The following is a 144179-nucleotide window of genomic DNA, read 5'->3' on the forward strand; positions in this document are numbered from 1 at the left end:
TCTATTGTCGGTGATCCTCTTGTATCCTCTTCCTGTGGTTGTACCCGTACTGTCACTCTATCTTATCTGAGTACACTGGAAACTGCATATACTGCTATTAGAACTAGGAAAGTGAAAGGGAATATCAAAATTGAGAGACAAAGGATAAAATACAAATGACTCCAAAAGCAATACTTGCAAAACCATTTGGTGTAAACCAACTGAACAACTAACTCATGGGGGGAGAGGGAAAGGGGAGGGGGGGAGGAATGAGGGAGGAAGTAACAAATGTACCCAAGGCCTAATGTATGAAACTGTAACCTCTCTGTACATCACTTTGACAATAAATAAGAAAAAAAAGATTATGAAGGACCTATGGCAAAATAAAAAATCTACTTTAGGATTGAGTGTGGTAGTATAATCCCAGCTACTCAAGAAGTGGAGGGGCTGGGGATATAGCCTAGTGGCAAGAGTGCCTGCCTCGGATACACGAGGCCCTAGGTTCGATTCCCCAGCACCACATATACAGAAAACGGCCAGAAGCGGCGCTGTGGCTCAAGTGGCAGAGTGCTAGCCTTGAGCGGGAAGAAGCCAGGGATGGTGCTCAGGCCCTGAGTCCAAGGCCCAGGACTGGCCAAAAAAAAAAAAAAAAAAAAAAAGAAGTGGAGATAGGAGTATCATGGTTCAAACTTGGCCCAAGCAAAAGGAGGGGACCCTACCTAAAAACAAGCAAAAGGACTGAGTCATGGCTCAAGTGGTTGAACCCTTGCTTACCCTAATTGGCAATCTTCCATAGTGGAGAGGTAGAAGAAGGGTTATCAGGAATCAAATGAAACAATATATATAGCATATATTAAAGTTCTATGAACTTGGACAGAATTGAGAAGTTGGAAGTAGTTCAGCCTCTCTAAGCCTTTCCCTCATCTGTAATTTTGAAGTAAAACTTCCTTTTGTGGGGATTAAATGAGTCTAATATCAGTAACATAGAAGAAGGAAAAATGTTATTGGTGCTGTGGTTCAAAGTGGTAGAGCAGTAGCTTTGAGCTGAAGAGCTCAGGAACAGCATCCAGGCCCACAGTTCAAGTCCCATGACCCACAAAGGAAGAAAGGAAGGAAGGAAGAAAGGAAGAAGAGGAGGGAGGGAGGGAGGGAGGGAGGGAGGGAGGGAGGGAGGGAGGGAGGAAGGATGACAGGAAGAGAGGGAGGGAGGGAGGGAGGGAGGGAGGGAGGGAGGGAGGGAGGGAGGGAAGGAGGGAGGGAGGGAAAGAAAGAATGACATCCAGGAACAATGATGCATGTCTATAATACCCTCTATTCTAGAGGTTGAGGAAGAATGTTCTTAGGCTTCAAGGCCAGCCTTAGGCCTTAGACCATACCAAAATCAATAAAGTAATTATAAGCAACTGTGTTTGTTTTTCAAGGAGTAGTTATCGTGATGCATTTCTGTAAAACTAAATCTCTGTCTTATTTTCTAATAAAGCCCTTAATGACTAAGATCTAGTAACTATTAAAAGTTCCAAGAGGGCAGGGACACAGAGTCTAAAGGACAGTTAAAGATGTGGATGTTTAACATTCTGTTTTAATTTGTTTATGTTACTGCAATGTAACCAGAACTTATTGTTCCCAAGTCCCCCGCTTAAAGCCTGCTACACAAAGGCCCTGTGGAGTCAGTTGGGAACAAATCAAGGAAAAGAAACCAAGTACCATCCCTGGCATGGGATAGTGCAGAAAGAACAGCTGTCAAGACAAAAGATCCAGAAGGGAGAACGCCCATGAACATTAAACTTCCCCAGGATGTTGAACTCAAGGTTCTAATTGTGTGTGAGTTCATGTGTGATCATGTGTGTACAACTGAAAATATTATTCACTGATTCCATATTTGGAAATTCACTTACTTGATTAAAAGTTATTTAGCCTCCACAATAATACTAGTGGAATTTTCTAAATGATTTTGGAGGGCACACATAAAGCAGAGAAAAAAATCTGAGCTCCCTAGAATTCCTGATGCAAGCTAAGATGGAACAAGGCAACATTCTGACCTACTCCTCACACCCTCGTGTTACAAGCAAGTACGTTTAAACTGTCTAGTTTTATGGTTTGCACATTTTGGTACTTGTTTGTTGTTATATTGATCTTATTTGAATCATGCTATCTGATTAAAAAGGTCCTCCCAAGCACAGTACTGAAATCTTGTCTCTGATTCTTTATCATAGGCAATGCTATGCCTTAAGGAAGAAAAATAGATTAGCTATGCTCAGGCAGAATTCCTATTGCCTCCCAGGGTTGAGTGTTAATGGATCAACCATGTATTAGGGTGTCTTTAAACAGAAACACAAACACTGAGGCATTTTACAACCATTAATACCTTAACCTCCAGCTTCGCACTCATGCCACAGGTTGAAAAGCACCACCTCTAGTCCAGGCCAATCTCATTCCTGAGGAACCAACCACCTTTAAGTGTATGAGTTTCCATGCCCCTCTCAGATCAGGTTAAGTTGCTAGGCTGACTCAGAGAACTCAGCAAAATGCAATGCTTAAGATTACAGTTTATTTTTATATAAGACACAACTCACGACTAATGGCAGAATCTATTGGGTGAGGCCTAGGAGAGTCCCAAAGGATATCTGTGCTGTTCAAAACACTTAGGTCATAATGGAAAAGAGAGACACTAGGCACATGCCTGTAATCTCAGAAAGAGGAAAGGTGAAGCAGAAAGGTCAAGAGTTTGAGGCCAGATTATTACATTATGGGTCCTGGGACAGCCTGGGCTATACAGCAATACACTTTATCCAATAATAACAACAAAAAAGGTAAGGAGGGGAAAATGGGATGGTGTGTGTGTAACATTATCTTTCAGCAGAAAGATAATGCAAAATTAACGCAAAGCACTTACGTTCAGAAAGCCTTTTATCCTCAAAAGTCCCAGAGGTTATCAGATAGTGGGATCATGACTGTTTTTCCCAAATTTTAGAGCAAACAAAAGCCTTTACACCTTTATTCACTCTTTATTTTATCCAACAAATATAGAAAAACCTACTAGGGGCCAAGCCATGTCCTTCTTTCTTCCCATAGGGGAAGAAAAGTGTAACATCTTTCTTTATCTGTCATGAAGGCCACAACCGATACTCCAGTAACAAAACAGGCCAAGATTTGAGAAGAGTAACAAATTTATTTACTCAAAAGTGTCCATGACCCAAACAATCTGTCACTTTTTATGTTTAAATTTCATAAAGAATGGACAGCTATGCAGAAATCATGATTTTATAGGGCATAAGATAATGGTAATAGCTATGAGAAAGGATCCAAGAAAGACTTATTCTGATTCTTCTTGGCACTCCTTTTCAAGGAATAGGAAAATGAGGGTGTTCTGACCTGTCGTCAGATAAAGGAGGTTAGGGAATTGCTTTATGGCAAAGGGAAGGTTATGTTCTAGGTTATATTATGGCTGTCTTTAAGAGAGAAGGTCCTTGTTCATAAGACTTTCCCTAAGGAGTCAGAGAAATAGATGAAAGAAGGATAAGAGAAGGTCAGTAAAAGGCTTGATTTCATGGCCCTTCCAATGTTCATCAGTTCTAATAATCTGAATGCCAAAACACCACCATTTGGGGCATAGTCTTCTGAACACCACCAGCAATACCAAAGTAATTGAGCAGCATGAAGGGATGGATGGGATGGAAAATAGACAATAAATAGATAAGAAAAAAGGATGTTGGGGGAGGGGTGAGAGGTTGAGGAGGGAAAGAGGGAGGTAAATAAGTGTGATGAAGGAAAAGCAGACAGTTAAAAATCCCTGAGTTCTATTTCCACTCAGGGAAAAACCTTCAATGACAAGGCTCAGTATACAGAGAACCACAGTGGGTGGAGGGTTACATACATATTCATATGCATGTAAAACTATATGTATATTTACCTATTTACATATGCATATCCATAGCCAACCACAAATTTCAGGTGTAAAATAAGAGAACTTTAAGAAGGGTGGTGCCAGCTTAGCCAGGGAGATAAGAATCATAGAAGTGGCAGATAAGACTGGTAGGCATCTCCATACCGCTTCCCAGAGTGGATGAACCAGTTTACATTCTCACCAACAATGAAGCCACATCCCCTCCAACATTTGTTATTGTTAGTTTTCTTGATAAAGGACATTCTTACTGGTGTGAGGTGGAATCTCAATGTTGTTTTGATTTGCATTTCTTTTATGGCCAGTGAAATAGAACACTTTTTCATGTGTCTCTTGGCCATTCTCATTTCCTCATCAGAGAAGTCTCTTTTTAAGTCTTTAGCCCACTTGTTGAGGGAACTGTTGGTTCTTTGCAGGGTTTTTTTGGAAGAATTTAATTTTTTTTAGTTTTGCATATATTTTAGATATGAGGCCTTGGTCCATTGTACAGTTGTTAAAGATCTTTTCCCAATCTGTAGGCTTTCTCTTTATAATGGGAGCTATGTCCTTTGCCCTGCAGAAGCTCTGCAGTTTGATGTAGTACCATTTGTCCAGCCTTTCTTTGATTTGTAGCATTTCTGGGCCTTTATTAAGGAAGTTTCATCCTTTTCCAAGGAGCCCCTATGACCCAGCAGCCGCACTTTTGGGCATCTACCCAAAAGACCACAAATAAGAACACACTGAAGTCACCAGCACAACAATGTTCATTGCAGCACAATTTGTCATAGCTAAAACATGGAACCAACCCAGATGCCCCTCAGTAGATGAATGGATCAGGAAAATGTGGTACATATACACAATGGAATTTTATGCCTCTATCAGAAAGAATGACATTGCCCCATTCATAAGGAAATGGAAGAACTTGGAAAAACTTATACTAAGTGAAGTGAGCCAGACCCAAAGAAACATGGACTCTATGGTTTTCCTCATGGGGAATAATTAGCACAGGTTTAGGCTAGTCACAGCAGAAGATCACAAGAACCCAACAGCTATGCCCTTATGAATGCATAAGATGATGCTAAGTGAAATGATCTTCATGTTATGGAAATGAGTGTTATATCACTGTTGTAATTACTTTCAATATGTGAAACCGTAGCTTCTATTGTTGGTGATCCTCTTGTATCCCCTTCTTGGGGTTGTACCCGCGCTATCACTGTGCTATCACTGTATCTCATCTGAGTACCATGGATACTGTATATACTGGTATTAGAACTAGGGAAGTGAAAGGGAATATCATAATCGAGAGACAAAGGATAAAAAGACAAAAGAATCCAAAAGCAATAATTGCAAAACCATTTGGTGTTAAACCAACTGAACAAGTCATGCGGGGAGGGGAAAAAGGGAGGGGAGACTGGGGAACGAGGGAGGAGGTAACAAACAGTACAAGAAATGTACCCATGGTCTAACGTATGTAACTGTAACCCCTCTGTACATCACTTTGACAATAAATGAGTAATTTAAAAAGAAAAAGACTGGAAGGCAGTCACAAATTTGATCATTGAAGCTTCTAGAAGTGATAGTAATTTGGATTTTATTCAAATGTAATGGGAAATGAGTGGAAGGTTTGAAGTAAAGAGAGTGAAACAGTTTTGCTTGTATTTTTAACAGTCATTCTTGAGCCGGGCATGGTAGTAGCATGCCTGAAATCTCAGCACTTACGAGGTTGGGGAGGAGAATCACAAGATCCACAACAGCTGAGGGTTACATAACAGGCTGCCTTTAAACAACTCATTTTTGTTGCTAAGTGAAGAGTGCAGTTAAGATGACAGGAGAGAAACATTCAAATAGTGAAGAATACTTTTGAGCAACCCTGGAATGTGAACAAGGGTGATTTGGAGTAGGGTGGCAGCATTGAAGGTGGAGAGAGTGAGAGACAGAAACAGGATGTCGTTTGAAGGCAGAACAAACAAGATTTGCCATTGAAGTATATGGAAAAGGAGAAGTCAAGGAGGGTGCCAAGCTTTGTTGAAGGGACAAATGGGAAATTGATGTTGACTCTCAGTGAGCTGGGATCACCAGGAAGAAATCCATTCTTTTTTCTAGACATGTTGTGAATACTTAGTGCTCTTATGAAGCCCTAATTACTTGGATTGCTAAATGGCTAATGACTTAAAACATGTAAATTACTGTGCTCTGAACTGTGGAAAGATTCAGTAAATATTAGTTAATATTTAGCTACACTCATGATCACAGTGCAAATTCTTTTTTTTAATTTAAATTTTATTGTAAAGGTATCTTACAGAGGGGTTACAGTCACATAAGTCAGGTAAGGAGTACATTTCTTATTGAACACTATTACTCCCTTCTTCATTTTCTCCCACTTTTTCCCCTCTTGGCCCCCCTCCCCCGAATTTGTAAATTTCATTTCTAACATAGCATCTAGTGAGTATCACTGTTAAATTGTTTCACCCTCTATCCCATCATTTCTGTGATTCCCTTTCCCTTCCCTAAATCAGATAAATGTACATATAAGAGAAAGGGTACAGAAATTAAAAAACCAGTGGCAACTGGAAATAAACTAAAGGAGAACAAAGAATAACTGCAAAACAGTTCAATTTAAAAAAACACCTCATGTTCCCATTTCTTGGAGTTCATTTCTATAAGAACCATTTTATATAGTCATATGCACATAGCTATTGAGCCATTGTGATCATCTTCTAAGAATATCCTAGACATATAGACATATTCTAGTTATTACAAATAAGGGACATCATGCAGCCTACCTTTCTTTGGAGTCTGGCTTACATCACTTAATATAACTTTTTCCAGGTCTTTCCATTTCCTTATGAATCACAGTGCAACTTCTAAGTCCATTATTTTGTAAAATAACCACAACAACCAGACCAAAAATAAGGCTAGTTCTTGAGAAAGTAATCCTTCCCGCCCCCCACCCCTTGCTTTAGTGATGTGCTTTCTGTCTAGGTAAAGGTAGAATGTGAAAGCATAGGAATTTCAGCAGACACTAGCAGTATTGGATTTGAAGTCAAGGCCTTGGGCTTGCTAGGCAGGCACTCTACCACTTGGACCACACCTACAGTCCTGGACAACACTAGAGTTGAATGGATAGCTCCAAGATCTTCTCTGTGAGAATAAATGCAATGGCAATTCAAAAGGTTCCTTCATTCGCATTGTTTTCTGTCCTGTGATGCACCATATTAGTTTGTAGTTCAATAAACAATCAAGATAAACACCATCATCACTTTCCCAATAAATCTCCCTCTAGCTCTTCTGATGAACACCTCTTCCAGTTCGCTCAAGGCTAGCACTCTACCTCTTGAGCCACAGTGCCACTTCCGGCTTTTTCTGTTTATGTAGTGCTGAAGAATTGAACTCAGGGCTTCATGCATGCTGGGCAAGCACTCTACCGCTAAGCCATATTCCCAGCCCCTCTTTCAGTTCTTGTTGAAGATAACTCAAAGCCAATTTCTAGCTAGGGAAAATCAAGTCTGTGCATTTGTGCTGTTTCTCCTTTTGAAGAGAAAGAGGAACTTAAAGTCTACAAGTCACTAAAAAAAACAGTATTTGATATAATTGGATTATGGGATTATTGTGAAGTGTTTAGGGTTGTAATGAATATTCTAATATATCTGGTATTCTTATCTCAAATTTATGTCTTTGGGTGTGATTTTTCTAGCTTTCTTTTGATGAAAGATGAACAAATGATGTAGTCTAAAACATTAGGTTTTATAGTCATTATTAAACATGATTGAGTCTAATATGCTAAACAAAAGAGAAAACTGGTCTTCCGAGTTCACCAACACTCTCCCTGGCTGGTGAGAAACCAAAGGATTCAGTGACATGCTGAGCTAAGGAAGGAACCTGAAGAAAGATTTGAACAAGAACAAATGAAGAAACTGAATGATTGCAAAGGTTGTGATCAAATGTACCAAAGACTACCATGTTGTAAAAAATAAAGCATGAGAGTTGAATGTCATATTTGACAGTAAAGAGGTCACTGATGACCTTAACAAGGACTCTTTCTATTATTAGAGTGGTGTGAAGTAGAGGTCTTGAAAGCCTGATTAGAGTGAGTTAGTAGGGAATGGGAAGAACTGGAAGAAATAGAATTTTGCTGGTAAAGGAAGAAATGAGACGGTAGGCATAGGGATGAGGGAAAATTCAGTAAACTATATTTAATGGAGATCCTACAGAAATGGAAGAGCTTACATGTACACTAATGGGAATGATATAGTGGAGGGGGGTGAATTCAAGCTGAGGAAGAGAGAAAGGGAAATTACAACATGTGATGTTTAATGTGTGACTGTACTGCATGCATCTAAGGGCAATCATAGAGGTACTGACTACGTATAGAAACTGGCAGTGTTTATCCATTAAAGTGGTAAGAAGGAAATCAATGGACCTAAAAAGAGGAAGAATGGCAGGCTTGAAGGTGAGGTGATGTAATTTGATCACTACCATTTTCTTAGCGGAAAAAGTAAATAAAATGGATTAAGAGAGGCTGGGGATGAGGGATGAGGCAAACGGAGCCAGCTTTCTGGAAAATGATGGAACAAAGTGACTTGGGAAGGAGAGTAGGTCTGCCTCACAGAATTCAGAGACTACTTGGGAGTTTAACATTAAATGTCAATCCTAGTTGACTGGATGTAATTTTCTGCAAAGATGTTCAGTTACAGAGTGAGTGGGAAGTTGAAGAAAGTCAGGGTTCTAGTTTTCCAATTGAGAATAATGGAAAAAATTGGGTGAGGAAGTTGTGTGACTGGCTGTATGGAAGTGTCTAGAATGGGGAACTTTGAAATTCAAGTTGTGCAAGAACTAAAAGGACATAAGATGATTAATAATGAAAAGGGAATCCTGATGGGTAAAGAAAAAGAGGTTGGCTTATACCAAAAATGAGAAGCTAAAAGTGTACGAGGTAGTGTAGGATGGTAGCCACTGATAGTATAATGTCTAGGACATTCCCCAATGAGTAGTGGCTAAAGTTGAAGGGAGAACAAAATCATTGGAAGTGAACAGATCAGAGACTGAGAGGTTAAGGTTTTGGGAAAAATAAAGGTTTCTTCTAGCAACACAAAATGAACTAATACATATCCTCTGGGAAACACAAATGTGAAATACATGGGAAAGGGAAATAGTAAAGTGAGCAGGCATTCCTAGTAGTACTGACAGGAAAAAAAAAAAAGGAAGAAAATGACAATGGAATAATGTGAAATTCTGATTTAAAAAATCAGAAATCCAGCCAAATTAACAATAGCATATCCAACCTCAAATGGTATTTATAAGTCAGTAACCTTTACCTCTAAAACTGAATCAAAAACATTCAGTCAGTGAAAAAAGTGTTAGAATAGGAATTCTTACATAACTTTTGTCATAGAAGTGATAGTTTGCACTCACTTGGAAGAAAAACACTAACACCCAGTTTATCACCAAGATCATGAATAAGACTGCTTGGAATAACAAACCACTATGACACAGTAACTTAAAATTGAAGAGGGCAACACTGTTGTACTAGGCCCTGCCTACTGAATAAGGGTGGAAACCTGGATGAAAGACAAGACAGAATCAAGAGATTTTAAGATTTGCCTATGCTTGTCCTGTTGCCTTTGCTCTCATCCTCAGAATTAAATATCCAGTCTCACTTGTTCTGACATTGCTACTTGAAACTCTGGGCCATAACAAAACTAGACTTACCTTTCTAGTTCTCCATGTGAGTTGACCTGAGGCTAGAGCATGTGGCTGATGATCATATGACCTCCTTTTATCACTGTCCTTCAGTGTCTTGCCAAACTAACCTTGAATTTGGCAACAATAACAAATTTGAACATTGAAACCTCTTTGCATGTTTTCAGCTGCTCTTGGACCTTCACTATATACAAACTTCCTGGATAGCCTACTGAAAAACAGACATCATCCCACACACCATCCCACACATACTAGCTGACTAGCCTATTGATTGTAGAGATGTTCTGACAAGGATTAGCAGAAACACCCCACCAATCTGTTGAGGTATATAATAGTTATTTAAGCCACTTGCATTTTGAAGTGCTGTACAGCAATAACTGCTGACCAAGTGACTAAGCGGGTACACTGCTGGAGTTGCTTTCTCTCCTCTAAACATAACTTGGATGGCAGAGGGCCAACAACAATATCAAGCAGACAATGGAAATTATGGTCAATAAATATGCTAGTACTTCCTTACCACAAAGATGAACTGTATCTAATTCCCATAAACTGTCTTATTTTACTTAACTTTATGTTCTTCAGAACATAGAGATAATGGTTATTCTTCCATAGGCTTACAAATGTCTACACAGCTTCCACATCCATCCCTTCCCTGTGCCTGTCCTATGAAAGCAAATGTAGTAAGAAGGGTAAAGGCTTCCCCAAAGTGGAGTCAGGAGATCGCAAGAGAAATGCATCTGCCTAAGAACCACACCGCAGAATGTTCCAGCATGATAAGCAACGGAAATCAGTATCCATAAACCTTCAACATCTCTCACTTGTGAGTACACTAATTAACTCATCAATCAGAATTAGTTTATGCTTTAGAATTTCTGCCCAGCCAATGAACTACCTCTGAAAACAACTTTTTGTGGAAATCCCCTATTTAAAAACAAACCCTCTATTGCATTTACCTTACAAGCTATTCAGAACTGTCCTAATTCAGTGTAGAGGTTGCAATTTTTTTTCAAAACAAATGTTATTTGACTTGTATCCATATTTTAAAAAGATTCCAAGCTACTTTGCAAACAATAACAATCTTAAGGGATGCAGATTTGTTCAGTATGCACAAGGCTCCTCAATTCCATTCCTGGCACCATCAAACTAACTTTTTTTTTTTTTTAACTTCCCAACTCCCTTTAGAAACAGACTTCGTTTTAATCCTATCCAACACTTTGCAGGCCAGCTGAACCAATTGTACCATATCATCAGTGGTACAATTATACCCAAAACATCTCTAGAATGTTTAGATGGCAAATGCACATTTTAGCCAGCAAGCATATATGTAGAACGTGTTTGTCTGCTGCTAAAGTACAGTCATCATGAACACAGAAAAAAAAGGGCACTGGCATCAATAACAGAAAATGACAACTCTATCATTACCAAAACTTAGTGCAGAAGGCAGTTTGAAGTTTTAACACCTAATGAACTCTTCCTCCCACTGAAAATTATTTTATCTGCTGGCAGCATTGTTTCAAATTTCTTTCTCAACTGCCAGCTCTCTTTTCTGTCAAGCAGCAATAGCTAGGTCTCTGGTCAAAGTGGTCCAAATTCCACTGTACTTTGTCTATCAAGGAATTTTCTGAAACTCATGCTCCTTCAAGCGTGGTTTATATACATCAGCAACATCTCAGATGCCATCTAGGCTTGTTTAATTGGAATATACATTTAAACAACAGCCCTGATTATTTTCATGCTTAAAAATGTCAAGTGTTTTCCCACTTCAGCTTTTAGTCTTTATATTTGCCATAACTTGGAGACAATGACAGTGAGGTTCATTATTTTCAGAAGCACCCAGTGTTAAGGGGGAAAAAAAAATCCACAAAGTATTGACTTGCCTATGCATGCACAGAAACCGGGAGAGAGGGATTCACTGTGACCTCCCATTCACTCTCCATTTTACACCCTCTCCACAATCCTGTTGGTAATGTTGAACATCATAGTTCCAATAGGATTTTTCCTACCACTTGCACGTATTTTTCCCTACCCAGTCAGCATATATCTTGAGAAACAAGTACTGGAAAGTACTCAACTTTCTTAATCTCCAAACCTGAAGGAATTGTGTGGTAAAGACCTTGTGTTTGGCAGTGCCTTTGTTTCTGCTCAATAACTTCGTCATTAAGTAGCCAATTCAAGCAATTTTAAACACATGCAAAAACATCTTACCCACTTAAGCCTCAAAATTATAGCATATATTTTCAGTGAGCTCAATTTATTTCCTCCAGTCACCTCTCCTACTAGGTTAATGCTAAAGACTAGTTCATATGAAAGAAACCATACAAAACCGTTTATATACTTGACTATTTCCAATGTGTCTGCATCGTTCTATAAACACCTCACCTTTGAATTCCTAACAACTCCTACAGTTTTTGATATTTAACACCACACACAAATATTTGTTGATTTCAGTAGGTTACTTTTAAACTACCTTGAGTTTGTTAGCATGCTGTAATTAAAAAAAAAAAGGTCCAATGCAAAACATTTTAATAGGTTGTCAAATATACAGTTATTAGAATTATCTAAATATCACTTATAAAATTGGTATATCACATTAGATGATTCTACAAAATAAAAACACAAATCACACATTGACAGTAACCCCTGCAGTCCAAGAATATCCCCCCATCAATAGCACAAATTACAAAAACAGGTAAAAAACAAAATGACAATAGACATTTAAACAGAAGTAATTGACTAAATACATTCAAGTACAAGAAATTTAGCACTGCTGCTTAAAGTCACTAGTAACACAATTTTAGGTGCGATTTCACATGCTTTCAAAAACTTCCAGTACAGTTCCCATAGTAAAGTGTCTCTGTGCACGCCATGTTTATCTGTCGGTTTGTAATACATCACTTAAGACCATTTCACCTCAAATTAAACAATTTATCTTGTAAGTGAACACCAGGACAAAATTTAACCACAAAATAAAAAAAAATTAAATTAAATTTTGAAGACAGACATCCTTGTTTCATTATGAGTACTATTTCCTAGTGGAGAATACACAAAAACAAAAGATGGTGCTCCAACCTTCCTAAAATATTAATAACATTTTATAGTGCAATCATTCTAGTTAAAAAGTAATTTCATATCCATTGCCCAATTTAAAATCAGTGATTTGAAGATAGGATTGAGGCCTAAAGTATTTGTACCAAGTTGTAAAACACAATTTTTAAGTTTGCAGTCAATTTGCTTGTGAATGTACAATGGGATGTGTTTCACAGTAAGTTTTATACACTTCTGTGGAGGGATAATGTAAGTAAATGTACCATTAGTAGCAAGAAAGCAAAAAAGTAAGGCTTTTTTATGGTATTTATAACTACTTCAACTCAAGTCAATGGAGGCTATCACTCTGGAAAGGATTGTTTCTAACATTGCATCTTCCTTAATACTTAGGCTTTACCTTTAATTCTGAAATGCAGATTTCTCTATTGCACTATTTTAATTAAGTCCTTAATCTCACTCTACCTAGATGGGATGCTGGAAATAGCAGAGCCTTGTCTGCTCATCCTGTGTGCTGGGACTGGGTGGGGGTAAAGATGCTTGGCTCGTGGTAGACATCCAAACTAAGAAGTTGGGACTCCAAAGCAATCCACTTGTTTTCTCAGAGCAATTCTAAGCAATTGCTACCTTGTCAAATAACCAATTCTTAAAAAAGAAATGTATGTTTCCTGGGCTACTAAAACATGACAGGATACTGAAGCTACCACAACAAAATCAAGGTTAAAGGCACTGGATAAGGTAGATAATCACAAAGCACTGTAAACAATTTGTAAAGCAAATCAAGTTTTAAATACTAGCCTCTAAAAGAAAATGGTACTGAAACAATAGCCAATGACTTCAAACAGTGGACACAATTCCTATCATTTCACAATAAAATTCTGGCATTGGTCTAGTTTTCGTTTATCCTACGCCCTTGAAAAAGTTTTCAGTTAGAAAAATTGCAACTAAGATAATTCCTTTCTTTTTCAAATGTTATAAACTTGGTAGAGTTTATATGCATGATGTGCAGAATGTATGTTGGAAATCATAAAGTACAAAATTATTCTAATCAAAATTCAGAAAAAGTTTTACTCATTTGATACCATATAAGTCCACAGTAGCAAACTATTGCATGGAGAGGCATAGTAAGAACAATCTTTCCAGACACAAAACAGAATCACAAGTCCTGATTGGAGTATCACAAGCTCCATGACAGAGCCATTTAATATACACGCTCTCATAACTGTTTCTTGAAAACTATTTAAATAAAATATTTATTACTGATTTTAATTTACTTAAATCTATGCAACTTCCATCCATATTAAAATATGTTAATGTAAGTATTTTTATAAAACTATTTTATAATTTAAAATTTTGAGAAATGTATTCACATCCACAGTTTCTTAAAAGTCCTTTTTATGAGCACATGCCACACAAAAAAGACACTAAAATCATGTTTGACGGGAGGGGGGAGAAGAAGGATTAATAATCCTATTGTTTCTTAAATAATGTTCAAATATCCTTGGTAAATAGTGATTACTCATCCTACAGTGGTAAATTTAACAAAATCTTCAAACAGGACTACATAGTAAAATAGTCACATGTATACTACATCAAAAATATTAGTTACATGTAAACTTACTTAAAAAGTAACATTAAGATGGGCATTGGAAAGCAGTTATAAAAAATGTAAACAAAAAGAATTAAAGGTTAAACCCTTCCCTGAAAAATAAAAGTATGTCATTTTTTATTATAACAAAACATGATCTATCACAAAAGTTAAGACAGTGATTTTACAGAAATGTATTTCCAAAGATTAGATGAAGAAAACCGGGAACTGATTTATTGAGTTAAACTTTTCAAAGAATCTGATGAAATTTTATTAAATTTGTTGTACATAGGATGAAAACATCCCATGAAAACAGCCTCAAGAATCCACATAGTATTTATTGCATGAAGTTCAGAATTTCTGGACCAGTAGCCAAGTAATGACAACAACAACAAAAGTCCATAGTATAAGAAAAAGGGAAACTGAAATTTTCTATTTATTCATTCCCCTAAAGCAAAAAATATATGTATCTATAGTTAGTACTCACTTAGGCAGTAAAGAAAACATAAAGCCTCTATGGAAAACACTTCATAGTGATTCCAAATAAAACATTATAAAATACACATGAATTTTAGAGTCATTCCAGTTTAATAGTCTTACTAAACATAGAACTCACAGAGCATTTATTTACTTGGGTGTTTTCTTTGCACTCCAGGTATTTGCAAACTGCCCTCAGAAAAGGCTAGAAAGGTAAGACAAACTTAAATTCCTTCAACATTACAAAAAATGGCACTTGTAATCAAAACTTGAATGTAAGGGAAAAAGAAGAAAAAAGTAACAATGTATAACTACCTTAATTTCAAATTTTAATGTTTTCATTGACAATTAATTTGAAAAGGGTAGTGGGTGTGAAACAAAGGTAGTATTTATAAATCAAGTTTTTCCAAGAAAAATAGCATCACCTTTTGCCCTGCCAGCAATTAAAATTAAAATTCTTATGCAGACTACAACATACAACCTTTACTAAAGAGTAAAACCGAAGCACAGATTTAAGTATGCACCAAAGTCTACATTATGCATTAATTGCTACATGGTACTTCTGACAATTTACCCAACTGTATGTTGCTTAATTGAGTTCTAAGAAACACTATTTTTAACAACATACATTTATATTATTGCTTAACTGAATAGGGACATAGAAATACATGCTTGAAAGGGCAAATTTTTAAAATATTAAATGATAAATAAAAAGCTTCAACCACCCACAGCTGACATCTCAGTTTAAGAAAAAAGTATTATACTATTTATAATACTTTTCACAATGTAGTAAGTAGATTCCAATTTTGTCATTAAATAAATGAACTTACAAGAAAAACACATTGTTGCTTGCAAATAACTTCTTTCTTCTTCTAACTCTGATAAAATAACCAGTGCCCCGGCCTTCAGGATTTTTGTTGTTGCTGCCAATTGTGGTAAGATTTTTCATGAAGTATAATGACTTGAAATATGTACAGACATTGAAAACAAAAGGAAAACTTGCTTTTGGAATGCAACAATTCGGAATCATTTCACTAAGAAGCACCTTTTAATATGCTGGTCTGAACTTTTAATATAAAACCCTATTTTTGAAGTAGAATTTTCTCCAGTCTTAGCATTAAACATCCAATATTGAGGATATTAGCCTGTGCTTTGTAGATATTTAAAGGTGTTTTGATGATGGAATAGTTTAAATATGGCTCATTGTCAGGGTTGGGTGGACAGAGATTTCATGATAAAATTGGCTACAGAAAGCTAAAGAAACTCGTAATGGCTGAACAATGATTTCCATTTTGCTTGAGCCAAACAGATGTTGTTTAAGTCATGTACCACGACATTCCCTATTTAATATTCCTCTTTCTTTATTCTTCATAGTTTTCTAATGAACCTATTAGTATTCCTGAGTAAGATTATAAAAAAGTTAACCTTTCTACCAAAAGTATAAAGACAAATAAAATCTCGACTCACAATACAAATTTTTACATAGCATCACAGGTGCAGAAATGACTGCTGTTCTTCATTATGATTGGTCTATCCTTAAAAGACTGAGGCAAAAGATTCAATTGTCTAGAATACTTCTAAGTACAGTAATTAAATGTTTTAGACCATAAACATATCCCTCATCTACTGTGTTGCTAGGGAACACGTGAGCAAAATCTATCATTCGCACTTCTACTTCTGCAATCTCTTGGCAACTAACGGGAAGGTGATAGAAAACTTTCTCCAGCTGGGAGAGTACATTTCCATTTAAATGTTCCTGTGACATGCTTTTCCACCCATTGTCCTGCTCCCTATTTTCAACTTTCAATGAAGTCTGACTGTGATGTTTTTTTGAATACATTTTTCTGTGCCGAGCATAGATCTTGGATAAACTTTTGCCTACTGAAGACTCTATTTTTCCATTTTCTGTGGAATTTAAAACATGAAAGTTATTATTGTACTCCAGTACGTCTGTATCTGATAGTTGTCCTTTGGATAATATCTTTTCTGCCAAAGTTCTGTCATTTGACTTTGTTGTTGTAGGTGGCTGAGATGAACCTTCATATACAAACAATAATGAGCTAGCATAGAAGTTAAGCTGCTTCTGGTTTTCAAACCACTGCAGAATCTTCTCAATCTTCTGAATACTGGCTGCAATGGCATCTTTTCTTAAGCAGAATCCATTATGAAAAAACTTGGAGACTCCTGAGGTACAAAATGTTAGGATTAGAATCACATTATAAAACAGCTGCTAGGCAGAAAGTGAACTCACAATCTATAAAATTCTCCAATGATGGGGTTGAGAATATGGCCTAGTGGCAAAAGTGCTTGCCTCATATATGTGAAGCCCTGGGTTCGATTCCTCAGCACAATATATATAGAAAACGGCCAGAAGTGGCGCTGTGGCTCAAGAGGCAGAGTGCTAGCCTTGAGCAAAAAGAAGTCAGGGACAGTGCTCAGGCCCTGAGTCCAAGCCACAGGATGGGGGCGGGGGGGGGGGGGGGGGGGAGGGTGTGTGTGAAATTCTCCAATGATTTCCTCATCATCTCAAAATAAATGAATACCTATTTCTAGAATTTTAGTTAGGAGAAATTTAGATCACAACTTAATTTTTAGTTAAAACTTATTAGAGAACATTTAAATGACAGTAACAAAGTTTTATTCAGATAAAAAAGACAGGATAAAAAGAAACTTACAACTACAAACAAGCAGTTTAACTTGCTGTGTATTCTTAAAAAAGTGATTTCAAAATTTGCTCCATTCTATAACTGAAATTTTGTTTGAACTCAAAGCCTCCCTCTTACTAGGCTGATACTCTAATATCTGAGCTGCCTGTAACCTTTTACCTGAGACTGGGTCTCAACTTGCCACCAAAGTGCACAGCTGAGCCAGGTTTCCCCTATTCTGTCAGTGCTGAAGTGACAGAGGCATGCTATTGTGCCCAGCTACGGATTAAAGAAAGAATCTTGCAAACTTTTCTGCATAGGCTGGCCTTAAAACTTGATCTCGCCCAGGACTCCCAAGTAGGATTACAAGTGTAAACTTTCAGTACTTGGCTTTAAATTGAGACTTTTAAATGTACAAATCTATCTGATTTGGGGCCTCTTTAAAAATTGTGCCTTAAAGTGTTACCATAGATTGGAAATTCTGAGTAAATACAATGTGAGGTCTGCTTGTAAATAACCTGTTCCTGAACATTAGGACAGAAATTTGTAAGAAAAACTTGGCTGGGTGCTAGTAGCTCATGCCTTTAATCCTAGCTACTCAGGAAGTAGAGATCTGAAGGACAGCAGTTTTAGAGCCAATCTGGGTAAAAAAGTTAAGAGAGAATCCACCTCCAAACCAACCAGCAAAAAAGCCAGGCTGGAGGTAGAGTGCCAACTGAGCAAGGAAGCCAAGCAAGCAAGGCAAATAAGCACTAATTCCTGAGTTCAAGCCCTAGTTCTAGGAAAATAGTTTTGAAAAGTGATACCTTGTTTGAAAAGTACATTGAAATAAAAAAGGGCTAGAGATACAGTTCAAGTGGTAGACTGTCTGCTTAGCAAATACAATGCCCTCAGTTCAAACCCCAGAAACTCAAAAAAGAAAAAAACAAAAATACCACTTTAATGACAAACTTTAATTTCAGAATTAAGCTAGACAGTTGGTACACAAATGTTTATACACATACATACATACACACACACACACACACACACACACACACACAATTGGTGCTGATTCTGGGGCTTGAACTCGGGGCTTGGGTACTGTCCCTGAGCTTCTTTTGCTCAAGGCTAGTACTCTATCATCTGAGCCACAGAGTCACTTCTAGTTTTTCCTGATTAGTTTTTATTGAGTTAAGTGTCTCACAGACTTTTCTACCTGGGTTAGCTTTGAACTATACAATCCTCAGATCTCAGCCTCCTGAGTAGCTAGGATTACAGAGGCAGAGAGAGAGAGAGAAAGGGAGGGAGAGAGAGGAGGAGAGAGAGAAAGGGAGGGAGAGGGAGAAGGAGAGAGGGAGGGAGGGAGGGAGAGAGAGAGAGAGAGAATACACCAAATATTTTATCCAAGGTGTCCTTCCTCCAAAGTCCATATGCTGAAGTTTGGTCCTATTAAGAGGTGATACCAGGGGCTGGGAATATGGCCTAGTGGCAAGAGTGCTTGCCACGTATACATGAGGCCCTGGGTTCGATTCCTCAGCACCACATATACAGAAAATGGCCAGAAGTGGCGCTATGGCTCAAGTGGCAGAGTGCTAGCCTTGAACAAAAAAAAAGAAGCAGCCAGGGACAGTGCTCAGGCCCTGAGTTCACAGCCTAGGACTGGCAAAAAAAAAAAAAAAAAAAAAAAAAAAAAGAGGTAATACCACCTTTAGGAGGTGTACCTAGAAGGAAGTTAGGTCATTGGGGTATGCCCTTGGAAAGAATTTTGGGACCTCCTCCCTCCTCTCTCTCTGCCTCCTGGCCATGCTAAAAAAGAGAGTTGCTTTCTTCTACAGTGTACTCCTAACATGACATACTATGCTGCCAGTTAATTCAATCAATTGGGCCAACTGAGCACAGGATAAAGACAGACGTCAAAATAAACATTTCCTATGTTTAAAATGGTCATTTTAGGGATTTTATCACAGCAATGGAAAGCTGGATAGCACACATATTAATCGAAAATTGAAAATGTAAAAAACATGGGTGGTGCCATGGGTTTGTACTAGAAAGTAAAGATTATGACTGATCTAATTTTGGAAATATAAATTTCATTTTTCAAGAAAAGATTTATATATAGGTCATGCACCATGGCTGATCCCTATAATCCCAGTTTAGGGGACAAAGATCAAGGAGGATTTTAGTTTGAGGCTAGACTAGACAAAAACTCATCTCAACCAATTAAGCTGTTTGTGGTAGTATGTACCTACCACTCCAGCTACAAAGAGGATGCAAACAGGAGCCTCTAAGTCCAGGCCAGCCATTGGAAAAAAAACATGAGGCTCTTATTTAAAATAACTAAACCAAAAAGGACTAGAGACAGGACAGTACTTGCCTAGCAAGCACAATGCTCTGAGTCCAAACCCAAGTACCAATTTAAAAAAATGTTTATCACAAATTAAATCACTATTTTAAAGGAGAATTAAAACTGAAGCAACTTTAGCATTAATACCTACCATCTTTTATAGTTTCTTTTGTTAAGCTTCTTCCATAGTGCTGGTTTTGTGTCTCATAGCTATCTGAGTGAACATGATAAACCTGTCGAAAAAAAAGCAGTGTCTATTAAAGAATTAATACACTGATTACTGAATTAATCTGGCAGAGTAAAGTGTTTAATATGGCATCTATTTATACAACTCATCTTAATAAATTTGAAAAAAATCACAGTCCTATCAATACATGCACTTAACTCATTTAAGATCTACTATTGATAAAAAGTCCCTATAACATAAGGAAAGATGGTTATTTCCAATAGGATAAAATTATTATTTCAAACCAGCAAAAGTTAGCCTTCCGTTTAAGGGGGGAAGGTAAGGAAGTGTTTTTCTTTTAAAATAAAAAGTAAAAAACTTCCATAAAAAAGTAGATTCTATCATCATCAGTATTATTAAATAATATTATTTTGAAGTTAATAGCAAATACAAACACATAAGAAAATAAATAAGAGGTCCAGGCATGGTGGTTTAATCTGTAATCCTAGCTACTCAGGCCGAGTTCCAGAAGATTGTAACTGGAGGCCAACCCAGACAAAAAGTTAGCAAGACCTCATTGATAACCAAGCTGGGCATTGTGGCTCAAATCTGTAATCCTAGCTACTCAAGATGTGGAGATGATGAGGATCCTGATCCAAAGCCACACTAGGCAAAAAGTGAGAAATACTGTGAGAAGCAACTGAAGCATAAAGAGCTAGGAGCATGACTCGAGCGTATAGCATCTGCCTAGCAAGCAGGAGACCCTAAGATCATAATCTAGTAACATAGATAGATAATCATTTAGAAGACAGAATTATCATTCTTTGTAGGTAGTAGTAGTTGTATATTGGAAAATCAACTAAAAAAGAATACAAAAAATAAAAATTGAAATAAGGGCTAAGTAAAATTAGTAAACAAAATATTTCAAATAACAAGTTAGAATATGTAGAAGGTCCCATTTACAAATGCAACAAAAAATGAGACAGAAATAAAAGCAAATAAACATAAGCTCTTTAAAACATTTCTAAGATATACACCCATGTTCACTAAGAAGATTCAACATCATAAAGATACTAATTCTATTTAAGTTAATATACAACTAAAATGAGATTATAAAAAGCCAACAACATTTTTAAAAATCAAATAAGCTAATTCTAAAGTTCACACACAGGTGTGGTAGCACATTTCTGGAGTATCAACTACTCAGGAGGCTAAGGCAAGAGGATGGCTTGAACCTAGGAATTTGAGACCGGCCTAGGTAATTTGTCTTTAAAAAAGACAAAGAAAAATATGCAAGTTCACACAGAAAAATAAGAAGAGCCAGAAAAAAATTGAAATAAAAGTAAAAGGGAAAGATTAACCTTATTATCCTACCACATATTAAAATACATTTGACTCAAATAGGTAAAACAATGTAGAATGTGATAGGATTTTAAGTCAGTAGAAAAAAATGCCTGTGTTGTCAGTCTGATTAGTGGGGATGGGAAAAAAATACCTCCCCCTTCCTGAAAACATGGAAGAATTCTAGAATAACTAATAATCAGAGAAGGTAGTTCTTAACAAAAACTCAAGGCATTTTCACCCCATTCAGAATGCTTTAAGCATACAGAAATCAAAATACAAACAAGGAAAAGGTAAGTAAAATTTATATAACACATGCAGTGTATGCTTATACTTAAAATAACAAAAAATAAGAAGAATTCACAGAAATCAAACAGGCCTCAAACTTAACAGGAGCATATCCCTTGCACTTCAATGCACCAATCAAAAATGTCTCAGACACTGCCAAATGTATTCATGGGGGCAAACAGTGCCCCTGCTTGAAAACCTCTGCTCTATGCCAATATTTACCAGTTATAAATGCAGATGCACAGCCCAATTCTCATTTAAAGATTTATCCCAAGTATGTACTAGCACACTGGTAGAATAAAACAGATCTATAGTTACTCACTGCAACATGACTCATACTAGTAAAAGACTACAAACAAAAGATAAATCTCAAACTCTTTACTATACTGAAAAAGTTCAATAAAACCATTTTTTCCACATAAACATAAAACCTATTTAAGAAGAACAATTTCTCAGCTGGGCATAGTAGCACAATCCTGTGATGAAAACACTAGGCAGGCTGCGAAGGCTCTTTAGGATGCCTGTCTTTTGAATACAATGGTGAACATTACATTGAGCTATAAGAATACCACTTAAAAATGCATTTTCTCTATTTTACTTGAATATGTTTAAAGAGGATTCTACGGCCAGAGAAATTTGTTCAGTGAAAGAGAACATGCTCAACGTGAACATGGCCACTGGTTTCATGCTCAGCACTGCAAAACATGATTAACTAAAATAAAAAGAGGATTCTGAAAAACTCACCGTTCTGTTATTCAGGAATCTCATTATCTGAGTCAAATTAAATCTGAACTTCAAGCTCACATATATACCGAAAAAGTTAAATCTTTCTAGTTAAATCTTGGGTTTCTCCAACCTCTCCTATTAATTCTTATTTAGTAGTGAAGATATTTATAAAACAAATATTATACTCCCATCCTGAAATCATATATATGCATAGTCAAAATAAAGGCTGTAACGATTTTTTTATTTTTTATTTTTTGCCAGTCCTGGGCTTGGACTCAGGGCCTGAGCACTGTCCCTGACTTCTTTTTGCTCAAGCTAGCACCCTGCCACTTGAGCTACAGCACCACTTCTGGCCGTTTTCTATATATGTGGTGCTGGGGAATCGAACTCAGGGCTTCATGTATGTGAGGCAAGCACTCTTGCAACTAGGCCATATTCCCAGCCCTCTAACGATTTTTAATGGTAGAGAGACATGCTATGGCGAACAGAATGAGCAAAAGCAAGCTCTAAATCCTACCTGTTGATAAATCTGAAGTGTTACTATCTCATACTATCACAAAGAAAGGAAATACAAAAAAAGATTTTGACAGTATGAACAACAGAGAGAAAAAATAATCATCATTCCCTTTAATCAGGAATCAGTGATTGTGAAAGATTAACTTCTGTATATTTCTAAAGAACTAGAAGTAAGGATTTTGGACATTCTTACCACAAATAGTAAATACCTGAAGAATAATCATGTTTACCATGATGAGAACATTACATTATATGTGTGTATATGTATACATATACATATGTGTATATACATATGCATATGTATGTACAAATGTACACACATACATATATATACACACATTGAAATATTACAGGTACCCCATGTATGTAAAAATTTTTTGTCTGTTAAAAACACATGTAAAAATGTCAATCCAGGGGCTGGGAATATGGCCTAGTGGTAGAGTGCTTGCCTTGTATACAAGAAGTCCTGGTTCAATTCCTCAGCACCAAATATATAGAAAAAAAAAAAAGCCAGTAGTGGCACTGTGGCTCAAGAGGTAGAGTGCTAGCCTTGAGCAAAAAGAAGCCAGGGAAAGTACTCAGGCCCTGAGTTCAAGCCCCAGGACTGGCCAAAAAAAAAAAAAAAAAAAATCAATCCAAAGAATTGTGAGTAAAACAACTTTTAAACTACAAAGACTAAAACAAGAGGAAAGTTAAAATAAACCGAGCCAATACTACTAAATTGAGCAAAAGGAGTAACCAAAATTTCTCTTCAAAATAAAAGGTCCAGCTACTGTCTTGGCGTTCAGTCATTTATTTGCTTATCACTTACTGTGTACCAGGAACGGACAGTAGCCATTCATGAGTGAGCAAAAGAGAAAAGTTTTTGCCCTCACAAAGTTTACATATTCAAGAAAAAATACTATCTTCTGATATATTAGCATTATGATAACATCTGTAATTTTCAAAGGCAAAACATATAAAGAAAAATGTCTGTATTATGCTAATAATCACTCTTACCCTCATGCCAAGCACCAAAAATCCAATCTCTTCCATTAGTGGGTACTTGCTGACCTGCTGCTGAATCTTCTCAGAAGAGGCGAAAGGATCATAGCTTTTTCTCCCTATCTTTACATCCATTATACAGGGCTTAGTAAATTTATGGGTCACATCTTCCAGTTTTAGGTATAAGTCTGTAAGTAAAGAAAAACAGTAATTAATGACAGGCAGACATATTACTATACAAATATCACAAAGACAAACAAAATAAGGAAATTCTAGAAAAGAAAAACTTGAAAACCTAGTGAACAATTATTATTGTACCTTAAAAAAAGACCAACAAATGTGTAATATGCATAAATATCACACTGAAATTCTTACAGGAAGTGAATAATATTCAACCATAAGCAACAGGTATTAAGTAGATAAAAGGTTTCCACAGATGTTAAGAAGGTCGGGTGGGGGTTCAGGAATGGAGAAAAGAAGGGTAAGCAAATGCAGTTTTTGTATTCAATATATACTATGTTAAAAAATGAACTATGTAACTTGTGTGTATGAATGGGAAGAGTAAAATAGGGGAAAGCTAAGGAAGGGGTGAAAGCATTGTTCTCATAACCTAACTCATGAAACTGTAACACCTCTGTACAACTCCTGAAAAATAACTATTGAAAAAAAGAAGGCAATGAAGCCAGATACTGATGGCTCACATTTATAATCCTAGTTGCTTAGAAGGCTGATATGAAGAATCTTGGTTTGAGGACAGGTCCAAGCAGAAAATTTCACTAGACTCTTTCTCCAGACTAACCAACAAAAAGCAGAACAGAAGCAAGGCTAAAGTGGAAGAGCATCAGTTCAGTAAACATGAGGCCCTGAGTTCACACTCCCAGTAGTACAAAAAATATGTGATATTATTTCAAAGTTGTTTCAGAATATATTCATTCACCTTTTAAAAATAAATTACACCATCTATGCCTTAGCACAATATCTCAGAATTTTAAAATGTTTTGTTTATTCTTCATTTAAAATGAGTAACTCTAAGTTCTTCCTGTAAGAGAGTAAGGATTAAGAAAGGGTCAATCAATCCAAAGGCTCCTAGTTTTACCAGTTTCTAAGGAAAATCAAAGGCTTTCCATTTTAGAACAATGACATTACCCAAAAGTTGGTTTGGTAGGAAGATGTATGCAACTTAAATGGAAATTCAAGTATAATATTATAAAAATCCTAGTTACTAAAAGCAAGGTTCAAGGACCAATGAGAGAAGAAGGAAAGACATTCCCTCCTCCCCTTTCCAAGGTAAAATGATCTCTAAATTCTGAATAAGATGATTCAGTTTTAGTAATGAATACGGTAAAAAAAAAAAAAAAAAAACATTTTTCCCAAAATAAAAGTTTTCTCCTCAATGACAGAAAAATTTTAATTTGCTAAATATTAACAAAACAAGTAAGGTTAGAGAAAATGTACATTTCCTCTAAAGGATACCAGGAATAAGAGAAGCCTTAAGCTCTAATGTACCTTTTCTTTGTTCCTGTTCCAGTAAGACTATGGTATCAAATTACAACAAAGTTTGCGCTGAACCAAGTGATGACAACTCAGAGCTTAAAATTTTTTGTACCTCTAAGACTGAGTAAGCATACATCTTCTCTAAAGGGGAAGAGATATTAATTTTATCCCTTAAAGGACAGTGGAAGAAGGTTTTGACAATGTAGGATTGAAGAAGAAACTGCAGCCCAGAGAACAGCACCAATACTGAAGAAGGAGCCTACAACTGAGAGACAAGTTCCTCAACAGCTTAAGAGAAGACAAAAGAACACAGGCACAACAAACACTGAAAGTAGTGAAAGGCACTGGACAAGTGCAAACATAATGCCCAAGAAGCTGGAGCCCACCCACACTTGCGTATTCTAAACCATAACCACCACGCGGCCAAACTGGTAAAGGAAGGAGCACAAGACACAATTCCCTTCAAATTCTATCCTACCATCCCTAACAGCTTCCTACTGCTATAGCTGTACAAGCATGTTAGCAACAAGACATACAACCAAATGTCAGAAAAGTCTAAAGACACTAACAACATAAATTCTTGGAACTCAAAAACTTAGCATTAATTTGGAGTCAAGAAATTCCAAATCCTGAGTTTGTAAAGCTATGTGTGACACTATAAAGGTAATAGGGAAATCCTTCTTCAACTGCACAATATAAGGTTATTTTCAATGTGTCCATTTGGTAATGATTAAAACAAACAATAACCTGTTTGTAATAAGTTGAAGACAAAAGTTTGGAAGTAGATTTTTTATGTGTGAATATAAAAACAGTATTTCTTCTTTTCCCTTTTATAAAGGAGGAAGAGACGAGTGCATAATAAATGTTTGCTGAATAATGAGTGTTTGCCTTTCCCATTCCTATTGCCCAGCAGAACTTTGGACTTGGTTTTCCTATACTAAACAGTAATTTCTTCAGTAAATAGGCCTGGGTTTTCATTCTACATTTATTTCAACTGGTTAAATATGTTTGTCTTCAATTTAATTATCAAGTAACTGCTAGACGATTTACTATTAGCCTTCAAAAATAAAACTCTAACTTAAGGTCTACTGAAGCCCTGAGTTCAATTCCTCAGTACCACATCAACAGAAAAAGCCAGAAGTGGTACTGTGGCTCAAGTGAGTGCTAGCCTTGAGCAAAAGCAACTCAGGGAAAGTGCCCAGGCCCTGAGTTCAAGCCCTATAACTGGAAAAGCAAAAAAAAAAAAAAAAAAAAGGTAAAGTTCACTTAAAGAGTTGATGTTAACTATCTAGCAGCTTCCCACAACTGTTTCTGAAAAACAGAAACAAAGTGGCATAATCTCAGCATTGAGATCACATTATTGAGTTCCAGCTGATTACTGATTTACATGTTGTTATTGAATCAGAGATCACGTTATGAATTTACACATTATTGATTTAGTTTGTCATATGTATAAAACCTGAATATTCTCTCTGAAATATGCTACTAGAAAATTCTTTCCATGGAATAGAACTAAATCAAAGTAGGTCAATCCTGAGAGTCAGTTATTTAGATGATAAAAGGCTAAAGGACAGCTTGAAAGGCAAAACCACAGTCTGGATAACAAAGAATACTATTGCAGGCCACTCTGCAAGTACAGATCACAATTTTTTTAAATATACAGATCATAGCCTATTCTTGGATTAGAAATTCAACCTAAAGGGTAACCAAAAGTTCCTTAAATGACAGAAAGAGTGAGCATGAGACTTCTCATACATACTAAGACGTATTGTGGGTTGTTCATAATCTTGTAAACATTGAGCTATTATGTGAAATGTATTTATATCATGGACCACAAAGTTTAAAAGGATATTTGACTAAACAGAATGTCAATGTGTATTATGTCTATATAACAAGACTATCCACACATCCTTGGAGAGGAGTCCTTTGGCACTGTCATACTTTAGAATCTTGCTTGCCCTTTGGTCCTAGTCATTGAAGCAGGAATGGTCGTCTGGCATAAGCTTCTTTAGTCCTACAAATGGAACTGGGATGCAGAAATAACATGTTGATCACCAACCCATCATGTCTAGGTCACTAACATATGCCACACCATGTAAATTCTTTGATTTAAATTAAATGATTCCTTTGGTGGGGATAGCTCAGGAAACTAGAGAGGAGGGAGGGTTAAGAAAATATGAAAGGATTAGAGTGTATCTCAAGTGATAAGAGTACCAGCCTAGTAAACATCAGGCTCTGAGTTCAAATTCTAGTACTGCTAAAACAAAGGTGGGGGTGGGGGAAGGAGGTGGACACTGCCCTAAACCCAGTGGCTCAACCTGTAATCCTAGCAATTTAGGAGTCTGAGTTCTAAGGATCAAAGTTTGAAGTCAGCCAGGACAGAGAAGTCTAAAAGACTCTATCTTCAGCTAACCAGCAAAACATTGAACAACTAGACATTTGGCTCAAGTGATGCATGCCAGCCATGAACAGGAAAAGCTGTGTAGGAGTGCAAGGTTCTGAGTTCAAGCCTATTACTGATGTGAACATGCACACAGACAGACAGACAGACAGACAGACAGACACACACACACACACACACACACACACAGAAAATATGCAAAGAGAAAAAGAAAGAAAGAGAGATCTAATCCTTGGCAGTGGTAAGATTTAGGTTTTGGTTCTGGGGCCATCTTGGGCTCAGATGCTTAGTCTTTGACTTTAAGACATCTCTGCAGCTTTACCATAAATTCTCTTGTTTAATCAAGTCCACATCTATTTCTACAGCTACCCCACAAAGAACAACTGCTTTAGAAGCAGAGGCAGTAAATTCAGATCTCAAATTTACCATTTGTTAGTAAATTTTAGCCTAGGAAAAATTCTCTATATCTCAATTACATGTATAATGGAGATAGGATAGAACCCACCATCAGGTATCATAAAGAGTAAATGAAACACTGTACTCCAAAGTGTCAGTAGCTACTTCATCCAAAACAAAACTGCATATACTCAATATATAACTGAGATACAGAGGTAAACAAAATAGATACAAATATTGCCTTAATAGAGTTGCTTTTGAAGGGTAGAAACAGCATTCTATGTAGCATAATGCATGGTGTATATTGTATTCACTGAATATTTACTCACTTTATTTGTAAATATATTTAATTTTTATATTTATAAATATGCACACAATAAATATTAAAGTCTGCTAGCCATGTTGTCACCAATGGATCTACACTGAACTTTAATGGTCAGCATAAATAATATAAAATGATTCACTGGAATATACCCTTCTCTTTCCAGATAAAACAAATATAACTTAATTACCACAAAATAAAAAGACATAGTCACGACTCAACTAGGCATATGATAATGGAGACGCTAACCCTGAGATTAATACCAAGCCTTAGCCTGCAGTTAAATATTAACAAGAGTATCTACTAGTTATATATTGATTTTTATCTCAAGATAAAATGTTATGACTGCAGAACACATTTAACCTGATCACTAACCTCAAGCAAGATCCTTACAATGGCTTAACTATCAAACTATATTGCTCCATACTACTCACTTTTCCATCCTTTGAGCCTATTTCATACTTCCTTCCTCAAATACTCTTAGCTTGCTTCTCTATTTTTCAAAATTCTGAAGAAAAAGTTATAGATTAAAAGATTATTGCTAGTAAAGATTACTGCAATAAACTCGATAGCTGGGTAGCTTTGTTTTTGATATATTTATGTTTTATAATTCATCAAAAAGTCTGATGTGCTAAAAATAAAGTTTGGAATAAGGTTTGGTCACTCAGACCAAGCTCAAATGTAAGATAACTATAATTAGTATGATGTTAGAAAAATATCTGATAATATATTAATATAATTATTTTATAAGAGTTTATAAGACATTTAACAAATAATAAAAGAATAAAGCAGATAAGATAGTATAACCTTTTCAAACTCTGGAAATCCTATTTATGACAACTGATTCTTATAAAGCTAGTCTTTTGGAGGCACGAGGCCTGACATTTGTAAATGTCTTATTTACAGGGATATTCTATATGGCTTACTGCTGGTATATAGTAAGTAAAAGGACATCAATTCTTCATAAATATGAGTTCATTTTAAGAGATCATAACCGTTCAAGAGCTTAATGGTTCTAATACATTAAGCCATAAATCCATTTAAAAGTATATGTACAGGCTAGGAATGTGGCTTAGAGGTAGAGTGCTTGCCTAGCAAGCATGAAGCCCAGGATTTGATTCCTTAGCACCACATAAACTGAAAAAGCTGGACGTGGCACTGTGGCTCAAGTTGTAGAGTGGTAGCCTGGAGCAAAAAAAAAGGAAGCCAGGGATAGTGCTCATGCCCTGAGTTCAAATCCCAAGACTAGCAAAAAAAAAGTATATGTATAATTTCTGTAGTGTCATTAAAAATGATTTTGAGGTTAAACTCACAAAAATAATTAAGATATCTCAATAGCTTTATCAACAATACTACTAGAATGGAAAATATTTATACTTTCATGTTGTTGATGACTGTTAAAATTACAAAGTTAATGTCAATCAAAAAATGTCTACCATAATACATATAATTAACTTAAATATGGATTAAATATAATTCACATGTTGTTCTTTAGTATGTTAAGTATAAAAAATTGCTACAGCAAATTTCTACTACTAGAGTATAACCTTGACACACTAAGAAAGAGAGGCAAAGAATTCCCTGGTTTCAAAAGAAGACATCTGAATTAAGAAAAACATTCAAAGAGTTGGATGCTGGTGGATCATGGCTATAATCCTAGCTACTGGGGAAGCTGAGATCTGAGGACTGAGGATTAAAGTCAGCAGAGACAAGTAAGTTGATGAGATTCTTAACTCCACTTACCCAGCAAAAGGATATAAAGGAGGTAAAGCAGAAGTGGTAGTACACTAGCCTTAAATGAAAAAGCTAAGGAACATTATGCAGGCCCTGAATTCAACGCTTAGTACTACTGGCACACATGTGCACACATGCATGCGTGCATAAACACACACACACAAATCCTACAGATAACTGAATAATAAATAACAAGCCATCCTTTTGAAAAAGACCAGAGGGCAGTTACAGAACTGAAAGAAAATTTACTTAGATGCTTCTTAATGAATATTAATGACTGTATAAATTATGGAAATAATGAGTCTCACATTTCAGTAAGCTTTGTGCCCAAAGAAGCTATAAAATCTACTTAGTATTGGCTACCATCTTTATTTCTGAGCCTTGTTTAGAAAAAAAAGAAATCCCGATGGAGAATCACTGCCCCACTGTGAAGCCAGATGGAAAAAACAAAGAGAACCTTGCTTTCCCTCAACAATCATCAACCATGTCTGAGAACAGAAATTGAAAGTAGAAAGAGTTTTAATTACAGACTATGCATCCCCAAGTTTGGGATGGAATGAGATGAAGGATCAGATATCTTGGGCCAGCTTGTTTCAGCACATGCTTCCTGAAATATGTCTAACCAGATCCAGGAGCCTACTCACTTATCAGAGGGGACATCACATACTTGAAAACTATCAATTTGCTCAGACCTCCATGATGTTATACTTTTCTTACCTCTAACCATCAATATCTGAAGGCTTTTGATGCTATGTGTCCTAAGCTTCTATGTACTTACACCAAAGTATAATGAGATTTATTACATATAACTAGCCTGACAGTAATTGCCAACCAAGATTACTATTTAAAAAAAAAAACTCACTGAAGTTAAAGAATGGTGATGATTGTACAACTCTGTAAATACACTAAAAACCACTGAATCATGTGCTTTAAATGGAAACTTTTTATGTAAATTACAACTCAATAAGCCAGCTATAAAAAGAATTAGGAGGAAGGAAGATACAGGAGGATCAAGGTTCAAGATGAGCTTACTCCAAAGTTAGGATAATATACTGAAAAAAGAAGTGAGTATAGCAGCACATGTTTATAATATGTGCTACTTTGGAGGTGGAGGAGAGAGAATCAGGGTTGGAGGCAACCTCAGCGAAAGTTAAGAGACCTCAGCTGAAAAGCAAACTGAAAGCAAAAGCAGTATTTGTTACACGATAATTTTATTGAAAAGTTGACTTTCTGTTTTACTGCTCTAAATCATACAAAACTGTAGCAGCTTTATGCAATTCTCAAGATGCCCAACCAAAAATGAGAAAACACAAAACATACAAGAACCTGAAAATAAATGTCATTAATGTAATACTCTGTAGAACCACAGTACTGTACAAAAACCTAATGAAATATTTGCTTTTATGGTCCTTGAACCTACACATGTATACAAATTCGCTATCTTATAGTTTATTTAGAATCAAATGGACTAAAATGATTTCATGAAGTCTCTGGCAAAACTAAGTAATATGTATATAGTGCAGTTTTGTCTAACTTCTTCCAGAGCAAATAAAGTAGGAAAGGAAGAGGAAATCCCTTCAGACAACTGCTGGTGATTGGATTCATCTGTGTCGTGTATATTTTTATTTCATCCTTTGTTTTCTTCCTGCTTAAATTTTCTCCTGTCATCTCTCATTTTCTCATCTTGCCTTCTCATCATAGTAGTACCAATATCTCTAGTTACTAAGAAAATTAGTGTTTACAAAACATTCTCATGTGACACGTAGATGGTAGAACTCAAAAAGATTTCTGAAGCAGGATGTGGTACGCTCCTGTAATCTCAACACTGGGAAGGCAGAGGCCAGAGGGTCAAAAAACTGATCCTCCCTGGGTACCTGGTAAAGACACTATCACCCCCAAAAAAATAAGAGACAGACATGACTGACAGAGCCAGAGACATCTGTAACTATTAAAAGTTACTGAGTTAGTGAAGTTCATAAAAGTTTTAAGTAAATACTCAAGGTAGAAGCTATTGCCTTCAAGTCACAGCTGTTATTAGCAAAAAGATGAATTTTAAAATTAGCACTGAATATTTTTGAAATAGACTGCACATACTAAACCACTGAAATTGTACTAGGAAGGGTGGGGGGAGTAAGGGAGAGATGGGATGAACTGACTGGGATGCATTGTATCCATGTGTGGAAATGTCCACAATGAAATCCCTCCCCCTTGTACAGCTGTTTGCTAATATCAGAAAATTTTTAGTTCTGAAGACCAAAGAGGATGATGACTGATAGTAAGTCCTTGAATCCTTACATCATGTGAATTTTATTTTGAAAAGAAAAATTAGAAAGCATATATATTCTGTGTTTTCAAAATACTGCTTAGTTTTACATAAAGCCTTGAAAAGTCAACCTCATGAATAAAACTAAAAAATGTACTTTTAAGAAAATACTACCATTTGGTGCAGTAGGAGGTGACCAGACGCCATAATACTTGGGCAAATATTTTCGTAGCTCTACAAGAACACCATCACTACAATCAGCAGCAAAAACCTGAAACAAAGAGAAATAGAACATTCCTTAGTTTCTTATATGCTTCATAATTGTCCTGCATTATTTCTCAAATTAAACACAACATTACTGAATCATGATTTAGCTGGTATGGATTTCAGTTGGAAGTAACTTTGGAGTAAACAAAAAGATTATTTTATCTCTACTGGAAAAAAGTATGTATTAAGAGCACATTTTTCTTGCTATCTAATTATACCCTTTCACTGCCTTTCAACTATTTTATAACTATGTACTATGTATGGAGATAACTATTAGTAAATACAAAGTAATTCTTGTTTGTAAACATAGTATGCAAATAAATTCTTGCCAAAGGAAGTTCAATGAACTTTCATCTGTGCCCCAGAGGAAGAAAGAATTTCAAAATGCAGCTTAACTAAAAATGGGTAAAAGATCTCTATAGTCAGTACTCTGCAGAAGATGTATAAGTGGCCAGTAAGTACCTGGAAAGATACTCAGTATCATTAGTCATCAGGGAAATATGCACATCAAAGCAAGTTATGATGAGGTAGCACTTCATAATCACTATTACACTGTTTAAAGGTAATGTGGAGAAATTACTACACTCACAGAATGCTACTGGGAATGTAAAAAAGTGCTGGAAATAGTGCAGGAAATAGTTTGACATGTTCTCAACATATTAAACACAGAATTACCAAATGACCCAACAATCCCATTGTTAAGTACCCAACGAAGAAAGAACAAGTACCCAGATACTTGTACATGAATGTTCATTGAATCCCTATGAACAAAAGTCAAAATAATCCAAATATCCACTAAAAAGTGAGCAAGTAGGATATAAGAACAGTAGAATATCACTCAGAAATAAAAATGAAGTGTGATGCACATACAGGACCTTTAAAACATTACAGTAAATATAAGCTAGATATAAAAGGTCAAACTTTGGGCTTAGTCATTTCTATGAAGTACTACCAACAGCAAAGTCCACAGAAGCAGATTAGTAGTTGACAGGGTAAGGAAGAGGGAGTAATTCAGCATATGACTTCAAGGGTAAGTAAGAGGTTTTCCTTTGGGTGACAAACTGAAAAATTTCCTACTCATCGGTTTAATCAGATGTTAAATTTATCTCCTTCCTCTCTCCTTAGGAGAGTCACAGTATAGATTAGTACATTTAAGACTCTAATCTTAGCATGATAGCCCATACCTGTAATACCACTATTAGATGATCAACAGGGAGATTATGAGTTTATGAATTTAAGGCCAGTCTGGTTATATAGAATTTGAAACCATGGGGCTGGGAATGTGGCCTAGTGGCAAGATTACTTGCCTCGTATACATGAAGCCCTAGGTTCGATTCCTTAGCACCACATTTTTAGGAAAGGCCAGAAGTGGCGCTGTGGCTCAAGTTGGCAGAGTGCCTTGAGCAAAAAGAAGCCAGGGACAGTGCTCAGGTCCTGAGTTCAAGCCCCAGAACTGGCAAAAAAAAAAAAAAAGAAAGAAAAGAATTTGAAACCAGACTAGGATATACAGTGAGATCTTGTCTTAAAAAGCAAGCAAAAGCCAGGCCTTTGTGGCTCAAACCTGTAATCCTAGCTACTCACTGGACTGAGATTTGAATGAAGATCACACTTCAAAGCCAGCCCAGGAAAGTCCAAGAAACACTTCTCTCCAATTTACCAGCACAAAAGCTGAAAGTGGAGGTATGCCTCAAGGCAGAGCAACAGCGCTGAGCAAAAAAGATAAGGGAAAACACCCAGACCCTGAGTTCAATGCCCCAGTATCAGTACAAAAGAAGAAGAAAAAAAAAGCAAAGTAAAACCAAAACTAAGAAATTCTGGGGTAAAAAACACTTATCTAATGTAGCATTTTGGAGAATTACAAATACTCTCAGATAAGTGATATTTTTTTTAAATTGCATCATAACTCCTGACTAAGATCAATTTCCTGACTCAGAGTAAGTCTTGAAGGCATGCACTAGAAACCCCAAGACTACACCACATACAGTAATACAGTAAAAGATTAGTGCTTTGTCACGAACCTTTTGTTTCTACTATACTCAATGAAATAGGTCATGATAGCAAACGTATTTCCTACTTTGAGTCATCATCAAGAACATTCTGTATATAAGACAAATCTTACCTCACTTACCATATTATAAAAGTCCAGCTCTCTGGGGCCCCTTGGAGGTGGCTGTAACTGTTTCAAAACTGTGCCATCTGGATGTTGCAGTATGCCTAGTAACAGAAATGGCATCATGTTTCCACTTCAGTGACCCTTACTCACAAGGTCAGATCTATTCCTCAAGTGACATGTAAACTGCGTTATGTAAGGATTTACTTTTGCTTCTTGCAGAAAATTTTTAACACTCAACCAATACATTTCAGTATTGTTACATGCAAAGCATCCAAACACAAACTTCAAATTGCTTAGTTTTTTATCTTCAATTACTACTCCCCAGTGGCAATTTGGCCCTGTTTGACTCTCTCAATTCCATTCACATGTACATTTTTACAGAAAACCTCAGTAATAGACTTTTCAAGAGAGGTTAAGTTATAATTAAATATGAAACAGTAACACAAACTGATCCTACTTTTATAAACAGAAAAAAGAAAAAAATGTGTCAACAGTGGCCACATATGTATTCCTGCTTGTTAATGTTCTGCAAGACTTTTGTTTAAAAAATTTTTAAGTAAACTAATTATCCTGAGTCAGTTTCACCATTGTACAGGAGGACAAAGAGATGGAGCCATTTGGAAAAGTGAGGGCTGAAAGCACACATAGCCTGGTGTGGGAAGGAGCACCCTTTCATAATCTGCCCACTGGAAAGCAGTGTTTTTCTAAACTCACCATAAGTGTGTCAACACTGGCCCACAAATGGTCAGTCCTGAATATAACTCTTCAATTTTCATATGTTGATCTTTCACATAATCAGAATTTTGATAAAATATTCTACTTGAGCTTCTATTTCATTTTTTCATTACATTCTGCATTTTTTAATGAAAAAAAAAGCACAAAGTCTCATGGAATATAGTGGCTGGGCACCCTGGCTCAAATTTATGAGTTAGAGATAGGAAGAGCTACAGCTTGAGCCCAGTTTTAGCAATACGTTCACAAGACCCTATTCTCAATCAATAAGCCACACATGGTATTTATTTAATGCCTGTGACCCCAGCTACATGGGAGGCCAAAGACAGGAGGATCGTGGACTGTGGCCAACCTCTGACAAAAATACAAGACCCTATCTGAAAAATACAGCAAATAAAGGGCTGGGGATGTAACTCAAATGGCAGAGGTATATAATAGCAAGGCCTTAAATTCAAACGCCATTACTGCCAAAAATAAAATAAATACAGCACTCAAATATGCTTTAGAACTTTGATAAAAAAAATAGAAGGAAGGTAAATGCAAATCCATACAAGTTAAGATTGACTGGTAAGTAGTCAAATGATTTCAGCACCTCAAGAATGTTCTAATAGAACCAAAAATTACTATGGAAGAATCCTGTTCCTGAAGGTGGGGATTAAGAACAAGCAAGACCTTTACTCTAGTGGTCATGACAATCCACAGAGCAAATGTAAAGTGACAAGCAGAAAGGCTTTGATAAACACAATTCCAGTGAGGTGTCTTTATCTGATGAGCAGAGAAACATAGCTGCTTTACCACCTTGAGACAGGCAGTTGCTCAAGACACAGGTGGACTTCCCACTAAACAAATGCAGAAATCAGGCTGTTGAAAACATGTGAGGTAGCAGGATGCATTACAAACTATAGTAACCCTAAAACAGTAACTCAGTTCCACACCAGTCACCCTGAAACACAAGCCCTCAATGTATGTGAGTAAACAGAAGGTATATAAGGTGAGCAAATTCTAACATTCAAGGCTTATAGTATCTGAAACTAAAGTGAAATTTCACCAGAAAACTAGAAGTGCGGCTGTAGCTCAAAGAGGTAGAGTGCTACCCTTACGTGGAAGAAAAGCTCAGGGACAGCATCCAGGTCCTGAATTCATGCCACAAAACCAAAAGCAAAAAATTATCTTCAACTATTTAATCGAGGTTTGTTTTCTGTAGAAGTATACGCATAGAATTCTGAAAAAAATGATTGAACTGAGAAAAATAATAAATGTACTATATATAACACTGGAAAAAATGCTGAAGGAAAACAAATTTTAAATGAAGGAAAGGATTCAGATGAAATTTCCAAAACATTGAATCCAGCCCTCACCTCCACTGGAAGGTCCTGAAAACAATGATATGTCAGTACCTGTGACCACTCATAGCACCCAGAACTTAAGTTTTGGGCTTGGGGTGTGGCTCAGTAGCAGACCACTTGTCCAGAATTCATAAGCCCTTGTTTCAATTACAGAAGAGGGGAAAGCAAAGGAAAAACTCCTACATACCATTTCCTATTAAAAAGCATTAGGACTCCTTGGACTAATGGCTAATTCTAGAGCTAGGAAGGGAAGGCATAAGTCTAAAATAATGGATAGAATATCAAAATTTGTGACAGAAAAGTTCCCAATAAGCAAATCCAGGACAATCTAAACAACAACAAAGGAAAGTTGTATAGCAGGTTATATCACACGTTAAAAATAACAATCAACTTGTCAAACAGAAAGACACACATGTACAGGAGTAGAATGCTCACAGTAGAATGCTCATTGTTGAAGGGAGTGATAAAATTGGAGGGGGAAATCATAGTTTTGTAACTATCAGAGAAAAGACTGCTTCAGAAAAAAATCATAAACAGATGGCAACTCTAAGGATGAGGATCCAGATCTCAACAAGATCTCCTCACAGTAGCTTATTAGTTACAAAGGAAATAACACTAACTACACACGGAAGAAGTCAAAAGATCAAAGTTAACCACTAATAATGTCAGGCAAGCACTGTGGGTCTCTAGATGTGAGACAGTAAAAAGAACACACATACACGTCCAGCCACAAATGCATCACCTGAATCTCATCATAAATACCTACCAGATACTCAAAATGAGGAGCATTTCACACAATAGCTAGCCTGCTAGCCTAGCTAGCTATGACTGTATCATAAAAAAAGGTTATGTATATGTTGCAAATTCAAGGAGGATAAGAGAAAGAGTAACTAGCAAAAAATGATCCTAAACAGAATCCTGCACTGAAAAAAAATGCAATAAAACACATTATAGTACAGTTGACAAAATGAAAATATCAACTATAATATCAAATGAGAATATCAACTTCCAACAGTGGTTGGAAATTTCCATATTTAATAAATACTCTATGGTTACAGAAGATATTATTACTGTTCGTAGGAAATATTACTGTGCAATTGGTAGGATATCTGCAACTTACTAACAGATAGTTCAGTAGAAACAATGTTCATAGGGAGAGATACCATAAAACAAAGTTGGCAAATTCTCTCTACTGTTCTTGCAACTTTTCTTTAAACTTACATTACTTTATACCAGTGCATTTTCAAAAAGAATAGGTCAACAAGCAAAACTAGTTCTGGAACTTCACCACCACAAGACTGTAGGTTTAAATACTAGTTTCCCCAGAAACTACCTCATCTCTACACACCAAACTTTTTGCTCAAGGCTAAAGCTCTAGCACTTGAGCAACAGACTCCACTTCCAGTTTTTTGGTATTTAATTGGAAATAAGAGTCTCACCAATTTTCCTGCCCAAGCTGGCTTCAAACCATGGTCCTCAGATCTCAGATTCAAGTAGCTAGGATTATATGCATGAGCTACCAGTGCCTGGCAACATCAGATTTTTTAAAAAGTAAAGTAAAAAGCCCAGTACCAGTGGATCAAATCTGTAATCCCTGTTTACTTGGGAAGCTGAGATTAGGAAAATTGTAGTTTGAAGCCAACCTGAGTAGAAAAGTTCATGTTCATAAGACAGCTTCTCAATGAAAAGTTGGATGCAGTGGTCCATGGCTGTTACCCTAACAACCCAGGAAGACTAACATAAGGTGGACCACTGACTGCCTGGGCAGGAAGTGAGACCCTATCTTAAAAATAACCAGCAAAAATGGCTGGTAATATGGCCTAGTGGCAAGAGTGCTTGCCTTGTATACATAAAGCCTTGGGTTTGATTCCCCAGCACCATATATATAGAAAATGGCCAGAAGTGGTGCTGTGGCTCAAGTGGCAGAGTGTTAGCCTTGAGCAAAAAGAAGCCAGGGACAGTGCTCAGGCCCTGAGTCCAAGCCCCAGGACTGGCAAAATAAATAAATAACCAGCAAAAAAACAAAAAAAACAGGACTGTAGGTGTGGCTCAGAAATACTGAGAGCCAACCTAGCAAGCTTGCGGACCAGAGATGAAACCACAATATTGTCCCCCACCCAAAGTTAAGTATAGAGCCCATCTTATAATGTTTCTATTTAACAACTGTTGAACACTGGTGTAAAACCAATAGAGACATTCAGTAGAAAAGTACTTCATATTCTGAATTTTGATCTTTCTAGGACTATGCAATATGACACACTTTCCCAGTTTGGCAATGGTAACAAGCTGCAGTCCCAGTTGGCCACCGAATCACAAAGGTAACATAGTGTACTACTACTAGCTATGCTATGATGTTTCCTAACTTCAGGTGCATTGAGCATAATTTTTAACCCTTTTCACTGTATAATAGAGTTATGAAGATATAATCCTATTGTTACTCAAGGAATATTTGTATATGGTAAGTACAAATACTTGTTTTTACTACTTGATGGAATACAAACTGAAAAAAAAAAGTTGCTGATATATTTAACTGTATTTTAACAACTGAGTTAAGGATGCATGGAAAATTTAGACCAGTATTTGATCCTCAATGTTTCTCCAAAAAGAACACTAACCATTCTTACAGTTTAAAAAAATTAAAAACTCAGCTGGGAATATGGCCTAGTGGCAAGAGTGCTTACATGGTATACTTGAAGCCCTGGGTTCAATTCCCCAGCACCACATATATAGAAAACAGCCAGAAGTGCTGTGGCTCAAGTGGTAGAGTGCTAGCCTTGAGCAAAAAGAAGCCAGGGACAGTGCTCAGGCCCTGAGTCCAAGCCCCAGGACTGGAAAAAAAAAAAAAAAAGTCAAGTTCATTTTAAATTGAACGTGATAATAAAGTTGAAGAATACTGAAATCTAAACTATTCCTTTCCTTTAATTTGGTGATTGTAGAGCCAAATTAGCTTTCTGCCATTGTTTGAAGTCACACTTGGAGTACATTTCTAATTTGAGATAACTACATAGGATCATTTACATACTCTATTATTGTTGTTGTTTATTATTGATACAGGGTCACCTTATGTAGCCCAAGCTGGCATGGATCTTGTTATCTTCCTGTCTCATCCTCCAGAATGCTAGGATTATAGGTGTGCACCTCATGGCCTATTCACATTCTCTTCATAAGCACTGGCTACTGGTTACACTCACATGATAATCATCATAGAGATTATTTTTACGTGGTGATGTTTGGTTTATTCACCTTGGTACATAAATCTATCTCTAGCAACCATAGGGGGATAATCAACTCTTCCAGGCCTCTGGAATATAATCAGGGACATTATCATTACCATTTATGGAAAAACATCAATAAAAATGCCTCTATTAACAGTTGACCCCCTGAGCACTCTCAAAATGATTATTCCCAGATATATGACACATAGAAGGAAATGTCTCCTAAAAACCTTAAGTGTGTTGTTTCCTAACTCTTGTATTAAAAAGGCTATTCATTTACACTCTTTCAACATTTCTTGAGTCTGAGTCTCACTCAGCCTGTGTACTTACTGGAAGCATAACACACGGTGGAAAAAAACAGTACTCAGAGGAAAATCCCTTGGTTTCAGATTCTAGCATAGCACCCATGAGACCTTAGGCTTAGTTGCCTGTCTAAAAATTTCAGTACTACTAGCCTACACCTAGATGATTTTCATCAGTGAAAAACACTGTCTTTTATAGTTGCTCTGGGTCAAAAATCTACACTTATCATTCATAAGATTGTCTAGATAACCATAGTCCAGGGAACCACTATGAGTAAGCCAGTTCCTAATTACACTTCTCAAAACTGACACAGGCCCTGTACAATGTTTTAAAATTGTGAACCAACAAAATGTATTACAGAGGCCAGGAAATTGTCTCAAGAGGATGAAGAAGAAACCGGGTGTGGTCGCTCACCCCTGTAATCCCAGCTGAAGCAGGAGGATCACGCTACCACTGAGCTAGACTACCTCTAAAACTCACCACCCACAACAACCAAGGTAAACAAGAAAAAAAAATGTTCCAACAGCAAGAACAATAATAATGGTAAACAAACCAAAAAAAAAAAAAAGGAATGCTTTATATGTGTACTATTCTAGTACACCAGCAGGGAGTAGTTCCTACCAAGAATCCAAGATTCTGCTACTGGAAACACGCCTCCCAGACAAATAAAGACACTAAAAACCTCCCCAAGGGGCAAGGACAAATCCGGATAAACCAAGATAGTCTCTCCCCCACCTCCAGGCCAGTATGGGGGAGGGGGGGAGCGGCTATTTAGTTTTTTTCTTCCCCCTACAGCTATGCAGCTGCATCCAACCAAGAGAACTAGATTAGCATCATCTGCCTTTCATTCCTTTGCTTTTGCAATAGCTCCTCGCCTATAATAAACAGATCTTGTGCTCCAGGGAGAACCTACTTCCCCGTCCAGTAAAAACCAAGTTCCTTTTTTTTTTTTTTAAACTAATAACACCATCTCCAATCCACACTCACTCTTTCTGGGGAGACCAGGCACGTCTCTCCTGCCAACACCCCTTCTACAAGCCCGAAGCCCCAAACCCTGGAGGTGGCCCCACTGTCCGTGCCCCCTTTACACCCCGTGGCTAGGCTTGGGGAAGGGAGGGGGGGTGTCGGGGTGGACAAGGCCGGACGTGCACCGTGCAGACAGCAAGGTCGGGGGGTCTTCGGGGGGAGGAAAGGGAGCGGGGAGCCCCGCGGCCCCCCTCACTTACCCACTTTGTCCTTCCCGTACATGTGCCCGGCCACCTGATGCGAGAGGGGCACGCAGCCGTTGAGGAAACGCGGCCGGCCGGCCGCCGATGGCGGGGTGCCCTCGGGGTCGGCATCGTTGGCCGGTGGGGTCCGCATTTCTTGCGGGCCGGGCGCCTCGAGACGGAGCGGGGATGGCGGCTCCGTTGCCATAACGGAGAACACCAGCGGTGGCGGCTTCGGGAGCAAGCGGGCTAGGGGTGAGGTCAGGGTGTAGGGAGGGGGTGCCGGGGACGCCGGGGGTCGCTCAGGCTCGGCCGCGAGGAAGCCCGGGAGTTCCCGCGGATGGTGCCCGCTGAGGCCCGGGGAAGGGGCCCATGCCGCCGCGGAGGCGCGGGCGCGGCTCGGCCCCACTCCCGGAGGAGCGCGGTCCTTCCCAAGTTCCCGCTCCCCCGGCCGCCGGGGCCGCCCAGGAGACAGAACCCACCGAGCGCAGCGGCCGCCGCGGCGCCCCACGTTCCCAGGGGCCGTGACGGCGACGGCGCTCCCCCTCCCCGTCCGGCGCCCCCGCCCTCTCCCGCCGTCCTCCAGTCCCCGCCGCCGCCGCGCGCGCGTCAACACCGCCCGCACCGCCGCCGCCAGCTTCCGACAGCGCGACCCGCGGCCGCGGCCGCCGCTTTGAGCATGCCCAGACACCGCCGACCGGACCCCCCCCTTCCCCGCGGCAAGTGCGCGCGCGCGCGCTCAGCGGTGACAAACCAGCCGAGACCCTGATGCCGGGGGGAGGGGGGGGGCGGGGTCACGTGAGGGGTCACGCAGTGCCTGCGGAGGTCGCGCCTGCTTCCAGTCCGGGAACAAGCTATCCTATCCTATCCGCGACCCTAACGCCCTCGGGGCTCCCAGGTGTTGGGTGCGGCCAGGTAGTGAGGGAGTGGACGGGGGCGGAAGCCGTACCCTGGGTGGCTCGGTAGGCCTACCCTGATCTGCAGACGACTCCCCCCCACTCCTACCGCACGGGGAAAACAACCGAGGTTTAAAAAATAAAGGGTGTAAGATATCACAAGAAATGTACACACTGCCCTACTATGTAACTATATCCTTTTTGCACAACACCTTGTCAAATTTTTAATTAATAAATTACAAAAAATAAATAAATAAAAGAAGCTGATTAGAAGACGCACCTTCAAAACACCCTTCAAGTTAGCGCCCGCCCCCAACTGCAGCTTCTAATCTGCTCTTATTTAAAAAAAGAACGTAACTGACATTCATTTCAGGTTACTCAAAGACAGGGAATGATCCCAAGGGTATTTCAGGTGTCTATGTATTATGTTTGGTTCAAAAAACCCTATTTGCTTTCTCTTTCCTCTCCCCCTCAATCTTAATTTTTTTTAACGAAAATACGTTTTGGGGATAATACACAAAGTTGATCTTTCTTCCCCCCCCCCCTTCTCTTTTCCCTCCCTCTCATCTTGACAGTGCAGGTCCCTAGGCTCGGAGTAGATGACTAATTAGGTCAAAGTCAAAAAGGGATTGAAAATTGAGGGAAGACACTACAGGAATGAAATGTACTCATTACCTAAACCATGTAATCGTAATCCCGCTATACATCACGTCTATAATAATAAATTAATTTTAAAAATTAAGCGGGGAATGGAAGCACACAGGGAACTTCCACAGATTCTAGAAATAGGGCTTTGATCATCATGTGTGACTGTCAGCATCTTCTATGAAAACTGATCGTGGGCCTTACTGGTAAAACTAAATCTTGGGTAAAATGTTAACATTGAGTCGACTAAATCCTACTTGGCCCCCTGTCCCCCAGCATCAGAAAGCCACGCACCTGGGAAGAAACGTAAAATCTGGCCTAGATTCCTTATTCCTCGGGCTCCGCCCCCTCAGAGTCGCGCAGACTCAGTCTTTGGCCGCTCTAACTCCTCTCCCCAGATCCAGCTTCTGTCAAAAGTCCAGATTATAGACTTCCATGAGGGGGGCGGGGCGGGGCAGCGCGGGAGCTCTACGCATGCTCGGTAAGCAGCCACCCGGTCCACCTCACACACGTGTTGGTAGCCCGCCGCGGCGCCTGCGTGGTGGCTCCCCGGACTAGGCGCCCGGCGGACGCGGCTGATACCTTGGTTCCCGAGGTCCTCTCACGAGCCCGCTTGTGCGCGGCGTCCTGCGCGTACGGCTTGCAAGCCTCGGCGCCATGGGTCTGATTTCCGATTCCGGCCTGCGAGGTAAGGGGGAGGAGGGGTCCTGCGGCGGGTTTAGGGGGGGCGGAGCGGGGACGTGGGGAGTAGCGGCCTGCGCACCGGTTGCAGCGCCCGCAGCCTCGGAGGGTGATTTGCGCTGCCTCCGCCCCTGTGGGTCCCGTAACCTTGAGGTGCAGAAGGACGAGCGCTCGGGCCCGGCTGCGGGCTGCGGCGGCGCGGGAAAGGGGTAAGGGGGGGGGGGTCACCCGGCACCGGTGTCCGAGGGCCGTGCTGCCGTCAGTCTGGCTGTGGCCCACGTCCCCTGCCTTCCCCTCGGTGACACCCCCAACCTAGCCAAACCTAATGATGCTGCCGCGAGCTTTCTTTCCTTGTTCTCCCCCAAAACGTTTCTGCCTTCTTTAGTCACAAGGCCTGGGGGTGGAGGGGGGGATGGGGAGACAAGGGACAAACGTGTTACCCCTTTCTCACATTGAAATAATTGTGGAGCCCCTAAAACTAATTTCCAGCCATCCCTTATCGGACTAATCATAGTTATGCAGGAGGGATTGTTTTGTTTGTAAAAGATATTCCGTTTCCCCACTTTTTATTATATCCCTCCTCTCTTCTGGCTTTTGGTGGTAATCCAAGAAGGATTAAAAAAACACAAGTTCGTTGATCCTTCAGTTTCCTTTCCGTTATGCAAGTGCCTAACGTTTAGAAAATAATACCTTATAGAAGATACAATTAAATTCTGAGGATGGGTGGAGTCTGTTTCATGTGAAGTTTAACTTGATCACAAGTGGTGGTTAATATGATATCGTCTACAGCCCCATAATATATGTTATTTCTCTGACCAGTTATGAACTGCCAATTCTCCCAAGGCTTGGCTACTGCATACTGAAGTTGAGAAAGGTAGAGATTGTGCAAAAGTTCATTAGAATCAGCCTCCTTGATTGTTTCAGTGCAGGTTGCTGACTGACAGTGCCAGGTTCTATATAACGTCTCAACTAACCTAAGCCCTGATTCTGTAATAGGTAGATTCCATCAACTGGTGAGTTCTACCAAAATTTTCTTGGCAAGTGGACAAGTAATAACATTTCTAAGTTATTAGTGATTTTTATGTGATGATTTGCAAACGTTATTTCAAAGTGTACTCAAATTGAGGCTCCTTTAAAAATTGGTATCTTCCTGTGTTTAAAGCAGGAAAAGATTTTTGTGTTTTTGTTTCCTTTTTAAACATGGCTATTTGTTTGTTTCAGACAGGATATCACTCTATAGGCCAGGCTGGCCTTGATCATTCTGCCTCAGCTTCCCAAAGTATTGGGAGTAAGGCACATGACAAATGCTACTTTCTTAGGAATATTGTTTTATTGAGTAAAATAAGCTGCTATGTTACTTGTACAGCACATATTTCTAGTTTTTCAGCAAGTGTGCTTGTGTGTGATATAGGCCAAAATATGTGATTTTGCTTAAAATATGAGAACATTTTGTGTAAGCGGACACTGAACTCTTGTTTAGGTAGTATGCTAATGATATAGGAAATAAGTGAACCACTCTAATTCCTCTAAGTATCTGTAAGCTAATCTTTCCTGAAGTTAAGTCAAGGATTTAAGTTTAACAGTGACTGCTCCATTAGTTTACCATTGCCCCAGGGACAAGAAATCACTTGGTAAACAAGTGATTAAACTTTAAATTATATAGACTAACTACTTTTTACTTCACTAAAAAGCATAAAGATCATTAGAAGGGAGGCCCATAGGCCTTGTAAATGTATTCTACAAAAAAAAACTCAAATACAAACAGAAAAAGTAGGAACACAGGATGTCAGTTTATCTTGTATTATTTTGAGAGCCTGTTTCTAGGTTCTAGCAAGGGAGCTCAGCTATTCATCTACCCTTGACAGAAGACCAGTCCTCCTCTATTGGGGATGTCGTCCTCTTCTACCAAGGGCGCAACTTGGGGAACGATACTCATGGAGCCATGAGGGAGGTAGGGGGCACCTGCCTAGCCAGCCAAATCAGCCGAATCAACCCTGGTGATCAATGGGGTAACAGATGTCACAGCCAGATCACCCTTACATACTAACGTATTATCATGAAAGCTTGGTTCTTACTGAGATTTAGTTAAAAGAATAAAACATTTACTTGTTCACATACATCTCAAAACACAAGATTTTTACTTATTCTCATTTTTAGACAAATCTTAATTTTTCTGGGTTGGACATCAATTTAGTTTAACTTAGCATATGATCATGCCTCTTTAATTCAATGGACTCTCATAAGGATAAAGACCGTAGGATGGTATATGACAACAGTAAGTACTATATATATGTTAAAATTAAAAACTAGTAACTATGTATACATGCAGAATTTTTTATATTCAGGAAAAAAATGACTGAATTACACGTTAAAAGAATACAAGAATCAGGCCACACTGGAGTTTAGGAGATGTGATGAGAATAAGTAATTAGAATGGAAATTTTGTCAACGATGTGGGTCAGTGTCATGGTGCTGAACACATATTTGATAGATGAGACCATTGGTTCATTATGGTTTCTAGCACTGAATGGCCTTTACTGCCCACTTCCCCAGTCTCTTGTGATTATCTTCTTTGTGCCAGTAGATGAGCTTTCTGAAGTCATCCTGCTCCTTAGTACCTCCAAACTTCATTGACTATGCTCTCATGCTTAACCTTTCCTTCTACATGCAAGGAAAACACTGAGACCATCCTGTGTCCACGCCTTTCAGATGTCATTTTCTTCCCTTCTGACTCTTGCCACTGATGTTCTTTTTAAAACTTTAACTTCTCAAAAAAGTTACTCACAGTTCACCCTCACTTTAAGAAAAAGAAGTGCCAATGAAACCAAATACTAATAAAATAAAATAGCACTTCCTTAACTTGCCTTTCCTTCAAAGCACTTTTTTTTCACGTTTGAATTTTTTACTCAAGGAATAAAAGATAAAATAGAGGTTTATTTGTTCATCTTACATTTTCTTACTCATCATGTAGCCCAAACTTCATATCATAGATTCTAACTTTTATGCTCTTTCATATTAAAGCTGATCATAATTTCCAATTCATTTAACTTTTAACATATTGATTCAGTCACTTGGTTGAGTTATTGAAAATAACCATTTAAAGAATTTGTTATGGTTTTTTTTCCTCAGATGGAATGTAAGGATCTCACTGAGAAAAAGATTACTCTTGTAGGTTGCAAAAAATATACAAATAATAAGGGGACTGGGATTTGGAGCTATAGATGAAACAAGGTTGGCTAGTAGTTGATGCTTGTTGGAAGGAGGAGGTTAATGAACCATTTTCACATTCCTTGTGCACACTGGAGATGATCTATACTAATGTTTTTTGAGTTGGGTTTGTGTGTTTAATCTCAGGATGGAAACTACTCTTTGATACAGTTGATTAGTAAGAAGGCAATGACAAGTTGTTTGGTGAAAGAGCAGGAACTGGTAGAGTGGACAGATAGAATTGGAAATTGAATTAGCCATTATTTCTTTTAATGTTGAATGTCACTTGTGTGCCATTGCCAGGCACCGCTACCAATCTTAGAAAATCCATGGCTGGGATGGGTTTCAACACAGCTCCCCTCCCCCACCTGATGGAATTGGAACAATCTGATTCCGTGACAGTTGACAGTGGGTAGGTGAGGGCAGTTTGGGTCAGAAAACAGGCCTAAGGAAAGAAGAAGGGTGAGATTTCTACATGAAAGCAAAATAATCCTCACAGTAAAGAAAATTTGAAGACTCAGGAATAAGGATGTAGAGCTTGGGGCCAAGTCCATTTTTTCTCCATCTCTAAATAATTTTAGGAGAGAAACCAAAGGTTATACCAGAGTAGGCCAAGGGAAAGAGTGAAATGGAGGGGAGGTACTTAGGAATGTAACTTTCTCTTAATATTTCTTTTCCTTTAATGGTGTTTATGTAGCAGAAAACTTTACTAAGCAAGGTTGGGCATGGTGGGGTTTGATCTCACTACAACAACTGTACTTTGAGAAGTATCTACGTAAAAGGAAAGCAAGGATAAACTAGAAGAGGCAAAAATAATGTTTACGATTTTAGGGGAGGCCTAGTCCTGACCCAGTGTCTAAAAGATGCCAACTAAAAGAAATCTTTTTTTTTTTAAAGTGGTTCTTGGTAAAGTACCTTTTTGCCTGAGATTATTATGACTTTCCTTAATAGACTTAATACCTGTCAATGGTAACTTATTTATTTTGTATAATTTGTTCTGTCAGATTTGGACTTTTTTTCCCATTCTAATTGTTGATTTTGGGATCTGTCATCATTTTTTTCTGTATAATCTCCTTTTCCTTCTTTGGAGTACATCTTTTAGCTGGGAGAGTTAATTCAGGCCACAGTCATGAAATGATAAAATAGCAACATTTTTCTCCCTTCTGGGAACTCAGCATTTGTCCCTAATGAGATTAGAGAATTAGAATTTGGGAAGAGGAAAGAACTGGAAAGTCTTAAGATTTCATCTGCCTCAATGATTCTAAAAGACTTATTTGGAGCAAATACAAGCCTGTATTTAGCCCACATTGGGTGCTATGACATTTGCTCAGGCTCATAAGTGAGCCTTGCTGAGGGTGGGGGTCACAGAGTGCATGTTTTGATTCTCCATGGAGTAGCCACTCGAGTAATTTTTACAGTCAGGGCCATTTTGTTAAATGATGCCTATGGTGTGTTACTTCTTGAACACATGAAATTATTCTGCCCTCTATCATCAAAACTATCCAAGTGAGGTACAAGTTTGTCTTTAATATCCTGTATGCTTTCTGTTGATAATGTGAGAAAAGAGAATAATGTTTTAACAACTAAGAGATTTATTTGACCTATGAAGAGTCATTCCTATAGGAGTTAAGGGTGGTGGCTCATGCCTATAATCCTATTTACTTAATTGACTGAAATCAGAAGGACTGTGGCTCAAGAACAGTCTAGACAAAAAGTTCAAGAGACTCCATCTCAGCTAATAGATGAATATTATTTTGCTACAGCAGGAAGTATAATGACTGAGGTCCTGGCCATTCTGAGCAAAACTAAAACCCTAATCTCAAAGAAAACTAACATGAGCTAAAGTTCTAGAGGCCTAGCTCAACTTATAGAGTGCCTACTCAGTAAACATGAAGTTCTGAGTTCAAACAGTATAGCCAAAAGAAAGAAGGATGGGAGAGGGAGGAAAGAAGATGCTATAGGATTCTTTTTATATCATGAAACATTAATACTAGTCAATTGTAGTTCTTTATGTCTGAGGACTTTCTGTAGTATGCTGTAGTATGTAGGCGCCATTAAAATAAATATATTAAAGAATACCTAGGTTGGGGGTTTGACTCAATGTAGACTTCTTACTTACTATGCCCCAAATCCAGCAAGGCAAAAACAAAAGAAAAAGTACCTTATAATTTGCCTAAAAAAATGTAACTAAGAGCAATAGTACTTGTGTTATGGGGGGGGGGGGAGGCGTGGATTTTGTTCCCTTTCAAATTTGTACTAAAGACAACATTTAGCAGATATTATTGAGCAATGTAATATTTTAGTCCATTTAGGGTTTTTTTGTTTTCTTGCTTGCTTTAAAAAAAAAAAAGCTAGAAAGTTTTTTTTGAGACTTGGTCTCACTGTTACCCCAGGCTAGCCTTGAACTCTCCGTCCTCCTGATCACTTCTCATGTGCTAGGATTATAGGCCATCATTCCTGGCCTATTCCATTTTATATGTATGTTAGCTATTCAGAATAGGGTTTTTTCCATTAGCTAAAAAGCCCATTGGCTGTAGCTCATTATTTTTAAAGCCTTTTAATCACTGACATATTACTGTTCTTATTTGTTTATGTGGTCCTAAGAAATCAAACCCAGGGCCTCATGGATGCTAGTCAAGCATTCTACCACTAAGCCACATTCCCAGCCTCTGCTATATTTCTTTATGTTGGGAATATCTTCTTAATAAAGTCCTATGCTAAGTAAATGCATCAAAAAAGATTAATGCTGCTGTGTGCCATAGGTCACACCTGGAATCCTAGCGATTCAGGATGCTGAGATCTAAAGATCATGATTTGAAGCCAGCCCAGGCAGAAAAGTCTGTGAGACTTCCAGAAAGCTAAAAGTGGAGCTGTGACTCCAGTGGTAGAGTGCCAGCCTTGAGCAAAACATACTCAGAGACAGTATCCAGCCCCTGAGGTCAAGCCCCAATCCCAGCACAAAACAAAAAAAAGCAACCACTGCAAGGTTCAGTCCTGGTTGGAATTGCCACTGAATGATATCACGGATCAGCATTAAAATTCAAGAAAAAAGAAATCTATAGAAAGTCTATATTTGGTGAGGCCATAGTTTGAAGGTTTCAACTTATTTTCTGTTAGGCAGTACCTGGAAGGTCAAAACAATAGTTAATGTTTATTTTAGAGGGTTAAAGCAAGGAGGAATAGAAATGTAAAAAGGTAAACAATTAAATTTGTAAAGAAAAATATTACTGTAGTTGAAAATAGGATTCATGGAATGTATCAATTAGCATAATTTGAGGGGCTGGGGATATGGCCTAGTCGCAAGAGTGCTTGCCTCATATACATGAAGCCCTGGGTTCAATTCCCCAGCACCACATATACAGAAAACGGCCAGAAGTGGTGCTGTGGCTCAAGTGGCAGAGTGCTAGCCTTGAGCAAAAAGAAGCCAGGGACAGTGCTCAGGCCCTAAGTCCAAGACCCAGGACTGGCCAAAATAAATAAATAAAAGCATGAATGACTGCATAATTTGATAGAAGTTGAATTATTAAATCAGAGGACCAGGGGCTGGGGATATGGCCTAGTGGCAAGAGTGCTTGCCTCGTATACATGAGGCCCTAGGTTCGATTCCCCAACACCACATATACAGAAAATGGCCAGAAGTGGCGCTGTGGCTCAAGTGGCAGAGTGCTAGCCTTGAGCAAGAAGAAGCCAGGGACAGTGCTCAGGCCCTGAGTCCAAGCCCCAGGACTGCCCCCCCCCCCCCAAAAAAAAAGAGAGGACCAAGGGGTTTGAGGGAAGAATCAAGTGTGAGAATGAGGTTGCTTTCTATTAGAGATTTTTTAAGCTCCAGGTTTATGTAAGGCACTGCCCAAATGTGTTGAGAGATCACATTAGAGAAGTTAAGAATTTGACTCAATAAGAAAAATAAGCCATAGGGTTAATTGCTCTGACATGTTTTTGTTTGGCCTTGGAATGTGTTTTTTGTACTTATCTCTCTAGGGCTTTACTTGATAGTCTGGGAACTTATTTCAAACACTGCGAAGATCTGACTCAGGAAGTGCTGGGAAGCAGTCCAGCGTGCTTATCCTGACCCCTGTTCAACTTCTCCATGCAGCCCCTTCCATGCTGGGAATAGACAACTCTCCTCTGAGGCTAACCAGGATATGCACCACTTGCATCTCTCCACCATTGCCTGGACCTGGGGTAGTTGTTAAGCACCTGGGTTTCTAAGGATTCTTTGGACGAAAAAGGAATAAATAAATGGCCTGTTAGTCAAACGAAATTTTATATTATTATTAGAAAGTAGGGTAACATCGTTGAACTTAAATGAAGTTCAGTTTAAGTTCATAGTAGACGGCTGTTTGAATTCCCTACAAACGTTTGTATGGATAATAGAAGCTTAGAATTTATCACATGAGAATCTAGTTATAATTTTGAAATTAGTACATTCTAATTTTTTTAAGGAGCACTTTGGAATTTTTTAAAAACTGACTTTCAAGTGACTCTGAAACATAGAATCCTGCATTGTATCTCCTTGAAATGCTTAGTATTAAGAGTGGTTTGGGGGCTGGAAATAAGGCCTAGTGGTAAAGTGCTTGCCTCCCATACATGAGGCCCTGTGTTTGATTCCTCCATACCACATATATAGAAAAATCCAGAAGTGGAGCTGTGGTAGAGTGCTAGCCTTGAGCAAAAGAGGCCAGGGACAGTGCTCATGCCCTGAGTCCAAGCCCTAGGACTAGCAAAAAAAAAAAAAAAAAAAGAGTGGTTCTGATTTATAATTCTTTTTCTGTTTGTTTTGTTTCCACATATCCTGTTTGTAGTTATGCTTATATACACTAGCTGCAGTTGAATTTTGGTAAATCAGTTTAAAGTCTAAAGGACTGGACATAATTTAAATGAACTCTCCTAAGACATTTGGTTCATATAATGACTTGGGTTCTTTTTAAATCATGTTTCTAATCTAACTTTTTATTTTTCAGGTTTTTTTTTCTTTTAGGTAATACAGGCTCGTAGTTACTTAGAATCTATGAACACTTCAAAAAAAGATTAAACCTTGTTTTTCCTCTATCTTAATTTCTTCTCTCTTAATTGAGCTTTTCTCACTTAATAGAAAATACACAGCTGTCTTAGCATAGGCTGGGAAGTCTTAAAAGGCCATTTGTACCAGTATGTTCTGTTCACTTTGTTAACATAAAAATAAAAATCTTGATGTTGAGGCTGCTCAGTACTCAAAAGCCAAATTGCGTGAACATTCACGTTAGACTGTGAGTGCCTGTTGACGTTTTCGTAACTACTGCTCTCTTCTTCCCTGCTCTAGTGGAGTGGATTGCAGCAGTTACCATTGCTGCTGGTACAGCAGCCCTTGGTTACCTCGCTTACAAAAGATTCTATGTTAAAGATCACCGCAGTAAGGCCATGGTAAACCTTCACATCCAGAAAGACAACCCCAAGATAGTCCATGCTTTTGACATGGAAGATTTGGGAGACAAAGCTGTGTACTGCCGTTGTTGGAGATCCAAAAAGGTGAGGAAAACAAATCCTTCACACTATGCTATTTTTAATTTACCATTTCTTTTCTTACTGGGGTTTGAACTCAGGTCCTCTTGGTTGCTTGGCTTGCTGGCAGGTGCTATACCACTTGAGCCATGACTTCACTTTAGCGTTTTTGTTGGTTAGCTGGACATGGCATTTCACAGACTTTTCTTTCCCAGCTAGTTGGCTTCAAATTATGATCTGGATTTCAAATCCAGATCTCATCCTCCTGAGTAAATAGGATTACAGGTATGAGCCATTGGGACCCAGAATAAATCTTTTTAAACTATTCTGTTTCATTACCTGGTATTAAAATATAAGACCTCCCTCTTTCTTTCATCGTTCCCTATTTCCTTTTTTTCTTTTTCTTTTAGTAGTACTGGGGTTTGGGTTGTGGACTTGCACTTGCTAAACAAGTGCTCTCCTTCATGAGTAACTCTGACAATCCTTTTTGTGTTTGTTCTTTTCTTTCTCTTTTCTTTCTTCTTCTTCTTCTTTTTTTTTTTTTTGCTAGTCCTGGGGCCTAAACTCAGAGCCTGGACACTGTTTGTTTTTGTTTTTGTTTGCCAGTCCTGGGGCTTAAGCTGAAAGACTGAGCACTATCCCCAGCTTCCTTTTGCTTAAGGCTAGCACTCTACCACTTGAGTCACAGCACTACTTCCACCTTTTTTTCTGTTTATGTGGTATAGTGCTTGCCTAGCATGCATGAAGCCCTGGGTTCGATTCCTCAGCACCATATATATAGAAAAGGCCAGAAGTGTTGCTATGGCTCAAGTGGTAAGGTGCTAACCTTGAGCAAAAAGAAGCCAGGGACAGTGCTCAGGCCCTGAGTCCAAGCCCAAGGACTGGCAAAAAAGAAACAAAAGAATAGACTTACTGCAGTAAAATTACATATCATCCTTACTGAATCCAGGTTCATATAACCATGTTCTGAGCCAAAGAGAGGAAAATCTCTTTAGTTTACCATAAGGTTTCTCCTCCAAGTGGATCTTAGTTTCTATTATCTGAAGAAATGGGGGTGAATAGCCTAAACAAAGAGTAGCAAAAGAAGTAAAATCTTTAGTTTTTGAGCTCTGAATTTTGGAAATTTCAGAAGAAACTGTTGAAAAGTTACCCTTAAGTTTCCTATTGGCAAAATATATACATATAAGCATGTCCTATGCTTCTTTCAGCTGAAGTTCCTGTACTCAAATATCTAACAGCATAAGATTCTTTAAAAATCTTTTCTTTTTACGAAGATTATATTTTTCCATTTCCTTGTGGAAGGGTTATCTATGTGATACCTACAGATTTCTCTCCCAAGGTCATCTCAAAAGTATGAACTGACAGACTTCAGTATTTGTGGTATATTGTGAAAAATACAGTGTAAACACAATGCATTGCCTCTATTAGCTTTCACCGCCCCCCCAAAAAAAAAGTGAAAAAAATGATGTAACACAAGGACTTGGCTCACATGCATGAGGCCATGGTTCTCTCTTACTCTGAAAAGAAGAAAAAAAGTATTTCTGTAAGCATATTAATTTGGGAGCTGCTTCCACAGTTGGCGACCATTTTCTGAATCACATATCACAATTATAGAACTGTCATACCCGGTACTACAGCATGTATTTCACTAACTCATTTCTCCAGTAAGATTGCGGTACAGTGATATGGAGCTTAGATTTTATCTTTATGTCCAAATTTGCTTGGCAAATGAATATTGAATATAAAGGCAAAATCAACAAGCATATCACAACCTTATACCATAAGGAGAGGACTGTTTGAATGTAAGGTTGCTTGTAAGTGCTCAAGGATTGTTAGAAAGTGATCTTTCAGTAATACCTTACAGACTGGACTTTCTAGAAAGGTTTTCCTGTTGGATTCACTAAAACATACAATGTAATGCATCTCAAAATTGTGCAGTTTCTGTCAGAATTGCAATTAGTCTTTTCATCAATAATCAGATAATTTGTTTACTACATGAGAAAAGTTAAATGGTAAAATAATAGATTTCTTATGTGTGTATTGTAAACATGTAAGTACTTTTTTTTTTTTTTTTTTTTTTGGCCAGTCCTGGGGCTTGGTCTCAGGGCCTGAGCACTGTCCCTGGCTTCTTTTTGCTCAAGGCTAGCACTCTGCCACTTGAGTCACAGCGCCACTTCTGGCCATTTTCTGTATATGTGGTGCTGGGGAATTGAACCCAGGGCCTCGTGTATATGGGGCAAGCACTCTTACCACTAGGCTATATCCCCAGCCCCAAGTAAGTATTTTAGATAAAAGGAAACATGAGATGTATTGGGAAAATTTGTAAACATGTAGAAATGTAACAATGGAATCTCTGTATGAGTGATGTAAGCTGATAAAAATACTAAAAAATAATAAAAATAAATAAATGGAAGCATTTACCACCTGGGCTAGCATTTTCTGGGAAAATTTAATTTAAAAAAAGTATACTTGGGAGTTAAAAAGTGCCCCTGCAAAGACCAATGAATTATGAATAAGCTGCAGGTATTAGAGACCCTGTCTCAAAATCTTTAAAGAAAGAACCCATATGAGGAAAAGTAGGCAGGCTGATTTCTCAGATGTTGGCCTATCACCAGCCTCTGCTTCCCACTGAGGAGGAAGTGAATTGAGGAGAATCTTAAGTTATAGTGTGAGCAGTTTGCCTCTGGACATGCTGAAGGAGAGGGTCCTTGCAGGGATTTCAGACCTAAGACAGTGGTGCTTACACCAGGGTGCTAGCTGTGGAAAGGGGAAAATGTGAAGAGGGAAGCGCCAGCCAGATGCAGTGACTTTTCTATGAAGACTGGGGTGCTCACTAAAGAATCTATGCCTATGGATTAGAAGAAGGTGATATCATTAACAGAAACAAAGCTAGTTTTGCAAGCAGTTTGTAAGGAATGAATATGAGGTGACAGTTGAAGGAAATATACAGCAGGTGATATGATATGTGGGAGTGAAGCAGAGATATCAGGGTTGGAGATAGATATCTACAAAACTGATGAGTCAAGTATAAGAATGCAGCTGGTCCTTGATAAAAATCAAGAGCTGAGGATGAAATCTTAGGTGATTTTCTGCATTTTGGGGAGAGCAGCCAGAGTCGCTTTAGAAGATACAATGAGCCAGAGTGGTTAGGATAAAACTAAATATGCCATGCATGCCTTCCAGTAGAAAGGAGAAATTTTTCAGACTGGCACTAAACATCAGCTTGTGTAAGGCAACCAGGTGAATAGACTTATTGTAAGACTGCTGGATGAAGCAAGTAGACAATTGACCTTTTGGTGTCATTTCAACAGAGTAATTAAAATAGAACCTGTGTCCAAGTAGGGTAATAGTATGAGTTTCAATAAGCAGGGCTTGTAAGCCTGAGTTATCAGTGAATTTCAGTAAATAAAAATAGCAAATATAAAGAAAATAAAATAACTTCTTAAGCTCTTAATGGTGGCTTTGAGTTCAAGTGTTCCCATTGATTGGGTTTTCCCAAAGATGAAAGGGTCTACTTTCTTAGGCCAAGGTCTCAATGAACTGGTGGTTTGAATGCTTATTAAATGTTATACCTCAGCAAAACATTCCAGGATTATTCTTTCCATTTTACAGTTTAGAGTTTTCTGACAGACTAGGGACAATCATTTCCTGTAGGTACTCTTCAAGACAGAAAGGGGCTGGGAATGTGGCTTAGCAGTAGAGTGCTTGCCTAGCATGCATGAAGCCCTGGGTTTGATTCCTCAGCACCACATAAACGAAAAAAAGCTGAAAGTGACGCTGTGGCTCAAGAGGAAGCGTGCTAGCCTTGAGCAAAAGAAGCCAGAGACAGTGCTCAGGCCCTGAGTTCAAGCCCCAAGACTGACAACAAACAAAAAGACAGGAGTATATGTCTACCTGACCTAGAGAAAGGATAGAAAAACAGGGCGTAAGGTATCACAAGAAATGTACACACTGCCCTACTATGTAACTGTACCCTTTTTGCACAACACCTTGTCAAAAAATTGTGTTCAATTAATAAATAAATTAAATTAAAAAAAAAAAGACAGGAGTATCAGCCCTTTGGTTTTCTCACATGTATCCACTTTTCTCAGTATCTATTGGGGGTTAGGGAGCAGGAGGATCTTAATGACATGTAGTAATCCTCATTGCATCTAGGAGTTTTGTCAATTTTCTAGGAATTGTCAATTTTCACTGAATCTTGAACACTTGTTATAAGAGCTTACTATTCGGGTTCATGACTTCTTATTCTTCAGAACTTTTGGAAACCCCCACCTTCCTGATAATAGCTGTTAAGTCACAGGAGATGAATAATTAATACTTTTGAGTAAATGGTTATATTGAATTAACATTTAATTATTCCCTCATTCATATTTTATTAACATACTTACAGTGTAATAAAACTAAGTACCTTTTTCCAATCTGAATATATTACATGTCATATAAAGCTTGTTCATTGATACCTAATGGATCAGATCTGTCAGTAATGTAAAGAAATAACTTTTTTTTGGGGGGGGGTGTCAGAACTGGGGCTTAAATTCAAGTCCTTTTCCCTAACACTTAGCTTTATGGATCAATCAAGGCTGATGTTCTACCCCCTGAATCACACTTTCCTTTCTGGCTTTTTGCTGAGTCTTAATGGCTCGTCTACCCTGGATGTCTTTGAACCTCAGTCCTCAGATCTCAGGCTCTTGAGTAGCAAGGCTTACAGGTGTGAGCCACAAAGTACCCAGCAGTAACACATTTCTCCTCTCCTAGGTTTACTGTGTGTTCTGCCATTTGAGAAACGCCTATTTCATATTGCCTCACAAAAGGGCTGTCCATATTTTAGTAAGAATGAAAGGAACTCATAGAGAGGAAATGATGAAAGTGACTGCTGGGTAAAGTACTATTTGAGACAGTAGTTTCTTTCTTTTTGGTTTTTGTTTTTGCTTATTTTTTCCAACAGGGTCTCATTTATTTGACATCAGCTGAGTAGTATTTTAATCTGATAGAGGCTTCTAGATAGCATAATTAAAGATTAACTACCATTGCAGTCAAGTTACAAAAAAGCCAAGAATTGTTCCCTTCACTTAGTAAAGAAATGCTTACTCCATTAAATGAAAGATTGCCACTTTACTCCTCCAAACAAGTTCCTTTGACCTGCACTGTACTTTGTCCTAGAAGGGAGGCTCAGATTCCATGTTGTGGGTACATTCCAAACTGCAAGAGTAATTCTCAAAGGCTGGTTCTCATGGTTTATGTTAAGTAGAAATAACTAGGGAGGGAAAACATGAAAATAGAAACACATATTTACTGCTAATTGGATCTACCCTCCTAATTACAAAATTCCAAGGAATCATCTATAACACTGGATTTCCTTATTTAACAATAGGAAAGATATGCCTAATGTCTACAAAACAAGTGATGAATTTAAAGCAAGTGTTCAAATATGAAAATGTACCTGATTATAACCAAAGCAAATATAAAATAACAAGGGAAAACTAGTCTTGTCAAATACTAAGACATTTAAACACAGTTAATCCCAGTATAGTAGGCTAATCAATAATAACAAAGAACCTTTAAACAGTTTCACTAAGAAAAATTTATTTTGTTAAAAATACAAATGAAGGGACAATTTGAAATGTAGCCATCTCTATATAATACTGGAGCAACAAGATCTTACTGCAAATTATACTCCAAAATGCTGCAATAATGAACATAAGATAGTGTCCAGAGTCCAGTCGACCTGAACAATTTTGGGTTAAAATACTCTTTTTAAAAGCTTGGCCACTTAAAAATAAAAATATGTGCTATGACCCAAAAAGAGCTACAAGATGTTGACTTCTAGAAAGAATGAAACAACAGAATATCTTGCAGGATTACACTTCTTTGGAGCACTTTAGGGAGCAGTTAGAAATCGAATTTTGTCCTTTTCCCTTCCTGTGCAACCTGAAATATTGGTTTTACCTAAAATGTTTAATTGTGAAAAGGAATGTAAAGTGCAAATATACATCTTCCTATCTCTTGAAGAAAAATTCACCAGGGTGGTACTAAAGTCAGCACCACTCATTATCACTTGGAAGGCTGAGATCTGAGGATTAAAGTTTGAAGCCAGCCTGGGCAGAGATTAACTCAATAAAAGAAGCTGGAAGTGAAGGCATAGATCTGGTGGTAATAGAGTGCCACTATGAGCAAAAAAAAAAAGCTCAAGGAAGAGCTGAAGCCCCAGTACCTGCAAAAAAAAGAAGATGTTGAAAGGGGAAATGCTCACTGACATACTTGTTGGAAGTAGAGATATTAAGGATGCATAAAATAAAAAAGTGGAACAGTTTGGGCAAAAAATTGCTGCTAAGACAATCAACATAGGGATCATACAGAAATTGATTTTAAATGACTGAATTTAAAATCTTATAATAGGCCTAAGAATATGGTTTTGCTTCATAAACCTGAGGCCCTGAGTTTAATCCCCGGCACCATAAAGGATATTTTATTATAAGTATACTATTAATATAATTCAGTAGCAAACAAACATAGAAAAGGGTTATGCATCCATGATGAAATATAGAATAAGATTTAAGTAATGATTTGTGTGTTATCCACAGTTGATTTCTTCCTCTTCGTGTGTGTGTGTGTGTGTGTGTGTGTGTGTGTGTGTTTGTATTACACATGCTCTTTAAGAAAGTTTCATTGTAATTTAGGATGTATATGAACTAAGCATCACTTCCCACCCTGCTAGGCATAATACTAATTTGGGGATCCTACATTTCACCTCCTCTCCTTCTCTTCCTAGTTCCCATTCTGTGATGGGACCCACACTAAACACAACGAAGAGACTGGGGACAACGTGGGACCTCTGATCATCAAGAAGAAAGAAACTTAATGGACAGTTTTGAAGCTGCAGACCATCCTTTCATGACGTTACCTGATTATTTAACTAGAATGATTACTGATTACCACTTCTCTCTAATTCACCTCCCCTCGTTCTAGATGTGGAATATTGCCAACCTCAGCTTTCACATTCATGGCATTTGCCTTACTTGTTGAAGGATTGTGGTGCACATTTTGTTTAAACACACACACACACACACAAAAAAAAAAAAAAGGAAAAGGGATAAACCAACCTCATGGCCTGTGGGTTATTTTGGTCTTGTAAGGATCCGTTTCTTTAAATTTGAAATAATGGTCTTAGTATATAGTTATATCTTGAAGTTAATGAATTAAATTATACTTAAAATCATGTGTATGTGGACTCTACTTGTAAGTTTCAACTAAACATTACTGCCTTTCCATATTACTGAGTTATCTAGGAAATAAATAGTGTGTGATCAGCTATATTAGTTTGCTTATATATATGTATATAGTCTAGGGAAACCCTGTTGTGACCTTGATTTTCTTCTTAGCAATGACACTAAGTTTTTGTGTTTTCAACCAAAATGAACTTTGAACATTTTAAGTTGTCCTGGTCAATAATAAACGGTGGCAACTTCCTTTGAGTTCATCTTCATGGATAATTAAATTGATCCATTAAAGAAACTACTGGTAGAAATTTACATGAATTTACAGATTTCAAGTAGTCATGAAGGATATATTAAAATGTAACATTCCAGAATACTCGCTCGAAGAGTGGCAAGCAGTTGAACTGAGGCTCTGGAAGAATTAGAGCACAAGTCTCTAGGTCCATGATAGAAATAGCAGTCACAAGGTTAGATCAAAGGCATGGGAAATTTTTATTTCTCTGCCCTACATAATCAACCCTGTGGCTTATACTACCAAAGAAACTGTTTTGGAGAAAAGAATTATATGATCTTTTAAAAAGCAAAGATATAAAGACTTGTTTATATAATTCTCTTCAAAGACTCAAACCAGAAACATAACATTCAAGCCTGATTCTAAAAAATGAAAAATTAATTAGAAGCACTAAAGGATTTCCTGCCTTAGCAGAAGTTAACTCGGTAGTACTGAAAACAAATTTCCAAATACTAAAGCCTATTTTTCTTCAAAGTCATAAGAATCAGTGACACCAGACCCCAGTGTGCCTAAATTATGATAAGTTTCTTGTGTGTGTTATGCTATATTTTTGTTTGTTTTGCCTTTTTCTTTTGGTGCTAGATGAAAGCCAGGGCCTTGAATGTGCTAGGCAAGAAGCACTTGTCACTGAGCTATATTTCTGGTCCCCAATCAGTGATGTGTGAATATGTATGTGTGTGTCTTTTTTTGTGACGATACTAGGTTTGAACTCATCCTCATGCTTGCTAGCAGGTGTTCCAATTATAGCAGATGCTCTGCTACTTGCATTACACCACTGACTATACTTTTGATACTAAATGTTCAACATTACATATTTTATTATACAAAAGTTAATACTAAAATTGAGTATACTAGTTGACTTTGTTTGAGACAGGGTCTGCCTATGTAGCTCAGAACTGGTCTGGAACTCAAACATCCTACTTCAGTCTGTGGGGTAATTGCAGTATACCATTCCTGTGTACTAAATTTAACCATCTTATGTCTATCAGGCATATCTTTAGTACAGATCTAAAAATCATTCAAGCTTTGATTCTGTCAGGGTCTTAGGGTAATTCTTTTTTCCAAAACTTATCCCCACTTTTTAAAGTAAGTGAATAGCTCAGCAAATGATATCATGCTTTTTAAGGTAAATTTTAACACTGGAAAGTCTCTGATACAGATGGCCTTTCCACTTAGTCTAAACTGGATTTTAAATTTGAAATTATATTAGTTATGCTTTTCTTATTGCAAGGAAATGGACGTAGGATCAGTTCTCAGAGCTGTGTTTTAAAGGTACAGGGTTATATGAGGTGTGTGTATGTGCATGGTGAAAGAAATAGGAACCTTACTGTGAAATGCTGTTTTAAACATTTTAATATCCAGAACAATTGGATGCATGAAGGCTCTGGGACATGAGATTTGTTTGTTATTAAGGTATCAGCACGGTTTTATTGATGATTCTTATGTGAAAATTCGGTATCAGCACAGTACATTGAAGTTTCATGTAAAGTTCTTGATTATGGTGCTGGGAATATGGCCTAGTGGTATAGTGCTTGCCTTGCATACCTGAAGCCCCACCACATATATAGAAAAGGCCAGAAGTGGAGCTGTGGCTCAAGTGGTAGAGTACTAGCCTTGAGCAAAAAGAAGCCAGGAACAGTGCTCAGGCCCTGAGTTCAATCTCCAGAACTGGTAAAAAAAAAAAAAAATTCTCAATTATAAGTTCTTTATATACACAAAGAGCATTTTACTTTCTACTTTACCATCAAGGTGACAAAGTAAGGGTAATGCCACATCCCTTCTCAAACTACAACTAAGTGATGTATTACTCAGATCTGCAAAGGATGTTGGGGGAAGCATTTACCTTTCCTCAAAAAAGTCCCTATATTGGGCTGGGGATATGGCTTAGTGGCAAGAGTGCCTGCCTCATATACATGAGGCCCTGGGTTCGATTCCCCAGCACCACATACAGAAAATGGCCAGAAGTGGCGCTGTGACTCAAGTGGTAGAGTGCTAGCCTTGAGCAAAAAGAAGCCAGGGACAGTGCTCAGGCCCTGAGTCCAAGCCCCAGGACTGGCCAAAAAAAAAAGTCCCTATATTTTAGTGAGCTTAAGTCTGGAGCTAGGGCTCCTGTGGCATATGTCTATAATCCCACTTGGAGGCTGGGAATGGAAGAATCATACTTTGAGCTCAACTCAGGCGGAAATTTTTGTGAGATCCTGCCTCCTCAACCCATGGCTGGACACAGTGGCACTCCTCTGGCAGTCGAGAGGCTGCGATTGGGAGTATTGCAGTTGCAGGCCAGCCCAGACAGAACAGTCTCTACAGAGGGAAGCTGCATTTGTGCACATCTGTTTTCTCAGCCGCTGTGGGAAGCCTAAGAGTAGGCAGGTAAGAACTCAGGGCATGTGCTCGATTCCCTGTCATAAAAACAACCAGTGAAAAGTTGTTTGAGGCATTTCAGCAGTATTGTGTCAACCTCCAAAGTGTGTGTTCAGACACCAGTGGTTCAGACCTCAGTACAACAAAATTTAAATTCTGATCTGGGCAGAGTGGCTCACTTCTATAATCCCAGAATGTGGAAATAAGTAGGGCCAAGATTTGAGGCCAGTTTGGGCCAAAAGATAATGAGAACCCATCAAGTCAGGCTTGGTCCTAGGAGACATCACTTAAAATTAGCTAAACCGATCCCATTTATTTCAATATCTACGAAAGGTAGTGTTCCATTCCTGTAATCTGTGTCTGCAGAACCACTCTTACTGTTTGTTTCTTTGTTTTGAAGATGGGGTGTGTGTGTAGCCCACGTTGGTCTGGATTGTGGATAGTCCTGCTTAGCCTCCAGCATGCTGAGATTATAGACATCCACATTTACTCCACATCCTTATTTATTCTAATGTTCCTTATTACAAGCTCCCTTTCTATTCTAGACAGGAAGGCTGGGTATTCAGCTTAATTCTGTGATTTAAGTTTATTTTTCTCCTTTTATTATCTTCAAGTAGATGAACAAATGAATTGCCATTTAACAAAGCGGTTTGCAAATACGATATATCTTGATCAATGTCACCCCTTCCAACATTCTCACCCATCCCTCTACTACCAACTGCTTCCCTTATTCTTAATTTTGTAGGATATACATTTGATTATCGACTGCATCCTCCCTTTCTCTTCATTCACTTTCCTCTCAGCCCCACCCCTTTCCAGTACTGGCTTCCCAGTGTTTTAGTTTGCTGAACTTTCATTTTGCCTTTCTAAGGAATTACACTATTTGTGGCCTGATTTGATTTTTTGATGCTCTTTATTCTCCATCTTTGCAACAGTAGCCTTCACATGAATTTTCTCCATATCACTTCATTTTGCATTTTGATCAAGACTTAAAGCAAGCTTATCCCTTTCTCACAATACTCTTAGAATCACAGTGAAGCTGCTTCTAGCACAGAGCTAAAATAGCATTGACTTCATTGTTCTGTTCTGCTTCAGTCCTGACTTAGAGTGCCACCTAGTGTCGACTCTGGAAATATTAAATCCTAAATCGCTTTTATTTTTTTATTTTATTTATTTTTTTTTTTTGGCCAGTCCTGGGCCTTGAACTCAGGGCCTGAGCACTGTCCCTGGCTTCTTCCTGCTCAAGGCTAGCACTCTGCCACTTGAGCCACAGCGCCGCTTCTGGCCGTTTTCTGTATATGTGGTGCTGGGGAATCGAACCCAGGACCTCGTGAATCCGAGGCAGGCACTCTTGCCACTAGGCCATATCCCCAGCCCTAAATCGCTTTTATAATTGAACATTGTCTTCTATGCTCTTACATCCTAAACCTGAAGTGCCTTTGTAAACCACCAAATCTAGCCACTCTAGATTTTTGTTATTTTCATTACTTTTGGCATCTAGCTTGAGAAATCACTGGTAATGTTCCAGGTCTCCCTAAACCCTGAGAAAGAATAACCTAAAAAAATACTTTTTTGTCATTATAGTCTTCTCAGTACCTAGAACAGTTGCAGTATATAACAAGTGTTGGATAAGTGCATATTTGCATTTTGCAAATTTAAATGAAACATCTAAAGTATTCAAACATAATTGACCAAAGTCAGGATTTTTTACCTGTTCTTCCCCAAACCCTGGTCATTACTTTTCTAATTTGATTCTCTTCATCTAATATGCTGAATTTTTGTCATTCTGAAACTGTTCTGAATAGCTGTTTTTTATACTGACAAGACTGGATGTCTGCTTAATCTACCTCTGTCTAGTGATCTAAAAACCAACCACCCAACAACAATAACAAAATACCGGTCAGGATTTAGTTTAGGTCAGAGGTAAAATTCTTGCTTTCAGTGTGTGAGGCCCTGGGTTTGATCCCCTGCAAAGACAAAGTACAATATTTTTAATCTCCTGGTCAGCTTGTTTGAAGCTAGTTTGCACGTGGTGCATCAACAGATAAAAATATGATCAGGAGTATTTTTCAGATCCGGGTGCAGTGTTCTGTGGAAAGCTGGTACACTTGCACTCTGCATCGGGCATAGCCTGCTTGCCACCTCCCACTCACCCCTGAGAATGTTCTATTCCAAGTTTATCTCCATCCCCTTCTTGGCCAGAAGCATCCTGCCCCACTGAGCTAGCCACTGTCTGCAGAGGTGTGGACAAAGCCAGTTCCTGCCAGGTGCCAGCCTCAGGAGCTTGGCAGCCTCTGTTCCCCTGACCTCACTTGCCTCAGCCACAGCTTCCAAACCAGCTCTATTCCAGAGAAGCAGGGGCTGCCACAATCGGGATGTCTGCTTCTGGAGCGGGGAGTGGGGCTGTGGTTGGGAATCTGTGTATGCCAAGAGCCTTATAAACCAACACCTCTTCTCCACACCACTGAGGAAACCTCCTGTTTGTTTTAATAGGCTCAAGCACTCTTAGAGGCTGTGGAACTCTTGCCTGATGATGGCTAAAGACTTTCATCGTTGTTTCTCCCTTTTCTTATTTTCCCTGGCAGTCTAGGGAAAGTGGTTGGCTCAGGGTTTGATGGAAGGAAAATACTATATTAATTAGGAGGAAAAGAAAAGCTGCTATGAAAAAGGTAAAAGTTCCTGGTGTTGTATGTCTTCCAGAGAAGCGACTGCCTGCCCATTGGTAATCTATTTCAATATTTCTGACATATTTTAAGATATTTTTACATAATAGAAAAGATTTCCCACAAATGGTTGCCTACTATTTACCAGGCTGAAATTTATTCCTGTCCCCATTGAGTTTTCCAGTTTATTAACACATAACCACCCCCCCCCAGCTCATAGTAGAGGAAGGAGTTAGAGACAAATAATTGGCTGTTACAGTATTGGTTTTCTGGTAGTTATGTAGCAGGGGAGCACAAATATCTACGGTGTAACAGCACAGGAGATCAAAATCCAGAATCCAAGGCCAGGCAGGTTTTCTATGTCTTTTGGTGGAACATGGGGACCAAACCCAGGGCTTGGGGCATGCAAAGTATTCACTTTACTGTGAAGCTACATCTCCCAAACTAAGAGTGAGTTAGTTACTATAGAGGAAAAGGAGTGAAGACCACCAGGCTGAGATCAGTAGTCAAATGCTTTAACCAGGATATGTTTTGGGGGGAGAGGAGCAGTACTAGGGATTAAGCTCTGGTTCTCATGCTTACTATGCTTGCACTCTACTTCTTGAACCACAGTTCCAGCTCTGCCTGTTCTTCATTGGCTATTTTGGAGACGGAGTCTTAGTGAAGTTTTCGACCCAGGCTAACCTAATACGATGATCTTCCAAATCTTAGACTCCTGGGGAGCCAGGATGACAAGCATGAACCAGCAGCATTTGACCCATTTAAAAACACTTATTTACATATTTTATAATAATTTTTACAAGTCAAATGAAATAGTTATCAATAATAACAAATAACAGTAATGAGTATCATGTGAGGTTTCAATACATGGATGCATTGTGTAATGTTTAAAGCAGGCTAAACAGGCCTGTCTCCTGTTGCCATCCTACAGTGAAATAACACCACAGACCTTCTTACTTCAATATAACTGAAAGTAAGTAGGTGTAAAGTCTGTTTTTCTGTGCCTGGCTTATTTCACTTAATATCCAATTCCATCCATGTTATTTCAAATGACAGAATTTCATTCTTTTTAGCAGCTGACTTTCACTCCCTTGGGCACACACCACATTTTCTTCATCCATTCACATGTCAATGAGCAGCACAGTTGATTCTGTATCTTAGCTCTCCTAACGAGAGATGCTATAGACATCACACTGCAAGCCTCCGCTTTCCATTAAGCTATCACACAGTGTTTTTGAAGGGAATTCTTTTACCTTAACATCCTCAGTGTTCAGTACACGTTAATGAGCACACTGGGCGGGTCCTAAACAAGGAGTTAAGGGTTCTTAGCCAGGTCATTTAGCCCCTCTGAGCCCTTATTAAACAGGGATAATAGGATTATCTCACAGAGCCATCGTGGAAATAAAATGATTCTGAAGCTCTTCTCAAAAGACAAAATTACAGCAAATCTAGTTATAGAACAAATTGGCATATATCAGTTTATGAAATCGAGTCTGTCTCCTACAGAATATAACCTGTTCTGTCTCCTGCAGAACAGAATGAGCACCACCCACTGGGCAAGAGCAGGACAGTGGGTTTTATAAGGTGAGAACAGGACACAAAATAATAAAATTTAAATAAACTGAGTAGTTATGGTCAGGTTACTTTTTTTTCTTTTGTAGTCTGGGTAACTAACCCAGGCCTTTACACCTGCTAGGCAGCTACTGCACCACTGAGGTACATCCCTAGCTTCAGACTAATTTTTTGTAAGGATTAGAGAACGGGTTACTTTCTTATTTATGCAAGTAGATTAGAATCTCCTGTTTGGGTTACAGAGTGATATGTTTCAGGAACTATCACTTCCTTGAAGTTTCCATTTGATTCCATGGCATTTATCATTACTAACTCCATTTTGGCTTGATTTGGTCTCTTGCAAGCAAGAACGATGCCCTCACACCCCCCCCCCAAGAATTTTTGTTTAACATGCTTTATACTGGGCCCACCACACCTGTTAAACATGCTCAGTTATTCTTGTTGTCCTGTTTATCAGCCTATCCAAATGCTATAGAAATAATTTATACTTCAAAGTCAAGAATTCAAAGAACCTAGGAATGTAGCTTAGTGGTAAAGTGCTTGCCTAGCAACATGAAGCCCTGGGTTCAATTCCTCAGTACCACATACAGAAAAAGCCAGAAGTGGAGCTGTTGTAGAGTTACTAGCCTTTAGCAAAATAAGCTCAGGGACAGTACCTAGGCCCTGTGTTCAAGCCCCAGGACTGGCCCCAAAAAAGTTATTTTCTTGGATGAAGACTACAGTTTAGTCATTCATAATAACTATAGTCAACTAAATTGGTTTGGGTTGTTAAGTTGCTTACTTATTACACCCTTTGCTTGACAAACAGTATCTAGAAATTTCAGAAGGATAACGGAAATAAACGCACACAAAACGATGATGTTGGAAATCTGAACTGAGAAGTAACCCATGTCTTCCAGTATGTTCTATGACTGGTCCCCAGACCCTCTTAGTTTTCCTTTAGCTTAATAACAGTATCTGCCTCAGGAGGAAAGCCTAGAAAGAAACGTAAAATTCTACAACAGCCACCAGGGGGTGTCCTGCCCACACCTTATCATGGCAAGGTAATAAGTACAAGGGGTCACAGTCTGTTGGCAAATTTCTCAAGATTTCAAGATTAGACAGGAAAGACTATAGTCCTGTTGAGGAATGGAAGTGTACCATTCAATTTCAAAAAAGCACTTCCAACCAGTTAAGTTTTTATTTGTTTTGGCAGTTGTGGGGCTTGAACTCAGGGCCTGAGCTCTGTGCCTGAGCTATTTTGCTCAAGGCTATCACTCTACCACTTTGAGGAACAGCTCTGCCTCCAGTTTTCTGGTGGTTAATTGGAGATAAGAGTCTCACAGATTTTCCTGCCTGGGCTAGCTTTGAAAAGTGATCCTCCAACCTCAGCCTCCTCAATGGCTAGGGTTACAGGTGTGAGCCATCAGCACCTGGTCTAAGTTAAGTTTTAATTGGTCTCTTTAAAAAAGGAGGGGGGGAATATAATCCTAAAGGCAGAATCAGACCAACAATGATCTGATCAAAGCAAGTAGATCTCAGAGGGGGAAAACATGCAAGTAGATCTCAGACTGTTCTTTTATGAGTAAGCACAGGAGAATGCATACTTGCAGAGTACGAGCTTTAAGAAATTGCACATATAATACGAAACAAACTCCTAATCTTGCATTGTCTCAAAATGCATTTTCAATTATAAGAAATGTTTAAAAATAACACAGTTCCTGGGTAGAATGTGTTTCTCTTGCCATAATTTTCTAAATTTTCCTAAAGGTGGTAGTTCAGTGATATCATGCCAGCCTAGCAAACAAGATGTCCTGAGTTTGAATCTCATTATCACAAAAAAGTTAAATAACCTAATGTTAACCAGTTCATTATTTTTCTGTCCTTCCACTGCAGCTTTCAAAGGAAAAGAGCTTTGAAACAAGCAATCCACTTTTGCCTCTGCTTTCTTCTATCCCTAAAACCAACACATTGGCCCAACCCATCTGAACACTTATCCTACTATATGAGATGAAACATTGGCTCTATTATAGAATTGAAAATAATACAACTGTTGAAACTAAATTCTTACAACTTTGTCCTTTGACAGACCCAAACTGACATGCCCCCTGGACTTCCATGTATGACTCGGGACACAGTATCTCAAACATCTAAAAGAATCTCTAACTAGATAGAAGATTTCAGTGTTTATTTCAGGACTCATTTGTCACAGTGCCACCAAACCTTTATATCCCTAGGTTGCGTATCAGAAATCTGCCCAGGATTATATTGTGTTGACTTACTACAATATGTCTTCCACCGGATTATACTATCTCCAACTTCAGTTTCATTACTGTATAACAGGACCTCGGCAATGCTTCCTGCTGTTTCCTGTTCTATGAGAGCACCTTAGTCCTTTAGATACTTCTTTACAGATAAACCTCTTGTCATACTCTTTTGTCTTGATTTGTCTCAAAGTAGGCAAATTAAGAATTCATATCAAAGTTTCACCTACATTGTCCCCTGAGAAGGACTATCTGACTTGGAAACAAATCTTAGCAAGAGAAAATCTTCACAGAGATTTCTGATCAAGTGGCCCATCACCACCTCTGAGACATTTTTGACCTTCTCTTTTTTGTTTGGGTAACTTTAGAGGAACAAGCTGATATTCCAACAATATCAGAATACCCTGTGACCCTTCAACCTCAATTACAGCACAATTTCTCTCTGTACTTTTTTTATGTTCTATTCTTTATTTTTGTGGGAAGATGGTCTAACATTTCTTTTGCTTCTTTTTTTTTCCTGCTACTTTTCTACCATTTCCTATTACAGGTGACAGACAAATTGACAGACAAATCTGGCTGCAGATCTTGAACCCATCTTTCTAAACTCACCTCTGGGGCCCTTATCAAATTAGCTCTTCCCCTCCAAACCTTAAACTGGAGGAAGAGGGGAAGCAGGGATATGTATAAAGGAAGGAGAAAGCTATGTCAAAGGGCTGTCTTGAAGAACAAATTAGATCATAAGCCTAAATATACTTAGCACAAAACATCTCATACACAAGTGCCAAGAAGCTGTGCTGTTTACTATCATAGTTCTCTCAATATCAATGCATGCTTGCTACCAGTTTCTTTACTACACAATTTCTACTCTCCATCAATTACTGTTAAGATTCCATCAACTCTCTCAAGATGGATCACTATCTAGTCATCCACCAAACATCAATCAATAACCACAATGCCAATTATAGCAATTAAGTATTCACTGTAATGTCTGGTCTTGCATTATACATGATGACCTCAGAGAAGTAAATTGAACTCCAAGAGACAAGGCAGCTGAAACTCTGTTTTAAAACCTGGACATTACACACTGAAATATCCTAAGTCAGACACACTTGCATTTGTCTTCCCATTGTCTTTTGATTTCCCTAGTTTAAAAAAATGTTAAATTACCTCACTTACAAATCATGCCCACCTTAACTAATAGATTAAATCTGAACTCTCCATCTGGATGTTCATAATATAACTCTAGCTACCCTGTATTCAATTATCTACTCATTATTCAGAATGCCTAGCATTTGTCTCCATATTCTGGCCTCTGTGTTATTGCTAATTCTATGCCTGTTGTGTAATGTTTTTTCTTTCATACCTTTGTTTTTTGTTTGTTGTAATGCTGGGAATTAAACCAAGAGCCAGCATGTGTTACAACTAAATCTTGTATGTTACATCCAGGAGTCTTGACATGCTAAGACCTATTTTTGAAAGGATTGATGGGACTATAGATAATGTTTATACTATATCCTAAATTAAAGTTATTGGGGTTTTTTTTTTTGCAATGCTCAAGATTAAACCCAGAGCCTTCTATGTGCTAAGCAAACTGAGCTATAACCCCAGTCTGTGTTCTTAGGTTGTCTTCATTTATCCTTTTATTTTCAAATCATCTGAGCTCTTTGTAAGTAGTATGCAGTGTAACTACTTCTTGCTTATAATCTGACCATTCCCTTTCAAAATAGGTATTGAATAGGCCAGACAATGGGAGAGAAAAAAGGAGATAAGAGATTTTTACACTTCCTCTGTCTCATTCATCTCTAGCACCAACCTAAAAGGAGATGTGGGAAGTGAGTTCTGGGTAGCAGGAATGCTAAGTGTAAAGGCCTGGCATTGATTAGGATGTGTTTGTCTAGGTGTCTGAGGAACAGCAAGGCTGCCCCTGGGCTGGAGCTGAGTGATGGAGGGAGTAGGAAAAGGTGAGGGGCAAAGTTCATGTTAGGGCTGTATTGGCTGAAGTAGTAGTTGGCTTTTACTTTGAGTAAAATAGGACATTCCTGGAGGACTTGGAAGTAGTATGCTGAGAAATGATTTACCTACAGCCTAGGCTTGTGAAGGGATCTAAACAGGCCAACAACAAACACAGGAAAACAAACACAAGAAAATGAGACCATCTGAGAGGAGACTACAATAACTCACAGGAGAAATTAGGGAGGTTCACCTAGCATAGAGTCATAGAGAACTGATCAGATTCAGGATGAAAGCAGGATGGAGCAAATTTGCTGATGGATTGGATATAGTCTATAAGAGAAAGTGTCTTTCTGCAAGGATTTTGACCTGAGAATTTCCTTGGACATTCTCCAGATCAATGTAGAAAGATAGCAAACCTATTATTAAACCCCAAATTAGCAAGGCAGAGACTTAAACCTATTATTAAACTGCAGTAATAATTGAAATGGTGTGATAAGAAGACCATGAAATTTTTAAAAGAAATCTCTGAAAAAGAAACTAGGAATAGACTCTGGTGTCATTTTTCTTTTCATGTGAGTCCTCTTTCTTTTAAAGTGCCCAAACTGCATAGTCCTTTAGGGGCCCTGTACAACCCATTCCCCATAAAACCTTCTCAATGGTGAGAGCCTCTACTGAGATTTTCCTTTCCTAGCCTAAAAGAGGGTTGAGATGAAGTCTTGACTGGGCAGTTGGCATGTATGGCTAGAAAGGAAACACAAATACACACACACACACACACACACACACACACACCATATAATCATATTGGTAAGAAAATACAAAATGGATGTGTCCTAATGGTAGCATGCATGAGGCCCTGGGTTTGATCCACAGTCTTGCAAAAAAAGAAAAACCAAACAAATTCAAAATAATTACATTAAAATGTTTTCCACCAGAAAATATCAGAATTTACTATCCTATAATTTAAGAAAGTCTGACAGAAGTTTTTAGGCTGCTATATGAATCTAAAAAAAGACTAAATTATAGACATTTTGGATCAGGGTGCCAGTGACTCGGGCCTATATTTCTAGCTACTCAGGAACCCGAGATATGAGGATCACGGTTTGAATCAGGTTCAACCAGAAAAGTCTGTGAGATTCTTATTTCTAATTAACCACCAATAAACCAGAAGTATAGTTCAAATGGTAGATCTGTGTCCAAGAATTGAGTTTATGCCCCAGTATTGGCGTGCGTGCACGCGCACACACGTAAATGATTTTTTTTTTGTTTTTTTTTGTGGGTTTTTTTTTGCCAGTCCTGGGGCTTGGACTCAGGGCCTGAGCACTGTCCCTGGCTTCTTTTTGCTCAAGGCTAGCACTATGCCACTTGAGCCACAGCGCCACTTCTGGCCATTTTCTATATATGTGGTGCTTAGGAATCGAACCCAGGGCTTCATGTATGCAAGGTGAGCACGCTTGCCACTAGGCCATATTCACAGCCCCATAAATGATTTTTTTTCTTATCCATTGTTTTAAGGTGGTTGTCTGGTGTTGATATTCAAATACTGACCTTTGATTCTTTTTCCTGCATTGAAAACTAGTGTCTTTCATGGTTTCGCTAATCTATGATATTTAAAAAATTTTTTCTTTTCTTTTTTTTTTTTGTCCGATGTGGGGCTTGAACTCAAAGCCTGGGTACTGTCTCTGAGCTTTTTCATGCAAAGCTAGCACTTACCACTTTTGTTTCTGTAGAACCTTTTCCATAGTCTCTATGCAGAGATCTTTAAGGTACAATTTTAAATCTTCCTGTTTTGCCATATGTTAGTTAAGTAAACTCCAATTCTGGCTATTTGGGGATATCTTCATATCTGATTCACCTGATGTTAATATTGTGTATTAGAAAAGGAAAACTCATAAAAGTTACTGGATTGAGGATGTAGCTCAATGGCATAGAGCTTTCCTTGTAGGCAAAATCTGGATTAGATTTCCAGCATCATCAAAAAACACTTTTTTTGCCTTTATCTCTTCTGGTGTAATTTATTTTTTATTAGTAATTGTAAGTTGTACAATACAGGTTTCATTGTGACACATTCACATATGCTTGCAATGCACCTTGATGAGACTTAACCCCGTTCTTATGATTAGTTTTTAACACACTATTTAAATGAAAGAATATGTAAATAACAGGGATGGGAGGCAGAAAACTGCCCAGAGACCTCAAACAATTTCACACTATTATGAACTCAATTTCAAAACAAATGTGTAGAGCTAGATTCAATTAGATCAGGGGGCCATGATATAGGTGGAAACTCTTCAAAGTAATCCCCATCGAGTATGCAAAGCCATCGCAGGAAGCGAATACAAATGCGTTAATGAGAAGCTTACATCTGCCTTGCTGAAGTTCCATATGTGATGAAAAGGTTCTAAACTTAGACTGTGGGATGGTTGTCTGCACCACATGGAGTGTACCCCTGAAAAAACTCCACTGAATGTGCACTTTCAATAGGTAAGTTTTACATTGTGTGAATTATTTCCATATAAAGGTATTTCACAAAAAGAGCTCAAGACCAGCTGCTGTGATTGTTTAGAACTTAAGTCAGTGATGTATTTTCAGAGCTGGTAGAGTCTCGTCACTGACTTTGTTTAGAATTGCTGCAAGTTTTCTATTACTCTTAAATTCTCTACAATGAGCCCTTTGTTTTCGGTCCTCAGCATGGGCCCCACCTGTGTCTGACCTTGCCATTCCATTGTATCCATAATTCTACATAATAGCCATTACTGAATCCTCCTCCTTTCAGCTCTAAACTCGGGTGCAGGGAGACAAACATCTACTGTCTACATGGCTTGTCCAATTGCAGAACCACAATAACCCAGGGGATGGTGGGATCCAGCATGAAATAACACACTCTGGGATGACCTTACAGTGTCTCTGCTTCTGATGATAAATTCCCTGAATTCCCTAGTCTTCTATTCCTTTTCTTAGCTGTGTCCCTCCCTCTGTTTCTCTCCTTCCTTGCCTGCCCCCCCACCCCGTTCCACAGTTTATTGTTAGAAGATCTGAAAACTATTCCAAGAAGCGTAATGTTCTGAAACGTCAGTTGTTAAACACCATGAGAAGAGGGTGATTTTGCCTTTGTAAGGTGTGACTGCCACAACACCTACAATCACACTGATTCCACCTCCTTTTCCTGCAAATGCAAGAGAAACTGCAATGCCGGAATCCATGACAATGTTGGCTTGGTTAGAGGAAGTGAGAAGGTAATGTCAAGATGGCACTCAGTGTTTTTCCATCCCCACCAGGGAGATAGGCTGAGGAGAGTTCAGAAATGAACCTCACACCAGTCATGTGTGTAGTGAATCCTTTATAAGATGTTAACTGTCAAAACCCAGAAAATGTGGCTCTCCTAGGAATGCCTATTCTGTCGCTCTAAAGAGCAGCCATCCCTTCGCAGACCACGGGCCCCTGCCCAGTCTCCAGCTGGTAAAATGCTCTCCTGCACGGCTCTTTCACCTTCAGGTGTCATGGCCTGGGGTGACTCATTTCAGCCTCTTCTCATTTCTTCCTGATGACAGAGTGTTTCTGGTCTCTACAAAACAGAAACCTCTGACAAAACCAGAAGAAACAAGAGCACCACAGAGGCAGGCCACTCTAGTTAAGAATCGCTTGTTGGTTCTTTCTCCAGAAGAGATACCGGGCCAGCAGAGTAGACTGAGTGAAAGCTACCTTCCCTCCCTTCTAACCCAGACCAATTGCTCTCAAATCAGGAAGGTGCTTTGCAGATGGGTGGGGAAGGCTGCAGATGTATACTTTGAAGCACATCATACTGTAGGGAAAAATTATACAATGCCGGGGCTCATGGCATGGCCATGGGCTTAGCACTAGGTGGTGTCATGCCATTACTTTTCCTCTCTAGAACTTTTGTATCCATACATGTAAAATCGGGCTAATGAGGTATTTCTTCACTGAAAGACATTGTATTTTAGTATTATGACATTAAAACACTTACCATTTCTTTTCTTTCTTTTTTTTTTTTTTTGCCAGTCCTGGGGCTTGAACTCAGTACCTGAGCACTGAGTCCCTGGCTTCTTTTTGCTCAATGCTAGCACTCTATCTCTTGAGCCACAGCACCATGTTGGGCTTTTTCTGTTTATGTGGTACTGAGGAATCGAACCCATGGCTTCATGTATGCTAGGCAAGCACTCTACTGCTAAGCCACATTTCTAGCACCTTACCATTTCTTTTACTTAACTTTTTGTCACTGTGACAAAAGCAACTTGAGAAAACAATTGAAGAGAAGAAAGATTTGCTTTACAGTTTCAGAGGTTTCAAACCAGAATTCATTTATCTCCATTGCCAAGATTCAAATGAAAATAAGGACACACCTAGCATAATGTTGAAGTTTACACATGTGATAGATAGCATATGTCACTAATTTATGCCAATGCATTGCTAAATAGTATTCCATTGTATGGATATACCACATTTTGTTAATTCGCCAGGTAATGCGTATTTGGACTATGTCCATATTTTGCCTCTTAAACTCTTCTAGGAATATACATGTCTTTTTTCCTAGATAGATTCTAAGTATGGAATTGTTGGATTTATGAGTTTGCATTTATGTTGAAAGTTTTAAGAATTCATAATAGTGTTGTTTTACATCCACTATTGGTGCTATTTTACATCCACTAGTGTCTAATGAAAATTCAGATTTTCCATGCCCTCCCAACACATTTATCTTATTTATTTATCCACTTGCCTATTCATTTTTCTTTGTTTTCTTCATGTCAGTCTTGTTACATAGCTCAGACTATCCACAAAGTCACTATCATCTTCCTGAAGCTCAGACTATCCACAAAGTCACTATCAGCTTCCTGAATGCTAGCATAACAGGAATATACCACTACACCTAGCAATTTTATTTGTCTTTCTAATAAAACTTACTGTTTTTAAAACTTGTGGTAAAAATATATGACAAACTTTACCATCTTTACCAATACTTAATAGTATTAAATATACTCAGATGTTGTACAATTGATCTCCAGAATGTTTTCAGGTAGCAAAACTGATACTCTGAATTGCTCAAACAATGCTCTATCCCCACACTCCCAGAACCCAGGAACTACCATTCTGTTTTCTCCCTCTTTGTCACTAACTACTCCTGATAACTCATAGAAGTGGAATCATACTCTGCGATTCCAGATGGGGCCCATGATTGATTTTTGAATTCCCTTGTCCCCTGCACATCTGTAGGGTTAGATTTCAGTATAAGTGAGTCTCTTTTTGGGAACTAGGTCATATCCACAGTTTAGGATGGAACAGATCATGGAATCTCATTAGAAGTGAAGCCAATGGCCAGCTTCTCATGAGTGCTTGCTTCAGTTGTGTTTCTGTTATAGGTTTCCTCCATTTCTCTCAAGGCTAGTGTAGTGCTGTTTGTAATCATTTTGTGACTGATATTTCATTTCACATGATATCCTCAAAGTTCATCTCATGTTGGAACGTATCAGAATTCCATTCCTCTTGAAGGTTGGAGGTACTGTTTTCTTATAAACCTGGTTGCACCAGACAGGGAATAATAGAGAAGGGAAGGGGAAAGGAAGGAGAAGAATACAATATGGGGAGGAAAGATTCTGAAAGCAGAAAGAAGTATAGAAAGGAATGAGGAATATAAATTTATCCTAGATTTCTAGAGCAAATCCAATTATCAAATCCCATTGACAGTAAGAACTAATCTCTTTTCTCCCTTTTCATGAAGGTCTTGGGAGATAGCCTGGCCATCGGAGACTTCATAATCACATACACTTGATGATAAAGTTCGGACCACATTGACAGTAATCAGATCCTGTTGGGCTTTGCAGAAAACACAACCAATATGACTTAGGAAACTTGGAACCAAGTTTGTTTATGAAAGGGCTGTATGGAGACTTGTTTAACAACTTGTATAGCACTCATGTGTTTATCACTGTTTAAACTGGTGAGTAAAATTACAAACATCCTTCTTTCTCAGTAAAGTGCAATACATGTTGTCTTGGATTCCTTAAAGAATGAACAGTGTGGGGTAGTCATTTATATTCATTTAGTGCTTCAAAGACTATTAGAAGTAGGCAGTTGTGATAGTAGCAAAGAAAAAAATTCTCCTAGCAATAACATATAGGCATGGTGCTGATTCTCCCCAGAATATTTATATCATAATCTGAAGTAAAAAGACGTATTTTTTTCTGAATAATTATTTATTTATTGTCAAAGTGATGTACAGAGGGGTTTTAGTTTCATACGTAAGGCAGTGGGTGCATTTCTTGTACAATTTGTTACCTCCCTCATTTCCCCCATCTCCTCCCCCTTTCCCTCTCCTGCCATGAGTTCTTCAGTTGGTTTACACTAAATGGATTTGTAAGTATTGCTTTTGGAGTCATTTGTCTTTTTATCTGTTGTCTTTCAATTTTGATATTCCCTTTCCCTTCCCTAGTTCTAATACATGTATACACAGTATCCAGGGTACTCAGATAAGATACAGTGATAGCGCAGGCACAATCACAGGAAGGGGATACAAGAGGACCATGAACCAAAAAAAGCTACGGCTTCACATTGCATGTTGAAAGTAATTACAACAGTGATATAACACTCATTTCCATAACATGGAGTCCATTTCAATTAGCATTATCTTATGTGTTCATAAGGGCATAGCTATTGGGATCTTGTGATCTTCTGCTGTGGCTAGCCTAAACCTGTGCTAATTATTCCCTATGAGGGAAACCATAGTGTCCATGTTTCTTTGGATCTGGCTCACTTCACTTAGTATAATTTTTTCCAAGTCCTTCCATTTCCTTATGAATGGGGCAATGTCATTCTTTCTGATAGAGGCATAAAATTCCATTGTGTATATGTACCACATTTTCCTGATCCATTCGTCTACTGAGGGACATCTGGAGTGGTTCCATATTTTAGCAATGACAAATTGTGCTGCGATGAACATTGTTGTGCTGGTGGCTTTAGTGTGTTCTTGTTTGTAATCTTTTGGGTAGATGCCCAAGAGTGGGACTGCTGGGTCGCAAGGGAGCTCTATGTTTAGCCTTCTGAGGAATCTCCATACCACTTTCCAGAGTGGCTAAACAAGTTTGCATTCCCACCAACAATGTAGTAGGGTTCCCTTTTGGCTACATCCCCTCCAGCATTTGTTATTCTTAGTTTTCCTGATAATGGGCATTCTTACTGGGGTGAGGTGGAATCTCAATGTTGTTTTGATTTGCATTTCTTGTTATGGCCAGTGTTGTAGAACACTTCTTCAAGTGTCTCTTGGCCATTCTCATTTCCTCTTCAGAGAAGTCTCTTTTTAGGAAAAAACATATTTTTTTAAATGAAGGAACTAGGGCTGGGAATGTGGCTTAGTTGTAGAGTGCTTGCCTAGCATGCATGAAGCCCTAGGTTTGATTCCTCTGTTAACAGAAAAGGCCAGAAGTGGCACTGTTGCCCAAGTGTTAGAGTCCTAGCCTTGAGCAAAAAGAAGCTTAGGGACAGTGCCCAAGCCCTGAGTTCAAGCCTCAGGAATGGAAAAAAAAAAAATTAGAGAACTAAATTACTGAAAATGCATTGGAAAAAAATGTTAATAGAAATGGAAAAACCCAAGACAAAACAATTATTTTAAGTGAAAATCCTCTTCTTAATGAAAATTGTGGACCAAGTCATTGAGTTCCAAACTTGTTTTTCTGGTAGTAGAAGCCTTTCTTCTCATAGATTCTAATGTGGAATGCAAGCACAATAGGGACATTTTCCTCAATGAACACCATGCTCCTCACTGGTAAAAGTACTATGCCTTACCTCCTTTCACTGGTTGTACAAGATGGAAGCTACTAAACCAATTTTTATATGATGAGACATACCCACATCCACTCAGGTAACCTAAAGAATAGATCCATACTGAGCTGTCCCCATTGTAGTATAGAGTGAGGGAAGCCTTATTACTGATCCATGCTCATTGCCACCTGCCCCTAGCTTCCACAGTCCTGTCCTAATTGCCCAGGATATCCCTCTTGCCTCACAGAGACCTGCCAGGAACATGTCCTCTGATCACTTTGCTAAACACTAGGATAATGCAGCTGACCTATTGAAGAAGAGTTCTAGGTACCCAGGACAGCTTAGAACATTCTCAAAATAGAATCACAATGTATGCAGTCTTTCTCATGCCTTATTAATCAAAATGCTGACTAAACCAAAGATGTCTAACTACTTTTCTGCTTGCTATTTGGTGCTCAAAACTGGTTCTTGTTATCAATAAAGGTGGGGGGGGGCAGTGAAAAAGGGAAAGACCAGTCTTGAACTCAATGTAAAGCACACATAACAGAAACACCCTTGACACCCATGGGAAGTGTTAGCTCCACCCTCTACCTCCCTACCCCGCCCCCCACTTTGAGGCTCCCTGCTCTCTTCCCTTCCCACACTATGGTTCTGACCTAGATTCAAAGAGAGACTTACTAAACACTGAGATGCACTAAGCACTGCAGAGATGTGTAGAGGTGAGGGGATAATGAAGTGCATGCATTGATTATTGGCCTTACCTGATCAATGATCTCCCTAAAACTTTCCTGGCCTGTAGCTGAAGAGTTTGCAGAATTTGTGAGCCACTTCTGTTCAGAAGTGATGGCATAATGAAGAATGCTTGCAATGCATGTGTGCCAAATATCTGCTCTGAGCCATTCCCAGCTCTCCTGCCTGTGCTCTGCCTTCTGGTGATTCTAGTTTTACAGTTATGGGACTTGAGGATGACAGTGGGGAATGGTTCTCTTATATCTGAAGACCTGGGTAGCTTACAACTGTCCCAGAACAAATGAAAACTGTCACTAGCCCAAAGAAAGCACCCATCCATGGAAAGCACTGGCAGTTTTAGGTAGCCCCCCTGAAGTCAAAAAAAGGACTATTGTTGAGAAGTATGGCTCCAAAGAGGAAACAGAACACTGTAGCCCAAGGCTGGTTGTGAACTTCCATGCTTCCTGCTCCCATCTCCCAAGTGCTAGGTTTAAGAGATGTGCACTACTGTGCTTGGTATCTTCTCTGTCTTTTTTATTGCAGTCATCCCAGTGGGTGTGATATTATGTCATTAATTCCCATTTCTTTAATGACTAATGATGTTGAACATCTAATGTTCATATGCTTATCATTCATCTATATATCTTATTTCAAGATGTCTAATCAAATTTGTTGGCTGTTTTTTTTTTTTGCCAGTCCTGGGTCTTGAACTCAGGGCCTGAGTACTGTCCCTGGCTTCCTTTTGCTCAAGGCTAGCACTCTGCTACTTGAGCCACAGCGCCACTTCTGGCCGTTTTCTATATATGTGGTGCTGGGGAATTGAACCCAGGGCTTCATGTATACGAGGCAAGCACTCTTGCCACTAGGCCATATCCCCAGCTCCTGTTGGCTGTTTTTAAATTGGGTTATTTGTCTTGATATAATGAAGTGATAAAGATTTTTTAACATATTCTCAGTCCAAGTCCTTTACCAGATGTGTCATATGCAAATATTTTCTACATGTCCAAGAAATACCAAGAAATGATCTCAAAAACAAATTGGGCATGTTGGTTCAAACCTATAATCCCACCTACTCTGGAGCTTCATGTAGAATATTAAAGTCCAAGACCATCTTTAGCAAAAGAATGAAAGGCTGTCTGAAAAACAAACTAGGAGCAAAGAACTGAGGGGAGAACCTCACATGACGTCAACACAGGGGACATTTGCTGATGAGGGAAACAGGGTTACAAAATAAAAACCAAAGAAAGGCCCTCTAGCTTTTCCAAATGAGATCTCTGGAATGACTGAGGATAGATAAGAACTAGTAGATCTATTATGTATCTTTTCAAAACAAATTTCCCCAACACTTAGAAGTTTAAACCAGCAACCCACATTTATTATAGTCACTGTGAGTCAGAGGCTATGGTGCACCATAGTTGGTGATTGTGTCTTGGGGTCTCTTACAAGGTTGCAGTCACCATAATGGCTAGGGACCTCAGAAGTTTGAGAGATGACACATCTATTTCTATGAGTCTTGCTTCTCTAAGTCTTCCATTTTAAAGAACTTTCTTGATATTTCACCTAGTTGGGTTTTATGGCCAGTTAAACTCATTGTCTTGTGCTCTCACTTGGCTTATTTTGCTTACAACTGGCCTTATATTCATTTGAGTCGTGACTACAGCCCCGTTTCTTGCTGGTTAATTAGAACTGTAGTCTCTCTCAGACTTTTCTATCTAGGCTGGTTTCAAGCCTTCAATCATCTTACCCTTGATCCTCTGATTCTCAGCCTGGAGTAGCCAGGATTATAGACATGAGCCACTGGTGCTGCATTTCTATCTAGTTTTATACAACTAATTCTTCTTTTTCTCCAGTCATCTGGTATCAGTACATTTTTATTATGATAATAAAACACTTGAGGAAGGAAACCTTATAAAGAAAAAAATACTTCTGGCTAAAAGTTCTGGGCTAATGTTGAGGGATCACTTCCAGTGGTGGCCTTCATGCTGGTAACAAGGTAGCATAGGGAATCATGGCAAACACAAGAAGTGCACATGTGCATATCTGTCTGGCATCTGTCCTTGTTCTTATAATGTCACTAGTGTTCAGTCATAGACTCTCCACCCTGATGTCTTCATCTAGTTGTAATCACTTCCCAAACACCACACCTCTAAATACCTTAGGTGGGTTGTTTCCAACCTTTTATTACAATAGTGACTAAAATTTCAAAACATGAACTGTTGGAGGACACACTCAAACTGTATCCAAACTATAGCATGCTTTTACTGTAGTTATTCTCCAAAATTCAGTGTGTACTGTCTCATTCATTTTTCTCTTTTACTCTGTCGGGGAGCTATTTATTTATTTATTTATTTATTTATTGCCAGTCCTGGTCCTTGGACTCAGGGCCTGAGCACTGTCCCTGGCTTCTTTTTGCTCAAGGCTAGCACTCTGCCACTTGAGTCACAGCACCACTTCTGGCCATTTTCTGTATATGTGGTGCTGGGGAATCGAACCCAGGGCTTCAAGTATACGAGGCAAGCGCTCTTGCCACTAGCCCATATCCCCAGCCCCGGGGAGCAATTTATATCTTACAGTTTCAAATCCATTCTCACACGTGATTGCTCTCAAGTCCTGATCATAGACCTACCCACCATCAGGGAAATTCCACAAGGATACCACACATTTAATAACCTTCAACTTCATGGGCCTTTCACTTAGTCTACAATCCTCTTCCTAAAGATCATCAAGATTTGCACCTTTACCTCTGTTACACCCCTCTCACAAATTTAGGGTTCCTAGTTCCTGGTCTGTTTTTCAACTTATGTTTGTAGAGCCAGGTTCCAAGACCCTCCACCTTTTCAGAACTGTTCTTTAAGCTTTGCATACAACCACCCTTATTAGGCTCTGATTTTGGCCCCAGACACTGCAATAGCAGCTGAACTTGTTTCTCTTTCTCCATACTCTCTCTTTATATACTCCACTTATGTCTCTCCACTGCATTAATATTCTATGTAAGAATTCCTGTTACTTCATATCATGCTCCTGATTCAATTTAAGTTTCTTTCATTTAGGCCAAAGTTCACATTTCTAGATCTAGCAGTTAATATCCTTCCCCATCAGATCACAGATTTAACTCACTATATTTCCCACTGGTGTCCAGCAGGCTCCCTGGCCTCCATGAAGAATATTTCCTATTCATTTCCAAGCCCATTTTGTCATGTTAGGAAGCTCTGAGTGGATTCCTCTGTTCATCCAGGTGTTGCCCTCCTTCCAAGTTCTATTCTCTCTACCAGTTTTCTTATCTCCAGTCCATAATGATCCCTCCCTACCCTGCTCCCCTCACATTATAGACTTGATCTAAATACCATTTATTTGGCTCTCAGGACATTGTGTTGCCGTTGAGTGAATACATGTCTACATTGCTGTTCATTTGTTTCACTGTTGTTGTTGTTTTTTTATATTTTTCTCCTGTGTAGATTTTCAGTCTATTGAAGATAGGACTGAGTCTACTTTCTCTTTTGTGTATCCCTAACCAGCAACCACAGTATGATGTCTGAAGCAAAGGTTTATGCCCTCCAGGAAGACTGATGCCCTCTTTAAGAAATCTACAATTTTAACCAGTGCTTAGATTCACCTTTCAAATCTAATAGTTGTATATGGGGGAGGGGGGGGAGTAGTTGTTTGTTTGTTTTGCATTGGTTCTGGACTTTGAACTCCTGGCCTGGATGCTGTCCCTGAGATTTTATGCTCAAGGCTAATGCTCTACCATGTGAGCCACAGCTCTACTTCTGGCTCTTGTCTCGTTAATTGGACTTTCCTGCCTGGACTGGCTTTGGACCACAATACTCAGATCTGAGCTTTCTGAGTAGCTACGATTATAGGTGTGAGCTATCAATGTCCCAGGCCCCATAGTTTTGAAAGTATGGGTTTTGACTATTTTTTTTCTCATATGTCTTTGGTACCTGGAACACAGTAGGCATTAAGTGATATTTTTGAATTTATTATGCAGTTGACTACAAGCCAAATTTTGAAACCATACCTGTGGAAAAAGTGTGAGAAACTAATTAAAAACATTAAACTACTGTATATTGCATACATATTTGCATGTTGCCAAAATCATGTATGTGAACTGATTTGAAAAGTTTAATATAATATCAAGTACAAACTATTACTGTAAGATGCCAGAGCAATTCAACACTTCCTTTTCTCTGCTGTTAATGAAGTGTCACTGACTTTTCATCCCAGGCTGGCCTCAAACCATGGTTCTCCCGTTCTTAACTTCTTAAGTAGCTAAGATTACAGATGTGAGTCACTGGTGTCTGATTCAAAATAGATTTTTTTTTAAGTGTAGCTTCCCTTTTGGGAGAGGTAAACTTACACTGGGAAGGATAAAAATAACATTGTAAGCTTCCTTTTTATGTTTCTTATTAGTTACAAAGAACAAAATGTCACTTCTTTTGGTATAGATCTTTGAATTGGAAAGGCACCAGAAATCTTAGCTCCATTCACTTTCAACAAACACAATTTATTGCATTCATTATAGGTGAAGAAATTGACACTTAGGGTTAAAAATATGCCAAGGTAGAGATTCTTAAAAATGTCCTCAGACATCTGCTTCAGAACTTCAAAGGAAGCTTGTTCAAAAGTACAGATTCCAGTGCTTCACCCAAGACTAACTAAATTAAACTCTTTAAAGGAAATTTGCATTTTTAGCAGTTCCTTGTACATCAGTGACTTCCACAATAGTGCTTCTTAAACACTAATGATCCTCTAGAGAAGGAGCTACAGGGTCAAATGCAGCATGTCTGGCAGGGGGCCTAAGATGCTTTATGACTAAGAAGTTCTCAGGTGGTGCTGATGACACTTCCTAAGGTTCACTTTGTGTGTGTATGTGTGTGTGTGTGTGCTGGCACCAGGGCTTGAACTTGGCTTTTTTGTTCACTACTGCCACACTACCACCGGAGCTATGTCACTAATCCAGATGTTTAGCTGGTTAATTGTAGGTAGAATCTTACAGACTTTCCTAGACAGCAAAAGAGCTCAGCCTCCTGAGCAGCTAAGATTCTAGGTATTAGCCATCGGCACTTGGCTTGGTTCACATTTTGAACTGCAGAGATCCAAGCGGTGGTTCTCCATGTGTAGTCTCAAAAATCATCATTTGGGGACTTGTTAGAAATGTAACATTTTTAGCCTGACCCCAGATCTTCTCCATCAAAAACTTATACCATTATCATGTGAAGACAGGCTGTGGTCACTGATTTAAAGAATTTCTATTTAAGAGCTGGAGGTACGGCCAAAGTAGTACAGTACTCACACAGAAAGTACAAAGCCCTTCATTCAACACCCAAACTGCCAAAAATAATTTTTAAAAAGAATATCTTACAACCCTTGCCAAAGTCTGCTACAGAGATTAATAAGCCCTTGCTGAGGCCTAGACAGTGATATTTTAAATAGCTCTTTAGGTGTTTCCAATATGTATTCAGGTTTGTTTGCACATGATAGTTTAAAAATTATCAGCTGTGGCTGGGAATGTGGCTTGGTTGTAGAGTGCTTACCTAGCATACATGAAACCCTGGGTTCGATTTGCCAGGATCACATAAACAGAAAAGTAGCACTGTGGCTTAAGTGGTAAAGTGCTAGCCCCAGAATTCAAGCCCCAGGACTGGCAAAAAAAAAAAAAAAAAAAAAAAAGCAGCAGCTTCAGATTACATCTGTATTCTTAGCAAGACCTAAATCTTTAGCATGTTGGTAACATCATCTTCACTCTCCCTATATTTCTGGAACATCATTTCTTCAGAATATGACCTGTTCTGAGTTGCTACAGATCCATGGAGAAGGAGAGAGGAGAGAAAGTGTGTGTGTGTGTGTAGAAATAAATTACTTCCCTTGGGAAGAATAACATGACAAAATGAATATGAATAAAAGCTGATAGTTCTTGAAATCTATATCCTAAAATAACATTTTGCAAGTGTGCATGGACTATTATCCAACATAGATTACATGCTGGGATATGATATAAGACACAATCATCTTAATGTCTCAAATGATTAAATATTTCCCCCTTTTCCCCAATATTGCAATTTGAACTCAAGGCCTCATACTTACTAAAAAGATACACTAAAACTCGACCCATACTTACAGCCCAAATGATTAGATCTTAAAGTATATGTTCTCTGATCATAACATAATTAATGTACAAATTAATACCAATATGACATCTAGAAAACCATAAAATACTTATGTGGAAGTTATGTGTCATATTGCTTGATGACATATGGCGGAGAAGTGGGGGAGGGTCCAAGAGAAAGCTCAAGTATAAATAGAAAATAGTTAGAACCAAATCAAACAGAAAATACAATAGACCAAAAATTGTGGAATATAGTACATAGAAATTAATATCTTCAAAGTGTTCTATTAGAAAAGGAGAAAGATTTAAAACCATCATAATTTTCTACCTGAAGAAATTAGAAGAGGAGATTGAGCCATATTTAAAAGGTAGAGAACAAAAGTATAGATATGCTAGTAGCACATGAAAGGTACTTGAGAGCAATGGAAACCAGAGAAATATAGATTTGAAAATGTGCTACTTCAAGACTCAACAGAAAAGCTAAAAGGATGTGATGAACTTCATTTTTGTCAAATGTTGACAAGAAGGTGCTGGGAATGTGGCTTAGTGGTAGAGTGCTTGCCTAGCATACATGAAGCGCTGGGTTTGACTCCTCAGCACCACATATAAAGAAAATGGCCAGAAGTGGTGCTGTGCCTCAAGTGGTAGAGTGCTAGCCTTGAGCAAAAAGAAGCCAGGGACAGTGCTCAGGCCCTGAGTCCAAGCCCCAGGACTGGCAAAAAACAAAACAAAATAAAATGTTGAAAAGAACTACATTCTTGTCAAATGTTGACATCAAATGCTAACAAGAATGTAGAACACACAACAATCACATAGTGCTGTTGAAACTCTTTGTTTAATATTTCCAGTCCTAAAGCTTGAACTCAGGGCCTGGACACTGTCCCTGAGGTTTTGTCCTCAAGGCTAGCAATCTACCACTCAAACCACAGCTACACTTCTGGCATTTTGCAGATAAAAGTCTCACATACCTTCCTACCTGGGCTGGCTTCATAGTGTAATCCTCAGATCTCAGCTTCCTGATTAGGTAGGATTATAACAGATGTGAGCCTATAATGACTGCTTTGAAAAACTATTTGGTAGCTGCTTATGATGTGACATGTATATAATCATGTGATCCAGCAATATCAAATTTAAGCATTAATCTCAGAAAATGTCCACTATGTCCACAAAAAAGAGATATACATGCAGATTTTTTTGTTATAAACCCAAATTGGAAACAACTCAGATGTTCACTAACCACAAAAAGTAGAAAAACAATGATAGTGCATGCATAACTTGGAATATTACTGAGCAACTTAAAAGAACGGGCTAGTAATATGTTCACCAAAAATGAAAGAATAAACTATATTATGTTAAGCAGTGGGTGTGGTGGCACATACTTGTGATCCTAGAACCTAGGAGGCTGAGACAGGAGGATCCTGAGGCCAGTCTAGGTTATAGAGCAAGACCCTATAACAAAAATCAATTATATATCTATAGCTATGTAAATATATATTGTTAAGCTAAAGAATCAAAATATAAAATAGTATATATTGTATTTTCCATTTATATGACATCCAAGAATAGACACCATTAATCTATGGAAATTGAAATCAGAGCAATAGTCGGCTTTTAGGACAGAAAGTGACTGGAAAGAACCACAGATAAATTTTCTATATTTTGGTGCTCTATATCTTGATTATTACACAGGCATATCTATTTACCAAAATTCAAATTCCACTTTTAGATGTGAGGATTATATGGTATGTAAATTTTACTTTAGGGCTGGGAGTATGGCCTAGCGGTACAGTGCTTGCCTCCCATACATGAAGCCTTGGGTTAAATTCCTCAACACCACATACATAGTAAAAGCTAGAAGTGGCACTGTGGCTCAGTGGTAGAATGCTGGCCTTGAGCAAGAAGAAACCAGGGACAGTGCTCAGGCCCTGAGTTCAAGCCCCAGGACTGGCAAAAAAAAATTACTAAATGAAAAAAGCAATTTTTATACAAGTCTTCAGACTTCGTGTTCCAATGAGACAATCAGCCATAAATAAGAAGATAACTCTAGCTAGGTGCTGGTGGCTCACACCTGTAATACTAGCTACTCAGGAGCCTGAGCTCTGAGGATTGCAATTTGAAGCCAGCTGGGTAGGAAAGTCTCTAAGATTCTTATCTCCACTAAAACTACCAAGAAAGCTGGAAGTGGAGCTGTGGCTCAAATGGTAGAGTGCTAGCTTTGAGCACCAAAGGGACAGTGCTCAGGCCCTGAGTTCAAGCCCAACGATTAGCAAAAAATAAAATAAAATAAGTTTTATTGCAAAATAATATAGTTCTAATGTATGAACATCTTGCTTCTGGAAATAAAAAACTACTCTAAGTACTAGTAAATCTACCTTAGTGACTAGGTAGAGGAGAATCATTAACTATGTATCATTTGAGTTGGGTCTAGAAGAATCTGTAGAAGATTGTCACATAAATGGTGAGTGGTCATTTTATGCAGTTAATAGATGCACAAAGACACATGATATTCATTGTAGTGTAGGATCTAAAGGTAGAAAGAAGGAATTTAGAGATAGCTTGGGATGGATGTTTTGCACTGAGCAGATTCCATGACACAAAGGAGGGTTCTAAGCACCAAAGTAGTGTGATTGGTGAGTAGTTTAGTAGAGGTAGGATACCCATGGAATGGGGAGAATTGGAATTCAGTGACCTGTTGTTCAGTACATTATGAGCAAAGCTGTATCCATAGCTCCTGCTTATAGGTGCATTTTCCCCCATATCCATGGAGTAATGATTAGGATCATCCAGTGAATGACCTTGGATGATTTCTGAGTAAGGTACCTGCAATTTGTGTAGGTGAGAGCAGGTGAATGCAGGCTCCTTGCTGACAGGATATCCAAATGCTTTCAGCAAGGGAACACAATTCCACAAGCAGCTGGTGCCAAGATCACACAGCACATCCTTCATTCTGCTTTGAAGGGCATTCATGCCGCCTTTTGGAAAGGAAAATCATGGAGGTAATGTTTCTTGCTTTGAAGTACCAGAAAAATGCCTCAAGTTAGCCAAAATACCCTTCTTTGCAGATGGCAAGGCCTTGCTGGTGTTTTACAGACGCTATTTCAATGGCTGGGCATGTTATCTCAGGGCTAGAGTGTGTGCTGATTGCAAACAGAGGCCCTGAGTTCCATCCTCACCAAGAAAGAAAGAAAAAAAAAAAATCAGCCAACACACATTCCACAGCTGATTGAGCCATAAGTAGCCACCAAGCCCAAGAGCAGTGAATCCATAGCTTATTTGGTAGCTGAAGATATGCATCCTACAGTAAACCATCAACTGCATCATTGAGATTCTTCCAGGCCACTCCAAGCACTTAAGATGGGGATCTAGTGATGTAAAGGGAAAGCGGAGGAGCAGAACCCATGCCATGACATCATGGAAACCAGAGATTCAAATGCCAATTAAAAACAAAACAAAACAAACAAACAAAAAAGGCTATAGGGCGCCAGTGGCTCATGTCTGTAATCCTAGCTACTCAGAAGACTAAGATCTGAGGACTGAGATTTGAAGCCATGCTGGGCATAAAAATCCAAGGAGACTTTTATCTCCAATTAACTATGAAAAAGCCGGAAGTGGAGCAGTGATTCAAGCGGTCGAGCATCATCAGCCTTGAGCCAAAAAGCACCAGCCTTGAGCTTTGACCAAATAGTGCCCAGACACTCAGTTCTACCACCACCACCATCAACAACAAACCCACAAACAACAGCAACAACAACTCAGAGGGTTATCAGAAGCTCGTGTGACCTCCATGAAAACTTACTCTGCTGGTGCTGAAAGCTGAAGGCACGTTTTAAGGGAGACATAAATTGACAGGAATTGAGAAATGGGATGGATGCAGGTATTGTATTGATCAGTACTGTCAACCCCAGGGAGGCAAGGAAGAGGAAGCTTAGACTCCTATAGAGGAGTAGACAATAGGAGAACACCTACAGCATGACCAGGACTGAGGAGGTCCTCTGATCTCTTAAATACCAACCGAGGAGGTCAGGAGTCATAATAGGTAGGAGTCTGTGTTACATGTGCAGGATGAGAAATTAGGGCGTTTGACAAGGACCATGACATCCGCAAGGGTAAAAATGAGCTGGGCTGTAAAAACCTATTGGCTCGGATATGATTGACTGAGAATTTAGGAATTCCTTTAAAGGCGTTAAGGGGCTCTTTTGTCATCGCTGCTTGGCAGATGCGCAGCCCTACATTCAGTAACGCGCGCTGCCGCGTTCCAACCCCGCAGAAAACAGCGCCCAGGGCTCTGACCCCAGTCTGGCCGGGTGCGGGTCACCAGTGAGTAACCACAGGCGTCCTCTGCCCCGACTCCCTACCCGTCACCCCCACCCCCGAGGCGGCGGACCAGGCTGGAACTACACTTCCCAGTGTGCCAGGCGGGGCGGGGCGCGGCGGGGAGGGCGCAGGCTCCTTCCCAGAAGCAAAAGCGGAAACAAAAGAGTCTCGCCGGCGTCCCCGCCCGCACACTGACTCGCGCACACTCGCGCTCGGGCGCACACGGAGCAGGCACCGGCTCCCGGAGCGAGCCAGCGAGCGGCGAGCCGGGGGATCCACCCGGCAGATCCAGCCAAGCAGCCAGAGGACCCAGCCCACGACGATCCACGCCCCCCAGCCCCGCAGCCGCTCCCCAGCCGGCCCGTGTCCCCACCGCCCTCCCTGACCGATGGCGCTGAAGCGGATTCAGAAAGTGAGTGCCAGGGGCCCCGGCCTGGGGCGTCGGGGAGGGCATCGGCCCACTGCCCGTGGCTGATTTGGGCGTTGATCCCCTTGGATGTGTGAGGAGGGCACAGAATGGGAGGATGGGCCGGGGCGGAGGCCAATGGGGCTAAGAGGGCGGCTGCCCGCACTGTGGGCACGGGACAGGTGAGGTAGGGTCCGGGGTCAGGCCCCCCGGTGGCCCGAGGTGCTTGGAGACTGGAGACTCGCTGCGCGATCACGAAAGGGGCTGTGCCCGGAGTCCCTGGGTGGAGATTCTCCTCGGGGTGTGCAGCCCTTTCCCGAAATCTGTGCTTCATGCTCACGGCTGGTGCTCTACGGTGGGTTAGTTTTGTCCCCTGTCATTTGCTGTGATTTCTCCACGCTCCTTCGTAAGCCTGGATTATTCTTATTCTTATTATTTTAACATATTCTTGTTTCTCTGGGCTTCCTGGGAGGGCAGGGAAGGTGCGGTGGGCCTTGCAGTCTTTCTCCTTCGGAGTGGTTGGGTTCTGCGCTCTGCGGTTGGCTCTTGCTCAGTTGCCGGAATAGGTTGGAAAAGCAAGCCCATTTGGGGCTGAGAAGGCTCCTGCTCCTTCTATTTTGGTGTCTTTGCTCTGCCACTTCAGGTCACACAGCTGTAGTGAAAACCTAGTTGCTGATACACAACAAGATGACCTCTTGGCTGTGATTCATGGTGAGTCAAGCCAAGCAGGTTTATTTCCCTCAAGATAAACTTGTATGTAAAGTTCCAACCACAATAGAAATGGCCACAAATTAAGTTGTTTTGGATGCTTTGACACACGGGTATAGAATGAGGAAAAGGAATGTTTATCTCTCCATCGTGCAAATATTATTCATCCCAACACTATGTAAAGAAGGTCTTCTCTTCTCATTGTTAGGACAACCATGGGACCATCTTGCAGAGCTGTCATTTTGGCATTTCTTTTTATTTCTTCGCTTATGTTCTTCTGGGTTCTTGACCCAAGTTTTAGGTTTTACAGTTCTAGCCCAGGCTGTAGCGTTGAATGTTTGAGAGGCCCTCAGCAAGTTAAGTCACCAATGGTCAGTGGGTTTTGTAATTGGTTTCAGAATAAATCAATGCCTACCAAAATTTGTAAGTCAACTTATTCCACCTCAAGTCAATACAACATTGGTTGAGGTTGGAGCAGTGGTCAGCATGAATGCCTGGTATTCAGTCTCACCATTGTTGGCATCTTTTGGTACAGAAGACAGCCACTTTATACTCTCAGCCAAATTTTTGTTTCTTTTTTGGTACAAATAGAAAAACTGTGCATCAATATTTCTCTTTATACCCTTTAAGGGTCCTCTTACTATAAAATGTACCACAAACAATCAACATTAATTTAGCAATAATAATTTTCCTTTGAAGATAGTATAATTACACATTTCTCATATAATTTACATCCTCCTTTAGAAGCCCCAGTCAGCATCCTTACCATGCCTTGCATAGTTATTAAACGATGATGTAATGTTGGTTCACAGTTGAATCAGACAACACACCTTTTCCAAGGAAGTTTTTCAAATGCCATTTCCTTCTTTCCTGGTTGTGAGAAGTTTTCACAACAACTTTGCACAAACGTAGCTTTTAGATACCGTGGAATTCATCCCGAGTAAATGGGCATTTCAAAGAAATATGAACACCACTTGTAAATGCTGTGCTTGGAAATCCTTGTCAATCACCACACTAAGCCTGTAATTTAGCATATATCCACACTTTTTTGCAATTCTTTTTTTCTGTACTTGTTGGTTATTATAACAGAGTTGCCCAGGACAAAAATATCACCTATGTAGAATGGATGTTAAACCTGTGACAACTTGATATTTGGATGAAATTGGGGGTCATATAGCACCACTGTAGGTCAATCTGGTTTCTTTTCTGTGTTACCAGGCAAGTTAACTTACAAAAGTTATATCAATCACACAATCCATTCCTTCTAACCATAGAGATTTATTCTTTGCCTTCTCTGTCTCTCTTTTTGTAACTTCTTGATTAGAAGCCAATTCCAGTTCAGATATGCCATCTTTCATAGGAACAGTCTCAAAATCTACTTTGATGGCTTCAGTATTCAGATTCTTATTTGAGCCTTGCCTTTTACCTTGGATAGAGTTACATGCTCACTTTTGGCCTTCTCTCTTAAGTATATTAAAGTGATACTATCAGATAAGTTCAGGTCATTGGGTTGCAATTTTCCCTGCCTAAAGTGGCAGACTTAGAAGCTTGTGAATCCTGGGAGAAGTCTACAGTAGGTGTAGCACAGGGTACCAGCATAATAGTTTCTGGGTATACAGACTCAACTCTGGATCATTTTCAAACCATACATACTCTGTAAGTGGAGGGATGTTGAATCTCTTGAATGGGCTGGAATGGAAAGAAGGTTGAGAGCCACCAATGATGTTTCAGTATGTTCTCCTTATTTAAAGAAGGTATTTGAGGCCTGAAAGGAAGAAATGCTTTGCCCACAGTTATTCTCTGAAGTGATTTGGCATATATGAACAAAGCTCACCATTTCACATTTCTTTACCATAAAAGAATAAAGAGCATTGAATTACACACACACACACACATACATACACAGACACACACAACATGTGGATATCAATGCTTAAAATAAATTCGTATACTAGAATACACCAAATGATTTAGCACTCTAATTTTGCATTTCAGCTCATAAATTTACACACCCATGCCCTATTTTTAGACACAGTGAAAGATGTTATTGCAGTCACCTAAATCACTAAAGAGAAAAACTTTGAACTAAATCCAAGAAAAGAAATCTATGACATCTGAAAAAAGAGAGCAGTTTCTGAGGCATCTATTGTTTTTCTAGACTTGATTTCTAAGTGTTTCTTCTACCTTGATACACCTTCTTATTCTCTTTGTTTTAAAATTAGGAATATTATATCACAATACTGAATGTTTTGAAAATGGGAAAAACAGAAGAAATCCCAATATAGTCATCTTTTTTTCTTTCTTTCTTTCTTTCTGTTTTGCCAGTCCCGGGGCTTGAACTCAGAGCCTGAGCACTATCCCTGGCTTGTCTTTGCTCAAGGCTAGCCCTTTATCACTTGAGCCACAGTGCCACTTCTGACTTTTTCTATATATGTGGTGCTGAGGAATCAAACCCAGGGCTTTATGTATATGAGGCAAGAACTCTACCACTAGGTTATATTCCCAGCCACCCCCTCCCCCATATAGTCATCTTTATCACTATTGTACTACTTTCCATCTATATTTTCTAATTTAATAAAGCTTTTTAGGCAAAAATCATCATACTAACATGCTATATGATAGATTTGTGCCTTTGTTTTGTTCTGCTTTTGTGCTAGTCCTGGGGTTTGATAGGGCCTAGGCTCTGTCCCTGAACTTTTCAGTTGAAGGTTAGTGCTTTATCACTTGAGCCACAGCTCCACCTCTGTCTTTTTTGGGGGCAGGGGATATGTAATTAGAAATAAGAGTTTCACAGACTTTCCTCCTTGAGTTGGCTTTGAATCATGATCCTCAGATCCCAGCCTCCTGAGAAGCTAGGAGGTGTGAGCCACAGGCACCCAGCTTGTGCCTTTTTTTGTCTAGACAAACAAAATTGAATTGAAAACTGAAATATAATATTTTCATTTTACAAATATAGCAACATAAATAACTATTCTTTAGTGCTTGCTACTATCCCCAAATGAACCATTTGGAGGATAGGAGGTTAGCTCAGTTGTAGAGCACTTTTGCCTAGCACATGCAAGGCCCTAGCTTTGATCCCCAGAACCACAAACAAATAAGTTGCCTACAATTTCAAAAGTGGATTTTTTTTCAAAATTATTTAATCTAAAGTGTGTCTGTGATCATAGATTAAGATACAACTTTGTAAATGTTTTAAGCAGTAGAACTTTAGCTTGGCAGAATTCTATAATGAACTGCTTATGTCAGCTGAATAAACAAGATATTTAAACTAGCCCTCTGCTGATAGATCATCACCTCTCGGAAGAAGATCGAATTATTATTCCTGGCTCTGCGGACTTTCTTTCTTCTTCTTCTTCTTCTTCTTTTTTTTTAAATCCATACAATGCAGCTACTGGTAACAGCAACCAGCATGTAGCTCATCATCACTACTTTGTCCTTTGTAAGGCCCAAGAGATAGAAACAATATTATTATCATTTAGAGATGATGAAACAGAGGCAAAGAGATGGCTAACTGAGGATCACCGATTTAGTATGTGGCAATACTGAGAATCCAGATAGTTGGCTCCAAGGCCATTTCAGCTTCTCTTATCCACATGGGCATGTGTCTTGTATTTACTATATCTGAACTGAAGGACACATAGAGTCCAGTGACTTTATGGATGGGAGGATTTTGCAAGCCTGAGTGTTCAGTACATATGTAAACATGTCTTTGTAAGTTGGCATATTTGATCCTTGTCTTAGATGCATTGCTCAGTGTTGATTATGCATTGTCATCTTCACTGCCAGGTAATGATACTGGACCATTTAAAATTGTAAATGAGTACTGGGACTTGGCTCATTTTTTGTGTACCATCATAATTATTTCTCCTCTAAAAGGAGGAACATTTAGAACAATTGGTGGTAATTTATAAATTTTCTGTCAAAAGCGTTTCAGGCTGGAGATATGGCTCAGAGGGAGAGCACATGGCATAACAAGCAAGCATGTGGTACTGAGTTCAAACCCCAGAACCTTAAAAGAAAAAAAGCACATTGTTTCATTTGAGGTAGCTGTTTTCACATTGATCTAGTTGGGTCCTATAGTGGCTTTGAATGGTAAACCATTTAGACTATAGGATTAAATCCAACCTTCTAGTTATTCCAACAAAGAAACTTAGATTTGAAAAAAATAACCAAGATGGAATAGAGTATGTTTTTTGTCAGATGCACCTCTTGCCTTGAATCAGAGGAAAAAGTGTTCTCTCTCTAATCAGCCATCATATGCATTTTCTGCTTTTAAATCTCAGTAATTACACTCAGTCATTCTTTTGACCCATAAGTACTTTTTTCCCCTTTAATACAATAAAGGAGTAGAAAGACAAGACCACCTACTGTAGTTTAAAAGTTCTGAGATTCCTTCTCTGTGTAAATACATAGGGTAGAACTAAGTCAGACTGTTCATGCCTATTTTAGAAAACCATACAAATATGAAAGCCATAAGGTTGCAGGATTGCCTCCCATAAAGCCGAGTAGCATCCTCTTTTTCGGTCCCCTGAAATGCACATAGAAAACATATGAACCCTCATTCCTTTTTAGTATTGTTAACCAAAATGATAAGCCTAGTACTTATTTGGCAAATGACTATGTATTATGTGTAAGCCCCCCTACACCTTTACATGGTGGAAAAATGGATACCTAATTTATAGCTGGTATTGCATTACCTGTCTCTCTCCTGTCACCCATGTGAAGGACTAAATGGTACTAGAATATATAGAATGACCCAGATGTGCAATTTGAGGATCAGAGAGCTCCTTCCATTGCCTCAAAACCTGTTTCTTCAAGAACACAAGACAGATTCTCTTCTGGACTGTTTGGGTCTAGATTGCCTTTGAGAAGCTGAGGTTCTTCTGCACTTAATTTAGTTTTGGAAATGGCTCAGTGGAGGTTCAGTTTCACATATTAGACAGCAAGAAGGGGCTACCACACAACAAAGTCCACCATTGTACAACTAATATGCACTAATAAAAATATGAGGGGGGAAACAGGTTACTATATTTAGGAGTTGTCCTTAGGAAGCTACCTACCTTCTAAAAGCAGAAGGTGTGCTGCTGTCCTTCCTGCTGCCATGTTCTGCTGCCTCCTGTTTTGCCTCTTTCTGAGTGCTTCGCCCACTGCTTTCTATTCATATGGTCCTGTTTGAATGGCTCATCTCCTTCTGTTTAGATCCCTGGGCTCCTTTCAGATTTAAGAAAGCCTCTCCAAGGGAGATGGGCTGGGAGGTGTTTCCTTCACCTTAAGCTCCCTCAAGTAGTAATCCATTTCTTCTTACTCCAAGAGGCTCTTCCTCCATCTGGGAGCTGTAGAGTTTGAAAGCTCTAAGGTTGGATTGCTACAGAAACTATGTACATGAGCATCCTAACTTGTAATGCAAAATCTGAGTTTTATGTTATGTTATAAGGAAAGTTTGAAAAATACTGTCTCATCACACAAGATCTTTAGGGAAAATTAATATTACCAAAAACTACATGCCAGTCATACATCCATATACATGCATATAGGTTATAGAGAGAATAAACGCCAGTCACACATATACATGCATGCATATGGAATATAGAAAGAATGGGAACATATACACATATTGATACTACACACATAGTATAAACCTTGGAAATATTTCCATTTGAAATTGTTAATACTTATTTTTTTTAACTATTAGTAGAAGCATTCTATAGTCAAGGATGGCCTGCTTCAGTATTCAAGAATAACACTAGGTAATCCAGTGCTAGTGGCTAGCTAGCTACTCAGGAGACTGAGATCTGAGGATCGCAGTTTGAAGTCCCCTCAAGCACGAAAATTTGTAAGACTGTTATCTCCAGTTAACCATCAAAAAGCTGAAAGGGGAACTTTGGTTCAGGTGGTAGAGGGCTAGCCTTGAAGCAAGAAAGCTCAAGGATAGTACTCAAGAACTGAGTTCAAGCACTAGGACTGCCACAGAAATAAGCAAAGAATGCAAAAAAGGAAAACAAGGAATGGTACTGGGTTATACTAATATGATCATGATGATTATTTTGAGTTTTTGAGACAACCATAGCTCAGGTTGGTCTCAAACTCCTCCTCCTGCCTCAGCCTCCAAAAGTACACTACCTAGCCTAGTTTAAGATTAACTTTTGTGTAAACACTTATTTTTTTTTTGTCAGGCATGGGGCTTGCACTCTGGGCCTGAGCACTGTCCCCAAGCTCTTCAACTCAAGGCTAGTGCTCTACCACTTGAACTACAGTGCCACTTCCGGTTTTCTGGTGGTTAATTGGAGATAAGACTTCCCTGCCCAGGCAGGTTTTGAACCGTGGTCCTTAGATCGTATCCTCCTGAGTAGCTGGGATTACAGGCGTGAGTCTTCAGTGCCTGGCTATGTAAACACTTAAGAGCTTACTTTATATCATTTATTAGGAATAGAGTTACAAGATAGAAGATATAACAAATATTTGGTACTTATTAGATGTGTTCACGTTTTTTTTTGTACCTTTTAAGTAATAGGCAGCAAGTTTGTGGGTTTTTTTCCTGTGGGTTTTTCTTTCTGAAATACCATCTTTCTTAGTTACAAGTACATAAATAAGTTTTGATAATGTAGCATTCAAAAGGTTGTATGTAGCATATTCTATTATGTGCCAAAATTCTACCATGAATTATTTTGAAGTTGTATGTAATTTCCTGTCATGTTTTTCTTGCTTCTCAGAGTGCCTTTGAACACAAACATTCTCCTCAAAGCTTAAGAGGGAGTGTTCTTTCCTAACCTTCCATGAGATACAAAGCTCTTGGGGAAGATAAAAAAAGAATTCTTTTTCCTTCTTTGATTCTTCAGTCTTTCATTTATCCTGAGCATGCTTAGAATTGTACAAATGACTTCAATTCATTGGTGCCGGATTATTAAGAATAAGGTACTCTCATAATCACAATCTAGAGGTAAGTATTGAATTGATGTGGAGAGAATGCTTGACTAGAAAGCAGATGGTTTTTGAACCTTTGTCCTAACCTTAGATTTGTGACCTTAGCCAAGAAACTCCTAGTCTTTACTTTAAGTCCTTACCAGGAAATTTGATGAATTGAACATGTTAATTCCCGTGGTCTCCTCTGTGGATGTGTGAATGATGTTTATCAGTATGTATGTTTGTTTATATGTGTGTTTATTTGTTTTGTTTTTGTTGCCAGTCCTGGGGCGTGGACTCAGGGCTTGAGCACTGTCCCTGGCTTCTTTTTGCTCAAGGCTAGCATTTTACCTCTTGAGCCACAGTGCCACTTCTGGCTTCTTTCTATATATGTGGTGCTGAGGATTTGAACCCAGGGCTTCATGTATACAAGGCGAGCACTTTACCACTAGGGCATATTCCAGCCTATATGTGTGTACATATGCACATATTACTCTTTCTCTTTCTTTTGGTGATGAAAGGGATTGATCCCAGGGTCTTGTGCATTGTAGGCAAAGTGCTCTCCTGCTAGGTTATATTCCCGTGACCATTTATAGTTTAAGGTAAACCTAAGTAATTATTAGCTGTTTGTTTTGTTCAGCAAAGATCAAAATGGGACAAAAGGAAGCCCTCTGCATTGGCATTGCTCTGCCAATCTGTAAGACTTGAGATAAATTCTATTTACTTTGAGATGTCAGAACTGAAAAAAAAAAGTTATTTTATAATTTATTTTATAATGAATCTTACTGATTAGAAGCAATTATTTGTGGTATAGGTAAGATATATTCCAATTATACACTGTTGACATAAAATGCTTTTCTATTTCAATTAGCTTCCATCTGTTTCACAGGTGTCTTTGTATACTTAGCTGCCTTCCAAAGCTGTCTTAGAATAGCTTTTTAGAGATTTGAGTTATTGCATTTAAAGAATATCTTCTGACCTAAGAAGTATATTAGATGCAATAAGAAAAGTAAGATATGCCTAATAATAAGGGCAAGAAAAAAAATTGTAACTATAAATAGATGGACTTATGAAAATACCAGGAGCGTGTAACATATTTGTACAGGAAGTAAATCAAAGGTGGGAAATCAGGAAATCTGTGGTAAAGATGGAAATGGATATAGGTATAGGCAGAGAGCTTTTTAAAAAACTTAAGGAAGCCAGAAAGGCACAGAAATAAAGACTACAAATTATTTGGCGTATTTGAGAAGGGTGTATAATAAAGACCATAATGTTTCATACTATTGAAGACCTTAAAGGTCCACGCTGAGAAACTGGATGCAGGAGCTTGGGGGAAGCCACTGAAGGCTATTGTTTTTGGTTTTGTTTTTATGCTAGTTCTGGGGCTTGAATTCAAGGGCTAGCTAGCTTTTTCATAAGTTGATGGTGTTCTACCACTTGAGCCACAGGTCCACTTCAGGATTTTTTTTTTTTTTGTATTTAAATGGAGTTAAGAGTCTCATAGTCTTTCCTTCTCCATCTGGCTTTGGATTCTCTGATCTCAGCTTCCTGAATAGCTAGAATTACAGGTATGAGCCACTGGTGACTGGTTCAGATAGGAGCTTGAGATTTTGCCTAGGTCTACTTTAGACCGTGATAGGGTAGCTAGGATTACAAGCATACATCTCTACTCCTGAATTAGGAAATTCTTAGTGCTAGGTGTTCATCATTGTGTTTTTGAAACTCAGCACTGGTCAATAATAATTATAATTTTGATGAACATTTTGAAAAATAAACTCTTCTATTGAAAAGGATGCTGTGTTTGAAACTAGAGGCAAGATAGCAATTGGAAAATTGAACCATTATGACTGTTACAGAGATCATGGGAAAGTGGTTGCTGACATGATGCATAGTGAGGTATTTGCAAGCTTTTGGCGGGGGGGGGGGGGGGGGGCAGGGGAGGAAGGGGAAAAGCCAGGAGAGCTGAGGACCAAACTCAGGGCCTCGCACTTGCCAAGCAACCCCTCTTCCACTGAGCTAAATCCCAGCCCCCTCAAACTTTTATTCTATTGTTTATAGTCTTTATAGTTCAGATAAAATAAATAATGCTCAAATACAACAATGTCAACAGGGTCATTTCTTTCTTCATTGTCTTCCTTTCCTGTAGAATTTGGCCACATGATTATTTCTTAAATAAGTAGCAGAGATGCCTGATCCAAAGAGACACTGGTAGCCAGCCTAGGCAGAAAAGTCACTGTGAGACTCTTATCTCTAATAAACCACTCAAAAACCAAAAGTGGAGCTATACCTCAAAGTAGTAGAACAGTGGGACAGTGCCCAGGCCCTGCGTTCAAGCCCCACGACCGACAAACAAACAGACATTGGCACAGCAAGGCCTATTTGTTGAAGTGAATTTGGTTCTTAAAACTTAATTGGATGTCCTCCACATTTTAGTCTTTCAGGAAGAATCTACATCATTTTAAATCAGGATGTGTTTTATTGTTATATATGTATATCATACATAATATAGACTATATGTAATGTGTATTTGTGTGCATATGAAAATGTCATAATAAAACTGATAATTCACAAATGTAACTTAAAAAATCAAAATTACTTTAATCCAGGGCCTTAAAGACATTCTATGTTCGGAGACATTTCTCATTATTGTTTGACATCTATTGAAATAGCTCTAGTCAACTGGATCATAGTCTGACCTGTTAGCCAATGAAACGTTTATTTACAATCAAGCCAAATTTAGCTCATTATCCTTCAAAATAACACCAAAAATGCAGTCCAGTAGAAATCACTGTTTTTTCTTTTGGTTTTGCGGTTTTTGAGGCAAACATGTTCATGTCACATTAATGAATTGCTGATAGAGCAGAATTTTCTTTTGAAATAATGCTTTCATATGCTTTGGATTAAGCAATATAAATTTCAGACCATAAATCAGCCTCAAAGCTTAGGTTGTGTGGCATCTTTTACACACACACAGCCAGGCCTATATTACATGTATTACAGAGATTTAGATTTTCTGCCTTTTGCAGCTAAAAAACAACAAGGCATTTTCAGTCTGGTCAGCATAATTTGTAAGGAAATATTTACTGCATAGTGTCATATTAAATCTTATGGTAAATAAGGCAGCTCTTACTTGTCAGCTTTTATTTTTCACTCTTCAGATAACTGTTACCCTTGTGGGGACCATGAGATTAATGTAGGCCTCTTCTCTTACATTCCAGTTTTTATTTCTGTTTATTTGTTTACTTTACTTTACTTTGAATTAGGCTGCCTCATCCACTTTTAGATTTTATATCCCCTAGAGGCAGGGACTGTGTCTAGGTTGTTTTAATGGAGAACACTCAGCATATTGTGGGGGTGTTATAAACATGCCATCTGTGCCCATTTAAATTCAGTTTCAGGCCTTTCAGTACTTTTCTTTGTGTCTACTTGGTTATAGAAATCTGAACTAGAATAGCATACATGGAAGGCTACCTAAAACCATTAAGTACTCATGTTGTGTCCTTGTATTTTTATGAGTCTAGTCATGATATCAGGACATAATCCTATAATTCACCACTTATAGTTTTATTTTGAAATTTAGTTACTTTCCTAGTTGTTGCTTTTTTTTAATTTAAGTGTTAATCACACTGGGTTGGAAAATTGCTTCATTGGCATGGACATTTCTTTGGAGGAAATTTTTTTATTTTACCAGCTTGATGCTATTTGTTTGGTCTGTGTAGATATTGGATATTGCATTGTTTTGTTTTAAACTTGGGCTCAAAGGTAAAGAAAGGAATTGACAATCTATTTCAATTTTAGATGACAAGCAATTAGAAATGGCATTATAAAATACATATATACAAAATATAAGTATTATGTTCACATTGTCATATGAAAATGAGTTCCTTATGTGTGGATTTATAACTTCTATTATTTGACAGCCATATTTTTGTAGTACATGCTTTTGTGATATTATTCATTATAGAAAAATCCATTAAATTATAAACTTTTGTTCAGCTATTTAGTACCTGCCTAGAGCAGGCAGCATGATGAATTTTCACAAAGTAAAGACCACTGTGACCTTAGCATTTAGCCAAGAAATAGCCTCAGTAGGGTCTAAGGTGCCTTTTTTCCTTTCTTAGTGTTATCTGCTTGTCTTAAAGGTAAATGGTGTTCTGACGTGCAGCACTAGAGATTAGTTTAGACTGTTTCTGAATTGTTCTTAAAAGGAATCAAGTGTTTTGTGCCTTTCTTATCTCTGTCTTTTTTGGCTCAGTATATTAGTGAGATTCATCTCTATTATTTCCCAGAGATATCATTTAGTCACATTGTTGCACAAATAGACTGCAAGTTATTCTAGAGTTGGTGGACATTTGGGTTCTTTTTGTGCCAAATAATGCCACTACATTGAGCACATACATTCACATTTCTGCTCAATGTCTGTTTGTCAGTAGAAATGATCTGCCATACAGCAGTAGTTCTATGTCTAGTTATTGGATTTGTCAGTTTTCCACCAGCACAGAGATGATTCCCATTTAACATTTGTACTTTTCTTTCTTTTTTTTTTTTGGCCAGTTCTGGGCCTTGAACTCAGGGCCTGAGCACTGTCCCTGACTTCTTTTTGCTCAAGGTTAGCACTCTGCCACTTGAGCCACAGCACCACTTCTGTATATGTGGTGCTGGGGAATTGAACCCAGGGCCTCATGTATACGGGGCAAGCACTCTTGCCACTAGGCCATATCCCCAGCCCACATTTGTACTTTTCTTCTTCGTTATTTTAGCCATTTTGCTGAGTGTGTAATGGCATAAGATTTGGTTTTAATTTGCATCTCCTTGCTGACTAACGGTATATATGTAGATGACATTTGGATAACCTCTTTTGTAAAATGCATGTTTAAGCTGCCTTTAAATTTTTATTTTTACATATTCTAGATGAATATTTTGTCAGATAGCTGTATTGCAAATATCTCCCATTTGTCTTGCCTTTTCACAATTTTAATGTGTCTTTTCATGAACAGATGTTCATAATTTTAATCAAATCCAAATTTCCCATATTTTCCCCTCTTGCTTGGTACTCTTTGTATACTATTCTAAAATCTCTGCCTCTGCCAAGGTCATGAAGACATTTTGTATCTTCTTTTTAAAGTTTCATTACTTGAGCTTCCTATTTAAACCTACAACAAATCAAAATTGATTTTTATATATGTTTAGAGATAGTGGGTCAAGTTAACTTTTTTTCCATATAGATACCTAATTGATCCAGTATCACCTATGGGAAAACATTGTTGTTGTTTTCTCTTTCCTTCTATTAGAATATTGCTGTTTTCATTTTGGAAAATTTGAATTGAGTTGCTGTTGTGTTACTTCAATTTTCAACATATTGTTGGATAACTTAAAGTCAGTAGTACTCCTGGCCTCACTTCAATGTCAAATTGTCAGTTTTCCTTCCACATCAGATGTGTTCTTTATGCGCCCCAAACAGTAATGACATGTAAGCTGGCTTTAGAAAGGTGTGCAATTCATTTCCTGTGAGTACACCTCCTACAATGGGGCATTGCAGTGCCAGGGAGTTGTGCTCATTGTACTCTATTGGAATGGAGTCCTTGGAGTTCATCATACACAGCCTGTGTGGCACAATGCGGCCCTGAATACCACCATTTAAAAAATGCTCACTTTTTCTATGCCTTTACCAATCTGTCTTTTCACAAGCAAGGGCTTTTATGGAGTTGTCCCATTTATACTATTATCCACTCAAGACTGGTCCCAGAACCCCAAGTTAGTCTCCAAGTCCCTATGTATTTGTGTAGTGTCTGTGTAAAATGTTCCTACATCCTCTTTACGACTTCCTATCATCTCTTTAGATGACTTCTATTACTGGATGTAATACATTGACTATTCAAATATGTTGTTTAGGGAATAATAATTAGGGGGGAATCTGCATTTGTTCAGTACAGATGCATTTTTTCTCTCTGCATATTTTCTGCAGCAGTTGGTTGAATCTACAAATACAGAGGGCTCACTGTATTTAATTAGGAACAGTACTGAAAGGCTGAGGGGTGACCCAAGTGGTAGAACATAGCAAGTACAAGGCTTGAGTTCAATCCCCAGTTCTTCCTCCTCCCCACAAAAAAAGAACAGCAAAAGTGCTACAAGTTTAAAGGGGTAGATACTAAGTAAACGGCGAGGCAGTCCTTTGAATATTTTAGAGTTTGCCAAATCTTTTATATCCTGGCTTTTTGAATGTGTCATATATCAACATGTATTTGGAAAGTGGTTCCTGTACCAGTTAACACAGCTTAGATTAGTTCCTTAGAAATAATGCTTCCTCATAGAACAAACTTCCTATTTTCTGAAGGGCAATGAGGTGTAGAGGGTTTGAACTCAGCCTCAGTCTTCCTAGGCAGGTCCTCTGATCTCTGAGCTGCATCCAACCTTATTTCCTGTTGGTTATTTTTGAGATAGACTCTTGCTTTCAGCCCACGCATATGCAGCTCTTGATTGAGAAGGGATGTCTCCAACTTTGCTTCTGAGTTGGCCTCAGACTGCTTTGCTCCCAATCTCAGCCTCCCATGTGACTGGGATTGCATGGCTGAATCATCAGTGCCTGGCTTCACAGGAGACAATTTTTTTTTTTTTTTGCCAGACTCCTTAACATATTCTACACCCTAATAATTACATTCACAAGTTGACCCTTTAGGCTTGGACCTACTTGTATCTGCATTTCCTTGCAGGTACAACTACTACTAGTAGTTATAACTAGTTGAAGCATTTAAGAATCTAGGGGATCTCTTTCTTATATGTCTCAGACTATGTCTCATTTCTACAGATGACAGGTTCTCACTGAATTCCATGCCCCAGTTTAATTATCACTCAATGTGCCTAAGAGCAATGACTTGGGACTTTTATTAGTGTTATAACCTAATGTAATTACATTAAATCTTTCAAACGTTAGAAAGGTAGAATTGGGATGAAATTGTAAGATCAGAATGATGCCGTTTAGAGGGGATGTGGAAAGTACTTAACATAAATGTCTGTAATTAGTCCAGCTGGTTAAATTGAACATAGGATACATTGTCAAAAAATCTCCATCCAGACCACAGCCCTGTGTGGCAGCTCTGTCACTAATGACTGCTAGTGATAAGGGCAGGATTTTGAGACTGTGTTAGCTCAGTGCAAACCCCACACTTCTGGAACAACAGCCCAAAGTGGTGTCCTGAAAGTAGGTCAGCAGAATCTTAAACCGTAAAGAAGGAATATTTGGAGGTTTGAGGTTTTTCTAAACTAGAAACACCAAAACAAAACAAAAATTTAATGAGAATTTTATATGATTTTAGAGCCTTGAAATATATATATATATACACACACATACATATACATACATACATACATACACATATCACATTCTGTCACCATGGTGTCACATACCTTAATTATTAATGTTCTTTGGATACTCATATTTAGTTGTCATTATATTATGTTTTTACATGCCCTCCACTATTCTTTTACTACTCATTAAATATTTTAGTTTATGCAGTGTGCAGGTCTGTGAAAGGGTATAACTTTTTTTTATTCTATTGCTAGATTTAGTCATTTATATTTCCAAAAGATTGGAATTTGGAATGTCGATGTTCCACTGATCACATTATTAATCAAATCTTCTCACATGATGTAGTACTGAAAGGCATTGTATAAAGTACTGTAGAGGGATCAATAAATAAAAATGCACAAAAGTTTTGGCTTAAGAAACATTCTCGTGAAAGAGGGAAGGATGATGATTTGTTAAACATCTCTTCCATATGCCAGGTGTTAAGCTATGTGCTTTATTTATGTTCTTTACTTCTCAGTACAGTCTTCAAGGTGTCTAGTGATGTGTTATTGTATAACCAGTGGTACTAAGAGGTTCAGCAAATTGCCCAGGGTTGCACAGCTAGTATGCTAGCAAGGCTAGATTTAATCCAGATCCAAATCTTTTGTTTTTGAAAATAGCCTTTAAGGGCTGGATGTATAGCTCAGTGTAAGTACTTGCCAGCAGACACAAAGCCTTTGGTTCAATCCCTTGAACACCACAAAAAGAAAGAAGGAATAAGTAAATTTCCTTTGAGAAGATAGCTGCTTTTTAAGAAGAATGAGTGAATGGAAGGAAGTTATTTTAGGAGAAGGAAAAGTATAAGGGTCAGAAAACTTACCCATACACAGGGAACTATCCAGGTAGTCAGCTTAATATAGTAGTTCTCAAAGTTTTTTGTCTCATGACCCCTTCATATTTTAAGCATTGAGGACCCTGAAGAGCTTTAGTTTATGTGAGTTATATCTATTGATATTTCCTATATGAGAAACAAAAACAGAAATTTAGAAAGAATAATGTAAAATCATAATAAAACCTGTTATGAAAAAGTAACATTTTTTAATGCTGGAGATTGAACTTGGAGCCTTGCCCATACTATTAATAAATGATGTTTTAATGAAAATGACTTTCCCCAAACAAAAGAAAATGTAAAGGTGATACTGTTATTGCATGTGTTTAGATGTCATTTTTAGCCAAATTTCTAGGTGGCACCTGGATGTTCTCATCTACCCATGTGTTCTTTCTGTTACAGTATCATGTTACTAAGTCTCTAGAAAAGGTTGGTGGAGGAATGTGCATGCTCATATAGTTCTTTCTACTCAGGAGGCTGAAGCAGGAGGATTGGGAGTTCGAGCTCAGCCTGGGTAACCTGCCAAGATTGCTTCTGAAAATTAAAAATTAAAAGGTAGAGGGAACTAAATATATAGTTCAGTGGTAGAGAATTTGCCTAGGATGCATGAGTCTTAGGATTTGGTCCCTAGCACTGGACTCCTCCCCCTTACTTTCCCCCTTCCCTTCCCTCCCAGCAAACCCAGCCACTGCATGCACATAAACAAGCACACACACACACACTCACACACACACTCACACACACATAGGGAGGGTGGGAGAGAGGGTGAAACCAAGATAACATGCTAGTTTTATTGTGATTTTTGTTTGTTTGTACTGGTCTTGGAATTTGAACTCAGCACCTGGGTGCTGTCCCTGAACTTTCGTGCTCAAAGCTAATGCTCTACCACTTGACCCACAGCTCCACTTCTGGCTATTTTGGTGATTAATTGGACATAAATGTCTCATGAATTTTCATGCCGGCTCGGCTTTGAACCCTGATTGATCCTAAGATCTCAACCTCCTGAGTAGGATTATAGGTGTGAGCCACCAGAACCCAATAAGATCTTTGGATAATTGTAGAAAATTTGTACGAGAAATCCTCAATTATAAGTAATCTTGGGAATAAATGATGAAGACATCTTCATTGGTAGAGTTTATTTAATAAAGAAATGAGGAGCCACTCAAATTTTCTTTTTTTTTTCTTTTTTTTGCCAGTCCTGGACCTTGGACTCAGCCTGAGCACTGTCCCTGGCTTATTTTTGCTCAAGGCTAGCATAGTACTCTGCCACTTGAGCCACAGTGCCACTTCTGGCGGTTTTCTATATATGTGGTGCTGGGGAATCGAACCCAGGCCTTCATGTATATGAGACAAGCATTCTTGCCACTAGGCCATATTCCCAGTCCCCCCACTCAAATTTTCTAGAGCAAAAGTATGAAATGTAAAAAGCTATTCTTAGCTGGGCTCCAGTGGCACATGCCTGTAATCCTAGCTACTCAGGAGGCTAAGATCTGAAGGTCTTGATTCAAAGCCAGCCTAGGAAGAAAAGTCCCTGAGAAACTCTCTCTCTCTCTCTCTCTCTCTCTCTTTTTTTCTCTCTCTCTCTTTCTCTGCCAGTCCTGGACATTGGACTCAGGGCCTGAGAACTGTCACTGTCTTCTTTTTGCTCAAGGCTAGCACTCTGCCACTTGAACCACAGTGCCATTTCTGGCTGTTTTCTATATATGTGGTGCTGGGGAATCGAACCCAGGGCTTTGTGTATATGAGGCAAGCACTCTTGCCACTAGGCCATATTCCGAGCTCCCCTGAGAAACTCTTATCTCCAATTAATCACTCAAAACCTGGAAATGGTGCTATGGCTCAATTGGTAGAGTGCTAGCCTTGAGCACAGAGACCCTCAGAGATAGGGCCCAGGCCCGAAGTTCAAACCCCATAACTGACAAAAAAACAAAAACAAACTATTCTTTTAGAAGATTATTCGGAGGTATAGAATATTGGGAAGCAGTCATATAGGACAAAACGAAACCCTTAGGAATAAAAAATAATACATTAAGTTTTGGGATATGAATAAAAAGCTTTACTTTATATTGGTTTTGAAATAACTTTCTAGTAGACATAGAAGTTGCAAAAATAATATAGAAAGCTGTCACATAACCTTCATTTGGCATCCCCTTATGTTCATGACTTATGTACCAATAGTAACAGTGAACAAAATGTGGAAACTGCTGGAAGTGCAGCAAACGAACATCTGCCTAAGAAGCACAAGGCACCAAGTTTAAAATCTAAATACTGTTTTATAAAAAATGAGGAAAGTAACTTTTGCATAGAGTGATTAACTAAACTACAGAGTTACCTCAGATTTCACCAGTTTTCTCACTAATGTCTCATTCCTCTTAATGGCTGTCCAACATTTTGTAATACAGCTGTTTTATCTTATGAAACTTCTCTTACTGATACACTATTTTTCTCATACTTACACAACCTGATGCACTAAACAGTCTTATGCATGTGTTTTTGTTACCTGTGCAGTTATTAATATAAGGTAAAATGGTAGGGTCTATGACCATATGTATTTTCTCCTTCCACTGTTCTTACCAAATTTCCCTCCAGAACTCAACTTAAGACTCCTTTCAACAGTGACTGGCATTTGTATTCCCAGTAAAGCTATGGATAGCAGTATTCAACAATGGTTTGGTTTGATGATCTGCATGGGTGTGTACATTGGGCTATTTCCTTTCCACACGTTTGTTTTTATAGTACACACATGCAGCTACATTACTTGACAAAATAAGTATGATTTTGAATGTTTTGTTCATGAAAACTACTAATTCAGTGTGCTATGAAAGCATGGCCATAGAGCTAACTCAGAAAAAGCCCCAGGGGTGCAGGACACTGTTACTAGGGTGCAGCCTACATTTCAGGGTCTGGTGTTAATAGTCAAAGGCAGAGTTGCAGAAGTAAGAGTCTCTTCTTCAGAGACTGACATTAGCAGTGAAGAATGTGGAGTTAAGCCTGAATACTGTGAGAATCCAGGGTTCTTAAGCTGCAGCATTCAGTGTCCTTGCTTATAAGGGGAAAGGAGCAAAGGAAGAAACTGCTAATCCTAGCAGAGCCTTATGGAATAACTAAAGAATCACTGAAGTATTTCTTAAAATCAAGTATGTAGTTCCAAATGCTGGACATGGATGCTGGAAGTAGACAAATAGGAGTTCCAGTTTCAGCAGAGAAAGCCTAAATTCAGATAATAAGGTCGTGTGAGGGAAAGAGTAAATAAATGGCACTCTGATGGCATGTATACACCAAAGCTTTGGTCACATTTCCAAAAATTAATAGGGCATCTTTCTGGCCATAGGGATGAACAGAGGGATAGCACTTTGGAAATTTGTGTCCTCTGGAAGTAGCTAGATATGTTAAGTTTCCTTACCAAAGCATTATTGCAATTATTAAGAGTAAGCACTAGTCAGTGTGATTATGAAGGAAGTTTGATGTTCAGCTCTTTCCTATAGCTGGTCAACATAGACACATAAAGTACTTTCCCTATAGTAGTTCACCTATGTGTTTTCTCTCTTTTCCTAAATCTTACTTCTTACTTAATTTCTTCTAAAGAGGAGATAGACTGACGATAGTTTAAGAAATGGAAAAAACAGGGCTGGGGATATAGCCTAGTGGCAAGAGTGCCTGCCTCGGATACACGAGGCCCTAGGTTCGATTCCCCAGCACCACATATACAGAAAACGGCCAGAAGCGGCGCTGTGGCTCAAGTGGCAGAGTGCTAGCCTTGAGCGGGAAGAAGCCAGGGACAGTGCTCAGGCCCTGAGTCCAAGGCCCAGGACTGGCCAAAAAAAAAAAAAAAGAAATGGAAAAAACAAGATAACTTTTGATTTTCGTATAATACTGTCAAGGGGTTTGAAGAACAGCCTGACATTTGAAATTTGGTTATGATCAGAGGCTTTTCTAACTAAAATACAGTTTTCGGTTTTCTTATAAACAAACCAAATTAATTTGTATATATTTCTGTGTATAAATAAGTTATTCATGTAGACGGTGTAAAATACAGTCATGTAAATAATTGACAGATTTTTTTTTTAAACCACAGCTCAGGACTGTTCTTATTTTTCCCTGATTATTTGGTATTCCAGTTAAAGACAAAGAAGTACCACTTATATTATTATTTAGAGGACTCAATATGATTGACTTCAGAGGCAGCCTTCTAAAAGCCCAAATTTGAAAAGTGTTAAGGCATAGTCATTGTAAAATGGGGTTATGATTTGAGAAGTACTCCTTTCCCAGTCCTTTGAGCTATTTAAATCATCATTATTTTACTACTAGAGAATTATTAATAATTCTTTTTTACTTAACATTTATTTGAACGCTCACTGTATGCTAGAGACCATGGCACGCTCTTGATGTGCAACATTTCACTTGATTATCTTGGAAAAAAATTAATGAAGGTAGGTAGTAAGGCCACTTTGCATGGCAGGAAACAACTTTGGTGAAAAAATATATATATATACACACATACATATATACATATATGTTTCCCTCAAGGCCATGAGGTGAGTGGTAGCACCAGACTTACTAGACTAGAACTTGAAAGCCTTGCTTTTAAACCACTGTAGCTAACTTGAAGAGTGAAATTTCTCTCTCTCTTTTTTTTGTGGCACATCTGAATGCATAGGAATTTCAAATCTATTCCAACAGTTTCATTTCCAAGCCTTGTATTGCTTTGCTGTTTATTGGAGGACACCAAAAATATTGCATAGTTAAAGGAGATTTTAGGTTTTGAAGGAAGGATGTTTTAACATTTATTTATTTAGTGCTGGTACTGGAGCTTGAACCCAGGGCCTGAATGCTGTCCCTTAGGGTTTTCACTCAAGGATTATGCTCTACCACTTGAATCAGCTGCATACTTTGTGGTTTTTGTCCATTAATTGGAGATAAGAGTCTCATGAGCACTGCTGCCAGGTTGACTTTGAACTGTGATCTTCAGATCTCAGTTTCCTGAGTAGCTAGGATTACAGGCGTGAGCTACTAGCACCCAGTTACTTCCTCCCTCTCTCCCTCTTTCTCCCTCCCTCCCTCCCTTCCTTTTCTCCTCCTCCTCTCACTCCATCCTTGAAGAGTGAAATCTCTTATTGCTTAGTATATACAATGTTACTATTCTCTGCTAGTAACTGTGTGCATTAAAAAGAGAAACACAGCACCAACTATTAAGAGGCACAAAAAGAAAATGAAATACTGAGATAGGTCAAGAAAAAGCTTGCACTTGCTAACTATATAGCTCGTGTCTCTCATTCTTTGGAAAGCCTCTCCTATCTCATCCTCTTCTTTGACTGTCCCTATTTGAGGATTGAACTTAGGGCAAAGTCTGGACACATAATTAGTAGTGTCTTAAAATTAACTGGCAGCATTTTTCTTTAATTGCTGGTATATAAAGTCAGGGTGTGGTTTATACCTGATGACATCTTTGATTTGGTGAAATGCAGTCTTTATTTGTATCTTCCCACGAAAATATTTACACCCTTCCCATGGTTTTAAATACCAGGTTATATATAATAATTTTCTGATTTGGGGCCATGCCCTCTTATAAGCTCCAGGCTTGTATGTCAAAGTTTTTTTCTTGCCATCACAGGAATCATAGATTGAGCATGTTTGCTTCTACAAGCTTCCATCTCAGTCTGACTCTTCATGTACATTTATCAAGCTACAGTGTGAGCAGTTGGGGGCTCTGGATTAAATCCCATTTCCATCTGATTGTACAGTGTCACAGGTGCTGGAAATGGAGTGTGTTTCCTTTATGCTTCACCTATAAAATGGGAGCATAATAACACCCTCCTCTGAGGATTGTTGGGACGATTAAGACATTGAGAAACAGTAGCTGTCACTAATCTTCATTATACTTTGAGGTGGCCCTTCCTTACTCTGTACATGTAATTCATCATCAGGTCCCACAATAGGTATGCCCGTCAAAATGTCCCGAGCCCACCACCTTTCCTCTCCTTGCTGCCTCTCCAGGCTGAGCCCTCATTTGTCATACCTAAAGTAACTAATCTGTACCTTGTCATTTTTTCCCCCGTCCTTTAAGGCCAGAACCATCCTTTAAATCAGAGCATGTCACTTCTTAAAACCTATCTTGGCACATTTGGTATAGCATCCCAAATTCTTAATAGGCTGTGGATTGTTCTGTTTTCTGCCTGCCCTCTAATCTGTCTTTGCAAGCTTGTCTTCTATCACTCCATCTCCCATTGTCACTCATTTTCCCCAAACTCACTTCTTTCCTCCCTTGGATTTCACCTTCAATGTCACTTCCTCAGAGACCTTCCTATATCTTTCAAACAGAATTTTCTCTAGTTACAGTCTTTTTTCCTTCTTTTTTTTTCTTCTTTGCAGTGCTGGTGATCAAACACATTCTAGGCAAGTATTGTATCCCTAAGCTACATTCTCCAACCCAGTTATAGTCTTTTCCATTGCATTTATACTTATGTGGGGATGTTTAATTGCTTTCCATCTAAGGCTGAGGGAAACGAAAGTGACTTCCACAAAGATGTAGGTAGAGCTAGGTATGTTAAAACTGGAAATTTGAGCTAGATCTTGCCAACCTGAATGATCTTTACTCTGTTGCCTTGGGAATGGGAAAAATCAGAATTGATAATCTTCAAACTGTGACTTGTGCTCTCCTTTCTACTTTCCATTCAAGTAGTTACTTACATCTCCATCTTTCTGAGCCTTCACTCCCCTTCATTAGATTGCAACCTATTAGAAGTAGAATCAGGGGTTTTGGTCCTAGGGATTACACCCAGTTCCTCACTCATGAACTACTCCTTGGAGCAAGAACCTATATTATTATTATTATCACTATTATTATTATGTATATTGTCCACCTAGCATATATGTAAATGAACTTAGATATAGTAGCTACTAATGAAACATTTTTTTATTAGGAATATTAACGAAAAATGATTATCATCTGCTTACTCCTTTGAGATGTTTGAGACATCTCATAAGGGAATTTAATGTCAACTCCCATACTCTTCTGCCAATCAGTGGCAAAATACATTTTGGTTTCCTATCTTGAAAACAAGCATGCTAAAGTGAATAGTATATGTTTTATTGGACTTTTACATCTGTTTCATTGGAGGGGAAAGAAGGAATTAACATTAAGTATTTTTGCTTTCCTTCAGGAATTAAGTGATCTACAACGTGATCCACCTGCTCACTGCTCAGCTGGCCCCGTGGGAGATGACTGTAAGCTTTGCTCTGTTGTGCAGTTGTGCTACCATTAAAAATATAGGATATAACATCTGTAAATGACTCCAAAACTCCTTTGTTTGTTACAGTGTTCCACTGGCAAGCAACTATTATGGGGCCTGTAAGTATGATTCATATATATGAAATTAACCCTTGTAGCCATTCTTCTTCTTTTTTTTGCCTTTTCACCTTTGATCTGATGATTGTGACTAAGGTTGAATATTCTTACATCCTGAATTATTACCCAGAAAGCAAAATATAACTAGGGGTTCATGATGATTTTTCTAAGCATTAGCATTGGTGTTAAGAATTATAGGGGTCACTCTGATGTTTTCCTTTTCCAGGTCTTTCATGACTACGTAGTAATAGATTACTCACAATTTGCAACCATACTGGGTCTGCTTTATTTATTTTTTCAGACACAGTTGTTCATAACTAAACACAGTCATTTTCACATCCATAGTTTTCATAAGTTAGAAATACGTAACACAATAGTGGAATTCCTACAGGAAACAAACACCAATGTACACAAGCTTCTCATTGTTCTGTCCTATAAAAAAGAACTGACAAATAGTGTAATGCATCTATTTTTGCCACCTTTTGAATTTTCTTTTAATTTTGTTGCATTGCTTTAGACTCCAAATTACCTATGTTTAAAAACTGATACTATCACCACCACTAGCACTATTTCTTTCTATATCTAAGAAGCAATTAGGACTTGAAATAGGCTATTTTTTTCACTGAGCTATAGTCTGATGGCATTAGAATGGGCACTCTGCTCAAATCAGCTTTCTAGGTGAGGGATTGTTGAGCATATGTTAGTTACATGTTTTCATGGACACTGTCCTCTTTCCCATCCCTTGAAGGAGTTTTATGTAATCAGTTATGGAGTTTTAGTTATATAGCTTTGTGTTAACTTAAAACAATAAAAAGAAAGGATCCTGGGAAAACTGTATTGGATTTATTTTTTTATTTTTTTTTTTGGTACTTTAAGGAACTTTTTTTTTTTTTTTTTTTTTGCCAGTCCTGGGGCTTGGACTCAGAGCCTGAACACTGTCCCTGGCTTCTTTTTGCTCAAGGCTAGCACTCTGCCACTTGAGCCACAGCACCACTTCTGGCCATTTTCTGTATATGTGGTGCTGGGGAATCGAACCCAGGGCCTCTTGTATATGAGGCAGGCACTCTTGCCACTAGGCCATATCCCCAACCCCTGTATTGGATTTTTATATTAAAGGATGAAAATACAATATGTTTATATAACCATTTTTAATAAGAATCTAGCTATTTCTGTTTATTTTTATTACTTTACTAAGAACTCTCAAAGGCTATCACTTAAAGGCCCGCCTTACCATTTGAGTAGTAGCCCTCCAAATATTTCCTAGCGAATGATTACAATGATGTTATTGATACTCCCTTATTTTAAGTAATTTTAACATGCATTCCATAATACTCTGTAGTGTCATTTGAATGTTTAAGTAAGTGATATGTGTTATTATAATTCACTTACATTGTTTTAGCATCCCTTATAAATTGTTGGTGACCTGGAATTAAACAATACATGTAGTAAGAATAATAATGTGGGGTAGTCCTATAATACATGAGCAGAAACTTAAGGAAGTAATAAGGCTTGCATTTATTACCAAAATGTTGGTATAACATGATGCATTTAATTTAATATAAAGAAGGTAATATTGAATTTTAGGTATATTTAGCTATCATTTTTGTTGTTTTTGTATCTTTTCTTTTTTGCTTATTTTGGTCTAAATACTTTCTACTGGCCATTTTAAAATGTGACAAGATTTAAATTTCTCTTGTAAGTTCCTAATGTGATAAACTATGACTATTGCATATATTTAGTTTGTGTGTTAGACATTTTTTCATTTTCTGCATGATTTTGTAAGTGGTTACTAAAAGAAGATCTGAGAGATAAATTTTCTGATACCAGGCATATCTTTTAGCAACCCGGGTTTCTCACTCTTAAGAGAACTTAAGTTTTATAAGTAAAAAATACTAGCTCTAATCCCATTCCCCTTTCTTTGTATAATTGGTTACTTCTACAGAAAACTAACTTTTCTTCTGGTAACCTTCATGTGCAGACTGATCTTTCATAGTCTGTACTCATGAAAAGTTTTGTTAGGGTAAGTCACATTACTCTATGTATCTGATATTGTGTGGTTTAAAACTTGCTATGTTGGCACAATTCCTGGGTATGCTCTTTTCCACAAAGGGAAGCAGTTCTCAAGGTAATGAATTATTTGATCTTATGATATGGTGATTGCATTTTTTTGCAAACGGATAATATTTGATATAGGCATTTAAAGTATGATGGACTATTGTTCATGCTGGTAACGTTGTGGGAAAACATCTTAAGCACTACAGAAATACAGTGTAATGAAACATTGATGCTTACTGTTTTGTAATTTCAGCCTGATAGCGCATATCAAGGTGGAGTCTTCTTTCTCACTGTACATTTTCCGACAGATTATCCTTTTAAACCACCAAAGGTATTTTTATTCCTGTGATTGATGTGACTCATGTCAGAGATTTTACTTTTTCCAAAGATGGTTTCATGATGTTGGACACTAAGGGTAGGTTAGCATGCTCAAACTTTTGTAAAAGGACCAAATCTAAATGGTGCATTATCTCTATATAAAAAATGAATATATATATATATATATATATATATAGCTTAGGCTACAAATTACATTGTGTGAGTTTCTTTCCCTCCTTTATTAGCTGTGTGTTTGTGGGGAAGTTTTTATAGTGAAGAATGAGACTTTTTTTTATTCATGACATCATCTTTCCAAAATTGACCTTTTTTCATCTCTTTCTCTTTTAAAAATATTCAGTGAATATTGTATGAGTACTGTCATGCTCTGCTCAATGGGGAAACAAAAGTGAATATGGCATAGTCCCTTCATATAGTGGCAAAGGAGATAATGTTTTTATTTATTAGATCTAACTTAGTTGAGAATCGAGAGAGGGGACAAATGATTGGGGGGTTGTGAATGGATCTGTCACTGAGGAAATAGTTGTTTTAGATTTTTAAAAACACCTGCTTCAAGTCAAATGTATGATATGCATACAGCAACTCTTGAGAGGAAGATTTGGGTTCTCCGTATTTTTCTTAGGACAGATACAAGCTGAAGCCTTTCATCTTTGCCCTGGAGCAGAGTTAGCAACCCTCTTGATAGAGTTAAGTGGCACTTCAGGCACTAGTTCATCACTTTAGGAAAAGGATTACTTGTGAGGTAAGATGAAACTCAGCTTAATTAGTTTAGGTCCTACCTAACCAATCAGTCATACCAGCTACCACAGACTTAACTTATTACACTCTCCAAAATACTTCTCAAATCCTTGGGGAGGAAAAATAGGGAAACTGAGTTATTTGCTTTCCAATCCTCAGTAGCTAGAATTACACGAAGGCTAAACTAGATGCTCATGCAATGGGATGGAATGCAATTTCTCCTCTAAGACCAGGTCATGTTGAAGGTATTTGGGAACTCAAAGCATGTTGATTCTGTTTTGTTCATGTGGTTTGTTGTTTTTTGTTTTGTGTCTAGATTGCTTTCACAACAAAAATTTACCATCCCAATATAAACAGTAATGGGAGCATTTGTCTTGACATCCTGAGATCTCAGTGGTCACCAGCCTTGACTGTATCAAAAGGTAATTTCATTATATCTGATTTAAGGCAAATGATGACAATGAAACAGGAAAACTATAATACAAGTGTCTAGGCACTAGAGGTAAGATAAAGTCAATTATGTTTTCTCCTGTTGTGTTTTTGCTTTGATGTTACATCTCTATGACTTTGGTTTATAGCAGCTAAGTACTGTGGTGTGTGGAGTATGGAGGGGCAAATCTAAAAAGTGAAATAAGAAGAGACTTAGAATATTAGAGCAAGAAATGTGAGGATAGGTCTATGGACATTTATTCCTTTAGCTTGAATTTTGTCGTTTTTTTTTTCTTTCTTTCTTTAGCAGAGACTTAAGTTAGTAATAAGATGTGGGGGCCATTTGTCCTATTCATGAAACTGAGCAGTTGACAGTAAAAAGTTAATCTTTAAAGCAGTGTGGCTTCACCCAGAAAAAAGTAACAGGTTTAACAGAACTAATAGTAACTGAATACATACTTTAAAAATAATCAGAATTACTTCACACGTTACAGTAATGCAGTACAGACAGTGTCTTAGGGTAAACATTGAGTAATCATCAGCATCATTAAGATGCTATGAGATCCTTGCTGATTCTCCACTTTCACAGGTATAGAGCACCGTTCTTTGCTAAACTGTCAGTCATTGTAAGCCAATGTTGTTCTTTTAGCCAATTGACTGTACAAATACTCTTTGTATCTTGTTCCTCTCCACTACATTTTCCTTTGTCTGGTGGCAGGGGTGGGGACGAGAGTATTGGAGTTTGAACTCAGCCTCACACTTATGGTGCTGGGAGATCTAACCCTGGAGCCTCACCTCTAGCTCATGCATTAATTTGTTCGTTTATTTATTTATAGTGTTACTAGGTTTTAAACTCAGGACCTTGCACTTGCTAGGCAGGTACTCTATAACTTGAGCCAAGCCTCCAGCCCTGCCATTGTTTTTATTGAAGATATTTATGGATAAATCTCTCATTTCTTAATTTTTAAAATAAGTGCTACCCAGGATATAAAGCTTGTTTGTGAAAGGGATAAAATTTGTAGGAAGCAAGATCCAACAGCCATAACGGTTTCAAATATTAGGTAAACAAAAGGCCTTCACATCCATTATTCATGACTGGTAGTTTTCCTTAAGTGCAGTGCTTATCAAAAAATGTTCATGAGTTCTAGTATCCTTTTCTAGAAGATGAACCTCTCATGTGTAGAATCAAGAAAAGCAATCTTTGTATGTCAGATGTTATTCAAATTACTTACTATGCTCTTTCCTGGAATGGTGTTAGAAAATGAGTGTCATTTGGCATAAGCAGCTAAGTCCTTATCTCTTAAAAAGCAATGGCAGATGGCCAGATGCTAAGTACTTCAGATATTTGTAGCTTTTTATAAAATATAATTAGTATTGTTGGCTTCTAGAAGCTGTCCTTTGAGAATTCAGCTAGCCTGTTTCTTCTAGGTAAAATAGGGTTATAATGGTTGTGCTGTGGAGAGTCACTATGCACCTGGTGTATACCTAGCCCTTGGGTAAAGGATTATTGTTACTTTTCTTTTCTTGTCTGAAAGCATTTTGTTTGCAGGCATGGTGATGACAACCAGGGCAAGTGGCTCCTGGAAGCAGGAGTGGGAAGAGGAGGAACTTTACTCATGAGTTTTGTGAGGTTGCTCCACACCTCCCTTACATAGCCGCACACTTTTCACTTTTCTATATTCTAAATATAGTAAGACATTACAATTCAATAAAGTAAAAACAGCTTTATATCATGTGTAATCTGGAAACACTGAAGATATAAGCAAGCCTGGAGAACCTACTCTTTTGCCTTAAAAAATACAAGGCTTGATGTTTTATTGGGCAGGTAGATGATGAAGAAGATAAATGTTATATTTTCTTTTTTTCCTTACTACTTTTTCATGAGTCCACTCTGCTCTCATCGTTAGACTGGAGAGTGCAGGAAAAGGAATGACATATGAGAGGGGAGGGTGGAAATGGGATGTTGCTCTTCAACTTCCATGTAGAGCCTCAGAAGTGGATCAGATTCCCGATTTCCTTGTATTTCAGACACTTAGATGGTGTGTGTATATGTGTGTTGCATTTTTGAATCAGGGCCTTGCCTAGCACACACACACACACACACACACACACACACACCTTAATATTGGAAAAATAAGAACATAGCCTCATAAAGTGAGCAGTTTACATGTTTGTAGATGCATTTAATACAAATAAAGTACATGGACTGAACATCTTTCTTCATTGTAGACAGTCTCTCTCACAAAACCAGAGGAAATGATGCATAAGCACAGTGTCTATGCCATTCGAGATTATTTGATTGCTTTATTTGATTGATTTGAGTGTTTGTTCACAGCTATTTGGAGTATCATATTTTGTAAGCAAATAGAAATTCAAATAAAATGTAAAATTTCACAAAACAATAATACTTTCATAGTATGCATTTGTATGGTTATTTTATCAATTCAATAGTTAATATTTACTACCTGCCAAAGTATACAATATAATTTGATGTGTGATTTGTATTTTCTTTGCAGGACTGAGGATTAAATTTAGGGCCTTGTGCATGCTAGATAAGCACTCAACCACTGAGTTCTATCCCCAAATCCTGATGTATTCATTTTGTTTTCTTTATTCAGTTACTACATTTAGTAAAATTAATTTGTGTGCAACTCTTGTAAAGCAGAAAGGCCATTCTCTAATAAAATGTTTTCTTTTAAATCTAGTTTTATTATCCATATGTTCTCTACTTTGTGATCCTAATCCAGATGACCCCTTAGTACCAGATATTGCACAAATCTATAAATCAGACAAAGAAAAGTAAGTGTTTACTTATTTTCATTTGAATGCATGTCTATATAGGAAAAACATGAGAATGATCAGTGTATTTGAAGTATACTATCAGTACATTTAATTATGTTTATATTATATGTATATTTCAATGAAGTAAACTCTTAGTAGTCTTTTTACACACACAAAAGAAGCATTCCTTCCTATTTACTGTTTAATAATAATGCATGTTCTCTGCACAATAACTATATAATTTCAGGCAGTAAATTAGAAGTGAAAGAGTGTAATTACTGGAAGGTACTGAATATTGTCTTCCCTCTCTTCTCCCAGAAAAAGACGTTAGCTCTTTTCCACCCAAACTCACTTTGTGTTCCAGCTGCCTCATCCTGCTAGTACTGTAGGTTCCTTTGCATTTTGCAGATACTATTCATTTCAGAGCTTGCTTTGTAGATTTGTAGGTTTTAAGAATGCATGGTCCATTTTCATAAAGATTGGAGGGAAAGCTATGAGTTAATATGCATGATTAGTGCAGTTAATCATAAAATGACAGATTAGAGAAGTTCACTACTGATGCCTCTAAAGATTAAATGTGTAGTTTTTACCCTGTCCCTTTTGTATGCCTACAGATACAACAGACACGCAAGAGAATGGACTCAGAAATATGCAATGTAAAATTAAAAAAAAAACTTTCACTTATACCAGAGTACTGTAAAATTTAGGTGTTTTTTTTTCAACATTAGCAGTACATTGAGCACTGTTTACTGTTTCATTGTACCATGAAACCCTTTGATTTTTACCCATTTTAAATGTGTTTCTGAAGCAAGACAAAACAAACTTCCAAAAATACCCTTAAGACTGTGATGAGAGCATTTATCATTTTGTATGCATTGAGAAAGACATTTATTATGGTTTTTAAGATACTCGGACATCTGCATCTTCAGCTTTCAAGATCTACAATGCAGCTGAAAAGCAACCAAATTATTTTTTGCTGAAACTAGATGTTTTTACATAAGAAATACTGTATGTGTTGTCACTTTTATAAATCTGTATTCAGATTTCATTATTTGTTAGCTCACTTTATAATTTGTATTTTTTTATTGTATAGACTAAATGTATTCTATTTACCTGTATGTCAACTTATTACTTTTTTCCTGTGAACAGTATTGAAAACTCGAGAGTTCATAATGAAAAGAATTAACTGTGTTCCCTTCTTAGGATATTCCGTAGATTGATTGCAGATTTCTTAAACTCAAAATGATCTTTACACTGTAATTCTCAGTATTCTGATGATGGAAAACACTTGTTTTGATTTTTTTGTTATTGCTGTTATACTTGACTTAACATTATTGCAATGTGAATTAATTGCACTGCTAAGTAGGAAGATGTGTAACTTTTATTTGTTGCTATTCACATTTGAATTTTTTTCTGTATAGGCAATATTATATTGACACCTTTTACAGATATTACTGTAGCTTTTTCCATATAAATAAAATGCTTTTTCTACTATTTGTCTTGTTTACTTAAAAGGCAAAAAAATTCTGTTTAATATCAAAATGTATATATTTACATTATTTCTGAATGGTGAAAAGTAGGTCTATTTTACTTGGCATTTTTAATCAACATTAATTATATATTATTAGTTTTGTTTTAGGTTAGCATCTCTTTGTTAACATTTCTGTCTGTAAGATGACTTACCTTGGTCCCATATAAGTTAGAGTTTGTTTTAGTTCACCTCTATGCCAGATTATTTGTAAAAGTACTAAAATGCATATAAGTCAGTGGCACTAAAGAAAAGTCTTTAGAGATCTCAGGAAGCACTAGATTGGTTTATTTCTCTAGATGTAACTTACATTATGTTTCCTAACACCTTAAAATCTAGAATTTCTAAAATAGAATGTCAATGCCATCACAGTTTGAAAAACACTGTAGAAATTTTTTAAAAACCATTGTGAAGTTATGATTGCTTCTGTCTTTATAAGTTACCAACTAAGATTGATTTCAATAACAGGTTATTCTAGATTTTAAGATTAAAAAATCTGTAGTGGTTGTAGTCATTAGCAAGGCTTTTAAGTCACTTGATTATCATGATTCATTATTATTAAAGCACAAAATAGACTTGTTAGAAAACAGATCAGTATAAATGAATATAAAATAATTAAATGCTTTGTGAAATGGATGTTTAAGGAAGTTAGACTTTAAAAAGTAACTATATGATGTCTTGCAACAGCCGTATCATAAAAACATTACTTTATTACCCATATTATTATAAACTGCATTTGTTCTGAATTTGAACACTTAACACCATTAGATTTGAAGGATTTAGTATATTTAGTAAAATTTTTCCCTTAGGTATCACTTCTTAAAAAATTTGTGTGGCACTTTTTTAAAAATTGTTTTTCTTTGTTAAAGTTTGTGAAACTTGCCTAACTCAAAAACTTTGCCTAAATCTGACAATTGGACAACTGGATTCTTTTTTTTTTTTCAATTTTTTATTATAAAACTGATGTACAGAGAGGTTACAGTTTCATACATTAGGCATTGGATACATTTCTTGTACTGTTTGTTACCTTGTCCCTCATACCCCCCTCCCTCCTCTCCCTTTCCCTTCCCCCCCAGAGGTGTTCAGTTCACTTACACCAAACAGTTTTGCAAGTATTGCTTTTGTAGTTGTTTGTCTTTTTTTTACCCTGACAACTGGATTCTTAAGGAATGAGCATAAGTTCTCTTAATTAACCATCTTACACTCAGTGGTGACATAATGAACATATGTCACCAGGCTAGGAATGTCACTTATGCTTAATGCTAACATGGAGAACATCTATGTTTTAAAGCTGTGACATCAAAGTCTGGATACTTTTCATAAGTTAAGCACTGCTCCAAGTCCTGGCTGCTTCAAAGCAGAGTAGTTGAATGCCATATTCGGAGTAGATTCTGGATACTTACAAAGCCCACATTCTATGAATCAATATTGCTTGTAAGGATAGCCTCACCCCCATCTCCAACTGCCTCAAAAGCATATGATTCATGAAGTTCAAGCTTTGCATATATGCCTATGTAAACCCTTTTCTTCCTTTCCTAAACCAGTAGGGAAAACTGAACATTTCTTTTGGTTGTAAATCAATAACTTCAGAGGTACTAGATCAATTCTAGCCACTCCAAGACACCAAGGTAGGTGGGAAGCAGAAATAAGAGGTTCATGGTTTGAAGCTCAATCTAAGTTTGAAGCTAGTTCATAACAAAGAGATTTCTAATGTCAAAATCAAGCTGGATGTAGTTGGTGGTTCATGCCTGTAATGTCAGTCCTTGGGAGGTAGAAGTAGAAGAAATGTGTGTTGAGGTCAGATGAGGCAAATAGAGTCCAGACCCTAAGAGCAAAAGGGCTTGGAACATGGTTCAAGAGGTAAAGCACTTGCGTAGTAAGCATGAGGACCTGAGTTCAATCCATGGGTCTGAAAAACAAAACTGTTAGTTCAATAGTTCTAAAGTAATGCAGATTATAGGTGAACACACCCTCCCCTCTCTTCTTTCCTCTGTGTGTTCTACTTCCTGCTTTTCTCTCTGTGCTGGAGATTGAACCTAGGGCCTGTTGCCTGCTCAAAAAGTACTCTGCCACCAAGCAGCCCCACAGTTCTCATCTTTTACAGTGCTTCTCTTTGGTTATTCTGACAGTTGCAGTTTACATATTAGGCGGCAAGTATAGAGAGTTCATCTACTTTCACCAAAAAATAGATATGTACAGATACGTAATTGTCTCTATTTTTTGCCCATTCGGTGGAATACCTATAAACTCTTCTTAAGTTTTGTAATTGATAAGCTCTCATCCAGGAAAGCTTTCAGTAGTAATAATAATTGAATATTCTGTAAACAGCAGCTGCTTTGGGTTGTAGATATAATGCATAATGCAATGATATCTTCATGGTAGTCTTAATAGGTTTTATCTCTTATATCTGTATTTTGTTACATGTCCAATGCTGTTTCCATTGCTATGTTATAGAAGAAAATGGGTTTAAATTGTAAATGAACTGAACTATTGGGATGAAAGAAACGGACCTAAACATATTAGCATTAGGGACATTGTGTGTAATTAAATTGATTCACTTAAAACTCATTTTAGCATTCTCTGAGGTCCTACTGTTAGGGAGGGGCAGTTGTGTCTTCTGACATGATAAGGAATATGCTTTTATTGTAATGACACATGTCTAAGGTCTGAATTACATTTCCCTATAATTTTTAGGAAAAACTTATTTGAAGCTCTTGGGCTGGGAGTGTTGCTCAAGTTAGAGGTAGAGCATGTGATTATTAGCATGTGTGAGGCTCTGGGCTTCATATTCCCCACCCCTAAATGTGAAGATCTCTTTAGGTCACCATGTATGAATTAGTGTGTATTTATTTTACTATAAATTCCTAACATACCTGTGGTGTTAGCCAGTACCACAACTGGTATGCCATCCTCACAGCTAAGGTTTGCTACCCCCACAGCAAGGACACACAGCTGTGTCCATAAGAGGACACGACAGACCTGACCAGGTCTAGAAGTATCTATGTGCAACCCACCTGTGTAGTCCCCATGGGCCACAGAAGAGCCAGGCCTTCCAAGCAGTCGCATGGTCCAGGGGCTATCCCTCAGGCAGCCAGTGTGAAACTCAAGACCAGAGTTTTATTGGGAGCTGATCACATACATACTTTGTCCTTCAAAATTCTAGATCCCTTGAAGAAAAGCAGGTGTTCACCATCAGTCACACTATTTTGAAAAGTCTAGTTGGAGCTGGGCACGGGTGGCCTTCTATGGACTTGAACACCTCACCACGTGGCACTTTCAAGAAGGACAATCGAGGTCAAGTGTTCAAGAGAACAGAAAACTTTGAAGTCACATGTTGTCCATGAGTATACTTTATTGACTGAATTAGTCACGAGTCCACTCATTTGGAGAGGAAGGGGGCATAGACCACTTCCCTTCTGCTGGAAAGAATTTTGGGTCCCCAACTGTACTTAGGTCTCTAATTGTCTGTGTTGCAGTCCAATTATTTCATGGTTATATAGATGCCATGCATATTGGTCATTAAATAATTCCTAGGTATTTAATTTTTTAAACCTATTGTGAATGTTTTTCTCACATTTTCTATGCCTGTGTTCCAGACCTATAGAATCATGAAGAATAGCAACAATGATACAACCTTTCTTGATTCTCAAGGTAGGCTTGTAGTATTTCATTAAGTATGATATTTTCTCCATATTAAAGATGTTCCCTTCTATTTGAAAATTTTTATTAAGATTCTTTTTGTAACTTTTTCCTTTTTTCTTCAGTGTACTCTAAACTACATTCACCAATGTTTACACATACATTACCTTTGCATTTCTGGACAAAAACCCACTCTGAGATACTGTCTTCTGCAAATCACTGGATTCTGTTTCCTAGAATTTTGTTGATATTAATATTATATACAATATATAATATATAGCATCTATATAATCACATATATAATTACAAGAGAACATAATTAATTTTCTCAAATATTATTTCAAGTTTGACACTTCAAATTATGCTGGCCTTAAAAAGAATTGGGAAGCCTTCTGTGTATTCTGTGAAAACTTTGCAGAAGATTTAGCTATTCATTTCTTAAGTATTTTGGCAGTCCGGTAAGTCCATGTACCTTTGTAACCAACAAAGGGAATGAAAGCATTTGCTTTGAGATACTTAACTAAACATGCAGTTTGAATTGTCAGCCTCAAATCCCTCATTCTTAGCTTCCATATGTTTAAATGGTCAATGGAATTCCCTTGGTTGGAAATAGAAATGTCTCTAGACATGCCTGTGGAATGTGAGCTGTGGCACTATCCTGGTTCAGAATCTCAGCCCTTCTTTCCTTAGTTACAACAGTGTTCCTGTATGATCTTTCCAAACTGCTTATCCCAAGCACTTGCTCTGCCCCTACCAAAGAGATTTTCTAAAAGTAATTGTGTGCCCCTTATCTGCTTATATTTATGTGTGTGGGGAGGTGTCCTAGGGCTAGAACTCAAGGCCTGGGTACTGTCCCTGAGCTTTTGTGCTCAAGGCTAACACTCTTATCACTTGAGCCACAGTTCCACTTCTGGCTTTTTGGTGGTTAATTGGACATAAAAATCTCACAGATTTCCCTGCCCAAGTTGGCTTCCATGCACAATCCTCAGATTTCAGCCTCTGGAGTAGCTAAGATTACAGGCTTGAACCACCAGCACTTGAGTGTTCTACCTTTGCTAACAAACTCCGTGGCTTATTATACATAGTCCTTTCCAAGTGATCCCTCATTTATACCCTCCTTTACACGCATATTTTGTTTTTGAAAACACACCATGCCTCAGACCTATTTGTGACTCGAACATATTGCCCACCTTTTTTCTGGAACGCATCTCTACTTTTCCCCATTTGAAAATGCAGTTCAAATGTCAGCTACTCTTTGAAGCCATCTCCTACTCACCCAGGCATATTTCAACAGATGGATCAGGCTTTAGTCATCTCTGTATTTTTAGAACATAGCAGTGCCTAACAGTACTGGCCTCTCCTAGAAGCTAAGGGTATTTTAAAATTTGCACAATATTACCACTGTATTTTAGAATAATGAAAACACACATATATGTGTGTATATATGTTTGTATATATGTGGGACTCATTTTATTACATATATTAAAAATGCTCTTAATCACTCCTGTAATTTTCAAATATAATCACCATTAAGTCTCATGATCGTCTTGTATGTTTTTTTGTTGGTTTTCGTGTGTGTGTGTGTGTGTGTGTGTGTGTGTGTGTGTGTGTGTGTGTGTGTGTGTTAGTCCTGGGGCTTGAACTCAGGGCCTGAGCACTATCCCTGGCTTCTTTTTGCTCAAGGCTACTCCTTTATCACTTAAGCCACAGTGCCACTTCTGGCTTTTTCCATATATGTGGTACTGAGTAATCAAAACCAGGGCTTCATGCATGCTAGGCAAGCACTCTATCACTAAGCTACATTCCCAGCCCCTTGTCTTGTTTTGATACAGGGTCTCTTTGTGTAGCCCAGATTGGCCGGCAACTCATTATTTTTCTTTCTCTTGTTCTGGAGTGTTAGGGTCACAGTCCCAGCATCTGTATACTTCTTTTTTTTTTTCAAGTATGCATACCTGTGTATATGTGGCGTATCTGTGTTGTTGTTTTTTTTGAAGTTCAAACCTTACTAAGTATTCCTGAATGGATAGGAAACCAATTCAGATGTTATATTAACTCACTTGGTTAGAGAAGCCAAGAAAGTATTTATGAGAATAGAGAAGAGATTATAGAATGTAAGGAAATGGTAAACCTACAATGTCATGACTGATTTGCATATTTTGTACGTAGATGCAGTGTAATTTAAAACCTGAAAACTATTGATTTAGAGTTGGAAAATTTGTTAACAAAATGCAAGCAAGAAAGATATCTTTCCTATAGGTAGCTCTCTGAATACCAGTTTTCATACCTCTATAATAGAAATACCACCTTGCAGTATTTATGAAGGGTTTAGAGAAAAATGTATGTAAAATGCTTGGCACAGGGTTAAGCAATAATTTATAATCATTGGTATTGATTGGGTGTTTTACAATAATACAAGGAGAGGCAGTAAGTTATGCTATTATTAATAGCATGATTCCATCAATATAATCATTATGGATTTCTTCCAATTCTTAAGTCAGCTTTCAGGAATTTCCAGTAATATGAATTAAGGTTTTTAAAATTTGCATAAAGTTATAGCTGTCCTCTTTGCTTGCCCTACCTCCTTCTGACTGAGGCTCAGCTTTAAAATAGAAAAGCTATATTTATTTTTCTTAATGCTGCTACAGCACTGGCTAAAAATAATTCCAATATGCCCTTAATAATTAAGGCTGCATGCAGACCTTGTTGAGAACCGATTAATAAACTAATTTGAATAGCTATTAACATGCAAAACATTTTCCTTCTAATTTCTCTGCTTCTCACTCCCTTCTTCCTGTGTGATGATCTTAATGTCAAACCTTAAATTTTATTTTTTTTTAATTTTTTAAGGCACGCATTCACTTTAATAGAAGGCCTTTGCTTTAACAAATGTCATACTACTACTACATAAAACCTTAAATTTTAATTGGCTTTAAGTTATTCTAAACTAAGTGAATGAAATGGCTGGGAAGAAAAAATATGAGATTTTCATACATATAACTTACCCAAATCTTGATTTATAGGAATGTAAACAAATGAATATTTATTCAAGTTGTACCTTTTTCTCATCTTTAATAAGTGGTTAAACTCTTATATAAATTATGTGTTTATATCTCGTTACCCAAATCAGAGCAGGAACTCTTGTGTACAATGACTTTGTACTATCATTCTGTGCCCCTTCTAGCACTGATCACAGTGCTGTAAAATTGCTGATGCTGTGAATTAAATGTTTGTAATGTAGTCTTATTTTCAAAATATATTTTACTTATTTATAAGTTTAAAATGTCTACTTGCTATGTTAATCTATTAGGCATTTGCTCCTGTGGTGGCTAAATTACCCATTATAATTATAAAAGCAAGACTCCTTTCTCCTTTGAATAGTTTTCTGTTACTTGAGTACTATCCATGCAACTAAGCCCATAGTCAACATGAAGTTATTCTGCCCCTGACCAATTAAACTATTTTTTGGTGCTACTACTACCTTTTGTTTTACTAATGGGAAAGTATCAAATCCAAGCTGTACATGGTTCTCATGTCTACATACAACTGTTGATTCTATTGGCAAATGAAACTTGTAACAGGAAGTTATTTTTATGAGGCCAAGTTTCTAGAAAAACAATTTGTGCAGATGTTAACCTTATCTATCTACCTATCTGCCATCTGTTTGTCTATCTACTTACCGTCTTTGATCCATCTGTCTTGTCTATTCACTGGGCTAGGTACTACAGGGATTTAAAAGGAATATAGTATTTGTTATGTCATAGTTAAGTAATATAACCTCACAGAGGAAGACATCACTAAGTCTGAGGAATGATCTGATATAATGGAAAAATGAAGGAAAATTAATTGAAAGACCAAGTTTTCACTCACACAACTAACTGTTGGAAGTGTATAACTAGAGCTCTCTGGACTTCATTCTCATATCTAGAAATTGGGAAGTGATCTTGAAAATTCTTTTTCTTTGATGTTCTAAAAACACTAAACTGCCATTCCAACTTAAGGATGTGTTGCTTTGCTTATTAGCCACCACCATGGTAATGTTTCTGCTCTACATTTACTGATTTAAGAATTGTTACGGGCTGGGGATATGGCCTAGTGGCCTCGGATACACGAGGCCCTGGGTTCAATTCCCCAGCACCACATATACAGAAAACGGCCAGAAGCGGCGCTGTGGCTCAAGTGGCAGAGTGCTAGCCTTGAGCGGGAAGAAGCCAGGGACAGTGCTCAGGCCCTGAGTCCAAGGCCCAGGACTGGCCAAAAAAAAAAAAAAAAAAATTGTTACAAGTTCAGTTGGAAGAGCAGAGCAATTCTGGTTACTTAGTATATTCATACATTGGTTAATAGGAAGAGAAAAGAACACAAAAAGCAAATGAGAGGACTGTGACGCAAATCTTTTTCTTCGGGAAGATAATCCATATTGCAACCATAATTTAGAAGCCAGTTGTAATTGTTAGAGGAACAGAAGGATGAAAGAGCTGCAACTTGGTGACTCATAACTATGTGCTAGTGATTGTGCTAAGAACTCTTTGTATACTGTATGATTCAAAACGGTTCCAAGAACCAACCAACATTATATGCCTTTTGAACAGAGGGGAGAAATCTGGGTCAGAGATTGTTATTGACAAGGTCACATATAGAGCAAGTGCTAGAGCAACTTGTGATCTCAAATTGTTCTTATTTTTAAGCTTTTATCCTAATTTTATTTTGGCATGTCATACCAAACCTTAGGTAAACTCAGGGCCAAATGAAGTAGTTTGATGTGTCTATTAAATATGAAGAAAAATGTCTTTAAATCAGTTCACAGAAAAATTGTGTGGCATGTGTGAGATTTTGAACTTGATTCTGTGGTAATTAGGAGCCTTTGATAGTTCAAATACAGAAAGGGAGTCTTTGTCTACCTGGCATGGAAATACTGCTCAGTACGTATTCAATGACTAAACGAATGAATAGATTTGGCATTTAGAAAGACTGACTGTAAATGAAGCATCCGTTTGAAGGAATAAGAACTAGGAAGTAGGAAAATTAATGTAGGTATGGTAAATGATAGCAGAGCCTGAGGCAGTGGCATATGAGAGCTGGCTGGTGCTGACCTGGAGAGTCAGTTTTACTCATTTCTTCCTAACTTCAGATTCAGTGACTACAAGCTGGTAACCTGAAATAAATCATAATGAGAATATCTACATCATAGAACATGTTGAACACTGCAAATAGGGCTTTTTGTGGGAAGCTGGTTTACCCACACATTCCTGGCTTGACCCAAAGCTAAAGCAGTGGGGTTCAAGAGAAGGATGAATGAGTGACAGGCCCAGGAATAGGAGGATTCTAAAATGATTGGTTGCGCTACTGGCTGCTTGATTGTAGGAAGATGGCACTTGAAAAACAAACCAAAAGAGATTCTTAAAATATACAAAATTGTATATATATATAATTTTGTCTTCCATGGGGCTGAACTCTGGGCCTGGGCGCTGTCCCTGCGCACTTCGGCTCAAGGCTAGTGTTCTACCACTTGAGCCATAGATGCCACTTCTGGTTTTCTGGTGGTTAATTGGAGATAAGAGTCTCACAAACTTTCCTGCCAAGGCTGGCTTTGAACAGTGATCCTCAGATCTCAGCCTTCTGAGTAGCTAGGATTACAGGCATGAGCCACCAGTGCCTGGCTCCAAAATTGTATTTTTATTTATTTAGGTGCTGGGCCTGAGGCTTGAACTCAGGGGCTGGATGCTGAGCTTTTTTTGCTCAAAGCTAGTGCTCTACCACTTGACCCACACCTCCACTTCCAGTGGGTTTGTTGTTGTTTGTTTTGGTGGTTAATTGGAGATCAGAGTGGGCTTTCCTGCTAGGGCTGGCTTCCAAATTCAATTTCCAGCTCACAGCTTCCTAAGTAGCTAGGATTACCGGCATGAGCCACCAGTGCCTAGCCACTAAAATTTCAATTTTATAGCAAACATCTGAAAGATTAAGAAAGGCCTAGAATAATGTTGGGGAAGAAAATCATTTTAGAACTCGCTTTAAGAGTAATTACAAGGGCTGAGAATATGGCCTAGTGGTAAAGTGCTTGCCTTGTATACATGAAGCCCTGGGTTCAATTCCTCAGCACTACATATATAGAAAAACCGGAAGTGGTGCTGTGGCTCAAGTGGGAGAGTGCTAGCTGAAAAGATACATCCTGGCCATCCCAGGGGACCATGCGGAGATAATCCATCTGCCTAAGCACTCACAGAAGTTATGTAAATCCAAATTTGTAAGATTGGCTCAAACTTGAGCAGCTTTCCTGAAGCATTTTAGACTGTCCCCCCACTTGATGAGTGACCACCAGAGCTGAACTAGAGATAACTGATCAGTGTCCCAATGGGACTCTGTTCAGTTGACTCCAAAATAGAGTCGAGTGAGGGAATAAACAGCTAATTGGAGTCGTCACACCAATTGCTGATTCCCTGGACCTACTGTCCTGTGACTACTGGTCCCTGGGAGTGGGGCTCGGAACTTGGCGCCAAGATTTTTTTTCTCTGTGGCTCTGAAGCCTCATCCCTGTAACCCTACGGAAAATCGGATCCGAGCCCCCTGTTAAATGATCACTCACCTTGGTTGGAGGTTCAAATCTGTCGTTGTTGTGGTAGATGGAAGTAGAGCACTCGGTCAGGAGAAGTTACCTCAGTGGTCCTTTGGGTGGGCTTAGGGCAGCAGAATAGGTCCCGGGGGCAGCTTGGACCCCCCAGAAATGGGGGAGCAAACACCAGGGAACCTATCCTGGGTTTGGCACCAATGAAAGGATATGTCCCAGCCATCCCAGGAGACCATGCGGAGATAATCACAGACAGGAGAAGAAGGTTCATAAGGAGGTTTATTAGTGGGGCCATAGTTCCCATGGGAGAGTGAGCTACATGGTGTCTGCACCTTATCCAGGTGGCAACTTCTCTCTCTAGGGGTAAAGGGGAAGTAGGTAGGAAGTGAGTAAGTGTGGCTCATTAGGTATGGGTGGAGCTGGGGGCTAATGGGAGGAGCTGAGGACCTGATACTAGGGAAATGTTAATGCTAGCCTTGAGCAAAAAGAAGCCCAGGGATAGTGCTCAGGCCCTGAGTTCAAGCCCCGGGACTGGCAAAAAAACAAAGAGTAATCACGAATTTGTGAAATACCTCCATCTTACTACAGTGCTGTTGTAATTGTGTATTTGTCTCTGCCACTAGACATTGGATCTTGTGCATTGTGTGTGTGTGTGTGTGTGTATTATGCAGTACATATACATGTTTTAAAAAGCAAAACAAAAAAAACTTGTTGCTCCTTTGACTGCATAGGAAGTTTAAGCCGCTGACCTGAAGGGCTCCATTTGCCCAGAGATCAAAGAAAAGGAAGTGATCATTGTTTACATCTTAAAAGAAGAAGTGGGCTTAGTTCTTCTTAGCTCCAAAGGGCTAAAATTTCAAGACGACTGACCGAAAGGAAGTAGATTCTTAGTCCAATGCTACACTGTTTGTTTTTAAAGAATTACTGGTACCCAACAATCCCCGAAGGAGGATGATTATCTTTAAAATAACTGGCATCTAACAGAAGCGGGGGCTCATAGCTTTGGATCTTCTGAAGCATTTTCACGGTATTGCCTGTACAGAAAACGGTGTTTGTACAACAGAAATAAACTACAGTACATCACCCAATCTCAAGGCATCCTTGTCACTTTCTCAGGGGGCTTGGCTGGGAAAACTCAGCTTGTCCATTTTTAATTGGAGGAGGCCAGAAAATGAATTTTACAGGATAAGACTTTCCCTGCATAAGACATAAAGACAATAAAAGTGAAAAATAAATAAATAAAAGTCTTCGTGCTGAGACTAGAACTTGACTCTGCAGGCAACGCTTTAGCCAAAGTCTCTTCTCTGTTGTAGGCAGGGTTGAAGATCAAACCTGAAGACCTGCAGAGATGGGCGGGAGGACGGTCTTAATGCACAGTGCTGTAGAGTCCTAGGACACTGATTAAAAGTAAGGTTCACAAGTGAGCCCCGTTCCTGGTCTCTGACGCTCCGGGCCTGGGTCCAGCTGCCAGGCTGTCCGGCGCACGCTAAATGCCTGCTTTGTGACGTGCCTCCCTCGGGCGCTGCTAGGACCCACCCCCGTCCCGACGAAGCTGAGGGCCTGGGCCGGTCCACCCGCCTGCTGGCTCAGCCCAAACCCATCATTACAAAGGGGGCGGCCTGGGGCAGAGGCGGCTCAGAAGCGCCCCCTAGCGGCCAGCGGTCTCTCCCGTCACCTCCGCGGTGCTCCTCCCCGCCACATCCCCCTTTCAGCTCCGCCCACTGGCGAACGCACTACTGCGCCGGGGACGAGTGTTTCGCCCGGTCCCGCCCCCGTCCCCAGACCGGATGTTAGCTGAGTTCCCATAGTGCTTCGCGAGTGGCGGGCATGATAACAAACTCTAGGCGTCCGCACGCGGGTTCTGGTCGGCCCTGTGGGGGCTCCAAGGTGGTAAGTGGGAGGTTCTGTGAGATCGGGTCCCCGCTGCGGTCTGGTTCGGCGGCACAATGTCGCTTTTCCGGGGCGTGTGGGGCGCGCTGAGGGCGCTCGGAAGATCTGGAGCGGAGCTGTGCACTGGCTGTGGGAGTCGTCTGTGCACACCTTTCAGGTAGGACGGGCTGCCGGCCTGGGGCCTCCGCGGCCTGCAACACCAGACCCTACGCCCTCTGCCCCTCCTGAGCCCCCAGAGCCAGCCGGCTCTTCAGTCAGACCTCGACCTTGCCCCGGGGTCGGTGGCTGTGAGTCCTGGGCCTCTTTCCTGCCTAGGTGCCCCGTACCTGGCTTCCTGTTCTCCAACCCTTCTCCCCACCCCCAGAGCCAGGTTCACAGTTTCCCGCCATCAACTGAGCTCTGAGAAGGGGGGGGGGGAGGGTGGCAGGTGCAAGGAGCTGGAATATAATTATTTCCCTCCACTCTGTCTTTGGTAGCATACAAGGGCATTGGGACTTCAGCTCCAGAAAGCTCTTTCCCCTTTGGCTAGAGTGGGGGTTAAAATCACGAAAAACCAAAAGTATTGAGGGTGTATACCTCCGTGGAGAAAAGCCCTCGCCAGCATTCATTTCACCGAATTGGATTTCATTTGCAGCATTCTTGGTTGAAAGTGTCAACATGGGGCTGGGAATAGGGCCTAGTGGTGAAGTGCTCTCCAATACATGAAGCCCTGGGTTCGATTCCTCAGCACCACATATATAGAAAAATGCCGAAAGTGGCGCTGTGGCTCAAGAGGTAGAGTGCTAGCCTTGAGCAAAAAGAAGCCAGGGACAGTGCTCAGGCCCTGAGTCCACCCCAGGACTGGCAACAAAAACAAAACTAGAAAGTGTCAACATGTATATATAGCATCTTGGTGACATATATTTCGAATCTGTATTCGTGTATATATGAATCTAAGCAGTTAAAAGATCTGACACTGATTGTATTCTTTTTATTTTCTGTGTAGTTTTGTGTATTTTCCACGATGGTTTTCATCCAACTTGAATAGTTATCCAAAGAAACCTATGACTTCCTACCTTCGATTTTCTAAAGAACAGCTACCAGCATTTAGAGCTCAGAACCCCGGTATGGAGTTGGGGGTGGGATGAGTGTGTTTGTATTCTTTCTTCTCTGATGTAATACAAAGGCTACTAAGGAGTTAAGTTGCAAAATTTTTCCTATTTATAGTATTTAGAGATTGCTGGAACAATAATTTCTCTTCATAGTCTCATATTTTGATACCAAATAGAAATGCTTTAAGTATATATGAGAACTACTGGAAAGGATTTTTTTAGATAAGCCACAGAAGACATTTTTAAAAAGCCTACATACCTTTGGCTTAGTCTACTGACAAATCATTTTATCTCTTGTATAGGTGCTGCTTTTCTACATTAGGGTATTATTCATAAAGCTACAGGGAAATAATTTATGTTCTGTTCAAGTTACTGCCAATTTCAAGAATATTTTCACTAAAAGCCATTGCTCAGTTTCTGAGAAAGATTTCAAGTAGGCTGTCAGCCTCCTTACAATGGTGGTAGGGACTTTAAGTTTGGGTTATAGTTTGAAAGTAATGCTAAATTCTTGTAGGTAATCTTTGCCCAGTTTTTCTAAAACCTTACCTGCACTACTTGACACTTGGAAATATCAAATGAACTACAAGAAAAATATAAATTGAGTTTGTTTTTAGAGACAGGCTTAAGTACCTGTCTGCTTCTTTTTAGTCTTAAGAGTTGAGACAACTGGTGGTTGTTAACTCAGTTAAGACAATGAAGGAAATGAAAAAAAATGTATTAATTTTAGAATACTTTCCAGGCTGTGCACATCTGTAATCCTAGTTACTAGTGAAGCAGAGATCAGGAGGATTAGGGCTCAACTAGATTGGGCAAAAGATGCAAGACCCAGAAAAATAAAAAGGGCTAGGGCTTGGCTCAAATGTTAGGCCCTCCAGTTCAAACTGCAGCACACCCTGAAAAGTTGTTTCCAAACTATTATGAAACTAGATAAAAATTGTAATTGGAATACAAGGTGGTGTTACAGGAATAGAGACTATATTCTGCATTTTAGCCAGGTTTTATGAAATATTCCAATGGAATATAAAAGTAAAAAGTTGAGGCAGTTCATTTTGCAGTTATTTTCTGAAAATTGATTATAGTGGTCTATGATGTAGTCTTCATTTATTAAAGTCTTTTGTGAGTGTGTACATTTGCATGTGTGTGCTGACCCCAAGGCTTAAAGTCGGGGTCTGGGCAACGACCCTGAGCCTTTTTGCTCAAAGACTAACAATCCACCGCTTGAGCCACAGCTCCACTTTTGGATTTTTTGGAAGTGAATTGGAGATGCGTCTCAGAATTTTTCCCATCTGGTCTGACTTCGAACTGAATTCCGAGTAGCTAGGATTACAAACATTGACTGGCTCATGCTTATAATTAAAACTTTTAACACTGATCAGTAAAAGTTTTAATTATTTACTGTATTAAACTTTTAGATAAGGAAAAATTAAGCCATTGTGTTAGGTATGATATAGAGAGTTCTAGAATTTACCTGCCTGTAGAACTAATAGAGTCCTGGTAATTAGAAATTAATCTTTATTTTCATTTTAATTAATAGATGTGAAAAATAAAGAACTAATTCGAAAAATTGCAGAGGTATGGAGGGGACTTCCTGAGTCAAAGAAAAAAGTAAGTATATAAATATTCAACATTACTAAACAGGAACACTTACTGTCTTTTTTTTTTTTTTTTTTTTTTAAATTTAAGTGCTGGGGCTTGAACTCTGGACCTGGTCTCCTAGAGCTTTTGTGCTCAAGGCTGCTGCATTCTGCCTCTTGAGCCACAACTCCATGTTCAGCTTTTTGCTAGTTGATTGTAGATAAGAGTCTCATGGACGTTTCCAGATCTCAGCCTCCTTAGTAGTTAGGATCACAGGGATGAGTCACTGGCGCCCAGCCTTTTTTAGTGTTTGTTGTCGACAAAGGAATATTTACTTTCTGGTCCAGATGGATTATGAGAATATGTTTGGATGAAGTAAGGAAGATAAAGTGGCAGTTGGAAGATGGAGCCTAATTGCTATTCTCTCACCTTGGTTAATGATAAGTATATGAAAAATAAATCTCATGTCTGAGTAACTTTTTCATTTGGTGATTTAGTCTTTATCTGAATTTACACACTGGTCTTTCCTTGGCAGATTATGTCATGCTGAATTTTCTAGCAACAATTTAGTGACTTCTCATTTGGATTTTTTTTTATTTATAGACATATAAAGATGCTTACAAGGCAGACTGGAAAATATACAAAGAGGAAATGAGCAGAATGCAAGAGCAGCTTACTCCAACTCAGTTGCTGTCTTTGGAAAAAGAACTCAAACAAAGACGTTTGAAAAGGAAAACAATAATGAAAAAGAGGGTAAGTGACATTGAAACACTCCTTTCTTATGAAAAAAAAATCATGTAACTCTGGAATGTAGGTAATTTTTTCTTACTGAAATGCTAATGTGCAAATGAGATGTAGAATGTGCCCAAGGTATTTTTCAGTTAGGCAGAACTATGATGTTCATCTTTTCCTACTACAGTCTTTGTCATTGAGTCTATCCTGGAAATCCTTATTTCTACTTTCAGATGTCTCCAAATATACGATATACTTAGAACTGGTATAAAAGCTATAGAAACAGTTAAGAAATACAAGTCTCAAAATTTATAGTTCCTAGATTGAAATGTTGATCTGCATCACGGCTTTGATTGATCTTAGACTTTCTATCCACTGTTAGGTGTGAGTTGGCCAGCTTGCTGGTAAATACTTTAAAAGGTAAAGTTCTTCAAAGTTACAACTGTTTCTCTGGAAAATTAGATTGCACCCTTAAACATGAGATGCCAAGGTATCCCTCCCTGACCCTAATGTTTTAAGCTGAAATGTTTAAGCACTAGGGGTTGAGAGTTGATTCAAGTAAGTGATGATAATCAAAGGCAGCTGGTAGTTAGTAAAAGGAAGTTAGGCCACTAACTGTGAGAAATAGTGTGTATATAGAGATGGTTTTTCAAAGAATAAAGTATATCTCCCTGTTTCCTTTCCCCTCCCTCTAATGCACCCAGCTTAAGCTGAGGACATTGAACATGAGAAGTGGGGATTGAGTGGGTATAAGGAGGTTTTTGCTTCTGATCTGTACTTTTGACTGGACTTGTTCTCCTCATTGAAGATTCCCAATGCCAACTGGCATAGAGACCACAAGATAAGTGTTGGCTCTAGAATTTGCAAGTAAAGCACATACAAGGGAAATCTTTAACAGCAATTCTAGAAAAAGGAGCAAAATAGTTAGGACTAATAAAAAAATTAAAGTGCTTGGAATCTGCACTAGTTTCAACACTAAGTGACTAAGAGGTTCAGGAAGAAGGAAGTGAGTGCTACATATAAATTAGAAAATCCCAACTGTTACTTAGGCATAAACATGGAATTTGTTATTTATTTTAACCAAATTAGAATGAGCCATACTATTTTATAAATTCAAACATTAATATCTAAATACAGAAACTAAATAGGATAGTGCATATCCCTCATTCTCTGAATTGGGAACTAACCTAAGATATCAAGGGGTACTTGTGTGTTTTTATAGTTTCTTTCTGTTTTTGCAACCTAGTAAGAAAACGTGAATTTAACACATCTGTTGAACTTTTAATGTTGACATTCAGGGTTGGAGTGGAATGAGAAATTATTTGATAGTCCTTGGGCTTAACAGTTGTTCTGGTATTGTCTGTGTAAGGATCCAAGTGGGACTTTAAAAATTTTATCTTTAAACTCCATGTAAATGCTTAGCTATTCAGTTAATGAGACTTTGAAATGACATGAAAAGTAAGGAATTTTCTATGGAAATAACTTGTGGAAAATACAACATGTATAAAGCCTGTATATGTATATGGTTTTATTTGTTTTTCCTCCATACTGAGGATTGAACTCAAGGTCTTGTGCTTGGTAGGTAGGTGTTATGCCATTTGAGCTACACCTCCAGCCTGTTTTTGTTTTGAATTTGTTTTATGCATGAGCTGGCCTGGGTTGCTGTTCTTCTACTTGTACTTCCCTGAGTTGCTGAGGGTGATAGGCTTGCACTAAGCATAATGTGCCCAAGCATAATGGTGCTTCCTCTGTTACTAGAATAACAACAGGTATGCACCACTATACCCAACCATCTATTGAGAGAAGCCTCTTGGAACTTCTTTTTATGTGTTGGCCTCAAACTGCAATCTCCCAGTCTTTACCTCTCAAGTAGTAGTATTAATGGTTTGATCATCACAACCAGGTTTCGGAAAATTTTTAAATTTAGTGTTCCCCAAATCTCTAACCCTGAGATGTGATGAATACATACTTTACATGGAAACAATAACATTTGCTTACATAATTCCATGGTATATAGTAGGAAATAGTTTCTGTAAATAATGTTAAGTCTTACGGAGATCAGAACTCTCCCTGACCCTTTTGTTTTCGTTACTCAGGAGTTAACATCTCTTGGAAAACCAAAGAAAACTCGTTCAGCTTACAACATTTTTATAGCAGAGAAATTTCAAGAAAACATAGGTGGTTCACCTAAGGTAAACAACTGCATTTGTTTCTTAGATATTGGTTTAATTTAAAAATTATTTAGGTCATCCTAGGGGGTCTCATGTCAGATGATGAAGGAAAGTAGTAAAACAGTAGTTTTGGCTGCCTTTTAATAACTTACTTGCCTGGGGGCTTTATGGTTAATTTAATATAATTAGTTATTTAAATTTTTTGTACCCTTCCTGGGGCTTGAATTTGGAGCCTGAGCTGCTTTTCCTCAAGGCTACTGCTCTACCACTTGAGCCACAGTTCTGCTTCCAGCTCTTTTTTTTTTTTTTTTTTTACCAGTCCTGGGCCTTGGACTCAGGGCCTGAGCACTGTCCCTGGCTTCTTCCCGCTCAAGGCTAGCACTCTGCCACTTGAGCCATAGCATCACTTCTGGCTGTTTTCTATATATGTGGTGCTGAGGAAGCGAACCCAGGGCTTCATGTATACAAGGCAAGCACTCTTGCCACTAGGCCATATTCCCAGCCCTTCCAGCTCTTTTTTTTTTTTTTTTTGGCCAGTCCTGGGCCTTGGTCTCAGGGCCTGAGCACTGTCCCTGGCTTAAGCACTCTTGCCACTAAGCCATATTCCCAGCCCCCTTCCAGGTCTTTTGATAGTTCATTAGAAATAAAAATCTCACAGACTTTCCTGTTCAGGCTGGCTTCAAACTGTGATCCTTAGTTTTCAGCCTGTTGAGTAGCTAGGACTATAGGTGTGAGCCACAGGCACCCAGCATTAAACATCTTTAAAACATTATTTCGATTCATCTTACCTTTTTTACCTCCATCTTACACCTCTCCTGTTGGCAATGCCTAAATAGTTTGGTATTCTGCATTGTAAATCAAATTGCTTTCAAGTTTTCCCATTGCCCTTAGCAGTTAGCGCTAGTGCTCATTCAGTGACTACTCCTTCTGCTCTTCACTTAGTTTCATTTTGGTAGTGTTTTCTTAAGTCTGTCCATGAATTTATGCCTTAAATTTTTTGTTTAATGCAGCTTGAAGAGGAAATAAAAGTAAACATCATTTTGTCCTATTAAATTATAGATGAAGATGTCCTATTAAATTATAGATGAAGAATCAAGCCTATGGGAAATGAAATTTGTATTTTTTCTATGCCTATATCTAAATACTTAGGGTATACATTTTAGAATTAAAAAATAAAATGACACACAAGACAACAATTTTTCAGGTTAGTCTATGAGAGAATATATATTATACCTAGATCTTAATATTTCTGAATCAAAGAGATAAATACTGCCTATTCATTTTTGTAAATTTTAATAGCATGATAGTTTTTGTTTAGAAAGAGTTTAATTGATGCTGCTTTTGCCTGTTATTTATTGATATTTAAGGTTTATTCATTTTTTTTTCTTTTTTGTCCATCATAGGGCTTGAACTAAGGTCCTGGGCACTGTCTGTGACCTTTTTTTACTCAAGGCTAGCCCTTTACCACTTGAGCCGTAGTTCCACTTTTGGGTTTCTGGGAGTTAATTGGAGATAAGAGTCTTCTGGCCTTCCTGCCTGTCTGGCTTCAAACTATGATACTCAGATCTCAGTCTCCTATGTAGTTAGTTGGAGCTGTGAGCCATCAGTGCCTGAGTATATTTGAGTTTTTGTTGTTGAAATAGTTTCTGGGCTGGGAATGTGGCTTAGTGGTAGAGTACTTGCCTAGTGTACAAGCATTGAGTTCTATTCATCAGTACCACATAAACAGAAAAAATTGTTTTAAATATTATCTATGTGGATTACCAAGATCTGTATATGTGCTACTTAAGCATATATTACTTTGCAGGAGAGGTTGAGGATTTTAAATGACATGTGGAAAGATATGCCTGTTTCTCAAAAGGAGGTAAGTATTGAAGTTTTTAGTCCCAAGTGCCCACTTAGAATATTTGTGAAAGAGTAGATTAGGGCAAGGCTTGATTCATGGTTCAAGTATGAAAACTAGTTTGGCCTTTCCAGGTAAATATAATTGGCCATTGAAAATGGCACTCTTCTTCTTGGAGTACCCCTTCCATCAGATGGTCATCCTGCTCTGCATTTACCACCCTTTCACCCCTCAAGTCTGAAATTTTAACAAATTCACTAGTACTTAATCTTTTTCTCATTTTACATGGATCTCACAAAACTTTTTTCTTTATTCCCCTATTATGCATTTAGAGTAGTGATGCAGTTTCTTTGCAGAGTAATTACATCTTATTTGTGGGTTTACTGTTTGTAGTTTAGCCAAGTGTGGTTAAAGAAAAATAATTAAAAGCAATCAAAAGTCAATTCACAACCAAAAATTGTAAATTTCTGTGCACCCATGATGCAGCTCAGTTATGCAGTAGATAAGCTGTCAGTCCTATTATCTTTAGTTCTGTTTGTGTTATGTGATCTGCTGAGTGGTTTTTTTGCTCTTAACTCTAGCAAATGGCTCCCATAAAGTAAGGTAAAAATTATGGTGATAAAGTGAAAAATTAAGATACGCAGAGGTGGCACATCTAGTGAAAGGTGGTGGCTGTTAATTTTTTATTTTTAAAAAATCTACAAAAAAGTTATTGGGGGTTATAATTTATGCCCATTTATGCATACAGTGCATCCTGATCAGTCACATCTTTCATCATTCTCCCCGACCTGCCTCTATCCTAATCAGTCATATCAAGTTTCCCATGAATATTATGACTGTATTTGTTGACTACTCCCTTTCTCACTTATCTACCCCTCTTATTCTAGACCCCCTTCCATCAAAATAGGTTTCAGTTTCCTCATGTTTATTTTGCTAAACTGTTAATTGTCCAAAGCATATATACCATAGTGTTTTACTCCTGCATTTACTTGTCACCTTGATTATTAATACATACATTTGCCCATATGTGTGTTAGCATGGGAGTATTTGTGTTGTAGATCATATTTTTCTTTTTCCTTTTTGGTTTGAGATGGGACTCAAACTCAGTACCTGGTGCTTTTACTCATTGGCTAGAGATCTTAGCACTCTAGCAACTGAACCATGCCTCTAAGTCCTAAAGGATTGGTTATTTCTTTTTCTTTTTTTCTTTTTTCTTTTTTTTTTTTTGGAAGGAGTCATATTCTTTAGAGGAAGTCAAGAAGCATTATGGGGAAATTAACATGCAGCTTCAGTATTATACTGAACTCTGATCATCCTGAGTGTTCATGGTTTTTCTGTAAATTGGTCTATTTGGAACCATATACCCATTAGGTATCTGCTGTACCCATAAGGCTCTGCTATATATAGAAGCATTCCGGGAGTTAATTGCTCTTTTCTAAACATTAAATTTAACGATTACATTGTTTCTTAGGTATATTATCAACTTTCTCAAGATGATAAAATTCGTTATGAGGCTGAAATTAAATCTTGGGAAGAACGAATGATACAAGTTGGAAGAAGTGATCTTTTACGTCAGCACAAGAAAGTACAACCTAAAGCTGCCACTGAGAATCTAGACTTCGAAGAAAACTGAATTGTGTTCATGGTGGTTAGGCACAAGAAGCCAATTAGGTCTCAGAAACTGGCGTTGTAACATTAGAATACAGATAAAATTGGTAAACATTTTATATTCAATTCCTTTTTCTTTAGCCCATGCCTGCCAGTTAAACACATTTTGTATCAGTATTTGTAAAACCCAAACAGATGAAGGTCATGAAAAATTTTGTGTTTATAAGAACTACAGAGGGTCAAAATCTTTCATGCAAATCTAGCAGGGAATCATTTTACCTTTGATAAAGGAAAATCAGACTGTGAAGTTTTTTTTATACTGGATGCTGATTGTGTATAGGATATTCTTGCTTCCGTGTGGAGGCAGGGGCTTGTTTCCAAACCTTTCAATACTGTAGAAGCCACAGTGTTCTCTGATACAACTGTGCCGTTAAAAAAATGCAGCCAAAACTCCTATCTGGGTAAACTCTTAATTCCTAGGTATAATCCATACATACTCAGAGTTGATGGCTGTACATGCAAGCACTGGTTAGTTTCAGTAACAATCTTTTATAAAAAGAACTGAGAGATTTATAACCCATTTTCTCATTGTCTTTTTCTTTTACTAAAGTAAAAGCGAATTATGTACTAGATCTATGCATATTTTATATAGCATAGAATAAAAATTTTAATATTTCATTTCTCATGTTTCTGAATTGTGTAAGAATGAAGTATTTGCTTAATGTCCTGTTTTAAAGTAGAGAATTTTATTTTTTCCTGAATTATTTTTTCTTTCATGTAAGATAGTCAAAGAGAAATGTGTGGTAGAGATTTTTAATTGAGAAGTCTAAACAACAGAAGTCTCCAAAGTCAAAACTTTGAAGCATTATGCGTAACATGTAAAGACTTAAATAAAAGACAGCCAACTATAGTATAAGGGCCTGGCTCACTGCCTGTTTTTTTGTACCACGTGCATTAGAGTTTTATAGGAACACAGCTGAATCCAACTGTGCTCATTCTTCTACTTACTGTATATAGCTGCTTTTGTGTTACAATAAGATTTGAGGACCTGCTCCAGGGACTAGCCTGGAAAGCCCAGAGCATGTTCTATCTGGTGCTTAACAACTTACCAAACAAGGTTTATAGCATAGCGCAGCATGACTGCCGTCCCCAGGTGTGTATATGTTAGAATAGTTATTTCAAATGCTTCAGATGTTCTCATTTAAGAATAGTTATCACTTTTGTTTGAAGAGAATAAAGTCATCACGGCATTAGGTAAACAAACTTGCTCCTCAAAGTTAGCAAGAAAAAGAATAATCTTTAGTCTTAACTTACATAGTGGTAACATGAAGAAGGTTTGCATTTTGTAGATTGTTTTCTTAGATTATTATCTATGGGCTCAATAAAGTGGACTAGCTAGCCCATATCACAGCTAGTGCACATCCCAGAAACATCACTGTAGTGGGAAGCTGTCATTCTTTAGGACTTGTCTTCTCCAAGGAGAAGTACAGGTATTCAAAATCCACATTAATCTTTTGTCATAAATTCAAAGTCATTCAAAGGCCCTATGACTTTGAATTTATATGTACTTTCTGTATTGCTCAGAATACTTTTTGTGTATTCTAAATCTCCAGGAAGACTTTTTGAAGATTTTTGTTATATATCAATGAGAGGTGTAAAACATCACAGAAAGAACTGCACAAAGGTAGGGGAGAGAAGGAAGGAGGGAAGGAGGGATGGATGGATGGATGGGTATTTCGGACTGGGCTGTAAGCTCAGAGGTTAGCATTTGCCTAGAAAGGCTAGCAAAGCCCCAGGTGTGACTCGCAGCACCAAATAATCAATAAATGTATTTTTGTATGTCAAATGATCTTCCTGGATTTGAATATATTTAAACTAGATAATAGATTCCATATAGTTTGGAGGTAAAGGGAAGGAAGATGAAGTGTAATCTTTATCAAGTAGGTTTCCAGGAGAGAATTAAGCCCTACTTATTATATACTACCCTTAGGAGGGTAGAAAAAAAAACACAACTATATTCTGTGCTTCAGAGGTACAAAGGAGCACATAAGAGTCACTATAGTGAACATAATGGGATGAGTCAGAGAAATGCAAT

General features: G+C 38.4%; 4 protein-coding genes across 6 annotated transcripts; 3 read left to right on the forward strand and 1 right to left on the reverse strand.

Annotated features, from left to right (window-relative positions):
- Positions 1-12065: 12065 nt before the first annotated feature.
- On the reverse strand, positions 12066-41661 carry Ipmk (inositol polyphosphate multikinase). The gene is made up of 6 exons (XM_048338799.1): positions 41471-41661; positions 34664-34749; positions 32443-32539; positions 23674-23846; positions 19789-19870; positions 12066-16850 (listed from the first exon to the last, which is right to left on the reverse strand). The coding sequence occupies exons 1-6, from the start codon at positions 41658-41660 to the stop codon at positions 16225-16227; spliced, it is 1254 nt and encodes a 417-aa protein (XP_048194756.1). The 5' UTR covers position 41661; the 3' UTR covers positions 12066-16224.
- A 1827-nt stretch (positions 41662-43488) lies between these two features.
- Positions 43489-59575, forward strand: Cisd1 (CDGSH iron sulfur domain 1). 3 transcript variants are annotated; one of them, XM_048338800.1, is made up of 4 exons: positions 43489-43681; positions 50860-51063; positions 52181-52386; positions 59129-59575. In XM_048338800.1, exons 2-4 carry the CDS (start codon positions 51024-51026, stop codon positions 59216-59218), a joined length of 336 nt encoding a protein of 111 aa, XP_048194757.1. In that variant the 5' UTR covers positions 43489-43681; positions 50860-51023; the 3' UTR covers positions 59219-59575. The 3 variants fall into 3 exon arrangements, with proteins under 3 accessions (XP_048194757.1, XP_048194758.1, XP_048194759.1); XM_048338801.1 differs by lacking the exon at positions 50860-51063 and having other exon boundaries at positions 43494-43681; XM_048338802.1 differs by lacking the exons at positions 43489-43681; positions 50860-51063 and adding an exon at positions 51106-51127.
- Positions 59576-89728: 30153 nt separating this feature from the next.
- Ube2d1 (ubiquitin conjugating enzyme E2 D1) lies at positions 89729-120942 on the forward strand. The gene is made up of 7 exons (XM_048338803.1): positions 89729-89988; positions 112925-112988; positions 113081-113112; positions 115418-115495; positions 116555-116660; positions 119373-119466; positions 120063-120942. The coding sequence occupies exons 1-7, from the start codon at positions 89965-89967 to the stop codon at positions 120106-120108; spliced, it is 444 nt and encodes a 147-aa protein (XP_048194760.1). The 5' UTR covers positions 89729-89964; the 3' UTR covers positions 120109-120942.
- Positions 120943-132970: 12028 nt separating this feature from the next.
- Positions 132971-142201, forward strand: Tfam (transcription factor A, mitochondrial). Its single transcript, XM_048338804.1, has 7 exons — positions 132971-133221; positions 134050-134168; positions 135690-135760; positions 136334-136483; positions 138559-138654; positions 140441-140497; positions 141948-142201. Exons 1-7 carry the CDS (start codon positions 133121-133123, stop codon positions 142107-142109), a joined length of 756 nt encoding a protein of 251 aa, XP_048194761.1. The 5' UTR covers positions 132971-133120; the 3' UTR covers positions 142110-142201.
- The last annotated feature ends 1978 nt before the right edge of the window (positions 142202-144179 follow it).

The sequence above is a fragment of the Perognathus longimembris genome, chromosome 2, assembly GCF_023159225.1.
Source record: "Perognathus longimembris pacificus isolate PPM17 chromosome 2, ASM2315922v1, whole genome shotgun sequence".
Taxonomy (NCBI): domain Eukaryota; kingdom Metazoa; phylum Chordata; class Mammalia; order Rodentia; family Heteromyidae; genus Perognathus; species Perognathus longimembris.

Excerpts from the sequence above, each read along its gene's own strand:
- Ipmk (XM_048338799.1), bottom strand. The coding sequence starts at position 41,660 with ATGGCAACGGAGCCGCCATCCCCGCTCCGTCTCGAGGCGCCCGGCCCG. Across the intron at positions 32,540-34,663 it reads AGCTGGACTTTTATAATATG|GTTTTTGCTGCTGATTGTAG; the intron begins GTAAGTGAGGTA and ends TCTTTGTTTCAG. Across the intron at positions 23,847-32,442 it reads ACCTCCTACTGCACCAAATG|ACTTATACCTAAAACTGGAA; the intron begins GTAGTATTTTCT and ends CTTTACTTACAG.
- Cisd1 (XM_048338800.1), top strand. The coding sequence starts at position 51,024 with ATGCACCACTTGCATCTCTCCACCATTGCCTGGACCTGGG. Across the intron at positions 51,064-52,180 it reads CACCATTGCCTGGACCTGGG|TGGAGTGGATTGCAGCAGTT; the intron begins GTAGTTGTTAAG and ends TCCCTGCTCTAG. Across the intron at positions 52,387-59,128 it reads GTTGTTGGAGATCCAAAAAG|TTCCCATTCTGTGATGGGAC; the intron begins GTGAGGAAAACA and ends TTCTCTTCCTAG.
- Ube2d1 (XM_048338803.1), top strand. The coding sequence starts at position 89,965 with ATGGCGCTGAAGCGGATTCAGAAA. Across the intron at positions 89,989-112,924 it reads CGCTGAAGCGGATTCAGAAA|GAATTAAGTGATCTACAACG; the intron begins GTGAGTGCCAGG and ends GCTTTCCTTCAG. Across the intron at positions 116,661-119,372 it reads AGCCTTGACTGTATCAAAAG|TTTTATTATCCATATGTTCT; the intron begins GTAATTTCATTA and ends TTTTAAATCTAG.
- Tfam (XM_048338804.1), top strand. The coding sequence starts at position 133,121 with ATGTCGCTTTTCCGGGGCGTGTGGGGCGCGCTGAGGGCGCTCGGAAGA. Across the intron at positions 135,761-136,333 it reads TTCCTGAGTCAAAGAAAAAA|ACATATAAAGATGCTTACAA; the intron begins GTAAGTATATAA and ends TTTTATTTATAG. Across the intron at positions 136,484-138,558 it reads AAACAATAATGAAAAAGAGG|GAGTTAACATCTCTTGGAAA; the intron begins GTAAGTGACATT and ends TTCGTTACTCAG.